The 110,486-nt window shown below is 43.6% G+C and overlaps 2 protein-coding genes across 2 annotated transcripts; one reads left to right on the top strand and one right to left on the bottom strand.

The window, feature by feature from the left end:
* Nucleotides 1–16,041: 16,041 nt before the first annotated feature.
* On the top strand, nucleotides 16,042–57,363 carry ell2 (elongation factor for RNA polymerase II 2). The gene is given in 13 exon segments (XM_029683601.2): nucleotides 16,042–16,387; nucleotides 23,145–23,192; nucleotides 23,999–24,120; nucleotides 24,329–24,480; nucleotides 29,980–30,239; nucleotides 34,946–35,070; nucleotides 35,180–35,252; nucleotides 35,472–36,090; nucleotides 36,093–36,209; nucleotides 38,599–38,662; nucleotides 38,841–39,012; nucleotides 44,736–44,780; nucleotides 51,127–57,363. Coding segments are annotated over 13 exon segments (2,046 nt in total). The 5' UTR covers nucleotides 16,042–16,255; the 3' UTR covers nucleotides 51,244–57,363.
* Nucleotides 57,364–70,751: 13,388 nt separating this feature from the next.
* Nucleotides 70,752–107,127, bottom strand: rhobtb3 (Rho related BTB domain containing 3). Its single transcript, XM_065003226.1, has 12 exons — nucleotides 106,487–107,127; nucleotides 105,799–106,027; nucleotides 94,668–94,860; nucleotides 85,703–85,860; nucleotides 85,167–85,275; nucleotides 83,366–83,770; nucleotides 79,772–79,881; nucleotides 78,958–79,067; nucleotides 78,158–78,327; nucleotides 76,921–77,087; nucleotides 73,093–73,189; nucleotides 70,752–72,280 (listed from the first exon to the last, which is right to left on the bottom strand). Coding segments are annotated over exons 1-12 (1,869 nt in total). The 5' UTR covers nucleotides 106,489–107,127; the 3' UTR covers nucleotides 70,752–72,161.
* Between the last annotated feature and the right edge of the window lie 3,359 nt (nucleotides 107,128–110,486).

Here is a 110,486-nt window from a genome sequence, read left to right as displayed (position 1 = left end):
TAAGTCAAACGACACCGCTGGTTCTGCTCACACTGCCCTACCCTGTGCTCTGACCTCTTTCTCCCCTCTCTCTCCAGATGACATCTCACGTCTTGTGACGGCCGGCCGCCCAACAACCTGCCCGCTTGACCCTATCCCCTCCTCTCTTCTCCAGACCATCTCCGGTGACCTTCTCCCTTACCTCACCTCGCTCATCAACTCATCCCTGACCGCTGGCTACGTCCCTCCCGTCTTCAAGAGAGCGAGAGTTGCACCCCTTCTGAAAAAACCTACACTCGATCCCTCCGATGTCAACAACTACAGACCAGTATCCCTTCTTTCTTTTCTCTCCAAAACTCTTGAACGTGCCGTCCTTGGCCAGCTCTCCCGCTATCTCTCTCAGAATGACCTTCTTGATCCAAATCAGTCAGGTTTCAAGACTAGTCATTCAACTGAGACTGCTCTTCTCTGTATCACGGAGGCGCTCCGCACTGCTAAAGCTAACTCTCTCTCCTCTGCTCTCATCCTTCTAGACCTATCGGCTGCCTTCGATACTGTGAACCATCAGATCCTCCTCTCCACCCTCTCCGAGTTGGGCATCTCCGGCGCGGCCCACGCTTGGATTGCGTCCTACCTGACAGGTCGCTCCTACCAGGTGGCGTGGCGAGAATCCGTCTCCTCACCACGTGCTCTCACCACTGGTGTCCCCCAGGGCTCTGTTCTAGGCCCTCTCCTATTCTCGCTATACACCAAGTCACTTGGCTCTGTCATAACCTCACATGGTCTCTCCTATCATTGCTATGCAGACGACACACAATTAATCTTCTCCTTTCCCCCTTCTGACGACCAGGTGGCGAATCGCATCTCTGCATGTCTGGCAGACATATCAGTGTGGATGACGGATCATCACCTCAAGCTGAACCTCGGCAAGACGGAGCTGCTCTTCCTCCCGGGGAAGGACTGCCCGTTCCATGATCTCGCCATCACGGTTGACAACTCCATTGTGTCCTCGTCCCAGAGCGCTAAGAACCTTGGCGTGATCCTGGACAACACCCTGTCGTTCTCAAATAACATCAAGGCGGTGGCCCGTTCCTGTAGGTTCATGCTCTACAACATCCGCAGAGTACGACCCTGCCTCACACAGGAAGCGGCGCAGGTCCTAATCCAGGCACTTGTCATCTCCCGTCTGGATTACTGCAACTCGCTGTTGGCTGGGCTCCCTGCCTGTGCCATTAAACCCCTACAACTCATCCAGAACGCCGCAGCCCGTCTGGTGTTCAACCTTCCCAAGTTCTCTCACGTCACCCCGCTCCTCCGCTCTCTCCACTGGCTTCCAGTTGAAGCTCGCATCCGCTACAAGACCATGGTGCTTGCCTACGGAGCTGTGAGGGGAACGGCACCTCACTACCTCCAGGCTCTGATCAGGCCCTACACCCAAACAAGGGCACTGCGTTCATCCACCTCTGGCCTGCTCGCCTCCCTACCACTGAGGAAGTACAGTTCCCGCTCAGCCCAGTCAAAACTGTTCGCTGCGCTGGCCCCCCAATGGTGGAACAAACTCCCTCACGACGCCAGGACAGCGGAGTCAATCACCACCTTCCGGAGACACCTGAAACCCCACCTCTTTAAGGAATACCTAGGATAGGATAAAGTAATCCTTCTCCCCCTCCCCCCTTAAAAGACCTAGATGCACTATTGTAAAGTGGCTGTTCCACTGGATGTCATAAGGTGAAAGCACCAATTTGTAAGTCGCTCTGGATAAGAGCGTCTGCTAAATGACTTAAATGTAAATGTAAATGTAATGCATAGTCTGCAAAAATAAAAAACAAAAGGGTCAATGCAGTCCGTATAGCCATTTTGTTAGCTATTTAGCAGTCATGGCTTGGGGATAGAAGCTGTTCAGGAGCCTGTTGGTACCAGACTCGATGCTCCAGTACCGCTTGCCATGCGTAAACAGAGAGAACAGTCTATGGCTTGCTTGGGTGGCTGGAGTCTAACAATTTTCCGGACCTTCCGGACCTTCCTTTCACACTGTCTGATATAGAGGTCCTGGATGTAGAAGCACCTGCATTGCCCTTCTGTCTCTCTTCCTGACTAGTTCTTCTGGAAAAATGTTACATAGTCATGAACATAAAATCATTTTTGTAAACTTGAACCCAAAATGCATCTCTCACTTATATTAACACAAATCTACCCTACAGGTAAGTTAGAACTGTAACAACTTGTCAGCTGTTTTTTAAATATTTTTTTTACTTAAAGCTCAGTCCTTTGTTCTTGTTTGCTGACTTATAAGTCCAGTCTTTGAGGTTTAACTAATGCTTGCCCAGACCTTGCTCTGAGTGTAGCGGGTACATCCATGATTACCTTGTGTGTTGGTGGTATAAGAATATTTTGAAGATAAATACACAATGCAGAGGATGAGAGGACGAGAGTACTAAAAACTAAATAGAGTACTCATGGTCAGTAGGGAAATGTCAATGTAAATAGGAGTTGGTTTTCAGTTCAACAGCTGTTTAGAATCTGTGAAATGTCAGTCCTGAACTCAAAGCTACATGTGCTACGTGTACTGTGTTCTGTACATTGAGTCTGGAGCAGGATACTTGTTATTTGGCCATTGGCCCAGTTGTACTGCAAGGAATTCTGATTGGTCAACCCCAGGCTAGGGTGGGGGGTTATAAGTGGCATCATGTTTCTTTGTTCTGGGGAGAAAAGTTGAGGACAGTTCTGGATCTGGCAAATCTGTGTGTTAGAGTGGTGAAGACACTTGAATCTTCTCCTGCGTAGCGTTGTTGTTCTCAGGTCCATCCATAGAGATGAGGTGATGTCGGTTCCTGCGGACAGACCCATGGGGAACTTCCATCATGTAGGATCGTGGTGCTGCATGTTCTCTCAGCACTGTTCCTGTGACTTTTGAGTCAGTCACTGCTCAGGTAGCTGACTCTGTGATGCTTGTTGAAGCATTGCTGATCTGCACTCCTTCTCTCCTTTTCCTTTGAGCTGACCACAGCTGTGTTTGGGAGTGATGGATTTAGCAGCGATGGGAGTGTTGGCACTGTGGTACGAAACTGTCATCTCATCATCAGTTGTGCCGGGTTAAAGCCATTCTGTAGTGGAGTTGACAGATAGGCCAGCAAAGCAAGGTAAGGGTCAGCTGCTTTCTTGAGGAGTTTCTTCACGGTCTGAACAGTGTGTTCCACATCTCCATTGCTTTGCGGGAACTTTGGACTGCTGGTGACATGGAAAAATCCATACTCTGCAGCGAAGTCAGAAAGGGGTCTTCCAGAGAACTGAGGCCCAGTGTCCGTAACCAGGACCTCGGGTACCCCATGGCAGGCGAAGATGGACTTCAGATGGAGTACGATGTCCAGAGACTTTGTTAGTGACAGGTTTGTGATTTCCACATACCTTGAGAAGTAGCTCACAACTAGCAGGTAGGTGGTGCTTTTCAGAGTGAACAAGTCTGCTCCCAATCTTTGCCAGGGTCTCACAGGAAGTAGTGATGGTATGAGTGGTTCTTTGTGGCTTGTGTGCTCTTTGATTCATGTCCTGCAGTTATGCACAATTAGTTCAGTTGCTGGCTGAGTCCAGGCCAACACACAGCCTGTTGAGCATATTCTCTGCACTTGACCACACCTTGATGACCCTCGTGCAGCTTAGTGAGGACATCATTTTGTAAGGCTGATGGAATGTTATTGTTCCTTTCAACAGGAGACCATTGTGCACTGTGAGAAAAGCACATTCTGCCCAGTACAGTGTCAGTGGTCCTTCACATTCAGACCATCCTTCCTGACACATTGTCATGACTTTTGAGCACACACTGTTGGCTTTGAGTTGTTCTCTCATATTATCCATGTAGGAAACACTCACTGGAAGCTGTTTTATGATGGCATCTACATAGATATTTGTGCACTCCATGAGCTCCTTTTCTGCAGCAGTAGCTTTGGCTTTGACTGGCCCGTGTGACAGCGTGTCTGCAGTTTCACAGATTCTTTCCAGGGACATGAGCAATCCTGTAGGAGTATCTTAAGTCTCATCCTGAAGCGTTGGATATGTGGGGGAAGGTTGTCGTAGGGTTAGTTCCCCAGAAGACTCAGGAGAGGTTTGTGATCAGTTTCCAACAAAGTGTTGATCAATGAGAAAGTCTTTGAGTCTTTCACATGCCCATGTCAGCCTCAGTGCTTCTTTTTCCACTTGAGCTCATCTCTGCTCGGTCGGTGTGAGAGACCGGGAAGTGTAGGCAATGGGTCTACATTCCTCACTATTCTTCTGCAGCAGCACTACTCCTAGTCTGTATAGGAAGATGCATCGGCTGACACCTTTATCTCTTTGTTTGGGACTTACAGGGCTAGCACGGGTGTGGATGTCAGCTCCTTCAGCTCTTTGAAGGCTCTGACTTGGTCGGCCCCCCAGTAAGAGTGTTTGAGGTTTGTCCTTTTCTGCTAACTGAGGGATGAACTTTCCCAGCTGGTTCACCATTCCTAGGAAACTCGCAGACTTTGGATGGCTCTGCCATCTTCTTGACAGCCTCTGTCTTTGTCGGTCGGGCTGTACTCCTTTGTTCAAGATAATGAGGCCCAGGAACTTCCCTTCCTGCATTGACAGGTCACATTTGTCCATGTTCAGAGTTAAGCCGGCTTTTTCCATCTTCTGCAATGAGGTATGAAGTCTTGCATCTTGCTCCTCCTGTGTTTGACCCCAAACTAACACATCATCCATGTGACAGACCACACCTTCTAGGCCTTCAGTGTCCTCTGTCACCATTCTGCTTTGGAAGTGTTCAGGCCCTGAAGCGATACCAAAAGGCAGACGGTTGAAGTAGTAATGCCCAAAAGGTGTGATGAAGGTTGTTAGCTTAACTGACTCCTCGGCTAGCGGGATCTGCCAGAAGCCCATGTTCATGTTGAGCTTGCTGAAGATCTTCAACACGGCTAGTGAACCAAGGGTCTGTTCGAAAATTGGGAAGTTTGTATTTTTCTCTACACTGTTACACCCCCATCGCTCTCCCCACCTCCTTCTCTGTGTTTGCGCTTTTATTTGCAGATTGGGGACAGGGGGAGCTGATTTGGTCGTTAAGGTGACAAGTTGCACCTGGGTTTGGGATCAACTAGCAGATAAAATATTTTATAAATATGTTTGTTACTCCTTAACTGCCAACGTGTGGACTCACTTGCTTGCCACAATCTAGGAGCCAGGTTGTGACAAATGGGGGCTCGTCCGGGATCTTGCCTTGGCTATTTTGATGTTATCCCTAGTAAACATGATGTATGGTAATTGGTGACACTTTGGTGGGTCTTGTGGTTTGTTTAGTTCTGGTATTGTCCCAGAAGCCTGTATGGTTATTTGGCCATTTGTATGTGCTATTGTATATTGGGAGTTACATGTTGACTTTTTGTAGTTAGTTGTGTCTTTATTCACACTTCAATTGGTTTAGAGAAATTGCCTTTTAAGGTATTGGTTTAATGACTTGTTTATTTATTACAAGTTTTGATTTGGTGCATCGGTGGAGCGTAGACCAAAGTCTCTTTTCCTGTAATGTCTAGACACTTTGTTTTGTTCTATGTTGGGTCATTAGATTATGGAGATGAGTTGTCTTTGCAATGTATGACAGTGAGAAGTTTTGAGGCGACATAACTCCTTGCCCAGAGCTATGGTCTTTCCCCCTGTTAGGTATAGCGGCGTGTTCCCACTGGGGGCACGTTTTGCGTTGTTTGTTATTTTTGTGTGGTGATAGCAGTTTTCTCAGGAGCACATCCGTAGTTTGAGGTTGGTTACCAGCGTTCATTCGTGCCAGCGGACTCTAGTGCATCTAGTGCAAGTTTAACAATAGGATTTGGGGAATCTCAAGTAATACATGTCAGAGGAATCTGTGGTTTCAGCTTGATGGTATATGGTTGTTATACTGTGCCAAGTCCACTGCACAGCTTTGGATGCTTTCTTTCAGTGTCTGTAAATCAATGCTGTCGAGTCGAGCAACTAGCTCAGTCTTTGTGATAGCTGGCCTTCCCAGTCAAGCTGTGTGTAGATCTCTGACATCATACACGTCCTCCAGTGTCTCCTTTTCTGCCTTCGAGAACCACACTTGGAACACCTGATCACGTCCAGCGGTGCTCTTTCTGCTCCTAGCAGCGTTTTTGGGGGGCTTTTGCAGAGCTGGCTTGCTGGTTCCTGCAAAAATGTGATTTAGCACATTGTCTGGGATAAGTCACATCGACACCTGTGTCTATTTTGAATGTAACATTTCTGTCCATCACTTAAATATCAATCATCCATGGGTCACCTCCTGCTGTTATTGTTCCTAGGAAAATGCTATCATCCTCTTCTGAAACCTCGTTTACAGCTCTTGATGATGACTGCTTTTTGTCATTAGCATTTCCATGGCTAGCTCTCTCATGCTGAAATTTCTGTTTGCACTGACACTGGCTGCCTTTCTGCATAACTCTATCCACTGAGCATGCATCTTTTGGTGTTACTGTGTCACCTCGCAGGCAACTTTGATGCTTTTTCACTTCAGTTTGCCTTGCCATCTCAATGGCTCTCTCTAGTGTGAGATCTTTATCTAACTGCATCCATTCTGACAGACACGTCTGCAAACCCAACGACTAGCCTGTCTCTAATTAGTTAATCATGCACAAGTCCATAGTTGCAATGCTAGGGCATATAAGGCTGTGGCAAAATAATCCAGTTTAATTTCCCCTCTGTCTCCAACCTCTTAGAGCTCCCCATCCCGGATCCGGGATCGTGACTACGGCTCAAGCTCATTACCATAAGGCACAATGCAAAAAAATATTCCTAGAAATATTTAACCTCCACACATTAACAAGTCCAATAGCTCAAATGAAAGATAAACATCTTGTTAATCTACCCAGCAAGTCAGATTTCTAAAATGTTTTACGGCGAAAACATAGCACATATTTATATTAGATCACCACCGAAACGAAAGGCAAGCGGCGGCCATTTTGTCCCAGAAAAAATAAAATTTAAAAGTAGGATTAAAAAATAAATAATTCACTAACCTTTTGAAAATCTTCATCAGATGACAGTAATATTACATGTTACACAGTACATTTAATTTTTTTTCAATAATATGCCATTTATATCCATAAATCTCTGTTTACAATGACGACATTTCAAAAAATGCTACTCAAATGTCCGGAGAAATGATGATAGCTCCGACAGATAACGTCAGATAACAAGCAATAAACATGACTAAATATACATGTTCTACATATATTTACAAAGATACACTTCTTCTTAATGCAACCGCTGTATTACATTTATTTTTAACGTCACAGACATCGTTCACTGGGCTATACAATGAGACGGCGCTCAGATATTAGCAGTATGTCTCCTCTACGTTTGGAGTACACAGAAACCCAAAATAACCACATAAATATTCCCTTACCTTTGATGTTCTTCCATCAGAAGACGTAGAAGGAGTCATACTTACCCAATAAATCGTTTGGTTTCACGTTGTGTGTCCCTGTATTAGCATATGCTAACAGCTTCAGCTGAAATGCATCAAAAATGACTTCTGGTCCAGCACTCTTGCGCATCAAAACTTCCAATTTACATATTATATGTCGACTAAACTGGTCAAACGATGTGCAAAATTGAGCTTTATGATGTTTTTAGCATGTAGAACAAAGAACAGCACGAACAGACAAACCGGCTTCAAATGCTGGATCATGGAAAAAGAACATACTCCTAATCGGCCGCGCGCAATAGAGTGCATGTTTTTCAGAGGGACACTAGCAATTTCGCCCGCCAAACGTGTAGGGCTCGTGGGATTCTCACAATGAACGTGCCATTTGAAAGCAGGCATCGCGCTGAACAGATAGACTGTTCCTGGATCGGTAGCTGCCTGGGAAGGGTGGGGGCGATGACGTCAAAGTTGACCCAACTTTTCTCTTCACAAGAGAGAGTTTGGGAGAAAGGCTGCCCTGAGAGTTCTGCTTTACATACAGACATAATTTAAACGATTTTAGAAACTTTAGAGTGTTTTCTCTTCAATAATAATTTTTATATGCATATATTAGCAATTTTGGGAAAAAATATTTTCAGTTTACTATGGGCACGCACTTTCTCCAACAGGGGCAGTATAGAGCCCTAGGCTTAAGTGGTTAAAGCGGGCTCTCTCATAGATCACATTCTTTTTCACAATAAAGAATGTATGAAATCTGTCTCTTACTTGTCCATACCGTTGTTGCTCGAGTTTGTTTAGGTTTGGACCTCAAAACGTCACCTGCTTCATCGCCCAAACAGTATATGAGGTTGTTCTCCTGATTCTCCTCTGTAGATGTGAAGATTACTCACCTGACAAAAGCGCTCGCAACTCCTAATCCATTTGGTCCATTCTTGCGGTTTAGAAAAATCAAACAGCTCTAGTGGCTGTAAACTGAATGTAGCACTTGGGCCTGTTTGCGTGAGTATCTGTGCCCCTCCCGCTGCACCTTGAACAGGAGCCTGGCCTCTTCCTCTACCCACTGCTGCCAGTGGCTGCTGCGCTTCTCCTGTGACGTCTTCCATGCTGATTAGCCTCTTCAATTTTCTTCCCAAAACTTTTTAACCCGATAAGGTAAACTCTGTTATTAAATACACTCGTTCTAGTCCCCTTCTGAAACCATATCGTGTAATCAGACTTGTCTATACGTGAGTAAAATAACAACTAAAGGTGTATCTTCATGAAGGCAAATGTATTGCTAACTTGACATTGCTTCACATTACAAGCCACATGAGAGAGAGATGCTTTCTTCATAAACCTCTAAACTCCCACTTCATTAGCATATGGCCAATCAGGATGCAATATGTAAATAACACCACAAAAAATTATATTAGATCATTTAGCTTGGTATGAAAAAACAAGAAAAAAGGACATTTTAGGAGAATTATAAAACAATATAAGATATTTAGGCTTGTTTAGATTTCACTTTTTGCAGTGTAGGGTTTGGACACCGAGGAACTTGACACTCTCGACCCGCTCCCCTACAGCCCTGTTGAGGTGGATAGGGGCGTGCACGCCCCCCGTTTCCTGTAGTTCCCGATCAGCTCCTTGGTCTTACTGACGTTGAGGGAGAGGTTGCTGTCCTGGCACCACACTGCCATGGAGAGGCTATACAGACACCTTGGTGTCCAAATTGATGATGTATGTCATGTAGCTGAGAGCCAAGTCTGGAGATGAATGGATTCGGTTCAGTTGTCCTGATGATCCCTTCCCAGCTAGCTAGTTTATATACAGGGCTGGCTAGCTGGCAACAACAGCATCATGGCGCTAGTTAACACGTGTTTATTTTGATGGGAGAGGGAGAAGTAACTTGTAGTATTGGTAACCATCTGGATGTCACCGTGACATGCCAATTAGCTAACATAACAAGCCGGTGTGAATGACAAGTGCAATGGTGTTGTATCGAGGTGCTTTCCCGACATCAGTTGCATCCCACTGGGCAGCAGTTGCTTCCCATGGTGCAGGCGGTAGCTAAAGTGGCCAATTTCTTCCATCTAACTTGTTTATATTTCAAGTAGGATAGCACCCTACATGAAAAATAACTTGTAATATTGGTAGTAAGCATCTGGATGTCACTGTGATACAGTCCATTGCTCAATGGGGAGAGTTTGCGCTGCAAGCCGGCAACACAATAATACAGGGAACAGTTCCCTCCTGCAGTACTTCTTCTTTGGTGAGGTTTAATGGCGGTTGGCATCCAATTTATGTTCCATTACCGCCACCAACTAGACTGGGATATAAATCCATTATACTTTGACCCACAAAATGGAAGAATTTAAAAGGAAATAAATAATAATCGTAATTAAAACCCATCACCCTATTCCACTATTTAACCCTATCTGTCCCTACCCCAGGCCAACGGACACCAACACCTGTAACTCTTCTGAAGTCAAATCTCATACCCTCAAATACTTCTTTCCGCTGCCACCACAACATCTATTTTCTGTGAATTACATTCCATCTCTGCTGTACAGTTGATAACCATAGCTATGAACGCTAAAAATCCAACCTTACTGAAGCATATATCACTCATTGATCTATCCCTGTGTGGTGGCACAGATCTACTACTCACGGATACACTCTCAGGATTCCAAACCCTTGATCCATCTTCCTCTACTTTTTTCACTGCCTCAGGATACAACACCCTCTCCACTACTCTAACCCTGGTAATTTCAACCTGCCTCTCTCGCACCGGACACTTCTGATCTCCAGTATCATGTCCACCCCTACAATTAACACATACCACTTCTTTCCCCAATACTACACATTCCTTTGTCTCATGCTCTTCTGCACAAATCAAATCAAAATCAAATCATATTTATTTGTCACATACACATGGTTAGCCAATGTTAATTTGAGTGTAGCGAAATGCTTGTGCTTCTAGTTCCGACAATGCAGTAATAACCAACGAGTAATCTAACCTAACAATTCCAAAACTACTACCTTATACACACAAGTGTAAAGGGATAAAGAATATGTACATAAAGATATATGAATGAGTGATGGTACAGAACGGCATAGGCAAGATGCAGTAGATGGTATCGAGTACAGTATATAAATATGAGATGAGTAATGTAGGGTATGTAAACAAAGTGGCAAAGTTTAAAGTGGCTAGTGATACATGTATTAAATAAAGATGCAGTAGATGATATAGAGTACAGTATATACATATACATATGAGATGAGTAATGTAGGGTATGTAAACATTATATTAAGTAGCATTGTTTAAAGTGGCTAGTGATATATTTTACATAATTTTCCATCAATTCCCATTATTAAAGTGGCTGGTGTTGAGTCAGTGTGTTGGCAGCAGCCACTCAATGTTAGTGGTGGCTGTTTAACAGTCTGATGGCCTTGAGATAGAAGCTGTTTTTCAGTCTCTCGGTCCCTGCTTTGATGCACCTGTACTGACCTCGCCTTCTGGATGATAGCGGGGTGAACAGGCAGTGACTCGGGTGGTTGTTGTCCTTGATGATCTTTATGGCCTTCCTGTGACATCGGGTGGTGTACGTGTCCTGGAGGGCAGGTAGTTTGCCCCCGGTGATGCGTTGTGCAGACCTCACTACCCTCTGGAGTGCCTTACGTTTGTGGGCGGAGCAGTTGCCGTACCAGGCGGTGATACAGCCCGACAGGATGCTCTCGATTGTGCATCTGTAGTTTGTGAGTGCTTTTGGTGACAAGCTGAATTTCTTCAGCCTCCTGAGGTTGAAGAGGGGCTGCTGTGCCTTCTTCATGATGCTGTCTGTGTGGGTGGACCAATTCAGTTTGTCCGGGATGTGTACGCAGAGGAACTTAAAACTTACTACCCTCTCCACTACTGTCCCATCGATGTGGATAGGGGGGTGCTCCCTCTGCTGTTTCCTGAAATCCACAATCATCTCCTTTGTTTTGTTGACGTTGAGTGTGAGGTTATTTTCCTGACACCACACTCCGAGGGCCCTCACCTCCTCCCTGTAGGCCGTCTTGTCGCTGTTGGTAATCAAGCCTACCACTGTAGTGTCATCCGCAAACTTGATGATTGAGTTGGAGGCGTGCATGGCCTGCAGTCGTGGGTGAACAGGGAGTACAGGAGAGGGCTCAGAACGCACCCTTGTGGCGCCCCAGTGTTGAGGATCAGCGGGGTGGAGATGTTGTTACCTACCCTCACCACCTGGGGTCGGCCGTCAGGAAGTCCAGTACCCAGTTGCACAGGGCGGGGTCGAGACCCAGGGTCTCGAGCTTGATGACGAGCTTGGAGGGTACTATGGTGTTAAATGCTGAGCTGTAGTCGATGAACAGCATTCTCACATAGGTATTCCTCTTGTCCAGATGGGTTAGGGCAGTGTGCAGTGTGGTTGAGATTGCGTCGTCTGTGGACCTATTTGGGCGGTAAGCAAATTGGAGTATGTCTAGGGTGTCAGGTAGGGTGGAGGTGATATGGTCCTTGACTAGTCTCTCAAAGCACTTCATGATGACGGAAGTGAGTGCTACGGGGCGGGACGGTAGTCGTTTAGCTCAGTTACCTTAGCTTTCTTGGGAACAGGGACAATGGTGGCCCGCATGTGGGAACAGCAGACTGGGATAAGGATTGATTGAATATGTCCGTAAACACACCAGCCAGCTGGTCTGCGCATGCTCTGAGGACCCGGCTGGGGATGCCGTCTGGACCTGCAGCCTTGCTAGGATTAACACGTTTAAATGTTTTACTGTCGGCTGCAGTGAAGGAGAGTCCGCAGGTTTTGGTTGCAAGCCGTGTCAGTGGCACTGTATTGTCCTCAAAGCGGGCAAAAAATGTATTTAGTCTGTCTGGGAGCAAGACATCCTGGTCCGTGACAGGGCTGGTTTTCTTTTTGTAATCCGTGATTGACTGTATTCCCTGCCACATACCTCTTGTGTCTGAGCCGTTGAATTGTGACTCTACTTGGTCTCTATACTGACGCTTAGCTTGTTTGATTGCCTTGCGGAGGGAATAGCTACACTGTTTGTATTCGGTCATGTTTCCGGTCACCTTGCCCTGGTTAAAAGCAGTGGTTCACGCTTTCAGTTTCACGTGAATTCTGCCATCAATCCACGGTTTCTGGTTTGGGAATGTTTTAATCGTTGCTATGGGAACGACATTGTCAATGCACTTTCTAATGAACTCGCTCACCGAATCAGCATATTCGTCAATGTTGTTGTTGGAAGCAATGCGGAACATATCCCAGTCCACGTGATTGAAGCAGTCTTGAAGCGTGGAATCAGATTGGTCGGACCAGCGTTGAACAGACCTGAGCGCGGGAGCTTCTTGTTTTAGTTTCTGTCTGTAGGCAGGGAGCAACATAATGGAGTCGTGGTCAGCTTTTCCGAAAGGAAGGCGGGGGAGGGCCTTATATGCGTCGCGGAAGTTAGAATAGCAATGATCCAAGGTTTTACCAGCCCTGGTTGCGCAATCGATATGCTGATACAATTTACCACACCTTCCCCTTCACTTAGCTTGCCCTAACTAACTTCCATTTCACCTCTAGCACTCGACCTGGCGTACTGCTCACTCTGTTTGTACTTGCCACCAGTCTTCGCCCCCCTATCTCCTTTTTTATCCCCATTTTCATTCAATTCAACCTCAACCGTCCTCATTTTCTTCAATGGCTTCTTCCTCTTCCATTCCTGACAGCTGAAACAGAAGAGTGTCTCGTGCAGCAGTTAGTGCCCACACTCATAACAGAAGTTCCTGTGGTTCTGTTCTTGTCTCTGTAGCCTTTTTACACTCGACTGTCCCCCAAAAAACAACGCTCCTCTGATCCTGCAGTAAGGAGAGGGAATTACCTAGATAGTGTCTCCAAAATCAAGCCAGTGTTACAGCTAAGCACATTTATTGTAGGCAAGTTATTTTCACAGAAAATGTACAAATTTACAATTACACCGATAATAATTGAATGATTCTGAACACTCTCCCAAGTCCCAACTTTGGCAGACAAGTTTCAAATTCTTGCTGAAGCCACAAGCACCAACTAGCTAGCTGGGAATGGCTCATCAGAACGACTGAGTGAAACAAATCCGTTCAGTCTCTACTCGACTCTTGCTGCGTGACATATGCCATCAACTTAGGCACCAGGCGTGTCCATTTAGCCTCTTCTACACTGCCAGGTCCGTTTTTGCTTTCAAGACAACTGGGAACTCAGAAAAATCTGAGGTCAAATCATGACATCAGTGATCTTCGGGGCAGAAATTCTGATCTCTAGAAAGATGCCTGAGTTTCCGTCTTGGAATTCCGAGTTTGATGAACATTCAAAAAATAAATCCCAGTTTGGATCTTTTTTTTCAGAGTTAACAGTTGTCTTGAATGCACTGAAGTCAGAAGTCGGAGATCCGAGTTCCCTGTTGTTTTGTACGCGGAAACAATACAATCATCAAGTTTGCGGATGACACGATGATGGTTGGCCTGATCACCGTTAACTGGGAACTTGGATCTGGGAAATGTCTGACTTACAACTTCAGCGCGTTCAAGACAACTGGGAACTCTGGAAAAAAAAACAAGCTCCGAATTGGAAAATAATTTTGAACTGTCATCCAACTCGGAATTCCAAGTCGGAAACTCTGGCATCTTTCTAGAGCTCCGACCTGAATGTCATTGACATCATGATTTTACCTTGTTTATTCCCAGAGTTCCCAGTTGTTTTGAAAGCACAATTTCTGTCTTGCATGGCCACCAGCAGGTTAGCGTATTTCGTCTGGAGGCAGCTCTGCAGAGTGGTCACTAGCCGGCACAGCCACAAAGTCATAAAATCTGATTTTTGATTTTAAACCTAAACCTGACCTTAACCACACCTTAACCACACTGCTAACCCTAATGCCTAACCTTAAACCTTAGGACCAAAAAACTATTTTGTTGTCATCATTTTTTACAATAAAGCCAAATTTGACTTTGCGGCTGGCCTATCTAAGGGGAAATGACACAGTTCTGCCTCCAGGGCAATACCTGCTGGCCACGCAGTCGTGGGTGAACAAGCAGTACAGGATGGGACTAAGCACACCCCATTGAGCTTCATAACAACATAGGCCTACTGGTAAATGCACAAGGGGGTACTTCGGGGGTACTCTGTTATAAGCAAAATATGTAACCAAAAAAGGTTGAGACTGCTCTTCCATGGTTACTGGTTTGGCCATTATGCCTCTAATATACTTACTTACTTACTGAATTTATTGTCCCCATGGGGACATTTTGTTGCAGTGTCATGAACACATTTAAAGTGGCGTTTAAATACAAAACCAAATTGACAATACAACTTTCATAACAGTTACGCACCAATAAAAATAATAATAGTAAGAAATAAGAAGTAAAACATTAAATAAAAAAGAAGAAAAGACTGGCCTGTTGGCCTTACGGAGTCAATGGGAACATTTGCCCGAGCTATTTAGGAGGGATATGACACCTGGCACAAATTATTGTCTCGTTCTATTTTTCCTGCTGAGGGGTGCCCTATACCTGCGCCCAGAGGGGAGTAATTCAAATTCCAGGTACAGGGGGTGACTTGGGTCTAAAATTATTTTGTGAGCCTTACAGAGGGCCCTGACCTTAAACATCTCATCCAGGCCTGTCTGTTTGACTCCAAGTATCCCATGTCAGGGTTCTGTTTGTTGACTTTTCTTCTGCCTTCAACACAATCCAGCCTTACATTCTGGCACAGAGACTCATTCGGGACTTCCTGAGCCAACGCTCACAGCGAGTCAAAATAGGTCCCCATGTGTCGGATATACGCAATACCAACACAGGCTCTCCCCAGGGATGTGTTTTGTCCCCACTTCTGTACGTCTTGTACACTAATAGTTGTACTAGTTCCCATACTGACAGACATCTCGTTAAGTTCGCTGATGACACTGCCTTGATCAGCCTGTTGCATGATGATGAGGAACATCATGGCCCTGACTTTGTAGAGTGGTGTGAGGAATCACACTTGGTCCTCAATACCAACAAGACCAAAGAGATGTGCATAGACTTCAGGAAGCGTACAACACCTACCTCTGCAATATCTATCAGAGGTCAGAATATAGAAATTGTAGAGGAATATAAATATATGAGTGTCCTTTTGGACAATAAGCTTCAGTGGAGTAAATGTACAGACCTGATCTACCTAAAGAACCAACAGAGACTGTACCATCTAAAAAAGTTGGCTTCTTTTAATATAGACTGTACTATACTGACTCTGTTTTACAAATCCTTTATTGAGAGTATTTTAACTTTTTGTATTGTTTGGCAATGCCACTGTCAGCCAGAGAAACATGCTGAGAAGGATTATTATACTTTACTATGGGGGTCTCATCTTTATGAAACCCTACAATGAATATATATTGTTTTCACTATAAATTATTGTAAGAGAATCTGGATCATGTCAGTGAAAATCAATGGAAAAAAATCTTTGAATTTAAAAGTAATACCTGTCAGTAGTAAATAAATGTCAAAGATAAAAACTTTGTAGGTGTCAGTCAGCAGCATACATTTCCACTAATTCCAAGTGGACATTATGATACCGTATTTTTCTCTGACGTAGTAGTGGACAGACCACAGCTGATTCGATCAATTCCTTTCACTTCTCAAAAGAATGAGTTCTACAACGACAAACTCTAGCATTCATACACTGAGGGAGTGAAGTCTGAGGAGGGCTGAAATTACATATGGTTATTAGAGAGGAAAGAAAAAGTAAGCCCAATCAAACAAACAAAAATAGAACAAGCCCTTGGGGGAGTCCCTCCCTTGAATTAGAGGTAGAGTATCTATATGCTTGGACATAAAACCCAGACGATGGTAGAGGGTTGGTAAAGATGGCGGCGCTCTCCGTGGATGGGAGGTATGGACTGAATTGTGGCCGACGGAATACAGACCACGTCACTGTATTGCACGTAAAATTGACAGAGACAGCTTTCAGAGCGATAGAAAAGTACCAAACCTCTAAGGTAAAGTTGAATACATGTCTTATAGCTTACCTTCTACAACTACCGATGCTATCAAAACTGGTGAACTAACTGCCACGCACAGTCGGGTTGAGTAAACGTTATTCAAATTACCTTGCTAGTTAACGTAACTTACTGTCAAACCAATAATGCATATGCCATGAAGTGAGTTAGCAATTTGTGGATTACAAATCAAAGTTTGAGAGAAATGGATTTGTGTAGTCAATGTACTGTAGCTAGCTACATCTGTCAATGTAGCTAACGTTAGCTGGCTAACCAAATGTAATTTCCCCAACAACAAAAAAAGTAACCTTTTCCCCAGCCAAGTCTACTTTTTTTCTACTCAAGTCCGTACTGAAATGTGACACTAATCGCACTGTTTGGTGAAATCGATGACTATTTTGATGGCAATTTCGCGTGACATCTTTACTTAATTTTACCTAATTTACCTAATGTTCTTAAGCCACGGATTGGCACTGCAGTCAGTATTTTGGCGTTTTGGAGATGTTAGGAAATAATATATATATATTTTTTTAGCTAGCTAAGGTAACTATCGTAACCCTTGATCATGACCCTGTTCCATTACACATTACAGTAGCTAAGTCATTGGACGAAGGCGTCTTCTGTACGGGGGAGTTTTGTTAAGAGCACCGATGCTTGGTCTGAACACTAACACGCATCACTTGTGGTAGCATGATAAGGACCTTAACTTTCATATCAACTAGAAACTAATTTCAAAAAACATAACGTTACATGAATACACGCCATTATAGGGTTAGTGCTCCCACACGGCCATATCCCCATGTTACAGCGCGTGTTTACGGAAGACCGCTAAAACAGCAAAATACTCCCATCTAAACGTGAAGTCGATCATCAATTGCGATATGATTCTAAAAACATAAAGCCCTTTAATTTCATATCACATCAAAATAATTTAACAAATTCAAAATACACACATACTGTACTTTTCAGTGACAACATCTTTTTGCCTGCCTTCCATTACAAACAGGAGTTCAGAGCATGCTAGATAGTAAATTAGCACTACCTCTGAAAACAATATATAATAAGGTCCTTGGACGTTAAAGGTGCAATATGCAGAAAACGTTGCTAAAATTATAATAGTTTGCCTAATGTCAGTTTGTGACAGAACAAGCTGCCATTGTGTGGAAAATAATTGTACTGTCTAAACTAGAGGTCGAGTGATTATGATTTTTCAACCCGATACAGATTATTGGAGGATCAAAAAAAGCCAATACCGAATAATCGGCTGATTTAAGTTTATTTTTTTTTTAAAATTTTATGTATATAATAATGACAATTACAACAATACTGAATGAACACTTATTTTAACTTAATATAATACACAAATAAAAACGTTTAACTTCCTTGCTCAGAACATGAGAACATATGAAAGTTGGTGGTTCCTTTTAACATGAGACTTCAATATTCCAAGGTAAGAGTTTTTAGATTGTAATTAATAAAGTATTTGTAGGACAATTTCCCTCTACCATTTGTATTTCATATACACTATTAGATGTTAGACTATTGGATGTTCTTATAGGAACTTTAGTATTGCCAGTGTAACAGTATAGCTTCTGTCCCTCTCCTTGCCCCTACCTGGGCTCGAACCAGGAACACATCGACAACAGCCACCCTCGAAGCAGCGTTACCCATGCAGAGCAAGGGGAACAACCTCTAAACGCTATTAGCGCGCACCCTGCTAACTAGTTAGCCATTTCACATCGGTTACACCAGCCTAATCTCGGGAGTTGATAGGCTTGAAGTCATAAACAGTGCTGTGCTTGCGAAGAGCTGCTGGAAAAACTCACAAAAGTGCTCTTTGAATGAATGCTTACGAGCCTGCTGCTGCCTACCATTGCTCAGTCAGATTGCTCTATCAAATCATAGACTTAATTATAACATAATAACAAACAGAAATACGAGCCTTTGGTCATTAATATGGTCAAAACTATCATTCCGAAAACAAAACGTTTATTATTTCAGTGAAATACGGAACCGTTCCGTATTTTATCTAATGGGTGGCATCCCTAAGTCTAAATATTCCTGTTACATTGTATAACCTTCAATGTTATGTCATAATTATGAAAAATTCTGGCAAATTAGTTTGCAATGAGCCATGCTGCCCAAACTGTTGCATATACCCTGACAATTTCACCTGGTTAATATTGCCTGCTAACCTGGATTTCCTTAAGGTAAATATGCAGGTTTAAAAAATATATACTTCTGTGTATTAATTTTAAGAAAGGCATTGGTGTTTATGGTTAGGTACAGTCCTGCTACGATTGTGCTTTTTTTTTCGCAAATGCGCTTTTGTTAAATCATCCCCCTGATTATTGATTATATGCAACACAGGACACGCTAGATAAACTAGTAATATCATCAACCATGTGTAGTTAACTAGTGATTATGATTTTTATAAGATAAGTTTAATGCTAGCTAGCAACTTACCTTGGCTTACTGCATTCGCGTAACAGGCTGGCTCTTCGTGAAGTGCAATGTAATCAGGGGGTTAGAGCATTGGACTAGTTAACCTTAAGGTTGCAAGATTGAATCCCCAAGCAGACAAGGTAAAAATCTGTCGTTTCTGCCCCTGAACAAGGCAGTTAACCCACCGTTCCTAGGCCATCATTGAAAATAAGAATGTGTTCTTAACTGACTTGCCTAGTTAAATAAAGGTATAAAAAAAAATTGGGTCCAAATCGGTGTCCAAAAACACCGATTTCCGATTGTTATGAAAACTTGAAATCGGCCCCAATTAATCGGCCATTCCGATTAATCGGTCGACCTCTAATCTAAACTGCTGTGAAATATATTTTCCATAACAGAAAGTATTGTATTTTCAGTTGTTTGAAGCTGGTGTACAAAACCAAAAGCAAAAGATGCAAAAACAACATTTAAGAACAGGAAGCATAGAAATAACGCACATAGAACAGATCTAACGCACCTGCTTTCATTGAGAATGACAGCTTTATAACTCACATTTCTTTGTGAATTTGGTCGGGTCACCCAAAAAGTTGCATATTGCAGCTTTAAGGAGTAATGGTAACGGGCTCCTTAAGAATACATCTTTGGTTGGGGTCTATCGGTGACAAACGTCCTATAATACTGTAATAAAGGAGATTGCAATCATAAGCTGAATTTATGACAATAGTCCAAATTTAGACAGCCAATCTAGCTAGTCCAGAAAGCAATTATTCTGACTAGCTAGCTTGCTAGTTAACATTAACTTGCTGGCTAGCTATACTAAAAGTTTTAGTAGATACATTAAATTGACAGTCCACTTAAATTATAAAATAAGTTGGCTAATGTTCCTTTTACCTTAAATAGTCAACAGTGGATGTTAGTTTACTTAGCTAGCCACTGTCACCAGCTGCTACCATTAGGTCAAACCTGTTTAAGATGACAAAATGTGTAGTTTACAAATTCACACCACCATTGTCTACCAATTTTTTATTTTATTTTATTTATTTATTTTATTATTATTATTTTTTATACATTTGTAGCTAGCTATGTTAGCACGTTTTATGAAATTCTCACCCAAAAATCACCTTTTTATACAAAAAAAAATCGAATTCACTCCGTTGTTACTACTTATCTGCATCAATACATTGGTTTCATTCCAAACTATTTTTGGAATAGCAATACACCTTATTGTAACAATGTTTTGACTACAGACCTATCCAGTTGCTCCACACTCTGAGTTTGTCAGTGTACGTTATGTTCATGATTCAACTATGTTCATGACTAAACTCTTGACTTAAATGTGAATGTTACATTGGCAAGCTCCCCAGGCAAGAAACTTTATTGCCAATCTTTATAATAAATATCTAGCATAGGCTACTTGACTGTTTTTATATAAAATTATAGGCCTACTTAACGTTTGATTGGGTTATATGCTGTTTTCTTCAAAATACTAGTCGCTAGGGTTTTCACTCCTTTTACTTCTAATCTTGTGCTTGTTCTCTTAAAGCTACAGTAAAAGTTCATGATAGCATGAATCCTTTTAAACTAGTGCTTTTCAATGACTTTCTAGATGGGAGAGGTTCCATTTGCACAATGATTAATATAACTACAGCTATTTTATTGTAAGAAAACATTACATATGTTTGCAAAACAGTTCGCACATTAGACCTACAAGATATTCACAGAAAAGGGCGAACAGCAATTTTTTTCTTTTTACATAGTTTTGCCCAAATTTAGAAAATCTGAAGCTAATATGTTTTTTCTTCTGTATTGGCCAATACATTTCCTCTGTCTAATTGACTGTCCTGGTGGGCAGTAGTGTTGGTATGTGATGTGGATTTGGTCTCATTCCATGGCTTTGCATTCCAGGCTTTTCTCGTAAAACTGACTATCCTGCCAATCCTTGACTTCGGCGATGTCATTTACAAAATAGACCGCAACACTCTACTCGGATTACATCCAATTTACTATCACAGTGCCATCCGTTTTGTCACCAAAGCCCCATATACTACCCACCACGGCGACCTGTGTGCTACCATTGGCTGGCCCTCGCTTCATATTAGTCTCCAAACCCACTGGCTCCAGGTCGTCTGTAAGTCTTTGCTAGGTAAAGCCCCGCCTTATCTCAGCTCACTGGTCACCATAGCAGCACCCACCATGGCACGCGCTCCAGCAGGTATATTTCACTGATCACCATCAAAGCCAACAACTCCTTTGGCTGCCTTCCAGTTCTCTGCTGCCAATGGCTGGAAAGAACTGCAAAAATCACTAAAGCTGGAGACTTATCTCCCTCACTAGCTTTAAGCATCGGCTGTCAGAGCAGCTTACAGATCATTGCACCTGTACATAGCCCATCTGTAAATAGCCCACCCAACTACCTCATCTTCGTATTGTTTTTTTTTCTTCTCCTTTGCACCCCAGTATCTCTACTTGTACATTCATCTTCTCATCTATCACTCCAGTGTTTAAATGCTAAATTGTAATTATTTCGCAACTATGGTCTATTTATTGCCTTACCTCCCTTCATTTGCACACACTGTATATAGATTTTTCTATTGTGTTATTGACTATGTTTGTTTATTCCATGTGTAACTCTGTTTGTGTCTCAATGTTTTTCTTTATATTGGCCAGGTCGCAATTGTAAAATGAGAACTTGTTCTCAACTGACCTACCTGATTAAATAAAGGTGAAATTTAATTAATTAATTAACATCGTGATGGTAAACTTGGTATGTGTATTGTGACACCGCGAGCAAGTTTACGTGCACTTATTATTTTTAGTGTACACGGTAAAGGGAAATTTGCCGAAGGGAAGTTCCTGAAGTTTCAAAACAGCCAGGGAAGAACCTATTCTGCCGTGCAAATGATTACTCATGTAGCTACCATTATACGTGACCTGTTGACGTAATCTGACTACATGTGATTCATTTTATTATGATCAGACATACAGTGCCTTTGGAAAGTATTCAGACCCGTTGACTTTTTCCACATTTTGTTACGTTACAGCCTTATTCTCAAATGGATGAAATAAACAGAAATCTTCAAACCGGTTTATGTAAATCTTTGCTAATGTATTACTTAAGTATCCTGTTTCCATTGGTCACCCTTGAGATGTTTCTACAACTTGATTGGAGTCCATCAATCTTAAATGGAAGAAGTTTGGAACCACCATTACTCTTCCCAAGACTTTCAGACCATGAGAAACAAGATTATTTGGTCTGATGAAACCAAGATTGAACTCTTTGGCCTGAATGCCAAGCGTCACTTCTGGAGGAAACCTGGCAACTTCTCTACGGTGAAGCATGGTGGTGGCAACATCATGCTTTGGGGATGCTTTTCAGCGACTGGGAGACTAGTCAGGATTGAGGGAAAGCTAAACGGCGCAAAGTACAGAGATCCTTGATAACCTGCTCAGGACCTCCCACTGGTGAAGGTTCACCTTCCAACAGGACAACGATCCTAAGCACACAGCCAAGACAAAACAGGAGTGGCTTTGGGACAAGTCTTGAGTGGCCCAGCCAGCGCCCGGACCTGAACCCGCCCGAACATCTCTGGAGAGACCTGAAAATAGCTGTGTAGCAATGCTCCCCATCCAACCTGACAGCTTGAGAGGATCTGCAGAGAAGAATGGGACGAACTCCCCAAATACAGGTGTGCCAAGCTTGTACTGAGTAAATGGTCTGAATACTTATGTAATTTCTGTTTTTTATTTTATATACTAGCAAAAATGTCTCATCCTGTTTTTTGTTTTGTCGTTATGGGGTATTGTGTGTAGGTTGATGAGGAGGGGGGCGGGAAATGTAATCAATTTTAGAATAAGGCTGTAACCTAACACAAAATGTGGAGAAAGTCAAGGTCTGAATACTCGCTAATTCTGAGGTAATGTTAATATGTGACCATTTTGTCTGAGATGCCTATTATTTACATCGCTTTCAATATAAGAGGGAGCTTCATATTCCTACTCTTACTGTACATTTTGCTTGTTGCAAATTCATGAAACTATAAACATGCTTTTACTAGCTTGCTTCTTTGCTAGTTGATTTGCCAGATGAAACACAATATATGCTTACCAATAGCATATGAGCTGTGACTGGTTGACAGAATGGCCTGCTTTTGTCACTTAATGAGAAACGGCTCTGTATTTTTCTCAACCACATTTGTGATAGTCCAGTTGTAGCTGAGTGGCATTCACATTATTGTTATGATGGAACAACTTACAATTAATGCTTATATTGAAAATGTGATTGTAGAGTCTAATCCTTTCCTTTCTTTTTCAGAATGTAACGTCCTCGTGGCCAACAATGCAATTCAAGGGACTCCAAGGGGTAAGTATGTTCACATGTCAGATCTTCATTTTGACTTGAGAACTACAGTATTAGTTATGGGTCAACCCTGTGGGGGGTAAACTGCATGTTTAATGCAGCCATTATTGAAGATTTAAGCAAACCTATCATTTGAGCGCTGGTGGTATACACATTAAATACAATTCCTACCCTAGCTGGTGTAAACCCAATGTTTTGTGTTTTCAGTGAAATATACGAGTTGTATTTAGAGGCTTGGGGCCTAACTCTTTCCACCCTTCTGAAAGCATCTGGTTAACCCCTGACTACCTGGGCTGTACACTATGAATAGTTGAACTCTCCAATGTCTCAATATCTGTAAATACTTCTCTGGCAGTCTGCAGCTGGGCCCAGAGCAGAGGGAACACACACACACACCTAGCAACTCAGACCTCTAAGATCTGCTTGTGTCATGCAAGCTCATGTTCTAATTAGTCTCAGATCCCACCGCTCAGATCAGTCTATATTGACAGATGCAACACACTGAACATCACTGTAAAGGGTTAATGTTAAGAGACCTTCAGAAATTAGACCCAGTTGAGTGTTTTTTACAGATGGTTCGCTATTTGGCATGACTGACTCTGTCACGTTCAAATATGAGCAAATCTCTTCTTCTGTGCACTATAGCAGTAGAGGAAAATTAAATCCCATTTCCCTTCAAAATGATCGAGTACCTCTGTGCAATACGTCACTCCTGGCAGTTTCATGCATATAGGGAAGAGAGAGACGCTCCTTGTTTTCTGTGGTTGATGAATATTTGTATTAATCTCCTTTGGATGTGAACCTCACAGCGTATTAAGATCCCAAGGACTGACTCTCCAGATGGATCTCAGAACTTTGACTTCTACCTGTCCAACGTGGGCAAGGACAACCCTCAGGGAAGCTTTGAGTGCATCCAACAATATGTGTCCAGGTAAGCACCCTCTGGAATGAAACCAAGCATGTGGCAATGCTCGCTACTGAAGACCTAGTGTAAATTGTTGTAAGCTGGTTAGTTAACTGAAATAATTGTCACTCTGGTGTCAGAATTTTATGTCATTGAGCCTTGTTAGTGAGTAATTGGTTGATTTGAGATGGTCCATGTTGAGAAACCCTGTGCTGTGGGACTGAAACCTCTCCAGTTCGGGGACCCCGCACCTGGTGTCCTTGGGGGTGGTTCAAGACAAAGTCACGTTGTGTGCCACCAACGACTCCTACCAGGTGACTCGGGAGCTTATGACGCTGGCTAAGGAGGATGGAACCAAAGTCCTCAAGCATGGAGGCCATTTCAAAGGCAAGTTCCATCCATTTAAGCCCACATTTCCTTTGTTTGCGCCTGACTAAACCCTTTGGGTCCAGCCCATTAAGGCTTGTTCACATTGGCAATTTGAAGTGACTCCACTCAATTTTTTGCATATCCGATTCAATTATTATTATTTTTTCCTTGCAGTCTAAACAGCCAAAAAGCACATGGAATCAGATATTTCAAGACCCATTTCAAACTACATTCGTAGGTGGTTTGAAATCAGATACAAATCTGATTCCTGGCCATGTGACTTGTCTGAATGCATATTAATCAGATGTAAGTGCTTTTTAGACCTTTGGAATATCTTGTTGCTTGCTAACTACTCTGACAGTTTGACAAGAACGTTTGGTAGGTAACTAGCTTGTTAATTGTTAACAAACAAGTTAGTAAATGTGCTAGAAAGCTATCTAGGTAGCTGATTAGCTTGTTGACTGCTGTGGTTAGCCAAAAAGGACTCATTTTGAAAGCTAGTGTTAGTGCACTGACATGCTAGCTGTTCCCATAGACTTCCTATCATTGAATGACTATCCATTTAAAAGCGCGTCTCTGCAGATATAATTACGTATTTTTTGCAGCGGTGGCAACAATTCAGCAGTGTTTGGTCACCACTCCTAAATGAATATAGGGGAAACACTCACTTATGAGTATTGACACTGTATGCCACCACAGCCATATCTGGGTTAGTCGCACTCTGCAAATAGTTCTTATTTAATGACAACACTGGCCTAAAGCCAAACCAATTGTCTTGCCTTTCTATTTCTAATACACTACGCCTTTCTATTTCTAATACACTACGACTGGATTAAGGTTGGCCACGTGTAAAAGGGAAAGTAAATCTCGGGCTAATCTGATTTGGCTCTCTCGTCCCGTTTTGCCGGTGGAGATACGCTGCACATTCTCTCAATCTCCTTCCCCTCGTAACAGCTCACTGTTGCTGTAACTGGCCATGCAAAATCAACCTCCACTGACCTGGGAGTGGACAGAGTTCTCCCACAGCAGAGGGCCATAAACTGAGTTTCACTGGCAAAGTTTTTCTTCAGGTGCCATGTAACAACAGATTTGATGTCACCCAAATGGCCCATTTGTCACCCGTTATGTTACTCTAAAAGGCAGTGTGCCCCATAGGCTTCTTTGTATGTGATTATAATTTTAGTGCCTTGTGTTTTGCGCAATTATGTGACATGCCTAGATTTGAAACGTTTATTGAAAGATTTTTCATCACTGTTCCCTTTTCATTATGCCAGATGGTCCAGCACCATCATCAGACAATTGTTTTAATTTGGGGTGTAATTCTCATTACGGGATAAGGCCTAAAATACAGGATAAAATCGTGCTATGTCACATGATTGCGCAAAACACCGCGTCTACCAGTTTGTCTGAATAGGCGTTAGTTTAGACAATCGTATAGCAATGTTCATAAAGGGTAAGATGTTCAGGGCTTGTCCAGTTTCTAATAGAAATATAGTTCCAGTTATCTACATGAATTGGTATTGTTTATTTAACATGGCATTGCATGTTTTCTCAACAGTAAGCAGATTTGCGTCTTTGCCTCTAGGACTTCTCTGGAACTATATTTAATGCTGCAATATGTAAGTTATTAGGTGACCTGAACAAATTTGTAGATGTGTTTTTTGAAATGTCATTCTCAATGAAAGCAAGTCTAAGAAGTGGTAGATATGTTCTATGTATGCTATTTATATGCTTCCCATTCTCAAGTTTTGTTTTCATCTTTCACTTTTGGTGTTGTACACCAGCTTCAAACAGCTGAAAGTACAATATTTTTGCTTATGGAAAATGTATTTCACAGCAGTTTAGATGGTACAATGATTCTCTACACTACCTTGTTTATTCACAAACTTAATATTAGGCAAACTATTAGAATTTTAGCAACCAGGGAATGGCTGGATAGTGCATCTTTAACTGCAAGAATCCATGAAATCTTTGCTCTCTGTACTCTCAAACTTGAAAAGTCAGTTAAACCAACCTTTCGGTTTAGTTTCTGCCCGTGGGGATTAATTTGCATATTGTGTCCCAGATGGAAACTGAGAGGGGAGCAGAGGAAAGGGGTGGAGTTTGGGCATGTAACAGCTGGCTCAGTAGAAGCACTCCTATTAACATGTGCAAAATTAGCCCTAGCCTTCATTTATTTAATTTGTTTAGGCTTTGTCCGTTATGTATGTTGGCCTGGGACCTTATGCAATGTTTGTCTTAAATGGGAGACTCATTTACTTGATGCTATTCAGAGTTTAGTACACCAAAGTGAAATCATAAACACACAGCACTGCTACACGGCAGGTCTGTTGGTTTGAATGACATGCATCAAATGTTATTGGTCACATTGTTGTGAATGGTTAGATACTACTGCACTGTTGGAGCTAGGAACAAAAGCTTTCGCTACACCCGCAATAACATCTGCTAAATATGTGTATGTGACCCATCAAATTGAATTTAATGCATGTCATGGCAGAAACTGTAATTCTGATAGCAAGCCAACAGAGCTGCTGTGTTTTTATTACAGTGCCTTGCGAAAGTATTCGGCCCCCTTGAACTTTGCGACCTTTTGCCACATTTCAGGCTTCAAACATAAAGATATAAAACTGTATTTTTTTGTGAAGAATCAACAAGTGGGACACAATCATGAAGTGGAACGACATTTATTGGATATTTCAAACTTTTTTAACAAATCAAAAACTGAAAAATTGGGCGTGCAAAATTATTCAGCCCCTTTACTTTCAGTGCAGCAAACTCTCTCCAGAAGTTCAGTGAGGATCTCTGAATGATCCAATGTTGACCTAAATGACTAATGATGATAAATACAATCCACCTGTGTGTAATCAAGTCTCCGTATAAATGCACCTGCACTGTGATAGTCTCAGAGGTCCGTTAAAAGTGCAGAGAGCATCATGAAGAACAAGGAACACACCAGGCAGGTCCGAGATACTGTTGTGAAGAACTTTAAAGCCGGATTTGGATACAAAAAGATTTCCCAAGCTTTAAACATCCCAAGGAGCACTGTGCAAGCGATAATATTGAAATGGAAGGAGTATCAGACCACTGCAAATCTACCAAGACCTGGCCGTCCCTCTAAACTTTCAGCTCATACAAGGAGAAGACTGATCAGAGATGCAGCCAAGAGGCCCATGATCACTCTGGATGAACTGCAGAGATCTACAGCTGAGGTGGGAGACTCTGTCCATAGGACAACAATCAGTCGTATATTGCACAAATCTGGCCTTTATGGAAGAGTGGCAAGAAGAAAGCCATTTCTTAAAGATATCCATAAAAAGTGTCGTTTAAAGTTTGCCACAAGCCACCTGGGAGACACACCAAACATGTGGAAGAAGGTGTTCTGGTCAGATGAAACCAAAATTGAACTTTTTGGCAACAATGCAAAACGTTATGTTTGGCGTAAAAGCAACACAGCTCATCACCCTGAACACACCATCCCCACTGTCAAACATGGTGGTGGCAGCATCATGGTTTGGGCCTGCTTTTCTTCAGCAGGGACAGGGAAGATGGTTAAAATTGATGGGAAGATGGATGGATCCAAATGCAGGACCATTCTGGAAGAAAACCTGATGGAGTCTGCAAAAGACCTGAGACTGGGACGGAGATTTGTCTTCCAACAAGACTATAATCCAAAACATAAAGCAAAATCTACAATGGAATGGTTCAAAAATAAACATATCCAGGTGTTAGAATGGCCAAGTCAAAGTCCAGACCTGAATCCAATCGAGAATCTGTGGAAAGAACTGAAAACTGCTGTTCACAAATGCTCTCCATCCAACCTCACTGAGCTCGAGCTGTTTTGCAAGGAGGAATGGGAAAAAATTTCAGTCTCTCGATGTGCAAAACTGATAGACATACCCCAAGCGACTTACAGCTGTAATCGCAGCAAAAGGTGGCGCTACAAAGTATTAACTTAAGGGGGCTGAATAATTTTGCACGCCCAATTTTTCAGTTTTTGATTTGTTAAAAAAGTTTGAAATATCCAATAAATGTCGTTCCACTTCATGATTGTGTCCCACTTGTTGTTGATTCTTCACAAAACAATACAGTTTTATATCTTTATGTTTGAAGCCTGAAATGTGGCAAAAGGTCGCAAAGTTCAAGGGGGCCGAATACTTTCGCAAGGCACTGTATCTCCCATGTAAAGTCACTAGGCTGGCCAGTGCTGAAAGCAAAGCTGATTAGCAACTGATGCAAGCAACTCACCTACTTCAGTCTCTCACCAGGCCTTGAGACAGCAAAAATTGATGTGTGGTTTGTGCACATAGACTGCGAGATCTCTATCAGCATTTGCCCGGAGGAGGCGGCAGACGAGGGTACACGTTTCTCTCTAACCTTTAATCTTGTAGAGTGCCTTTGAATTTCATAATCACTGGAGAGCATTATGGAGAAATGTCAAGGCATCCTGACTAATCAGACAACATGAGCTGGGGGCCAGATTCTCTGGATCCTCTTAATGACATTGACTTTTACATTGGGAACTCAGTTTCTCCAAATCAGGCTTCTATGATGTATCTTGTACTAGTAACGTACAATCAGTTCAAATTCAGTCCAGATCCGAACACACAGAGTAGCAACTTTGACTCTTTAGGGCAGGGTTCCCCAACTGGCAGCACCCGGGCTGAATTTGGCCCGCAGGTGGTTTTATTTCGCAGAACAAAAAATAACTGAGCATTTAAAAATATATAGGAATATGACAAACTATTTCAAATATTGCTTACATTTGCATAAGATCATGTATCTCACTATTATGCATGGGAATACTTGAACAGATTTCCAAAATTAAAATCACGAGATGATTCCCTGGTGTTTTTTTACTTCAGGAAAATATAAACACAACATGTAAAGTGTTGGTTTCATGAGCTAAGATTAAAGATCCCAGAAATGTTCCATACATACAAAGGTTATTTCCCTAAAATGTTCTTCACAAATTTGTTTATCCTTGTTAGTGAGCATTTCTCCTTCAAGATAATCCACTTGATGTAGGTGTAGCAGGTGTAGCATATCAAGAAGCTGATTAAACAGCATGATCATTACACAGGTGTACTTTGTGCTGGAAACATTAATGGCCACTCTAAAATTGTGTTTCTGTTTGGACTTTCAATTTGACCAACCATCCGCTTAAGAAAAAATCTGCCTGCTGATAATTGATTTATCCCTGCTCTAGTGTTCCAAGTGCCTGCTGGCTTTCGTACTCCTCTTTCAGTCAGTGTTCAATAACATTATTATGATGTCATATTAATAATAAAAACCTTTGTTAGTGACTAAGCTGCTAGTTAGTGAGGAGTGCCGTTTCTTCTGTAAACTCAATTAAGGTAAGCAATACAACATTTTAAGTATCAGAGAAACAAATGATCAAATAAATGGACTGTGGAGTTCTTAGGTTCCATAATGCCATGGTCTCAATGGATATTGGTTTTGGGCAGATTGTGTGCCATTTTTCTCAGCGTCACCTCCTTCGCCCCTCTCTAACCTCAGGTAAGAAAGTCCAGATCCGCAAGCCAGCGCCGTCAGGCTCTGAACCAGTCGCGGAGCGCAAACGCTCCACCCCCATCAACCCAGCCAAGACCATCCGCAAGTGCCTTGCCAACAACCTGGTTTCCCAGCGCCCATACCGCGACCGCCTTGTCCACTTGCTGGCGTTGCGCTCCTACAAGAAGCTGGAGCTACTGGCCAGGATGCAGCGGGACGGGGTCAGTCAGAAGGACCGCAGCTCTCTTGGGAGTACCCTGCAACAAGTAAGGCTTAGGCTAGCGCCTTGCAACGCGTGAGGCTAGAAGCCAATTTAGGCTTGGTCCGAAAATGTAGTTGGATGCTCCGTATAGAGGGTGTGATGTAATTGCAGCACCTCCAGAGGCATGCAGAGGCCAAAATTGAGCTCCGCACTGCTGTGCGCCTTCCAAATTTTGTAACAATGTGGAAGGGCTTGCTCCGCATTGACATGATTGGTTAACGGTAGGTGGGGGTACGAGGTCCGGTATAAACACAAACTCACTTCCTTCGCAACTGCTCTGCGAAGCGCAAGTATGAATGCCCTGCCTTCTGCAGAGGCCGTATCGCAGTAAATGCTGTACGCCACTGCAGACGCCAGATTGACCATGCAGATCCTTTGAGGCTAGTAGTACCTCTGCAATAAGTAAGACTAGCAGCCTGCAATATGTTTGGTTACAACTCTGCAACCATAATGGCTAGCATCCTGCAACAAGAGGGGGTAGAACCCTAAAACAAGTAAGAGGGGGGAGGTTAGTACTTTATTTTATTGGTTTCATATAAAAGTGTGGGGGGGAGGGGCTCCTAACTATTTATGTAAAGTATGAGTAACTGGCAGCACTGTGTATGAGAAGACAAATCATTACATTTACATTTAAGTCATTTAGCAGACGATCTTATCCAGAGCGACTTACAAATTGGTGCTTTCACCTTATGACATCCAGTGGAACAGCCACTTTACAATAGTGCATCTAGGTCTTTTAAGGGGGTGAGAAGGATTACTTTATCCTATCCTAGGTATTCCTTAAAGAGGTGGGGTTTCAGGTGTCTCCGGAAGGTGGTGATTGACTCCGCTGTCCTGGCGTCGTGAGGGAGTTTGTTCCACCATTGGGGGGCCAGAGCAGCGAACAGTTTTGACTGGGCTGAGCGGGAACTGTACTTCCTCAGTGGTAGGGAGGCGAGCAGGCCAGAGGTGGATGAACGCAGTGCCCTTGTTTGGGTGTAGGGCCTGATCAGAGCCTGGAGGTACTGAGGTGCCGTTCCCCTCACAGCTCCGTAGGCAAGCACCATGGTCTTGTAGCGGATGCGAGCTTCAACTGGAAGCCAGTGGAGAGAGCGGAGGAGCGGGGTGACGTGAGAGAACTTGGGAAGGTTGAACACCAGACGGGCTGCGGCGTTCTGGATGAGTTGTAGGGGTTTAATGGCACAGGCAGGGAGCCCAGCCAACAGCGAGTTGCAGTAATCCAGACGGGAGATGACAAGTGCCTGGATTAGGACCTGCGCCGCTTCCTGTGTGAGGCAGGGTCGTACTCTGCGGATGTTGTAGAGCATGAACCTACAGGAACGGGCCACCGCCTTGATGTTATTTGAGAACGACAGGGTGTTGTCCAGGATCACGCCAAGGTTCTTAGCGCTCTGGGACGAGGACACAATGGAGTTGTCACCCGTGATGGCGAGATCATGGAACGGGCAGTCCTTCCCCGGGAGGAAGAGCAGCTCCGTCTTGCCGAGGTTCAGCTTGAGGTGATGATCCGTCATCCACACTGATATGTCTGCCAGACATGCAGAGATGCGATTCGCCACCTGGTCGTCAGAAGGGGGAAAGGAGAAGATTAATTGTGTGTCGTCTGCATAGCAATGATAGGAGAGACCATGTGAGGTTATGACAGGGCCAAGTGACTTGGTGTATAGCGAGAATAGGAGAGGGCCAAGAACAGAGCCCTGGGGGACACCAGTGGTGAGAGCACGTGGTGAGGAGACGGATTCTCGCCACGCCACCTGGTAGGAGCGACCTGTCAGGTAGGATGCAATCCAAGTGGGCCGCGCCGGAGATGCCCAACTCGGAGAGGGTGGAGAGGAGGATCTGATGGTTCACAGTATCGAAGGCAGCCGATAGGTCTAGAAGGATGAGAGCAGAGGAGAGAGAGTTAGCTTTAGCAGTGCGGAGCGCCTCCGTGATACAGAGAAGAGCAGTCTCAGTTGAATGACTAGTCTTGAAACCTGACTGATTTGGATCAAGAAGGTCATTCTGAGAGAGATAGCGGGAGAGCTGGCCAAGGACGGCACGTTCAAGAGTTTTGGAGAGAAAAGAAAGAAGGGATACTGGTCTGTAGTTGTTGACATCGGAGGGATCGAGTGTAGGTTTTTTCAGAAGGGGTGCAACTCTCGCTCTCTTGAAGACGGGAGGGACGTAGCCAGCGGTCAGGGATGAGTTGATGAGCGAGGTGAGGTAAGGGAGAAGGTCACCGGAGATGGTCTGGAGAAGAGAGGAGGGGATAGGGTCAAGCGGGCAGGTTGTTGGGCGGCCGGCCGTCACAAGACGCGAGATGTCATCTGGAGAGAGAGGGGAGAAAGAGGTCAGAGCACAGGGTAGGGCAGTGTGAGCAGAACCAGCGGTGTCGTTTGACTTAGCAAACGAGGATCGGATGTCGTCGACCTTCTTTTCAAAATGGTTGACGAAGTCATCTGCAGAGAGGGAGGAGGGGGGCGAGGGGGAGGAGGATTCAAGAGGGAGGAGAAGGTGGCAAAGAGCTTCCTAGGGTTAGAGGCAGATGCTTGGAATTTAGAGTGGTAGAAAGTGGCTTTAGCAGCAGAGACAGAGGAGGAAAATGTAGAGAGGAGGGAGTGAAAGGATGCCAGGTCCCAGGGAGGCGAGTTTTCCTCCATTTCCGCTCGGCTGCCCGGAGCCCTGTTCTGTGAGCTCGCAATGAGTCGTCGAGCCACGGAGCGGGAGGGGAGGACCGAGCCGGCCTGGAGGATAGGGGACATAGAGAGTCAAAGGATGCAGAAAGGGAGGAGAGGAGGGTTGAGGAGGCAGAATCAGGAGATAGGTTGGAGAAGGTTTGAGCAGAGGGAAGAGATGATAGGATGGAAGAGGAGAGAGTAGCGGGGGAGAGAGAGCGAAGGTTGGGACGGCGCGATACCATCCGAGTAGGGGCAGTGTGGGAAGTGTTGGATGAGAGCGAGAGGGAAAAGGATACAAGGTAGTGGTCGGAGACTTGGAGGGGAGTTGCAATGAGGTTAGTGGAGGAACAGCATCTAGTAAAGATGAGGTCGAGCGTATTGCCTGCCTTGTGAGTAGGGGGAAGGTGAGAGGGTGAGGTCAAAAGAGGAGAGGAGTGGAAAGAAGGAGGCAGAGAGGAATGAGTCAAAGGTAGACGTGGGGAGGTTAAAGTCGCCCAGAACTGTGAGAGGTGAGCCGTCCTCAGGAAAGGAGCTTATCAAGGCATCAAGCTCATTGATGAACTCTCCGAGGAACCTGGAGGGCGATAAATGATAAGGATGTTAAGCTTGAAAGGGCTGGTAACTGTGACAGCATGGAATTCAAAGGAGGCGATAGACAGATGGGTAAGGGGAGAAAGAGAGAATGACCACTTGGGAGAGATGAGGATCCCGGTGCCACCACCCCGCTGACCAGAAGCTCTCGGGGTGTGCGAGAGCACGTGGGCGGACGAAGAGAGAGCAGTAGGAGTAGCGGTGTTGTCTGTGGTGATCCATGTTTCCGTTAGAGCCAAGAAGTCGAGGGACTGGAGGGAGGCATAGGCTGAGATGAACTCTGCCTTGTTGGCCGCAGATCGGCAGTTCCAGAGGCTACCGGAGACCTGGAACTCCACGTGGGTCGTGCGCGCTGGGACCACCAGATTAGGGTGGCCGCGGCCATGCGGTGTGGAGCGTTTGTATGGTCTGTGTAGAGAGGAGAGAACAGGGATAGACAGACACATAGTTGACAGGCTAGAGAAGAGGCTACGCTAATGCAGAGGAGATTAGAATGACAAGTGGACTACACGTCTCGAATGTTCAGAAAGTTAAGCTTACGTAGCAAGAATCTAATTGACTAAAATGATTAAAATGATACAGTACTGCTGAGGTAGGCTAGCTGCGTTGTTGACACTACCCTAATCAAGTCGTTCCGTTGAGTGTGAAGTTTCTACAATGCTGCTTTTCGGGGGCTAGCTGGCTAGCTAGCAGTGTTGGTTACGTTACGTTGCGTTAGGAGAACGACAATAGCTGGCTAGCTAACCTAGAAAATCGCTCTAGACTACACAATTATCTTTGAAACAAAGACGGCTATGTAGCTAGCTATGTAGCTAGCTACGATCAAACAAATCACACCGTTGGGACTGTAATGAAATGAAATGTTCCTGTTTACCCTTAGGACTCCTCACCCTTCTTAGGCATTAAACACCGAATGCAAATCAGTCTAGGAGACCAATTCCCTGTAGTACAATGACCTTCATTCACAATTACTGAACACGGCAAGAACCAAGCAGCCATACATGAAAGCCATTAGTCTTATTAGACGCACACACACACAAACACACATAGCAAGAACCAAGCACGCACAGATCACACAGCAAGAATCAAGCACACAGACACACTTATACTAGCTATTGCAGATGACGTACTGAACTACTCAGACTGGTTTACTTGGCAACAGCAACTGTGGTTAAGCTGACTACCCATGCTTGGTATACAGAAAACACAATACTCCTACTTGTTTGGGGATTTGCCTAATGTTGTGATTGAATACAGAGATGCTGGATTTGAAATGCAGTGATTTCATACCCAGGTTGAGATGCAAGTAGGGCATTTCATTAACGGAAGAAAAGTAACTCTTAAAAAAAATAGAAAGTAATACCAGGGGTTGTATTTGAGTTGCTTTTAATGCTCCCAAATGATTGGAGAGCACTTTTTTTCAAATGGAAATCTTGTTTATGGGTATATTTGTTCACAGGTGGCCAACCTGAACCCCAAAGATAACTCGTACACTCTGAAGGACTTTGTGTACCGTGAGGTGCAGAGGGACTGGCTGGGCTACTCTGAGGACGACCGCGTTCAGGTCAATGGGATTCTGGCACGGTAGGTCACAATACATTTCACCCTCCTGAACAGGCCCCTGCATTTCTTGCAAGCAGAACCTCGTGGTGACTATGTAGCAGTGGCTCACAGTTGGTCCTCCCTCTCTCAGGAAACTGGGCCTTCCCACTGAGCCGCTTTCCTCCAGCGGTCCTCCTAAAAATGGGTTCCCGGGTTCCGCACAGGTAACGCCTCAACTCTACACTCTGTTAGACACACACACACACCTTCAGTATTACTTGCACAAACAAGCGTGTAAGATGAGCCAAACCTGATGATCAGGTCTCTCCAGTAAAGAGACATTTTTATCTCAAACCTATGCAAATAATTGTTTACTAAGATCAAAAATTATCACTCATTCACAGTAGAGATATTTTGTGTTTTGAATTGTTTGTGTCTTTCAGAAGTGCCAGCCCGAGTTGCCGAGTCACTTCACTGACCCCTTGATGCCCAAGAAGCCCCGCATTTCCCATGTCACCAGCCAAGGGCCACCCACCACCCCCACCTCGTCCTCTAGAGTGCGCCGCAGCGCCACGAAGGGTGACAACAGCCACCACAGCGCCGCTCCCACCACCACTGCCACCACCAAACGCTCGTCTCTCCCAGCCAGGCCCACCACGGCTGGCCCGCCCCTCAACCACCTCCCCCACCCCTCCCAGCTGCCTGTTTCTCACCGCCGTCGTATGTCTCATCACCCTGGCCTGGGCTCCAACTCCAGCTCGCCCAGCACGCCTGAGGGCCGTGGCACCCAGGACCTGCCCCTTGACCAGAGCTCAACCTGCCTGGACCCCTCCTCACCGATAGCCAGCCCCCCAGGCAGGACCGCCGACCGCTATGGCTCCGGCATGCTGCCACCGGCCAGCTCCAGCCACCCAGCCCTCACCATCTCCTCTTCATCATCCTCTTCCTCTACCATTATCCCCCCTCCCTCGCCCAGCAGTAGCAAGAAGTCAAAGAAGCACAAAGGGAAGGACAGAGAGAAGGAGCGGTGTAGGGAGGGGCACAGCATCACATGCGATGGCATCAGCCCCCAGAGGTACAGGTTGAGGACGGCCAAAGGCCCAGGAAGAGACACCACGCCAACGGGGAGGAAAGACGAAGGCCAGTCATCCCCGCCAAAAGCCTATTCTGCTCAGACGAAGGTAGTCTACCTTAATGCCTTGGTTTGGCTTCATGCTTGAATGCCTTGTTAAGAAGGGAAAGGTGTGAGTGCTTGCTCATTATCATGTAAGGCCTGATTCCAATCCATGGTTTTGTAATGACCGCAATGCACAACCAGGCATTGAAAGTGCACTCATGGTGTGTGTGCTTGGAAAGGGCAAAGTGTATGCATGCTTTGAACATGATGGGCTGCTTGCGTATTGGAGTACGTTTCTCACTTGAGTTGTATGTATGTACAGTTGAAGTCGGAAATGTACATACTTAGGTTGGAGTCATTAACTCGGTTTTCAACCACTCCCCAAATTTCTTAACAAACTATAGTTTCGTAAGTCGGTTAGGACATTCTTGGACATCTACTTTGTGCATGACACAAGTCATTTTTACAACAATTGTTTACAGACCGATTATTTCACTTATAATTCACTGTATCACAATTCCAGTGGGTCAGAAGTTTACTGTGCCTTTTTAAAACAGCTTGGAAAATTCCAGAAAATGATGTCATGGCTTTAGAAGCTTCTGGTAAGCTAATTGACATAATTTGAGTCAATTATGTCAATTGTGGATGTATTTCAAGGCCTACCTTCAAACTCCGTGCCTCTTTGCTTGACATCTTGGGAAAATGAAAATAAATCAGCCAAGACCTCAGAATTTTGTTTTTAGACATCCACATGTCTGGTTGATCCTTGGGAGCAATTTCCAAACGTTCATCTGTACGAACAATAGTACGCAAGCATAAACACCATGGAACCACGCAGCCGTCATACCGCTTAGGAAGGAGACGCATTCTGTCTCCTAGAGATGAATGTACTTTGGTGCGAAAAGTGGAAATCAATTCCAGAACAACAGCAAAGGACCTTGTGAAGATGCTGGAGGAAAACGGGTACAAAAGTATTTATATCCACAGTAAAACGAGTCCTACATCGACAACCTGAAAGGCCACTCAGCAAGGAAGAAGCCACTGCTCCAAAACCGCCATTGAAAAAGCCAATCTACGGTCTGCAACTGCACATGGGGCCAAAGATCGTACTTAAAAAAAAAAAAATGTATGTCCTCTGCTCTGATGAAACAAAAATAGAACTGTTTAGCCTTAATGACAATCATTATGTTTGGAGGAAAAAGGGGGACGCTTGCAAGCCGAAGAACACCATCCCAAATTTGAAGCACGGGGGTGGCAGCAGCATCATGTTGTGGGGGTGCTTTGCTGCAGGAGGCACTGGTGCACTTCACTAAATAGATGGCATCACGAGGAAGGAAAATGTGGTGGATATATTGAAACAACATCTCCAGACATCAGTCAGGACTTCCAAAGTTGTGGCAAAATGGCTTAAGGACAACAAAGTCAAGGTATTGGAGTGGCCATCACAAAGCCCTGACCTCAATCCTATAGAAAATGTGTGGGCAAAACTGAAAACGTGTGTGTGTGTGTGTGTGTGTGAGCAAGGAGGCCTACAAACCTGACTCGGTTACACCAGCTCTGTCAGGAGGAATGGGCCAAAATTCACCCAACGTATTGTGGGAAGCTTGTGGAATGCTACCTGAAATGTTTGCTCCAAGTTAAACAATTTAAAACCAATGCTACCAAATACTAATTGAGTGCATGTAAACCTCTGACCCACTGGGAATGTGATGAAAGCAATAAAAGCTGAAATAAATCATTTCACATTCTTAAAATAAAGTGGTGATCCTAACTGACCTAAGACTGGGACTTTTTACTAGGATTAAATGTCAGGAATTGTGAAATTGAGTTTAAATGTATTTGGTTAAGGTGTATGTACACTTCCGACTCCAACTGGTATGTATGATTGATTTAGTATGTATGTGCCAATTCTTCTACATCCAACCTTACAAACCAATTTTCTTTCATCCTTTGGACTCTAGCTCAGCATTTTCTACTCTGTATGTGTCTGTGCCCTGTAATTGGTGCCAACAAACCTTTGATCATGGAAGTTAATTTCACTGATATACCTTGTCTTTATGATAAGTAAAGATTGGTCCGCCCTGAGCAGCACACTCAGAAATCTGTCCAAAGGTTCACTCTGACAACTCTTTCAAGACCAGTACTTTTGAATAGCTCGTTTTACATTTGCGTTAGTTTAGTCATTTAGCAGGAGCTCTTATCCAGAGCGACATACAGTTATTTTTAAGATGGGTGGGACAACCACATCAGTCATAGTAAATACATTTTTCCTCATAGTAGCTTTCAGCAAATTTAGAGCTAGTAAGAGGGAACCGTGTCAAGTGTGAGTATTAGTTTACAACAACAAATAATTGTGGGGAGGGGGTGCCAGTCTTTATTTTAAGGCTAGTAAAGAGAGCTGTTCTGATGTCAGTTGCTGTAATTGTCTGATGTGTGTCTTTGTTATTTCTCAGACAATAAAAAGAGGCCAGTCCACTCCACAGACTCCTCCACCACTGTGATGCCAGATTACATACGGTGAGTACTTTTATTTACTGACTTAATCCTCTTTGTTCTATGTTGAACATGAAGATTCCATAAGAATTCCACTGCTGCCAATCAACCTTTTTTGGGATGGTACCCCCTTTTAGCCCTCTGAAATACAATTGAATGGCACGTGTGTGTGTCACTGTCCTGTGCTGCTGTCCTGTTACAGTAAGTACATGGCAGTGGTGTCCATGGACCAGAGGCAGACTTACAAGGACAACTTCAATGCAGAGTATGAGGAGTACCGCATCCTGCATGCCCGTGTGGAGAAGATCACTCGCCACTTCACCCAGCTAGACGCTCAGTGCAGGAGGCTGCCGCCTGGCACCAAAGAGTACCAGGTCAGATTATAACAAACTACACCACAGTTACAACCAGGCCAAAACACAACAATCTATGCCACATAAGTTGAGGGGAATACTACAATGCAGGTTCAATGAGTTAGCCAGCTAATTTCATTAAACAGCCAGAAATTGCTATTGATTTTCTGGTTAATTTAAGAAAGCTGAACTTGGATACAGTGCCTGGATATCTGAGCATGTCCTTCTCCAAGCTGATACAGTTTCTTCAGAAAGTATTCACACCCCTTGATTTATTCCACATTTTGTTGTTAGAGCCTGAATGTAAAATGGATTACATTTGTTTTTTCTAACCCATTTACACACAATGCCCCATAATGACAAAGTGAAAACATGTTTTTAGAAATGTTGTAAATGTATTGTAAATGAAATACTTTGTCACGTAGTCTGTGGACACCTGCTTGTCGAACATCTCATTCCAAAATCATGGGCCTTAAATGGAGTCCCCCCCCCCCCCCTTCTGCTAAAACAGCCTCTACTCTTCTGGGAAGGCTTTCCACGAGATGTTGGAACATTGTGGCGGGGACTTGCTTCCATTCAGCCACGAACATTAGTGAGGTCAGGCACTGACCCTGGCTCACAGTCTGTGTTCCAATTCATCCCAAAGATATTCAATCGGGCTGAGGTCAGGGCTCTGTGCAGGCCAGTCAAGTTCTTCCACACCGATCTCGACAGACAATTTCTGTATGGATCTCGCTTTGTGCGCTGGGGCATTGTCATTCTGAAACAGGAAAGGGCCTTCCCCAAACTGTTGCCACAACATTGGAAGCACAGAATCGTCTAGAATGTCATTTTATGCTGTTAGGTTAAGATTTCCCTTCACTGGAACTAAGGGGCCTAGCCCAAACCACGAAAAACAGCTCCAGACAATTGTTCCTCCTCCACCAAACTTTACAGTTGGCACTATGCATTCGGGCTGGTAGCGTTCTCCTGGCATCCGCCAAACCAGATTCATCTGTCGGATGGGCAGATGTTGAAGCGTGATCCATCACTCCAGAGAATGTGTTTCCACTGCTCCAGAGTCCAATGGCGGTGAGATTTACACCACTCCAGCCAACACTTTGTATTGGGCATGGTGATGTTAGGCTTGTGTGGCTGCACGGCCAACTCATTTCATTATGCTTTGGTCATTTTCTTGTTGGAACGTAAATCTTTGCCCCATTCACTTGCATTCTGAAGCAGGATCTGGTCACATGCGCCGAATACAGGTGGAGACTACCGTGAAATGCTTATTTACGAGTCCATTTCCAACAATGCAGAGTTAAAAAGACAGCTTTTCCTCTTTTTTTAGTAAATATTTAACGCAATAACAATAACATACAACGTATCAGTACCGAGTCAATGTGCAGTGGTACGAGGTAATACAGTGTATATACATTATATAAGTGTAAAAGTGACGAAGCAATCAGGATATTTAACAGAGTAGCAACAGTGTGTGGGAGTGTCAGTGTAGTATGTGTGTGGGTAGAGACTAGTGAGTGTGCATAGAGCCAGTGCAAGAGAGTCAGTGCCTGTATTTGGCTCCATACATTGTTCCCGCCATCCATCCAGTCCCTGCCGCTGAAAAGCATCCCTATAGAATGATGCTGCCACCATCATGCTTCACGGTAGGGACGGTGTTTGACGTGATGAGCTGTGCCAGGTTTTCTCCAGACATGCTTTGTGTTCAACCAAAGAGAGACTTTTTACCGTCATCTTTTGCTTTTATGGTCGGAGTCTTTCACTGGCCTTTTTGCGTACTCCAGTTGTACCTTTTTCTCAGGAGTGGCTTCTGTCTGGCCACTTTTTCATAAAGCCCAGATTGGTGAAGTGCTGTAGATTGTCCTTCTGGCAGGTTCTCCCATCTCAGCCAAGGAACTCTGTAGTTCTGTCAGGGTGGTCATTGTGTTCTTGGTTATCTTCCTGATCAAGGTCTTTCTTGCCTGTTTGGTCAGATGGCCAGCTCTATGCGGAGTTGTGTAGTTCCATTTGATTTTTTTTCAATTTCCCAATGATGTAGACCACTGTACTTCAACATTCTAGAAATGGTTTTATTTATGCTTCATCACAATTCTACGTTGAAGTCCAAGGAGCTGTCCGTAGATCTCAATGGTATAGTTTTTGCTCTAACCTTTTTTTTTATTAGACGTGTTTCTTTCTAAATCATGTTTAAACAATTGAATTGGCCACAGGTGGACTCCAAGTTGTAGTGACATCTCAAGGATAATCAAAGGAAATTAAATGCACTGGAGCTCAATTTTGAGTATCATAGCAAAGGGGTGTGAATACTTATGTAAATTTAGATTTATGCATTTAATTTTCAGTTAATTGGCTAAACATTTTTTGCATGTTTTCACTTTGTCGTTATGGGGTATTGTGTGTGTGTGTGTAGATCTCTGAGAGAAATAATCAATTTTGAATTCAAGCTGTAAAACAACGTGAAATTGAAGGGGTATGAAGTCAAGGGGTATAAATTAGAGGTCTTCACGGATCCACATTTGCCTAAATACCCGAAATGGTCCGGATCCAGAATTATAAATGTCACCGGTCTGGATTGGATCTAATATGATTGTCTCAGGTATGTGTAATTTGAACTGACTTGTCCGGAAGGGCCCTTACAGATCCGAACGAGACTGCTGCAGTAGCGGGGGAGAGAGAAATTAGATATTTTATGTTGATGCTCTTGCTTTTTCATGAGTTGGGTGTGTAGCTTGTTGTTGGCCAATCATAAGTTATCAAAATCATCCTTAGCGCCTACTAACTTGATAAGACTCTCACAAATATGCAGTGGTGGAGAAAGTACCCAATTTTCATACTTGAGAAAAAGTATAGATTTGTTTTAATAGAAAGTTTCTCAAGTAAGTCAGCCAGTAAAATACTACTTGAGTAAAAATATACTTAAGTATCAAAAGTAAAAGTATAAATCACTTAAAATTCCTTATATTAAGCAAAGCAGACAGCACCATTTCCTTGTTTTTAAAATTTAAGGATAACCAGGGGCACACTTCAACACTCAGATTATTTACAAAATATGCATTTGTGCTTAGTGAGTCCGCCAAGCCAGAGGCTTGCTCTAGGACACCCACAAGCCTCACAAGACTCGTCTGAAGGTCCCCCAGTACCAGTTGAAAACATTAATGGAAGTATATGAGACTGTTTTTAGTGCCAAAAAAATGGAGAGGGAGAGACTGAACAAGTTCCACAGACGTGGAATAATGTGTCCCTGAACAAAAGGGGAAGGGGGGGGTCAAAAGTAACAGTCAGTATCTGGTGTGGCCACCAGCTGCATTAAGTACTGCAGTGCATCTCCTCCTGATGGACTGCACCGGATTTGCCAGTTCTTGCTGTGAGATGTTAACCCACTCTTCCACCAAGGCACCTGCAAGTTCCTGGACATTTCTGGGGGGAATGGCCCTCACCCTCCGATCCAACAGGTCCCAGACGTGCTCAATGGGATTGAGATCCGGGCTCTTCGATGGCCATGGCAGAACACTGACATTCCTGTCTTGCAGGAAATCAAGCACAGAACGAGCAGTATAGCTGGTAACATTGCCATGCTGGAGGGTTATGTCAGGATGAGCCTGCAGGAAGGGTACCACATGAGGGAGGAGGATGTTTTCCCTGTAACGCACAACATTGATTGCCTGCAATGACAAGCTCAGTTCGATGATGCTGTGACACAGCATGACGGACCCTCCACCTCCCAAATCGATCCTGCTCCAGAGTACAGGCCTCAGTGTAACGCTCATTCCTTCAACGATAAACGCATCCGACCATCATCCCTGGTGAGACAAAATCGTCAGTGAAGAGCACTTTTTTCCAGTCCTGTCTGGTCCAGCGATGGTGGGTTTGTGCCCATTGGTGACATTGTTGCCTGTGATGTCTAGTGAGGACCTGCCTTACAACAGGCCTACAAGCCCTCAGTCCACCCTATTGGGGACAGTCTGAGCACTGATGGAGGGATTGTGCGTTCCTGGTGTAACTCAATCAGTTGTTGTTGCCATCCTGTACATGTCCCGCAGGTGTGATGTACCGATCCTGTACAGGTGTTGTTACACGTGGTCTGCCAATGCGAGGACAATCCGCTGTCCGTCCTGTCTCCCTGTAGAGTTGTCTTGGGTGTCTCACAGTAAAGACATAGCAATTTATTGCCCTAGCCACGTCTGCAGTCCTCATGCCTCCTTGCAGCAGGCCTAATGAACGTTCACGCAGATGAGCAGGGACCCTGGGCATCTTTCTTTTGGTGTTTTTCAGAGTCTGTAGAAAGGCCCCTTTTTGTGTTCTAAGTTTTCATAACTGTGACCTTAATTGGTTATCGTCTGTAAGCTGTTAATGTCTTAACGACCGTTCCACAGTTGCATGTTCATTAATTGTTTATGGTTCTTTGAACAAGCATGGGAAACAGTGTTTAAACCCTTTACAATGAAGATCTGGGAAGTTATTTGGATTTTTACGAATTATCTTTGAAAGACTGGGTCCTGAAAAAGTGACTTTTTTGTGTTGAAATATATTTTATTTTTTTATCCGCTTTTTTATATCCTAAATATAGGACAAACACTTCAAAACCTTGTTATTTATTTTTTGACCTTTTTCTGTTTAGGAATGTTATTCAATGTTTTCTGGGCTCTAGTAGTAAAGGCCAAATTCAATATTTGACCATTTGTATTTTTTTTCCAAATGTCTTTACCTAAAGTCCTGAAATTCCAATTCGAATAGTATGACTGGATCATTTTTATTTATTTTAGTAAGTTAAGAACAAAATCATATTTTCTATGACTGCTTAGGAACAGTGGGTTAAATGCCTGTTCAGGGGTAGAATGACAGATTTGTACCTTGCCAGCTCGGGGGTTTGAACTTGCATCCTTCCCGTTACTAGTCCAACACTCTAACCACTAGGCTACCCTGTTTTACGATATAGCTATCGTAAAACAATTCCATATGTCAGCTTAGAACCCTCCCTCTCCCAATAGATTTAAGAATTCATTTTCTGACTTTTTATTTGAAACTATAGGCTGAGAATGCGCATGCACCTGCAGACTCAATTAGCCTAGCTAGCTTAACTAGCTTTTCCCAGTTTGATGCAATCAAGACATAATACATAATCATATTTGATGATAAATAGCCTAGCTATGGTAGCTATTAGTCTACTGTAGCGTGAGTCTGCTTGGTTGGTTGCTGTCTCTTCTACCCTGCTCCCCGTGTCACCCGCTCACAGTATAGCCCTTCCCCTGCCTGCTAGAGCTGCACCTGTCTCCTTCCTCTCGCTCTTTATCAGCTCCGATTTTAATAAAGTAGCTTAAACTTATTCAGCTTCCCACACTCTGATCGGAATGGGTCTGGATCCGACCAGGTCTCTGAAAAAAGAAAAATGTAATAATGCATATTGGGTCTGGGTGGGAAAGCCCCAGGTCCATTTCAAAATGGGTCTAACTTTTTGGACCCTTGAAGACCTCTAGTATGATTACTTTCTGAAGGCACTGTATGCATTTTTGGTCGTTGAGTCAATTATACCATGCCCATTTTCAAGCTGGTCTTTCAAAAAATATATATAATTAAGAATATTTAGGCAAATTTAGCTGGCTACCTCATTGATCCTGCTTTGTAGTATACCCCTCAGGTCATATAACAACTAGGTCTACACCAAAGAGTACCAGGTCAGATTTAGTCTGGTCTCAATGGAACACATGCTCATGTAAATGAAAGCGACGTTGTTTCAACTTTTGCAGGAGGTACATGAAGACATGATGAAAGAGTACAACAAAATGAGACTAGTAAGTAAAACAAATATTTAAATAGCAAACTTAGTCAGTGAGCTATTAGCTAGCTAATGTGTGTAAATCTGAATTTGCTATGCAAAATAGTGTTTCCTTGCGTAGTTGTCAAGACCCAATTTTGGGCCAAGCACTTGTTTTTGCGATGCAGCATAGCCATTTTCAGTCTTTGCATTACACGCTTAGTGCATTCGGAAGGAATTCAGACCACTTGACTTTCTCCACATTTTGTTACGTTATGGCCTTATTCTAAAATTGATTAAATAAAACATTTTTGCTCATCAGTCTATACACAATACGCCATAATGACACAGAAAACAGGTTTTTATAAAATTATACAAAAAAAGGTACTGCATTGCAGTGCTAGCTGTACCATTAGAGATTCTGGGTTCGAGTCCAGGCTCTGTCATAGCCGGCCGCAACCGGGAGACCCATGGGGCGGCGCACAATTGGCCCAGCGTCGTCCGGGTTAGGGGAGGGTTTGTCCATCAGGGATGTCCTGTGGCTTCGCCTCTCCCGAGACCGCACAGGTGTTCCAGCGATGAGAAGACATTAACTGCCAATTGGATTCCACGAAATTCGTGAGAAAGGGGTAAAAAAAAAAATGGTCTTATAAGTTCTCAGACCCTTCGCTATGAGACTCGAAATTGAGCTCCGGTGCATCCTGTTTCCATTGATCAACCTTGACATGTTTCTACAAGAAGGTCCTTGGTCAGGGAGGTGACCAAGAACCCGATGGTCACTCTGACAGCGCTTCAGAGTTTCTCTGTGGAGACGGGAGAATCTTCCAGAAGGACAACCATCTCTACAGAGCTTCACAAATCAGGCCTTTATTGTAGTGGCCAGACAGAAGCCATTCCTCAGTAAAAGGCACATGACAGCTCGCTTGGAGTTTGCCAAAATGCAACTAAAGACTCTCAGACCATGAGAAACAAGATTCTCTGGTCTGATTGAACGCTTGGCCTTCCCATCTGGAGGAAACCTGGCACCATCCCCATGTTGAAGCATGGTGGTGGCAGCAGCATGCTGTGGGGATGTTTTTCAGCGGCAGGGAATGGGAGACTAGTCCGGATCGAGAGAAAGATGAACGGAGCAAAGTACAGAGCTCCTTAATGAAAACCTGCTCCAGAGCGCTCAGAACCTGACTGAGGCGAAGGTTCACCCTTCCAACAGGACAGTGAACCTAAGCACACAGGCAAGACGACGCAGGAGTGGCTTCGGGACTAGTCTCTGAATGTCCTTGAGTGGCCCAGCCAGAACCCGGACTTGAACCTGATCGAACATCTATGGAGAGACCGGAAAGTAGCTGTGCGGCGACACTCCCCATCCAAACTAAAATAGCTTGAGAGGATCTGCAGAGAAGAATGGGAGGAAGTCCCCAAATACAGGTGTGCCAAGCTTATCGCGTCATACCGAAGAAGACTGAAGGCTGTAATCGCTGCCAAAGGTGCTTCAACAAAGTACTGAGGAAAGAGTCTGAATACTTATGTACATGTGATTTCCGTTTTTGCTTTGTTGTGTGTGTGGATTGATGGGGGAAACTTTAGAATAAGGCTGTAATGTAACAAAGTTGGAAAAAGTCAAGGGGTCTGGATACTTCCCGACTGTACTGTACATGTGGTATAAATTAGCAATGGCACTAATCGCTAGCTACTCTACCGTTCAAAAGTTTGAGGTCACATAGGAAATTCCTTGTTTTAAAGAAAAGCGCAAAAAAATTGTCCATTTAAAATAACATCAAATCGATCAGAAATACAGTGTAGACAATGTTGTAAATGACTATTGTAGCTTGAAACTAGAGTTTGACCGATTTTTCAACGCAGATACCGATTTATTGGAGGACCAACAAAAGCTGGTACCGATTTTATTTTTTTTTATTATTTTTTAAATGTAATGACAATTACAACAATACTGAATGAACACTTATTTTAACTTAATATAATACATAAATAAAAATCCATTTAGCCTCAAATAAATAATGAAACATGTTCAATTTGGTTTAAATAATTCCAAAACAAAGTGTTGGAGAAGAAAGTAAAAGTGCAATATGTGCCATGTAAGAAAGCTAACTTTTAAGTTCCTTGCTCAGAACATGAGAACATATGAAAGCTGGTGGTTCCTTTTTAAAATGAGTCGTCAATATTCCCAGGTAAGAAGTTGTAGTTATTATAGGACTATTTCTCTCATACCATTTTGTATTTCATATACCTTTTGACTATTGGATGTTCTTACAGGCACTTTAGTATTGCCAGTGTAACAGTATAGCTTCCGTCCCTCTCCTCGCTCCTACCTGGGCTCGAACCAGGAACACATCGACAACAGCCACCCTCGCTTGAAGTCATAAACAGCGCAATGCTTGAAGCATTCTGAGAAATGAAGGATATTCCACGTGTGAAATTTCCAAGAAACTGAAGATCTCGTATATTGCAGTGTACTACTCTCTTCAAAGAACAGAGCAAACTGGATCTAACCGGAATAGAAAGAGTGGGAGGCCCCGGTGCACAACTGAGCAAGAGGACAAGTACATTAGTGTCTAGTTTGAGAAACAGACACCTCACAAGTCCTCAACTGGCAGCTTCGTTAAAAAGTACCCGCAAAACACCAGTCTCAACAGTGAAGAGGCGACTCCAGGATGCTGGCCTTCAAGGCAGAGTTGCAAAGAAAAAGCCATATCTCAGAATGACCAATAAAAATAAAATATGAAGATGGGCAAAAGAACAGACACTGGACAGAGGAACGCTGCCTAGAAGGCAAGCATTCCGGAGTTGCTTCTTCACTGTTGACATTGAAACTGGTGTTTTTTGCGGGTACTATTTAATGAAGCTGCCAGTTGAGAACTTGTGAGGAGGCTGTTTCTCAAACTAGACACGCTAATGTACTTGTCCTCTTGCTCAGTTGTGCACCGGGGTCTCCCACTCTTTCCAATCTGGTTAGGGCCCGTTTGTGCTGTTCTGTGAAGGGAGTAGTACACAGCATTGTACGAGATCTTCAGTTTCTTGGCAATTTCTCACATGGAGTAGCCTTCATTTCTCAGAACAAGAATAGACTGACGTTTCTGGCCATTTTGAGCCTGTAATCGAACCCACAAATGCTGGCTCTCCAGATACTCAACTAGTCTAAAGAAGGCCAGTTTTATTGCTTCTTTAATCAGTACAACAATTTATAACTGTGCTAACATAATTGCAAAAGGGTTTTCTCATGCTCAATTAGCCTTTTTTTAAATTATAAACTTGGATTAGCTAACACAACGTGTCATTGGAACACAGGAGGGATGGTTACTGATAATGGGCCTCTGTATGCATATGTAGATATTCCATGAAAAATCTGCCGTTTCCAGCTACAATAGTCATTTACAACATTAACGATGTCTACACTGTATTTCTAATCAATTAGATTTTTTTTTTAATGGACAAAATGTGCTTTCAAAAACAAGGACATTCACAAGTGACCCCAAACTTTTGAACGGTAGTGTACATGCACCAGCAGGAGTGAAGTTGAAGTCTGGCTGTCAACTTGTCCTTCACGAGTCATAACCCGTTTTGGAAGGGAGACTTGAAACATGTTCCAGTCTCACTTTAAGAAGTGGACATTGTATTATAATTATATTATAATATAAATCATTTGGGATCCTGAATCCTTTCACAGCATTATTAGGCTTTGTTGAGACAATGACTTATCAATAACCCAAGTCCAACTCATTTAATTCCTACCGTTGTCATAATGCTTCAGCAAATGTACATTATCCTAGGGGTGTTGAAAGAGACCATGAAAGTAACCTAATTTGTCACTCTTACTGCCCTGAATGCCTCTGCTGATCCTACAGCTATTGTATGCAGTAACCATATGCCTATGAACAAGAGTAATACTGTTAGCACGGAGTTGGTGTGCCCTGTTAGGAAGTCCATTGTGTGCAGCTCACCCTGCACTAATAAAAATAACCTGAGTCATGTCTACCTATGCTAAGTTTCCCAATTTAAAGCAAGAAAAACAATTTAAGCTGCGTTATGCTACTTAGTTTGAGGCTATGATTACGCTATGAAATGCGTCACAATGCTGTAGACACCTTGGGGAATACATAGAAAGTGTACCTATGATGATACATTACAGGCCTCATCTTTTTAAGTGGGAGAACTTGCACAATTGGTGGCTGACTAAATACTTTTTGTGCGTGTATATCCCAAAAATATAAACAAACTTTTTTTTATATATTTAAAAATATATACTTTTATTCCCTGCAACCCCTCCTACCCCCCCAAAAATGGAGTAAACTAATAAACAGTAACACTTTGGCTTCTACCTTCAGATTATACATATTTTAGACACAATAGTTATATATTGGTTGTTTTTAGTCCTATTTCTGATGCGCATCCAGTTTGATTTCTATTTGTACCTGCCATTTCACAAAATTTCTGAACCTTTATACATTTTTCAAACCCTGTATGTTTTACAATGGTTATCTTGTTATAAGTCCCACCCTTCTACCTTTCTATTCTCATAGCTACTACAGATTGTAAATAAATATACATTTTTGCTAAATTAATGATCATATTACTGATCGATTGACTGACTTTTCAAATCACCCAGTATTGTTATATGAAGCGTTTAGTTTTTGGTAAGTGTTGCAATTCAGCCATTCCCAGACCTGTGACCAAAAACGAGCTACATATGGACAGTACCAAAATAAATGATCTAATGACTCTGCCTCCTTGCAGAAAAATCTGCAGAGCTGGGAAGATTATCATTCTATTGGTTGCAAGAATTTTGTATAATTTTAAATTTCGAAGTTTTGAATCCGACGTTTTGCGTGTCAATTCAATGTGCCATGGAATTGGTACATCAAAAAAAATCGCACAGTATTACATAGAGCCATGACTACATGGAACTCTACTACACATCAAGTAACTTGTGCCAGTAGTCAAATTTGATTTAAAATGAGAATACACCTTATGGAACAGCAGGGACTGTGAAGCAACACAAATAGACACATGCATACAAACGTACGATAACATACGCACTATACACAAATGTACACACAGATTTGGTGTTATAGATATGTGAGAGTAGAGGCCTGAGAGCATTTAAAAAATGTATAATTGCCTTTATTTTGCTGGACCCCAGGAAAAGTGCCTTGGCAGCAGCTAATGGGGATCCATAATAAATACAAATACAGCCAAAGGGTGGGCTGGCTGGCTGGCTAGCTAAAGTACTCATTATGCATTAGTTAGCTAATGTGGCCAGCGCTAATTACTAGCAAACTATTTAGGGATATTTTGGTAATGAGGCCCTTTTTATCTACTTCTCCAGAGTCTGATGAACTCGTGCATAACACGAGTCTGTCCAGTATGAAGGATGTTAGAGGTAGTTTCTGGAAGCCTATGGGTATCTACTAGAATGTTCTCGAAACTACCTAGAACTTCCTTCATACTGGACATTGAGACACAAAAATGGTATACACAGTTTATCAGACTCGAGGGAAGTAGATAAAGGGCCTCTGCCAAAATCCCTATATCCCTTTAATGACTTTAAAAATGGGCTAACCAAGGCTAAATCTTAATCATTCATTGGATTTATATAGCGCTTTTCTGTAACTTTACATGGTAGGGAGAAACTTCCCTCATCCACCACCAATGTGTAGCACCCACCGGGGTCAGAACGCTCACCACACATCCGCTCTCAGGTGGAGAGAAGTGAGAGATGCCAATTAGGATTGACGTTAGGTTGGGAACTTATCGTATGAGTGTTGACCCCATGGTCATTGATAAGTGCCATTTTTATGACCACAGATTCAGGACACCCGTTTAATGTTCCATCTGAAAGACTGCACCCTATGCAGGGCAATGTCCCCTTCACTTCCCTAGGCATTGGGATATCCTTAGACCAGAGACTGCCCCCTACTGGCCCTCCAACACCACTTCCAGCAGCAGCTGGTCTCCCAACCAGGACCGACCCTGCTTGGCTTAAGAAGCAAGCCAGCAGTGGGATGCAGGGTTGTATGCTGCTGGTGTGTTCTGTTGATGGTGTATTTATTTATTTTTCTATTTATTCCTCGTAATTATTTTAATTTGTTTCTCTCTGCATTATTGGGAAGGGCCCGTAAGTAACATTAGATGATTAATTGACTTTGCTTAGCTTGGTTAAAGCTGTCCAGGGAGGCAGACTAACAAAACAAGCATTCTGTACAGTTCAAGGCATTGTGTTTTATGAACCAAACACAGCGCCGGAACATTGAGCGGTCAAGTAACAGTAATTCAACCCCCCAAAAAAAATGTTATGAATGGCTTTCTAAACACTGCATATCAGGTAACATTATGGAGTCTAATTTCTTTGTGTATGTGTCACCCTGCAGCATAGCCCAAACTACCAGGTGGAGAAGCAGCGCTGCGAGTACCTGCACAACAAGCTGGCCCACATCAAGCGCCTCATCGCTGACTTTGACCAGCGCAGTTCCCAATCCTGGAGCTAGAGCAACAGTTTCAAGACCACACAGTTTTGAGGTGGTTTAAGGGGTGTGCGGAGCAAGGGGGTTTCAACTGGCTTTTATTTATTCAGACCCCCCTGTCTCTGCTGCCCCCCCCCTTCTCGTAATGGTTTCTCCTGAAGCTCCTCTTCAATTATACAACACTTGTCTAGAGGAAGGGAACTACATGCGCGTGGGGGTAGGGGGGATACTTAACACTTCTAGCCTTTGAAGGACTTTATCCAAAAATTAAACTTATTTTTGAAAGCAGAGAAAATATTATACTTGTATTTAAGTAAAAAAAAAAGTATTTATTTTTGATTGTTCAGGTGTGTGTGTGTGTGTGTGGTCCACACATGATTTGTTGTTTAAAAAGTTTATATTTTCCGAAAGCAATGCAAAAACATGGGCCTTATGTGTTTGACTTTCTGAAGCCATTTTGCACACGAGAGGAGATTCCGAGTGGCTCAGTGGTCTAAGACACTGCATCTCAGTGCTAGAGGTGTCACTACAGACACTGGTTCAAATCTAGGCTGTATCGCAACTGGCCTTGATTGAGTCCCATAGGGCGGAGCACAATTGGCCCAGCGTCGTCCGGGTTTGGCCGGTGTAAGCCGTGAATGTAAATAAGAATTTGTTATTAACTGACTTGCCTAGTTAAAAAAAAATGAAAATCCAACGTATCGTCCCAATTGTCAGCAGCTGCTCATCTTCCCTTCACCCTCTTCCTTCATGGTGAAGTAGATGGAGAGGAATCTACTTTAGACCATTGAGACGCAACACCAATATGGGTTATAAGGGCCATGGGGGGGTTACATTTAGGAGGATCATACTCTGATAGCAGGGGGGCGCTACCCTGCGTAACATCAGTGGTTCTGCTCTCTGTGCAAAAGGGTGCCTTAAGGTGTTAGTTTACATGGGGGAATTACAACCACCCGGCTACAGGTCTCACACACCAGCATGAGGTGTCTGTCTGGGGGGGGGGGGGTCAAAGAGGGAATACAAAGGTCAGGGAGGTGTGTGTGTGTGTGCGGCTATGTAAAATGGGGGGGGTAAGATTTGGGGGGGAACACGAGGGTGAGAAAATAGCTAGGTTTCCATCCAATTCATGACCGATTTTCATGCAAATATTATAAAATCGTCGGATAAAAGTGCGTGATGACGTAGTGCACATTTTTAAAAAGTTATTGGTTTCCATCGCATTTTCAACTACTGATGGTTTTGTAAGAGAAATGTTGCGTTTTATATAGCGACTGTGCCCACTGGCAGTGGCATGTGCGCTCCAGCCAACAGCTCCAGGTACAGTGCTAGTAGGCTACCTACATGAGAGCGTTTTTATTATTTTAATTTGTCAAATGGCAGCCAAGCATCTATCATTATGTTACTAGAATAGACCCTCAATATTTATTGGAAAAGAACATCAAGCTCATCACTGCACTTTCACCACCCTGTGAAGTAAATACCTTATTTAATCTGTAGCATAAACTGTATGCTTTCCCGAGGTGTAGTGGGAGGACCACATGATATGATTGTGTGACTCCCAAGTTTACATCAATGGTTATTATATCAATATTTGCGCGTAAAGGCAACCGCCATTTCTCGCATCATTAATTTTATTGAAACAAAAAGATCCCACCTTGTCTAGTGTATTTTGTTTTGTCGACATTTGGAAAGTTGACCGACAAATAAGTTGTTGGATAGAAAACATGTTTATGAAAAAGGGGGAAAAAGCTGCTGTAGTCTGTTTGACTAGCCAGAGCACTCAGGATCAACCTGGCTAAAGTTAGTGTTTTTAATTGGGGGGCTGTTCTAGAGTAGCCGATCTCTGGAAGGACTAGAGCATTGCCTCGCCAGTTTATTTAAAGGAAAACAGGCTGTTTGATAAATTAATGCATCTATACCAGAAGACAAATCTGTATTACAAAGACAAATGTATTCTTTTCTCCTTGATTCCAGTTTTGTCAGTGCAGCAGAACTATGGAAGAACTGCGAATAGCATTTCTGTTTTAGTTTTTGAATTCAACTCATGCTGATTTAGTTTGACAGACAGATGAATGCATGGATTAAGGATGAAAATTTCATGATATCATTAATAAACAAGGTCTTGAGCTCAAGGGAAATATTATGTTTACAAACCTGTGTTAGAATGTTTGTCCCCAAAAAGTGAAATACTGTTCTGGTATATATCTACATTACTGGTTCAGCCTTTTATTTATGAGGCACTGATACTGGAGACTGGATATAAAATGTGTTCCCTGGAAGATGACATTTCTGTTTTGGGGTAACATTCTAGTACTTATTTTAACTTTTTTCTCTCTGCTTTCCAATTGGGGTGGGGACAAATCCAAAATTGTAAGTAAGAAACTGAGGATTATGCACTCTTGCTGCAGAGACCCATCCAACAGAAGCCCCAATGATGTAAGGTCTGATAGTACTGTCATATGATTGGGGCTTCCGTTGGATGGGTCTCTGCAGCAGAGGTAGTGTCACTTTTTAAAAACAGGAAGGCCCTCTTCAGTCACAATTCAAACTCTGCAGGGACCATGAGCTCAACATGTTTTAGAGGGATTTGTAGACATGAAAAATACTTATTTGGAGATCTCTGAAGCATCTTGACACTCATGAGTCCCAGCAGACTACTACAGTACAGGGTCTACTCCCAGCAAAATGGTGACTTTGTTGGAGTTCAGCAGTCTTACTGAGAAGTTGTAAAGGGCAAACAAGTGTTTAAAAGACATCTCAATGTTTTGGTGTGAAAGATGACTCAGAACTGTATGGATTGTGAAGGAGTACTGAACCTGCCCACCTGAAAATGCATTAAATCTGTAAAATAAAAGTCAACTTGGCTTTACATTGAAGATTGTAGACTTTCTTTTCAGTTGTAAGCCATCTGCATATCCGTGTGATTATGGGCCTTGACCCCTGGTTAAGAGTTCTGTATGAATGCAACCCATGGTTATGAAGTTGTAATTGGAAGCTTTGGAATGTTTGATCATTTTGGCTACTGAGACTTCACATTTGTTCCATCATGATTAGTGTGAAAAATCATACTGTTTAATATACTTGTCATGGAATGAACAGTTACATTTCTGGTTAGAATTGTAGACTGTGGAACAGCAGCAAACTGGAGTCCCTTTGGCTTAATCTGTGCAAAGGTATGCAGATACTGCACTAGTGCACGCATGGAAAGGTATTTTTTCTGAATAGTTACAAGCGACTTTGGTTGTACAGGGATTTTTGGGGGGTTGGCCTTAAAATGTCCTTAATATTTTCACACATGCAATGCATGCATGTTTGAGGGATTTCAAATTCTAGGACTGAGAAAATAATTTTCTATATATTTCACTTAACTATTATAACTAAGTTGGTTCAGTGAACCACAGGATGAGTAACCTTGCCTGAAGATGTGCTGGCTCCTAGAGAAAATGCCTACAGGCTTTAGCGCTACGGCCTAGCAGACTTATGACACACAACTGACCCGGGTTCAAATCCAGCCAGTCACATTGGTGCAGCGACTTTGATAGTCAGTTGATTCTGAGGAGGTGGTCAAAGGAGGGTGAATTGTAGCAGAGGTAGTTTGGTGAACCACCCTCTTGAGTAACCAACCTTTCCTGAGATCTGAGGACTTGCGTTAGTTCCCGTAACACAGCCTTGTGCAGATGAGATGGGTTCAAACCCAGTCAGTCACGCTATCAAATACAGTGTACAAAACATTATGAACACCTGCTCTTTCCATGACCGACTGACCTGGTGAATCCAGGTGAAGGCTATGATCCCTTATTGATGTCACTTAAATCATTTTCAATCTGTGTAGATGAAGGGGAGGAAGGTTAAAGAAGGATTTTTAAGCCTTGAGACATGGATTGTGTGTGTGCCATTCAGAGGGTGAATGGGCAAGCCAAAATATTTAAGTGCCTTTGAATGGGGTATGGTGGTAGTAGGTGCCAGGTGCACCAGTTAGGGTCAAGAACTGCTACGCTGCTGGGTTTTTCACACACAACAGTTTCCGATGTGTTTCAACAATGGTCCATCACCCAAAGGACATCCAGCCAACTTGACACAACTGTGGGAAGCGTTGGCGTCAACATGGGCCATGATTCCAGTGAATTGCTTTCGACACCTTGACGAAATGAGGCTGTTCTGAGTGCAAAAGGGAGGGTGGATGCAACTCAATATTGGGAAAGTGTTCTTAATGTTTTGTACAGTCTTTAAAAAAATCATTATTCCTTATGGCAGCAGCGGTGGCCAACCCTGCTCTAACACACACCAGGAGTGTGCAATGCTCTCATCAAGGGAAAAGGGTGGCTACTTTTTTTTAACACTTTTTTTTTGGTTACATGATTCCCATACAGTATGTTATTTCATAATTTTGATATCTTCACTATTAATCTGCACTGTAGAAAATAGTAAAAATAAAGAAAAACCCTTGAATGAGTAGGTGGGTCCAAACTTTTGACTTGTACTGTACACGCCTAACATGTAAATAGGAAGTAAATCAATCTGTCGGGATAGTGAAGCCTTATGACTGCATCTGCCTACATTAGATGTGGTTGAATGATCTATGTTTTTTTTTTACACGGATAAAAAAAATGGATAACATAATTGCTATTTCGGTGTTCTACTTGGATCGAAAAAATGACAGGGTATCAAAAATAATTACCACGCTGCAGTTTTAAAATGTGGGATATCCTTTGTTTATAATAAACACACCTTTTTTTGACGCTACACCGAAGTTTACTGATCAATTGTTTGCCCGAGCGTTTCATATAACATTTCCAAGACATCCGTTTTTGTCTTTAACCAACGTCAGAATGGCACTGGAATTTGTGGAAACTAAATTTAGGGGAGACAAAGTTACAATATTTCTAAAAACCCATCGTACCCGTATTGCGTGACGGCTAAAGAGGTCTTGTCAAAGTATGAGTTTCTTATTGCACACTCCTGGTGTGTGTTAGAGCAGGGTTGGCCACCGCTGCTGCCATAAGGAATAAAAACCATTTTTAAAGACTGTACAAAACATTAAGAACACTTTCCCAATATTGAGTTGCATCCACCCTCCCTTTTGCATTCAAAGCTGGGCATTTAGAATGTATTGACATCACAGGACGGAGAGATATGAGCAGTTTACAGGACTACTTTTTGGAGATAACTGGGGCTCGGACGGTGAGTTTCTTATTCGAGTCTTGCCAGTATTTCAATACCTTATTCATTTGTTGTTGTGTGTACAATACTGCATGCAAATTTGTATCTAGACAGTTGCGCGCGAGTTCAAATATAGATGTCGCTCATGTAACAGTAGAACATTAGACCGTCCCCTCGCCCATAACCGGGCGCGAACCAGAGACCCTCTGCACACATCAACAACAGTCACCCACGAAGCATCGTTACCCATCACTCCACAAAAGCCACAGCTGTAGAGGACTGCTAATTCCTATGTAGGTGACATTACATTACTGCTAATTCCTATGTAGGTGACATTACACTACTATAGCTGAGACACATAGTAAAACAGGTTGGGCCCCATACAGGATATCTCTCACACACACACACTCACTGTAATCATCCAGAACACTGTCACAACAGGATACTCCTAGCCACAGGTGCTAGCCGGCAGTTCGGCCACAACTCCCCTGAAGATAGGGACGCATACGCTCTTACACACTGACCCCAGAAGACAGGGACGACGCACATACAGTACACACATAGCTGCCGAGGACACCCAGATAAGACACCCACAGATTGGCAGAAAGCCTAGACTTAGAGACAAACTAACACACACACATAATCTCCCTCCCAGCCGAACATTGTGTGACTGAAGATAGCGCACACACCAGATCTCCTTTTCAGCTGAGGGGGGTGTGACGACCAAGAACAGGCATGGCAGGATTCTACGATGACGGACAGACAACAGAGCCAATGCCGGATGACTACACCCCAGCCTGATCCAATCCGAAGATCCGATTTCCTAGATATCAACCTACTTTCTGTTCTGTATATGAAGCTTGTACCCATTGTTAGCTAGTGTCTTTTTTGCTAGTCTCTGATGAGCTAACAGAGGGGCCCGTATATACGCTGTACCAGATATCTCCACTTTGAAATAAACCTGTCGCTTGTCGTACAATCTACCACCTTGTCTGCATCGATCCTTGACCGACTCACCCTTTATCATATCCCATTATCAACACAGCCCTTGCAGAGCAAGGGGAACCACTACTTTAAGGTCTCAGAGCAAGTGATTGAAACACAGCGTGCACCACCGCTGACTAGCTAGCCGTTTCACATTGGTTACACTCAATTTAAGCTTTTTGAGAAGTGCTCTTTGGAGTTCATGACGAGCGTAATAACTCAACGTCTCCATTTTTTGCAATGTCATTTGTATTGTCGTTCCAACAATAAGCAGACGAATATTGTACATGTTTATTTTATTGTTTGTGTTTTGATCAGCCATCTCAATGACAACGCAATCCATGAACGTTGATTGGCTTGAAGCTCAAACTATTCATATTCATTTCGCTAGCTGTCATCACTGAATTCTGAATCTGTAATGAAGGTAGCATTTTGCTCATGCACAGCTTCACATTCACCTGACCTCAAGTGAATTGTCCTGCTTGCATGGATACATTACACAGTCATTTGAAATATTGATTTCAGTCTGTTACATATCCCATCAACAATGAATAGGGCAGCGATCATCAAACACAGATGTACAGTATTATGCCGAACATGATAGATTTGTTCTAGTCCTCCTATGTCTCATTTTTGGTTAATGCTGCCAATTGATGGACATCATGAGTATTCCGCATCTCATGAAATACTTTACATGACCTAAGAAATACTGGTTCTGCTTTTGCGATTCTTAATGATATTTTGCTGTGTGTGTTTGTTGGTCCCACAGGTTTTTATCGGTGAGGAATGTGTGGGAGGGTGCAGTGATGTAGCAGAGCTGGATGAGAGTGGGAAACTGGAGGGGATGCTGCAGTCCATTGGCGCTCTGTAGTGATGCACACACACTACCCCAGGTATGTGCACAGACACACACAAAAGGGAGTGAGGAGAGGGAAGCGCAAAGGATTAATTTGTAGAGTTGGAAGGTGGGGAGAGAGTATGAGGGAGTCATTTGTCTCTTTGGGAGGCCCCCAGACTGGGTGGAGCCGAGGTGGTGCTTCAGGAGGCTGGAGACCAGAGTTCAGGACCGGGACCAGAGAACTACATCACCTGCTGGCCAAACAGGTCCTCTACAACCACCTTGAGACAACACATAGCCTAAGGCCCTAATGTAGATTTTAATAATATTTCTGTCCTTGTAGTTTACCCTTTTTGTCTCAGGATTGCCAACAGATGCAAAACTTCTGTATATTTTCTTTGTCATAAGCTTCCACCAAGGTACAGCATATGGATATTCTTCCTCAATAACTGAATAAAAAATGCATGGGTTGAATTATTGGTAGCATAGGTCCAGCCCTCCCCCTTCAGAGCAAATGTGAGATTAGTGAGTCTGGCAACGCAAGATTAGATTGTTTGCAATGCATGTGTCATACGCAGTATACAAGGCAGAAGGAAATGAAGAGTGAAACAAGCTCTTTTACCTGCATCAAAGTATCCCTCAGCCTCTGTGCTTCTATGATTTTCATCTATTAGATTAAATCAAATGCATCACAACATGCATTTTCAGGATGCGCAGCCCACATAGGCTTATAAGACACTGTATTTAATGTAGCAAAATAAATATTTGTATATGCATAGAGATCCCTATGTACAGAATGTCTAATATTCACCAGTTGAGCTGTCAGTCACAACTGCTGCCATGGGCGGATTGGTCGTCTGGCAATTCTGGGCTGGTCGAAATTCACAAGAAAAAAAAAACACACGCACGCACGCACGCACGCACGCACGCACGCACGCACACACACACACACACACACACACACACACACACACACACACACACACACACACACACACACACACACACACACACACACACACACACACACACACACACACACACACACACACACACACACACACACACACACACACACACACACACACACACACACACACACACACACACACACACACACACACACACACACACACACACACACACACACACACACACACACACACACACACACACACACACACACACACACACACACACACACACACACACACACACACACACACACACACACACACACACACACACACACACACACACACACACACACACACACACACACACACACACACACACACACACACACACACACACACACACACACACACACACACACACACACACACACACACACACACACACACACACACACACACACACACACACACACACACACACACACACACACACACACACACACACACACACACACACACACACACACACACACACACACACACACACACACACACACACACACACACACACACACACACACACACACACACACACACACACACACACACACACACACACACACACACACACACACACACACACACACACACACACACACACACACACACACACACACACACACACACACACACACACACACACACACACACACACACACACACACACACACACACACACACACACACACACACACACACACACACACACACACACACACACACACACACACACACACACACACACACACACACACACACACACACACACACACACACACACACACACACACACACACACACACACACACACACACACACACACACACACACACACACACACACACACACACACACACACACACACACACACACACACACACACACACACACACACACACACACACACACACACACACACACACACACACACACACACACACACACACACACACACACACACACACACACACACAAAACACACGCACGCACGCACGCACGCACACACACACACACGCACGCACGCACGCACGCACACACACACACACACACACACACACACACACACACACACACACACACCGCACACACGCACGCACGCACGCACGCACACACACACACACACACACACACACACACACACACACACACACACACACACACACACACACACACACACACACACACACACACACACACACACACACACACACACACACACACACACACACACACACACACACACACACACACACACACACACACACACACACACACACACACACAGTTGAAGTCGTAAGTTTACATACACCTTAGCCAAATACATTTGAACTCAGTTTTTCACAATTCCTGACATTTAATCCTTGTACAAATTCCTTGTCTTAGGTCAGTTAGGATCACGCTTTTATTTCTTTCACCACATTCCCAGTGGGTCAGAAGTTAACATACACTCAATTAATATTTGGTAGCATTGCCTATAAATTGTTTAACTTGGGTCAAACGTTTCAGGTAGCCTTCCACAAGCTTCCCACAATAAGTTGGGTGAATTTTGGCCCATTCCTCCTGACAGAACTGATATAACTGAGTCAGGTTTATAGGCCTTCTTACTCGCACATGCTTTTTCAGTTCTGCCCACAAATTTTCTTTAAGATTGAGGTCAGGGCTTTGTGATGGCCACTCCAATACCTTGACTTTGCTGTCCTTAAGCCATTTTTCCACAACTTTGGAAGTATGCTTGGGTTCATTGTCCCATTTGGAAGACCCATTTGCGAACAAGCTTTAACTTCCTGACTGATATCTTGAGATGTTGCTTCAATCGTCTAAGATTCCCAAAGATTGGAAAGCTGCCGCGGTCATCCCCCTCTTCAAAGGGGGAGACACTCTAGACCCATACTTCTGCAGACCTATATATATCCTACCCTGCCTTTCTAAGGTCTTCGAAAGCCAAGTTAACAAACAGATTACCGACCATTTTAAATCCCACCGTACCTTCTCCCCTATGCAATCTGGTTTCAGAGCTGGTCATGGGTGCACCTCAGCCACGCTGAAGGTCCTAAATGATATCATAACCGCCATCGATAAGAGACATTACTGTGCAGCCGTATTCATTGACCTGGCCAAGGCTTTCGACTCTGTCAATCACCACATTCTTATCGGCAGACTCAATAGCCTTGGTTTCTCAAATGACTGCCTCGCCTGGTTCACCAACTACTTCTCAGACAGTTCAGTGTGTCAAATCGGAGGGTCTGTTGTCCAGACCTCTGGCAGTCTCTATGGGGGTGCTGCAGGGTTTAATTCTCAGGTCGACTCTCTTCTCTGTATTCATCAATGATGTCACTCTTGCTGCTGGTGTTTCTCTGATCCACCTCTACGCAGACGACACCATTCTGTATACCTCTGGCCCTTCTTTGGACACTGTGTTAACTAACCTCCAGACGAGCTTCAATGCCATATAACTCTCCTTCCGTGGCCTCCAACGGCTCTTAAATGCAAGTAAAACTAAATGCATGCTCTTCAACCGATCGCTGCCCGCACCTGCCCGCCCATCCAGCATCACTACTCTGGATGGTTCTGACTTAGAATGTGTGGACAACTACAAATACCTAGGTTTTTGGTTAGACTGTAAACTCTCCTTCAAGACTCACATTAAGCATCTACAATCCAAAATTAAATCTAGAATCGGCTTCCTATTTTCCAACAAAGCATTCTTCACTCATGCTGCCAAACACACCCTCGTAAAAGTCACCATCCTACCGATCCTTGACTTCGGCGATGTCATTTACAAAATAGCCTCCAACATTCTACTCAACAAATTGGATGCAGTCTATCACAGTGCCATCCGTTTTGTCACCAAAGCCCCATATACTACCCACCACTGCGACATGTATGCTCTCGTTTGCTGGCCCTCGCTTCATACTCGTCGCCAAACCCACTGGCTCCCGGTCATTTACAAGACTGCTAGGTAAAGCCCCGCCTTATCTCAGCTCACTGGTCACCATAGCAGCACCCACCCGTAGCACGCACTCCAGCAGGTATATCTCACTGGTCACCCCCAAAGCCAATTCTTCCTTTTGCCACCTTTCCTTCCAGTTCTCTGTTGCCAATGACTGGAACGAACTGCAAAAATCACTGAAGCTCGAGACTCATATCTCCCTCACTAGCTTTAAGCACCAGCTGTCACAGCAGCTCACAGATCACTGCACCTATACATAGCCCATCTGTAAATAGCCCATCCAACTACCTCATCCCCATACTGTATTTATTTATTTATCTTGCTCTTTTGCACCCCAGTATCTCTACTTGCACATTTATCTTCTGCACATCTATCACTCCAGTGTTTAATTGCTACATTGTAATTACTTTGCCACCATGGCTTATTTATTGCTTTAACTCCCTTATCTTACCTCATTTGCACACACTTTTTCTACTGTATTATTGACTGTATGTTTGTTTATTCCATGTGTAACTCTGTGTTGTTGTATGTGTCGAACTGTTTTGCTTCATCTCGGCCGGGTCGCAGTTGTCAACTAGCCTACCTGGTTAAATAAAGGTGAAATAAATAAAAAATATCCACAAAAATGTCCTACCTCATGATACCATCTCTTTTGTGAAGTGCACCAGTCCATCTTTGTCCCCATATGCAATTGCAAACCGTAGTCTGGCTTTATTATGGCCGTTTTGGAGTAGTGGCTTCATTCAGCAGCATACCACCCTGCATACCACTGCTGGCTTGCTTCTGAAGCTAAGCAGGGTTGGTCCTGGTCAGTTCCTGGATGGGAGACCAGATGCTGCTGGAAGTGGTGTTGGAGGGCCAGTAGGAAGCACTCTTTCCTCTGGTCTAAAAAATATCCCAATCCCCCAGGGCAGTGCCCTGTGTAGGGTGCCGTCTCTTGGATGGGACGTTAAACGGGTGTCCTGACTCTCTGAGGTCATTAAAGATCCCATGGCACTTATCGTAAGAGTAGGGGTGTTAACCCCGGTGTCCTGGCTAAATTCCCAATCTGGCCCTCAAACCATCATGGTCACCTAATAATCCCCAGTTTACAATTGGCTCATTAATCCCCCTCCTCTCCCCTGTAACTATTCCCCAGGTCGTTGCTGCAAATGAGAACGTGTTCTCAGTCAACTTACCTGGTAAAATAACGGAGAAATAAAAAATAAATAAAAAATCCTTGCTCAGCGGCCTTTCATGTTATGTCGATATAGGACTTGTTTTACTGTGGATATAGAAACTTTTGCATCTGTTTCCTCCAGCATCTTCACACGGTCCTTTGCTTTTGTTCTGGGATTGATTTGCACTATTCACACCAAGTACGTTCATCTCTAGGAGACAGAATGCTTCTCCTTCCTGAGCGATATGACAGCAGCGTGGTCCTATGGTGCTTGTACTTGCGTACTATTGTTTGTACAGATGAACGTGGTACCTTCAGGCGTTTGGAAATTGTTCCCAAGGATGAACCAGACATGTGGATGTCTACAAAAAAAATTCTGAAGTCTTGGCTGATTTCTTTTGATTTTCCCATGATGTCAAGCAAAGAGGCACTGAGTTTGAAGGTAGGCCTTGAAATACATCCACAGGTACACCTCCAACTGACTCAAATGATGTCAATTAGCCTACTAGAATCTTCTAAAGACATGACATAATTTTCTGGAATTTTCCAAGCTGTTTAAAGGCACAATCAACTTAGTGTATGTAAACTTCTGACCCACTGGAATTGTGATACAGAGAATTATAAGTGAAATAATCTGTCTGTAAACAACTGTTGGAAAAAATACTTGTCATGCACAAAGTAGATGTCCTAACTGACTTGCCAAAACTATAGTTGTTAACAAGAAATGTGGGGAGTGGGGAGTGGAGTTGTAATGACTCCAACCAAAGTGTATGTAAACTTCCGACTTCAACTGTGTGTGTGTGTATGTATGTATGTATGCATGAATGTATGTGTGTGATATATATATATATATATACACTGCTCAAAAAAATAAAGGGAACACTTAAACAACACAATGTGCAACACTGATTGACAATACATTTCACATGCTGTTGTGCAAATGGAATAGACAACAGGTGGAAATTATAGGCAATTAGCAAGACACCCCCAATAAAGGAGTGGTTCTGCAGGTGGGGACCACAGACCACTTCTCAGTTTCTATGCTTCCTGGCTGATGTTTTGGTCACTTTTGAATGCTGGCGGTGCTTTCACTCTAGTGGTAGCATGAGACGGAGTCTACAACCCACACAAGTGGCTCAGATAGTGCAGCTCATCCAGGATGGTACATCAATGCGAGCTGTGGCAAGAAGGTTTGCTGTGTCTGTCAGCGTAGTGTCCAGAGCATGGAGGCGCTACCAGGAGACAGGCCAGTACATCAGGAGATGTGGAGGAGGCCGTAGGAGGGCAACAAGCCAGCAGCAGGACCGCTACCTCCGCCTTTGTGCAAGGAGGAGCAGGAGGAGCACTGCCAGAGCCCTGCAAAATGACCTCCAGCAGGCCACAAATGTGCATGTGTCGTTTTTCATTTGCCAGAGAACACCAAGATTGGCAAATTCACCACTGGCGCCCTGTGCTCTTCACAGATGAAAGCAGGTTCACACTGAGCACATGTGACAGACGTGACAGTCTGGAGACGCCATGGAGAACGTTCTGCTGCCTGCAACATCCTCCAGCATGACCGGTTTGGCGGTGGGTCAGTCATGGTGTGGGGTGGCATTTCTTTGGGGGGCCGCACAGCCCTCCATGTGCTCGCCAGAGGTAGCCTGACTGCCATTAGGTACCGAGATGAGATCCTCAGACCCCTTGTGAGACCATATAATGCAAGACAATGCTCATGTGACCTCATGTGGCTGGAGTGTGTCAGCAGTTCCTGCAAGAGGAAGGAATTGATGCTATGGACTGGCCCGCCCGTTCCCCAGACCTGAATCCAATTGAGCACATCTGGGACATCATGTCTCGCTCCATCCACCAACGCCACGTTGCACCACAGACTGTCCAGGAGTTGGCGGATGCTTTAGTCCAGGTCTGGGAGGAGATCCCTTAGGAGACCATCCGCCACCTCATCAGGAGCATGCCCAGGTGTTGTAGGGAGGTCATACAGGCACGTGGAGGCCACACACACTACTGAGCCTCATTTTGACTTGTTTTAAGGACATTACATCAAAGTTGGATCAGCCTGTAGTGTGGTTTTTCAATTGAATTTTGTGTGACTCCAAATCCAGACCTCCATGGGTTGATAAATTTGATTTTTTATTTTTGTGTGATTTTGTTGTCAGCACATTCAACTATGTAAAGAAAAAAGTATTTAATAAGAATATTTCATTCATTCAGATCTAGGATGTGTTATTTTAGTGTTCCCTTTATTTTTTTGAGAAGATAATATATATATATACAGTACCAGTCACGTTTGGACACACCTCATTCAAGGGGTTTTCTTTATTTTTACTATTTTCTACATAATAGTGAAGACATCAAACTATGAAATAACATATGGAATCATGTAGTATCCAAAAAATTGTTAAACAAATCAAAATATATTTTATTTGAGATTCTTCAAAGTAGCCACCCTTCGCCTTGATGACAGCTTTGCACACTCTTGGCATTCTCTCAGCCAGCTTCATAAGGAATACTTTTCCAACAGTCTTGAAGGAGTTCCCACACGTGCTGAAAACTTGTTAGCTGCTTTTCCTTCGCTCTGCAGTCCAACTCATCCTAAACCATCTCAATTTGGTTGAGGTCGGGTGATTGTGGAGGCCAGGTCATCTGATGCAGCACTCCATCACTCTCCTTCTTGGTCAAATAGCCCTTACACAGCCTGGAGGTGTGTTGGTCATTGTCCTGTTGAAAAACAAATGATAGTCCCACTAAGCGCAAACCAGATGGGATGGCATATTGCTGTAGAATGCTGTGGTAGCCATGCTGGTTAAGTGTGCCTTAAATTCAAAATAAATCACTGACACCAGCAAAGCACCATTACACTACCTCCATGCTTCACTGTGGGAACCACACATGCGGAGATCATCTGTTTACCTACTCTGTGTCTCAAAGACACATCGGTTGGAACCACAAATCTCAAATTTGGACTCACCAGACCAAAGGACAGATTTCCACTGGTCTAATGTCCTTTGCTCATGTTTCTTGGCCCAAGCAAGTCTCTTATTTTATTTATTTAACCTTGATTTAACTAGGCAAGTCAGTTAAGAACAAATTCCTATTTACATTGACGGCCTAGCTAGGAACAGTGAGTTAACTGCCTTGTTCAGGGGCAGAACAACAGATTTTTACCTTGTCAGCTCGGGGATTCGATCTCTAAACCTAGTTACTGGCACAACGCTCTAACCACTAGGCTACCTGCCACCCAAATTATTATTGGTGTCCTTCAGTAGTGGATTCATTGCAGCAATTTGACCACGAAGGCCTGATTCAGTCTCCTCAACATCAACTGTTCAGAGATGTCTTACTGAAATTCTGCAAAGCATTTATTTGAGCTGGTAACTCTAATGAACTCTGGGTCTTCCTTTCCTGTGGCAGTCCTCATGAGAGCCAATTTCATCATAGTGCTTGATAGTTTTTGCGATAGCACTTGAAGAAAATTTCAGTTCTAGACAATTTCCCGATTGACTGACCTTCATGTCTTAAAGTAATAATGGACTGTTTTTTTCTCTTTGCTTATTTGAGCTGTTCTTGCCATAATATGGACTTGGTATTTTATCAAGTAGGGCTATTTTCTGTATACCACCCATACCTTGTCAAAACACAACTGATTGGCTCAAACCCATTAAAAAAGAAAAATTCCACAAATGTATCTTTTAACAAGGCACACCTGTTAATTGAAATTCCACGTGACTACCTCATAAAGATGGTTGAGAGAATGCCAAGAGTGTGCAAAGCGGTTATCAAGGCAAAGGGTGGCTACTTTGAAGAATCTCAAATATATTTAACACTTTTGGTTACTACATGATTCCATGTGTTATTTCATAGTTTTGATGTCTTCACTATTATTCTACAATGTAGGAAATAGTCAAAATAAAGAAAAACCCTTGAATGAGTAGGTGTCCAAACTTTTGACTGGCACTGTAATAGTAATTAACCCTTAGGATAGGGAGAGACATCTATAACTGCCCGGCATTTATATTTGCAATATAAGTAGTTAGGCTGTCTTAAGGTATGTAATCTATAAGGCATATATACAGTAGTTTCTGCTTTATCTAATGTGTTTATTCATTCACAACTAGGATGTTTCTGGGCCCAGCACAAGCATTGTGGTCCCCTGGTCTTCTGGTACCATTGCTGTGGGAAAGTACAGTGCCTTGCGAAAGTATTCGGCCCCCTTGAACTTTGCGACCTTTTGCCACATTTCAGGCTTCAAACATAAAGATATAAAACTGTATTTTTTTGTGAAGAATCAACAACAAGTGGGACACAATCATGAAGTGGAACGACATTTATTGGATATTTCAAACTTTTTTAACAAATCAAAAACTGAAAAATTGGGCGTGCAAAATTATTCAGCCCCTTTACTTTCAGTGCAGCAAACTCTCCAGAAGTTCAGTGAGGATCTCTGAATGATCCAATATTGACCTAAATGACTAATGTTGATAAATACAATCCACCTGTGTGTAATCAAGTCTCCGTATAAATGCACCTGCACTGTGATAGTCTCAGAGGTCCGTTAAAAGCGCAGAGAGCATCATGAAGAACAAGGAACACACCAGGCAGGTCCGAGATACTGTTGTGAAGAAGTTTAAAGCCGGATTTGGATGCAAAAAGATTTCCCAAGCTTTAAACATCCCAAGGAGCACTGTGCAAGCGATAATATTGAAATGGAAGGAGTATCAGACCACTGCAAATCTACCAAGACCTGGCCGTCCCTCTAAACTTTCAGCTCATACAAGGAGAAGACTGATCAGAGATGCAGCCAAGAGGCCCATGATCACTCTGGATGAACTGCAGAGATCTACAGCTGAGGTGGGAGACTCTGTCCATAGGACAACAATCAGTCGTAAGAAGAAAGACATTTCTTAAAGATATCCATAAAAAGTGTCGTTTAAAGTTTGCCACAAGCCACCTGGGAGACACACCAAACATGTGGAAGAAGGTGCTCTGGTCAGATGAAACCAAAATTGAACTTTTTGGCAACAATGCAAAACGTTATGTTTGGCGTAAAAGCAACACAGCTCATCACACTGAACACACCATCCCCACTGTCAAACATGGTGGTGGCAGCATCATGGTTTGGGCCTGCTTTTCTTCAGCGGGGACAGGGAAGATGGTTAAAATTGATGGGAAGATGGATGGAGCCAAATACAGGACCATTCTGGAAGAAAACCTGATGGAGTCTGCAAAAGACCTGAGACTGGGACGGAGATTTCTCTTCCAACAAGACAATGATCCAAAACATAAAGCAAAATCTACAATGGAATGGTTCAAAAATAAACATATCCAGGTGTTAGAATGGCCAAGTCAAAGTCCAGACCTGAATCCAATCGAGAATCTGTGGAAAGAACTGAAAACTGCTGTTCACAAATGCTCTCCATCCAACCTCACTGAGCTCGAGCTGTTTTGCAAGGAGGAATGGGAAAATGTTCAGTCTCTCGATGTGCTAAACTGATAGAGACATACCCCAAGCGACTTACAGCTGTAATCGCAGCAAAAGGTGGCGCTACAAAGTATTAACTTAAAGGGGCTGAATAATTTTGCACGCCCAATTTTTCAGTTTTTGATTTGTTAAAAAAGTTTGAAATATCCAATAACTGTCGTTCCACTTCATGATTGTGTCCCACTTGTTGTTGATTCTTCACAAAAAAATACAGTTTTATATCTTTATGTTTGAAGCCTGAAATGTGGCAAAAGGTCGCAAAGTTCAAGGGGGCCGAATACTTTCGCAAGGCACTGTATGCTAAGCTTAGCTGAGACAGCTCAGGGGTGAGTGCAGTGGAGGTAGGAAGAAAAGAGACACAGATGTACTGCCAGTTCCCTAATATGTTGGCTCTATATGGAACAGCAATAAACACAGGGAGGTAACAGAGGCACAGTTATGGTGGTGAGTTGTATCTCCAGTGGTGCTTTTACACGTTGTATGTGTCTTAAACATGAGCTCGATAAAAAACGAGGAAGACTTTCACTGGTACAGTAAATGTTGAGAAACGCTGTATTATAGTGTACTGCAGCCATACTCAACGAACGGGGTCAATATAGACTGAGGGTCCCGGCTTAAAAAATGAATACTTTTAACTTGCTGCTGTTGAGAATTGTAATAGTACAATGCACAAGCATTCATTTCTAAATGAATTTGGTAGTGCGTGGGTATATTTCCTCTTATATCATTTACTGACAGAACCTAGAGCTAATTTTAACGTGTCAGCTAAGTAGTGGAACTGGACATTTCTAAGTATTGTAGTTATCATTGCCAGATTACATGCCCAGGGGCCTCAACCCCCAGGAGGCCCACATTGAATTTGTTGAGTCACTCAGGTATCCCAACACACCCAAGACATTGGCAAAATGTTTAGAATTGCAGGACATTTGCTTTAAAACTCAAAGATTTTCTCTCTGCCCCATGGCAAAATGTGTAGAATTGCAAGGAATGAGCTTCAAAATGGCAACATTTCTAAAAAAAAAAGGGGTGGGAACAGTTTTGTGTCGCGAGGTGTTTTTTTTTCACTGAGCCAATAAATGACCATATATATCCGGACATTCTCAAATAGTAGTTGAGTACCCCTGATGTACGGCCTATGTAATGTAGCAATTGCTGCCTGTGTGTGGACTACCTGGCCTGTTGACTCCTTTCTGTCCCCAGTCCACCTGGCTGAGCTGCTGCTCCAGTTTCAACTGTTCTGCCTGAAGCTATGGAACCCTGACCTGCTCACCGGACGTGCTACCTGTCCCAGGCCTGCTGTTTTCAACTCTCTAGAGACACCAGAGATACTCTGAATGATCGGCTATGAAAAGCCAACTGACATTTACTCCTGAGGTGCTGACCTGTTGCACCCTCAACAACCACTGTGCAATTATTATTATTTGACCCTGCTGGTCACCTATGAACATTTGAACATCTTGGCCATGTTCTGTTATAATCTCCACCCGGCACAGCCAGAAGAGGACTGGCCACCCCTCATAGCCTGGTTACTCTCTAGGTTTCTTCCTAGGTTCTGGCCTTTCTTGGGAGTTTTTCCTAGCCACCGTGCTTCTACACCTGCATTGTTTGGGGTTTTAGGCTGGGTTTCTGTACAGCACTTTGAGATATCAGCTGATGTAAGAAGGGCTGTATAGATACATTTGATTTGTGTGTGTGTGTGTGTGTGTGTGTGTGTGTGTGTGTGTGTGTGTGTGTGTGTGTGTGTGTGTGTGTGTGTGTGTGTGTGTGTGTGTGTAGCATAGGGGAGTTAGAAATAGTTTCAAGTCATATTGTGTGTATGAGTTTATACAGTTTAAATTCAACAGAAGCAACTAAGCTTCAGACTAACCTTTAACACATGACATACTGTATGTGCATTATTAATGCATACTAACACACTCGTGACTGCTCAGTAAGGGATGTCTTCAGATGTACAATAACGATTCAGTAGGCGGTGTGCCAACGTGTATTACTAAAACATGTTTTTATTCCAAGTGACTCAGGTCACAATTATTACTGTACACAACCATCCCCCATGGCCGGATGGTCACCAAATAAAACACCTACACCCTCTAGTCTCCACATGCAGTTAGCTCCACTCCAGACGTTACAAAACACCCCCTGGTACAGGCAGTACACAGTACAAAAATAGTTGCAGCGCCATCCAATTATAATCTCATGGCAAAAAATACACATTTGAGGTGTGGTCAAACCAGAGGTGTTGTTTGGCTAGGGTTTCAATGAACGTGTGTGCGTGTTAAGTCTCCAGGTGCCCCAATGCTGTTAAACATGGGCGCTCTCTTTTTTTCAGGATTTAGCATTGCAGAAGAACCCAGTAAGACAACCATGTAGGACCACTATGTACTCACTGTTATGGTGGCATCGACCCAAATCAACTATAGCCCTAGACATTTCTTGAGGAACCATTATGGATATGAAGGAAGTGGACATTAACAAGTGTGTAGGGTGTAGTGCCATGGGGTTGATTTGGGACTGAAGGATTGTGTCCATAGATTAAATAGACATCCTCTATAGATGCACAATCAATGGTCACGTTCATTAGACAGAACACTCCCAAACGTTTTAGATGCGTTTCAGCCTGTTCCTTTGAACGTTTCCCGTGCACATATGTTCAGTTGAGCACCGTCTTCGCTTAAATAAAAATATATGTATCTCCTGTGTGGAGATGGCAAAGATGATCACTGTCCATTCTACATGGATACACAGGTAATTTGCCTTGAAAAGGGTTATGGTTCGCCATGGACACAGCCATTTTTCTACCAATAATCTCCGGGCCATAGATGCATCCTCTATAGACAGGTTGTTTTTGCAGCTGCACATTACCTGAAGAAGGCTTTACATCTCAGGAACCACAAGTATGCCATAGCAATCTTCTGAAATATGCAGCCACCGTGACTGCAAAGATAAACCTGGAATGTAGCCATTTTCTTTTTTCCACCCTAGTCTGTCATTTTGAAATTCTCCCTGATTAAATAGATCAGTCATTTTGTCCCAAAGACAGTCACGTGTTGATCTTAAAGGACCAGGGTGCGTCAGTCTTGCATTTCACCTCCCGTTGACGTCGCCCTTTGACCTTTTCTGCTCCACGCTCAACCCTCTGGGTCTTCTTTTGCCAAGCTGCCTAGCTTTCTGTTCCCCTTATTCACTGTCCAATTGAGGTCTTCTCTCATTCTCTCTCAAGTCCTCAGGCAGATAGCTTGGAATTAAAGTCTGGTTTGTTTATAGCGTCTTCTCTCATTCTCTCTCAAGTCCTCCCTGCCAACCTTTTCCCCCTCTTCTTTGTCCTCTGTCTCTTGCCCCACACCTTCTCCTCTCGGTCTCTCACTATTTCTCCAGGGTGTGGCGGCGGGTGGGTGTCACATGACGAGACAGCGGGACTTCTTGAGTTTGCGTCGGCGCTGCTGATACTCGCTCAGCTCCTGCAGGTAGCCTCGGGATGGCCAGCGCAGTCTCTCCACCTGTTCCCGCTCCTCCTCTGTCAACCGAGATGACAAAACACAAGGTTGCCGTGATGATATCACCATGGCGACATGTCAACCTTTCGCTCTTGCACACAAACAGTGCCAGGATACATTTTTCTGTCATTGCCTAAACAAACATTTTCAATGAAGCCATCAAGCCGCCTAAGTGTTCTGCCTGATACCCCTGTGCTTACACCTGAGAACTGCACCAGTGTGAATGTGTAGTAGGCCTACTCTCTAGTCTTTATCTCTTCACTTGTGCCCTTCCAGACCCATCTATTTGACCTGATATATTGTGTGCGATAATCCTGTTGTAGATGCTACTAAACGTGGATTGTGTGCTTATTAACCAGTGTGTGTCTTCAAAATCTGTCATAACCAGGGACCTCGTGGCTTGACAGGCATTAGGAAAGGTGAACGCCAATTTAGCGTCGTAGGTGTACAAGCCCTATTTACAAAATTAGAAGGTGTAAATGTTTTTTTACACGCTTTAGCAATCCACTATTCCACCACATCGGCAGTCATAATTATTCATTTAACTTGTAATATGTCCCCTTTCAGAATGTGTCCTCTACTTAATAATCTGTGCTATTAAAACTGACAGTATGTCTACTGAATGGGTTTACAGTTCACTTTATCATATGATAAATTATATACAAAAAGCCATTAGCTTTCACAACAGCTTGCATCAGCCATAGCTTATGGTGACTGTCATGCAGGTCCAATTGCTCAGTTGGTCGACGCATAGGGCTTGCAACACCAGTTGTACTTAGTAAGTAGCTTTGACTTATTAATATTCCCTGTGATCTGCCCTATGGTTTCTCACCTGAGAGCTCCAGGAAGTCAGGCTTGTGGCTGAAGATTAGGTAGTTATTGGCTATGAAGTGGAGTAGCCATACATACAGCTGCTCTGCATTGTGGCACTGTGAGAGAGAGGGGAACAGTGACCACGTTTACATACTCATAGTATTCTTGATAGTAAGTAGCTCATATCCCGCTTCAGGTTTTATTTGGGATAAGCTTTTAACATGCACCTTTTGATATCCCACTCACGAGTATGCCTGAATCCATGAACCGAATATTCCAAATGTTTAAATGGCTTAGTATGGACACTGACTGTAGGCTTATAACCTCTCATATGTACCGTAATATTAACTCCTGCAGAAGTATGCATTTCTTTCATTAAAATGATCGAACACATGTTAATTTTGTCTCTAACATGAGTGGATAAATGATTTATTTCAGCATCTCATGAGAAAATGCAAATGTACTGTAACTTTTGTTACATTTGACACTTATGCAAGCAGACAGTATTTCAACCGCATAAAATATGCACACCAGACCAACTGAAATCTTATCAGAAACGTGTTAAATTGTTTTCTCTGCTTTTCATTCTCTTAAAACCAGTCAAACTGATGACATTTTGCACAGGAATCTTTTCACTGTTTGAGTTATTGCGTTTTTCTCCCCAGTCCCTAAACGAAATACAACTTTAACGTTGTTACATTGATATAATTAATTAGTAATCTAGTTAAGACAATATTCTGTGGAGCACTACTTTATGGCAACATGTTATAACAGCAGAGAAGATGCATGTATCTAACTATAGTTGACAAATAAATGGCCTACCAAATGTTGGGAATTAGAAACAGAAACTTGTCTAAATTAGGGATGAAAGTAGCCAGTAGGCTATATGGTCCAATACGGACTATCAGCCAAATTCATTATTATGGTGGATCAAACTACTCAGGTTACTTTAAGTTATTTGTTTCACAATCAGATGAAAACATCAACACACAACATCCATGATATGCAAAACGGACTCCGCAGACTGAGAAAAACAACAGTAAACGGGCTAAAATGTTTACATGCCATAGTATCAAGTCTAAAATCGGCATAACCCAGGCTTCTTATCCAGGTTTCTCATAACCGAGATTAACAAAATGTAGGGATATGATGTTTATATGCATCAACTCAAAAACAGAATACTGGAGTATCCCGAATAACAATGGGTCATTGGTGTGCATGTAAATGTGGGACGTGTCAGCTGTTTGAGGAAATATGTACTGTCACTAAAAAGAGGGATATGGAGGTGGTAAGTCAGCTATGTTGTAGCTTTTAAAATAGAAACTGCAAGACAGAATACAACAATGACTTCCACATGGAAAATGTCATTTTCCAACCCTGTGAAATGTGTGTGCATGCATATGCTCTCGTTGCCTCAAGCTTTTTTAACCAATGACCTGAAAGCTGGATAGGTGACAGCACAATGGTAGAAACGCTTCACAGCTTAGGATACAAGTGGCTTTCACCAACCACATCCTCTCATGTTTGTGGTAAGGATTGTAAAAAATATAAAAAATAAAAAATAAAAATTACTAGCATTATTTAATAATTTCTCTCTTTATTGGCACAGAGTTATAAACCTTGTTGAAACCTCAAGGGGTGCATCTCAATAGTCTGAAGTGTTTTCTCCTGGTCTCATCTCTCTGGAAAGCACTGTGGAGGATGCTGCTGGAGAAGTTTGTCAGTGCAGATAAGGAACAAATACAAGCAGAGGAATATTATTTAGAACCATGGTCAGATGATAGACCCATGGTCTTCGTCAGGTTGTGAAGGAAAGGAGACCATTGAGGATTGTGGGAGCTAGCCACATACACAGAAGAGAGAACACATACACACTCTCTTGCTGAATAGCAAATCCTTCCTCAAGGAAAGGGAAGTTCAATTCTGGACCTGGAGGGCCAAAACACGTCTGGTTTTCATGCCCTTCTTCAAACCAGGGACTGATTCAGACCTGGGACACCAGGTGTGTGCAATTAACTACCAGTTAAAAACATGAACCAGAAGTGATTTGGCCCACCAGGACCGGACTTGAACAGCCCTGCTCTAGGCACTCCTGTATATCTGAATATGATTTTATGGTTGTGAGAATCTTCACCATATTGCTTCCACCGATCCAATGTTTTAAATATATAAGAGTGTGGAGAGGTTAAGGAGTAGGGGTCGATTTGGAATGGAGCCGGAAGTTCACACACTTAGGTTGGAGGTCATTAAAACTAGTTTTACAACCACTCCACAAAGTTCTTGTTAACAAACTATAGTTTTGGAAAGTCGGTTAGGACATCTACTTTGTGCATGGCAAGTCTTTTTTTCCAACAATTGTTTACAGACAGATTATTTCACTGTATCACAATTCCAGTGGGTCAGAAGTTTACACACACTAAGCTGACTGTGCCTTTAAACAGCTTGGAATCCAGAAAAGTATGTCATGGCTTTAGAAGCTCCTGGTAGGCTAATTGACATAATTTGAGTCAATTGGAGGTGTACCTGTGGATGTATTTCAAGGCCTACCTTCAAACTCACTGCCTCTTTGCTTGTCATCATGGGAAAATCAAAGGAAATCAGCCAAGACCTCAGAAAAAATAATTGTAGACATCCACAAGTCTGGTTCATCCTTGGGAGCAATTTCCAAATGCCTGAAGGTACCACGTTCATCTGTACAAACAATAGTACACAAGTATAAACACCATGGGACCACGCAGCCGGCATACCGCTCAGGAAGGAGGCGCGTTCTGGAGCCGCGTTCAGGAAGGAGATTCGTACTTTGGTGCGAATAGTGCAAATCAATCCCAGAACAACAGCAAAGGATCTTGTGGAGATGCTGGAGAAAACAGGTACAAAAGTATCTATATCCACAGTAAAATAAGTCCTATATCGACATAACCTGAAAGGCCGCTCAGCAAGGAAGAAGCCACTGCTCCAAAACCGCCATAAAAAAGCCAGACTACTGTTTGCAACTGTACATGGGGACAAAGATCATACTTTTTGGAGAAATGTCCTCTGGTCTGATGAAACAGAAATATAACTGTTTGGCCATAATGACCATCATTATGTTTAGAGGAAAAAGGGGGATGCTTGCAAGATGAAGAACACCATCCCAACCGTGAAGCACAGCGGTGGCAGCATCATGTTGTGGTCGTGCTTTGCTGCAGGAGGGACTGGTGCACTTCACAAAATAGATGTCATCATGAGGTTGGAAAATTATGTGGATATATGGAAGCAACATCTCAAGACATCAGTCAGGAAGATAAAGCTTGGTCGCAAATGGGTCTTCCAAATGGACAATGACCCCAAGCATACTTTCAAAGTTGTGGCAAAATGGCTTAAGGACAACAAAGTCAAGGTATTGGCGCGGCCATCACAAAGCCCTGACCTCAATCCTATAAAACACTTGTGGGCAGAACCTATATAGCGTGTGTGAGCAAGGAGGCCTACAAACCTGACTCAGTTACACCAGCTCTGTCAGAAGGAATGGGCCAAAATTCACCCAACTTATTGTGGGAAGCTTGTGGAAGGCTACCTGAAAAATTTGACCCAAGTTAAACTATTTGAAGGCAATGGTACCAAATACTAATTGAGTGTATGTAAACTTCTGACCCTCTGGGAATGTGATGAAAGAAATAAAAGCTGAAATAAATCACTCTACTATTATTCTGACATTTCACTTTCTTAAAATAAAGTGGTGATCCTAACTGACCTAAAATGGGATTTTTCCTAGGATTAAATGTCAGGAATTGTGAAACTGAGTTTAAATGTATTTGGCTAAACTTCCGACTTCAACTGTATATCTCTCACACACACACGCACGAACCTTAGCTCTGCGGAGAAGGCGGATCACACTGATGCCGGTTGATGCCAGCTCTCGGCTAGGCATGCTCTGGAGGTAGGCGCATACACACACCTCACACAGGTGCTGCAGACGCTTCACCTGGTACATCTCTGCACAGACCAGCACGGCCATGGCCTGCAACACACTGGCTGGACACACACACACACACAGTCAAACATACTGGAACCTCGTTTAGAAAATGTTCATACTCATGCACAAATTTGATTGTAAATTGTGGTTGAAATGCACACTTGGGATTTATAACACACACACGCTGCTGTACTGTCATATCACATTAACCAACTGGGAAACATATCAACCCCAAGATAACATCACAAACACACAAAATCCCTCCCCCTTCAAACAAATTGGCCTACATTTACTATCCATCATATCGTAGTGTCACGGTGTCCACTCCAATTGCTCTTGATCTTCCCCCAGCCTGTCAATCATTTTGGGGGAGCTGTCAGTCAAATCCCTCTGGGGCTTATGAGATACTGTTAGTTCCATCTGAGAGTGTAAATCCACCACCATTCATTTTCCCAGCCTGTACTGAGCAGCACTGAGGACCTGGGGCATGTTCACTGACAGGTTGCAGATAGAAATACATCTTTATCTTATGTTTAGGATTCTGTTCTCCTGGGTTTGTAAGCTTTTGCTCCTGCCCTGCTGAATCACACCTGCTTCTAGAGAATCAACTGCTCATAATAATGACCTTAATTTTCTGAATCCAAGTGTTGGTTAGAGCAGGGTTTCCCAAACTTGGTCCTGCGTCCCCTCCTGGGTGCACGTTTAATTGTTTTGCCCTAATACTACACAGCTGATTCAAATAACCAACTCATCAAGCTTGAAACACTGAGTGAGAGCAAGGCTGCAGCAAAAGCCTGCATACTCCATAGCTGTCCAGGAGGAGGGTAAGCCACCCCTGGGCTGTGTGCGAAAACGTTTCTAGCCCTCAAATTCTTGCTTCATCCGTCCTTGTTTCCTCAATTACTCACACTCCCCTCATAGCACATTGGTGGAGAGGATCCACAGTCCCTCCCCCGGACCTCCTCTTCCAATGAAATTGGAAGTGAGGCGAGAAATTGAGGAAACAAGGGCGGAGGAAGAAAGAATTTGACAGCTACCGGTAGTAGCGTTTTCATACACAGCAGTCTAAAGTGGGTGGGCCCCGGCCTATAATGAGCCTGTTTTTGTTCCTGCACTGCAGTGGACCCACCAGGACAGCAGGTGTCAGTGTAAAGGTACTCCAGGAAGGAGAGGAAGGTGTCAGAGGAGACTCCGTGGATGGGCACCACCCGACTCCGTGCCTCCGCATACTTCCCGCTGAACATAGCCGCCATGACATCACAGCGGGCCACCAGGACCGCCCGGTGAGCCGGTAACACACTCCCTGAAACACAGTCTGTTTTTAAATTTAATCCTTATTTTGACAAATTTACTGAGAATTAGAATCCATTATCCTTTATACAGTCTCCTTCACAGCAAGACCTCGGGGAGAAGTTGCTGGAGGAGAGAGGTTGAATGGCGGTTTTCGGTAACATGTTGCTAATCGTTTCCCTGACATACTCCAGTTGTAAGAGGGAAGGTTTTCACGATACCGCTGAGGATAACAGCTACAGCCATTGTTGGTTTCTTGTACTTTTCTGACAAGCTTCCACATTACAGCTTCACATCAGCCAATCATATCTACTGAATGATCTTCTCATACACAGTCTAGGTGCAAGGTGAATTTAATCTAAAACTGTCATAGTTATGAATTGATGCCTTTCAGGAATGGGTCATTTTAATTAACCCAGACCTTATGACCGCTATAGAGCATGACATAATGGTTGTCTTGAAGTATTTTCCATCTAATGACAGGCATTGTTACACTCGTGAAAGTGAGTGAGTTTTCTCTATTCGGTGCAATAATGAAATGGACTGACTCCCTGAGAGCCCCAATGAAGGAATCAGCTAATCATGTTTAATAAAAAAAGGTGACCTGGCACTACATGTAATTGTCTGGGGTGTGTGAACTTGCCTTGCACCATAAAAATTACATCAGAGTAGAGAGGAGAATTGAAGAGGTTGACCAGAGACTGAGGACCAAGCTGGGCGGCCCGGGCGTTGGGCGTGTCCCTGGGACCCTACAAACACACACAGACGCACACACAAACATGCACAGGAACATGTGTGCACAAACACAAACCGACACACACACACACACACACACAGCATGGGTTAAGTCTGAGAATTCCGCCACTGTTGGTGTTTACAAGCATAAGTGCCATTTCATTCAGAGCTTCCACATCCAGCTCCCCAGTGGCATAAAAATAGCCTGTCTAACAGCCTGCCTCAGCAGCAGGTAACTCCACTGTCCCTGGCCTCACTGCCAAGACCGCCTCAATGGAGCTGGCTAATGCTGAAACAGACTGGCAGGCAGGCTCGCTTCCAGAGCAGTCTGCATATCAAACTCATGGCTTCATTATGCTGCATTTTGTTATAACATCGCATGGATCATTGATTTTCAGCTGCTTAGTCAATTCCACTGATGGTTTGAAACCAAACTTATGAAATGCTCCTTGATAAGAACTAGTGCAAAAGTGACACTTCGTTTTTGATGGAATTGAAAAAGAATGAACTCAACCCTCATCACCAGATCTAATTATTACCCTGCATGTCACGTCTCCTGATGTTAAGTCCCACATCACATTCCCTTGGCTCAATCTGAGAGTTTAACCTATCCCAAATGAATCATTTAGTGCACTGCTTTTGACCAGAGCCACATATTGTGTTATATCGGGGTTAGGGTGCGTGCGTGCATTTGTATCTGTTCAAGCTTCTAGGTCACCTTGTCTCTGCCCAGGAAGGAGCGGATGCGGTCCATGAGTTGAGCCACGGCCAGAGAGTTGTTAAGCTTCTCCCCCATGGCCTCCTGGAGGTGCTCCCACTCCCACGCCCCTGGATCACACCAGAACCACAGGCACACAAACACTCATATATACCACAGAAACAGACAGACATATATAAAAATAAATATATAAATATATTCTTTAAAAAACAAGGACATTTTCTAAGTGACCCCAAACTTGTGTGTGTATAAATTTGGGGTCACTTAGAAAATGTCCTTGTTTTTTAAAGAAAAGCACATTTTTTGTCCATTAAAATAACATCAAATTGATCAGAAATATAGTATACAGAAATATAGTAGACATTGTAAATGTTGTAAATGACTATTGTAGCTGGAAACGGCAGATTTTCGTGGAATACCTACATAAGCGTAGAGGCCCATTATCAGCAACAATCCCTCCTGTGTTCCAATGGAAAGTTGTGTTAGCTAATCCAAGTTGACCATTTTAAAAGGCTAATTGATCATTAGAAAACTATTTTGCAATTATGTTAGCATATGTTAGCTGAAAATTGTTGTTTTGATTAAAGAAGAAATAAAACTGGCCTTCTTTAGACTAGTTGATTATCTGGAGCATCATCATTTGTGGGTTTGATTATAGGCTCAAAATGGCCAGAAACAAAGAACTCTCTTCCGAAACTCGTCAGTCTATTCTTGTTCTGAGAAATTAAGGCTATTCCATGCAAGAAATTGCCAAGAAACTGAAGATCTCGTACACCACTGTACTACTCCCTTCACAGAACAGCACAAACTGGCTCTAACCAGAATAGAAAGAGGAGTGGGAGGCCCCGGTGCACAACTGAGCAAGAGGACAAGTACATTAGTGTCTAGTTTGAGAAAAAGACGCCTCACAAGTTCTCAACTGACAGCTTCATTAAATGGTACCCGCAAAACACCAGTTTCAACTTCAACAGTGAAGAGGCGACTCCGGGATGCTGGCCTTCTAAGCAGAGTTCCTCTGTCCAGTGTGTGTTCTTTTACCCATCTTAATCTTTTATTTTTATTGGCCAGTCTGAGATATGTCTTTGTCTTTGCAACTCTGCCTAGAAGGCCAGCATCCCGGAGTCGCCTCTTCACTGTTGACGTTGAGACTGATGTTTTGCGGGTAGTTATTCAATTCCATTCTGTTTCTCAAATATCCCCACTTTCTCTCACACACAGGCGTGCATGTGAGCGCACACACAAGCAATTCACAGAGATGCCATTTAGACAAATACATTTAGCTGCAGACACACATACACACACACACACACCGTATGCTCAGACAGTCACTCTTCCTCACATGTATGTAAAGGCATGAATCAGCCAGGTCCCAGCTTGCCAACTTGAGCACTACAGTAATCGCTTTCCATAATGAATGAGAAAAGCCACAGCCAACACACACACACAAATACACACAACTTCTCCCTCAACGTCAGCACGACAAAGAAGCTGATCGTGGACTACAGGAAACGGAGGGCTGAGCACACCCTCATTCACATCGACAGGGATTAAGTTGAGACGGTCGAGAGCTTCAAGTTCCTCGGTGTCCACATCACTAAGGACCTGTCATGATCCAAACACACCAACACAGTCGTGAAGAGGGCACGACAACACATCTTCCCCCTAAGGAGGCTGAAAAGATTTGGCATGAGCCCTCAGTTCTACAGCTGCAACATTGAGAGCATCTTGACTGGCTGTATCACCACTTGATGTGGCAACTTCTCAGCATCGGACCGCAAGGTACTACAGAGGGTAGTATGTACGGCCCAGTATATCACTGGGGCCGAGCTCCCTGTCACCCAGGACCTCTATACCAGGCAGTGTCAGAGGAAGGGCTTAACATTTTTCAAAGATTCCAGCCACCCAAGTCAAAGCATGTTCTCTCTGCCACCACACAGCAAGCGGTACCGAAGCGCAAAGTCTGGGATCAAAAGGCTCCTGAACAGCTTCAACCCCAAGCCATCAAACTGCTGAGCAATTAATTAAAATGGCTACTCAGACTTTAAATTTTCCACTCCTATCTACAGGATCAAAAGTATGTGGACAGCTGCTCGTCGAACATCTCATTACAAAATCATGGGCATTAGTATGGAGTTGATCCTCCCTTTGCTGCTATAACAGCCTCCTCTCTTCTGGGAAGGCTTTCCACTAGATATTGCTGCGAGGACTTGCTTCCATTTAGCCACAAGGACATTAGTGAGGTTGGGTGATTAGACCTGGCTCACAGTCTGCGTTCCAGGTGTTTGATGGGGTGTTCGATGGGGTCAAGGTCAAGACCTTGCTTTGTGCACGAGGGCATTGACATGCTGAAACAGGAAAGGGCCTTCCCCAAACTGTTGCCACAAAGTTGGAAGCACAGAATCGTCTAGAATATCATTATGCTGTAGCGTTAAGATTTTCCTTCACTAAAACTAAGGGCCTAGCCTGAACCATCAAAAACAGCCCCATACCATCATTCCTCCTCTACCAAACTTTACAGTTGACATCCAGGCAGGTAGAGTTATCCTGGCATCCTGCCAAACCCAGATCAGTACGATGATACGATGGTGAAGCGTGATGCATCACTTCAGAGAACGGGTGTTCAATGATCCAGAGTCCAATGGCGGCTAAATTTACACCACTCCAGCAGATGCCTGGCATTGCACATGGTGATCTTAGGCTTGTGTGCGGCTGCTCGGCCATGGAAACCCATCGAACAGGTCTTGTGCTGACGTTGCTGCCAGAGGAAGTTTGGAACTCGGTAGTGAGTGATGCAACTGAGGACAGACACGCTACGTGCTCCAGCACTCCCATCCTGTGAGCTTGTGCGGCCTATCACTTTGTGGCTGAGCCGTTGTTGCTCCTAGACTTTTCCACTTCACAATAACAGCACTTACAGTTGACTGGGGCAGCTCTAACAGGGCATAAATTTGACAAACTGACCAGTCGGAAAGGTGGCATCCTATGACGGTACTATGTTGAAAGTCACTGAGCTCTTCGGTAAGGCCATTCTACTAACCATGTTTGTCTATGGAGATTGCATGGCTGTGTGCTCAAGTTTATACACCTGTCAGCAACAGGTGTGGCTGAAATAGCCAAATCCACTAATTTGAAGAGGTGTCCACGTACTTTTGTATATATAGTGTACATGTACATTGATTAAAGTACTATCACCTAATCTAACCTAAATGTACATACTACCTCAATCATTCACCCAACTACCTTGTACCCCAGTACACTGACTCGGTACCAGTGCTCCTTGTATACAGCCTGTATATAGCCTCGTTATTGTTATTTTATTGTGTATTTTGTTATTTTCTTTTATCTATTTGATCATTTTATTTCTTACTGCATTGTTGGGAAAGTATACACTTGTTGTATTCGGCACGTGACAAATACAATTAGATTAGAAACACACAGAATGGAGACTGCAGATAGTCGTAGCAGTAGTTTTCATACAGTGATGGTAAATGATCCATTATAAAAGAAGACAACATTATCTCACTTAGCTACAGCCTCGCTCTCTATCTCTGCTCCACGCGCTTATAGCGAACAGCACTTGAACCAGTAGTTTACCTCGGTAGAGGAACATGAGCGTCTCCCACAGGCACAGGCACAGCAGCGGGTCCTTTACCACCAGGCGTGATAGCCGTCCAGCCAGATGCCCATCAGGCCGCAACCCGTCCTCTTTGCCCAGACCCCCATCCCAGGTGGAGAGCAGTGATGGGGGTCCCCCGTCTCCCCGGCCGTCCCCCCGGCAAGCGCAACGCGAGATGGGCCTCTCCCTGGCCTTGGGCCCCAGCAACAGCTGTCTGAAGTAGGGGCTGACAGCACAGAGGACGGCGGCATGCCCCCAGCCCAGCTCCTTCCCAGAGTCCCCAGCGTAGAAAGCTACATCGGCAAACTGGACGCCGCGCTCCAACAGCCACTGTAGGTCCTGAGAGAAGCTGGACTCCTCCACTCGGATGGGGGGAAGACGTGCTGGATGGATGGAGAGAGGGAGAGTAAGAGAGAGATTAGAGAGTTGGGCGAGGGGATGAGGGAAAAGCAGAGTATTAGGTGGAAGGTAAACAGAGACAGTGTTAAGGTAAATCAATGTCCTTATAATCCTATTTATGCTTAATCCACGCTGCACCCCTGTGCACCTCATCACTTTTTTATTGCCACTCAGTTTTGGCCTGGTTTACAGGAAAGCTTCTCCAGGAATCAATGCACTTCATATTTAATGGATGTTGCACGACAGAGCGAGAGAGAGTTAAGTAGAGTTGGACGGGCCCCAGGCAATCCAACCCATCCACCCACCTACTTTGGCAGTGCTGCCCTTCGCTGTCAATCACCAAGTCAAAGTTCATCAGACATAGTGGCTAAATGGCAAGGCTGCTATATTTAGTATGTTTACTGTAGCTTAGCCGTGTGCTCTGTACATGAACACAGATAGGTGTAGTATGTGTACTACACATTCACAGGAATAAACAAACAAAGAATGAACACTATAGGGTGAGGGGCTGACTAACAGATCATTCTAAACTTTGATAAAGCAGTGAAAATTTCTGTTCTATATTGAGAAAAGGAAGCAAATGTACACTCAGTTTGCTACAACCAAAATGTGATCATCTACTGAAGTTTAAGATACAGCGGCAAAGTTTCAACCAACATGATATGATCTTGGTCAGGTCACCTGTATAATGATGTATTTTCACTAACCTTCAGTCGAAGATCCCATTTGGGCAGGAAACTCCCCAATTATTTATTCAGCTCCTCTGGCATGTTTGGATATGCGCAATTACTCTCTTTTCATAATTCCTAATTAATCTCATGAGCTAAAATAGTCCTGATATTCTCATCTCAGATCTCACAGACCTTGAATCTATGCAAAATAAATCCCCCAAAAGTAAGGTATCTATTAGATTGGTCCAGCTGTAGAAATGTTGTAATTTGACTATTCTGTGTCTACTATACATTTGGTTAAAACACCCAACTGTGTAAGTGATTGGTTACAATGTAGTCACATACAGTCGGGTGAATATCAGAAGAAAAAATAGATGTATAATTCAAAACATCTAGTAGCATGTTTATAACAACAGTAGCATGTGCAGGGAGAACAAGAACGGGTTGAGAATTAAACCCAGAGGAACACCACAAGTAAAGTTGATATAATAGAACGGGTTGAGAATTATACCCTGAGGAACACCACAAGTAAAGTTGATATAATAGAAAGGGTTGAGAATTAAACCCAGAGGAACACCACAAGTAAAGTTGATATAATAGAAAGGGTTGAGAATTATACCCTGAGGAACACCACAAGTAAAGTTTATATAATATACGCATAGAACTGATTTAAAGGTGCCCTATTCTAGTATTACAGTCTCTCTCTCACCTGGTTGTTCCAGATGAGGGGGGCGGGGCTCATTCAGCTTGTTGCCACGCCTCTTTTCTGGACGGTCGTTGGCCTTCTGCTTCAAACATTGAATCATGAAGTACTCCAGCTGAATACAAATACAAACACACCCTAGTTAGCATAAACATACACACCAAAATAAAATGGTGACACAATTAATTTTATAATCACACTGCATCCAGTCCCATTCTTATCTCCACTATGGCCAATAACATAATACTCTGCCATCTACATCAGGGATGAGCAAATTCAGTCCTCGGGGGCCGGAGTGGTGTGACACTGTTTCCCGACCCCTAGCAAACACAGCTAATTGCATTCTATACTGAAGATCATATGGTTAGTTGATTAATGGAGTTAGCTGGGGCGAAGGTTTGACACCAATCAGGCCCGTGAGGCCTGGCATTGCATCCCTGCTCTACATCATCAATGATGAATGATAACATTGATCACACACCAGTCATAAATCACACCATCAAACAATGATCATTTCATAACTGGCAGATGCCGACACTCACCACGCTGCCAAAGTAGCGGCTCACAAAGACATGGTTGAGGGAGGGTAGCTCCAGATAAGTGGCCCCCAGGTCCCTAGAGAGCTGCAGGCCCTCGCTGTGTGGGACACAGCTGCTCCAGTCTGATGCACATAGGGGGCATGTGCAGGGGGGCCCCTCATCTAGACAGTGAGATAGGACAGGAGAGGTGAGTGAGACAGGATGAAATGTACCTCCTCTAAATGTCCACCACATGAGGCTGCTGAGGGGAGAACAGCTCATAATAATGGCCGGAACAAAGTGAATGGAATGACATCAAACACATGGAAACTATGTGTTTGATGTATTTGATAGCATTTCACAAATTCCGCTCCAGCCATTACCACAAGCCCGTCCTCCCCAATTAAGGTGCCACCAACCTCCTGTGATGTACACACACTCAGTGCTCAAAAACACGGTACCACCCACAAAACTTCCAGCAGAAAATCTCACGATTATATTTTATCCATCATAGATATAAGCACATACTGACATTCAGATGGATTTACAATGCATGCATAGGCATACCCTGCATATGCAGAATTCAGCCTACATGCAGATAGACAAAGTCAGAGAGCGAGAATATAAAGAAAAAAAATACACATCAGCATCCTAAATGTGTACCTGTAAGCACAGCAGTGTTCTAGAATATTGGACCGTTCATACTTTTCAAATTCTCAGTGGGGTGTAGCAATTTCTCCAACAGTCACCCCATTCAAATTAATAGAGGACACGTACGCAGAGCCGCGTTGGTTGGGATTTTTGGGGAGGTGTGCGTTTTGGGCTTTTGAGTCCCTTGCGGATGGTGGACTCAGAGCCACGCAGCTATGTCACAATGGGAAGCCGGATTATCGCATCTCTGCGCCTGTGGACTCTGGATTACATTTAAGAGGGAAATGTAGGGAGAAGTAAAAAGACGTGATGAAGGAGCCAGAGAGCGAGACATAGTGGGGCGGTCTGCTCAGTGCCAAATGCAAGGAATAAATCACTCTGCTAATAAAACTGCAGGCATAGAGTGAAAGGTAGACACTCTCTGTTGTGCGTTTGTGTGTGTGTGTGTGTGTGTGTGTGTGTGTGTGTGTGTGTGTGTGTGTGTGTGTGTGTGTGTGTGTGTGTGTGTGTGTGTGTGTGTGTGTGTGTGTGTGTGTGTGTGTGTTGCAATGATTTTGCCCTAAGTCACCTAACCAAGGCAACAGGAAACAACTGCACGCAGCTGTCATCCGCCACATTCATTTGGGGATAGCTTTAGCACAGACAATAAAGCAGCGACGAAACAATACAAAAACAGGGTGTCAGATCCACCACCATCCCACAAGACCCCTCTCTCAACACCAAAGAGTTATCAAATACTATTATCATCTTGCAATGAAGCTCTGGCAAGATCTTAAAGCATCTCACCAAGCTAAAAATAACCCATCATGAATGTGGTGTATTCGTTTACACCACTGAAATAAAAAAGATGGGGACACAGAAGCATAGACATTAAAGTGGGCATGATGGTTAATACTTTGCTAGTTTAACACCACTGACCTGGGTAATACCAGGTGTCACTGTACCACTCAATGTGTGTGTGGGTGTCAGGGTTTGGACTACTTCTTTCTTGCACCAGATTATGCTTGGTTTGTTTGTTGTTTAAACCACGAAGACACATTACTTAGATGCAAAAGCCTGGGGCCTGTTTGAGATTTAATCATAAAATGAGAATCATCCTCTTAACTGAAAAGACAAATCCACTCCTTCAGCCATTTCCTCTGCTCCTACCGTATGTAATGTAGCCATATTTTCAAAAGACACAAAATGCTATAGATTATATTTTTTGGATGATATGAGTTTAGTTTCAGTTTATTGCATCGTAACAGAGTTATGTCAGATGGCATTAACATGGTTGGAAGCAATAACCTATTATGACTGGTGTGAGAGGCCTCATATCCAGTCAATGTCGTGTTTCTAAAAGTGCTGTGAGGGAACCATTGACTGCAATGGATTGTAAGACTGCTGAACAAAACTTCCCCACAATGGCAACCTGGCATGTGGTAAGTACATGGCAGTGGAGGATCCTCAGATGAGGAAGGGGAGGACCATCCTCCTCAGTGAATTTAATAAAAATAAACATTTTAAAACATTTAAAAACTTTTTAGATAAAACTATACTAAATATAATCACGTCACTAAATAATAGATTAAAACACACTATTTTCCAAATAAGGTCTGCAGTAGCCTCAATAGCCCTCTACAGGGTAGCGCCATGGTGTAGCCGGAGGACAGATAGCTTCTGTCCTCCTCTGAGTACATTGACTTCAATACAAAACCTAGGAGGCTCACGGTTCTCACACCCTGCCATGGACTTACACTGTAATTATGATAACTTCCGGAGGACGTCCTCCAACCTATCAGAGCTCTTGCAGCATGAACTGACATGTTGTCCACTCAATCAAAGGTTCAGGGAATTAATCTAGTACTGAAAGCATAAACTACAGCCAACTAGCACTGCAGTGCATTAAATGTGGTGAGTAGTTGACTCAAGGGGAGAGAAAGAAAATAGTTGTGCAGTTTTTAACATGAATTTATTCCTAAATGAAGGAGAAGCAAGAGAGAGAGTGTGTCATTTTTTTTCAGTTTCACTCCCAAAAGATAGAATTTGTAGATAATTGACCCTCTTTCTGGGACTCACCCACAAACAGGACCAAACCTGGCCTGCTGAGGAGTGACGGACTCCATCCTAGCTGGAGGGGTGCTCTCATCTTATCTACCAACATAGACAGGGCTCTAACTCCTCTAATGCAGCTAGCTAGTTTAGCCTACAAAAACACCCTGCTCAAACAGAGGGATGCTATGTTAGCTAGCTGGCTATGACTATCCAACACAACACTGGAACTGTTCCAAGTCAAGGTAAGCTTTTGGTTTAACTAATTTATTGCCACCAGGGCCTACCGGTGTAACTGCTTGCTGACTGTACACTGTAACGTTACTGCATGATTGTAGTGAGTTCACGAACATGTTAGTTCTATTAGCCTAGCTGACTATGACGTTACTTTAGCTAATATGGTGACAACGACAACTTGCAGACTTGTTTACGTGTTGCTGTGCGTTTTGTTGCCAACCTTACTTTGCTACCTGACAACTTTACGGTTTTTACTTTTTAATTACCGTTTATATTTTGGGTGTTTCCCTCAATTCAACTTTTTTTCATTCAACTTTTTCACTCCGGACACTTTATCTGCTTTATCAGTCGCTGTACTCATAATATACAGGAGAACGATCGCCTTACGGCGAAGATAGCTGTGTTGCAAGCCCAGCTTCAGACGCAATCGTTAGGCAAGGGTCATTTCAGTGTAGGAAAGGATGAAACAGCGTCTGTGCCACCAGTAAGTACAGATAATAATGTTAGTATAACTCCCATCGCACGGTCCCCGCGGCCGGACAACTTTCTCATGGTTTCTTGAGAGAAATGCTGTAGGAATGCTCAACCGGTGTCGCTCATTCGGCCGACAGAAACTTTCAACCGGTTTTCCCTATTAAGCAGCGAGTCGGAGTCCGAGGCCGAGCCTTCTCTTATCTCTACTCCTCCCGTTACGGGGTCTGAGACGCCGAAGCTTCCCACCATTAGCTCTGACAAATTGAAAACCCAAGTCATTGGCGACTCCATTACCCGCAGTATTAGACTTAAAGCGAATCATCCAGCGATCATACACTGTTTACCCGGTTGGCAGGGCTACCGACGTTAAGGCTAATCTGAAGATGGTGCTGGCTAAAGCTATAACTGCAGAGTATAGAGATATTGTTATCCACGTCAGCACCAACGATGTTAGGATGAAACAGTCAGAGGTCACCAAGTGCAATATAGCTTCAGCGTGTAAATCAGCTAGAAAGATGTGTCGGCATCGAGTAATTGTCTCTGGACCCCTCCCAGTTAGGGGGAGTGATGAGCTCTACAGCAGAGTCTCACAACTCAATCGCTGGTTGAAAACTGTTGTCTGCCCCTCCCAAAAGATAGAATTTGTAGATAATTGGCCCTCTTTCTGGGACTCACCCACAAACAGGACCAAGCCTGGCCTGCTGAGGAGTGATGGACTCAATCCTAGCTGGAGGGGTGCTCTCATCTTATCTACCAACATAGACAGGGCTCTAAATCCTCTAGCTCCACAATGAAATAGGGTGCAGGCCAGGCAGCAGGCTGTTAGCCAGCCTGCCAGCTTAGTGGAGTCTGCCACTAGCACAGTCAGTGTAGTCCCCATTGAGACCGTGTCTGTGCCTCGACCTGGGTTGGGCAAAACTAAACATGGCGGTGTTTGCCTTAGCAATCTCACTAGGATAAAGACCTCCTCCATTCCTGTCATTATTTAAAGAGATCGTGATACCTCACATCTCAAAATAGGGCTACTTAATGTTAGATCCCTTACTTCAAAGGCAATTATAGACAATGAACTAATCACTGATCATAATCTTGATGTGATTGGCCTGACTGAAACATGGCTTAAGCCTGATTAATTTACTGTGTTAAATGAGGCCTCACCTCCTGGTTACACTAGTGACCATATCCCCCGTGCATCCCGCAAAGGCGGAGGTGTTGCTAACATTTACGATAGCAAATTTCAATTTACAAAAAAAAAATCCAGTTTTTCGTCTTTTGAGCTTCTAGTCATGAAATCTATGCGGCCTACTCAATCACTTTTTTATAGCTACTGTTTACAGGCCTCCTGGACCATATACAGCTTTCCTCATTGAGTTCCCTGAATTCCTATCAGACCTTGTAGTCATAGCAGATAATATTCACATTTTTGGTGACTTTAATATTCACATGGAAAAATCCACAGACCCACTCCAAAAGGCTTTCGGAGCCATCATCGACTCAGTGGGTATTGTCCAACATATCTCTGGACCTACTCACTGTCACAGTCATACTCTGGACCTAGATTTGTCCCATGGAATAAATGTTGTGGATCTTAATGTTTTTCCTCATAATCCTGGACTATCGGACCTATCGGACATTTTATTACGTTTGCAATTGCAACAAATAATCTGCTCAGACCCCAACCAAGGAGCCTCAAAAGTCATGCTATAAATTCAGACAACACAAAGATTCCTTGATGCCCTTCCAGACTCCCTCTGCCTACCCAAGGACGTCAGAGGACAAAAAATCAGTTAACCACCTAACTGAGGAATTCAATTTAATCTTGCGCAATACCCTAGATGCAGTTGCACCCCTAAAAATTAAAAGCATTTCTCATAAGAAACTAGCTCCCTGGTATACAGAAAATACCCAAGCTCTGAAGCAAGCTTCCAGAAAATTGGAAAGGAAATGGTGCCACACCAATCTGGGAGTCTTCCGACTAGCTTGGAAAGACAGTACCGTGCAGTATCGAAGAGCCCTTACTGCTGCTCGATCATCCTATTTTTTCAACTTAATTGAGGAAAATAAGAACAATCCAAAATGTATTTCTGATACTGTCGCAAAGCTAACTAAAAAGCAGCATTCCCAAGTGAGGATGGCTTTCAGTTCAGCAGTAATAAATTCATGAACTTCTTTGAGGAAAAGTTCATGATTATTAGAAAGCAAATTACGGACTCCTCTTTAAATCTGCGTATTCCTTCAAAGCTCAGTTGTCCTGAGTCTACACAACTCTGCCAGGACCTAGGATCAAGAGAGACACTCAAGTGTTTTAGTACTATATCTCTTGACACAATGATGAAAATAATCATGGCCTCTAAATCTTCAAGCTGCATACTGGACCCTATTCCAACTAAACTACTGAAAGAGCTGCGTCCTGCGCTTGGCCCTCCTATGTTGAACATAATAAACGGCTCTCTATCCACCGGATGTGTACCAAACTCACTAAAAGTGGCAGTAATAAAGCCTCTCTTGAAAAAGCCTAAACTTGACCCAGAAAATATAAAAAACTATCGGCCTATATCGAATCTTCCATTCCTCTCAACATTTTTATAAAAGGCTGTTGCGCAGCAACTCACTGCCTTCCTGAAGACAAACAATGTATACAAAATGCTTCAGTCTGGTTTTAGACCCCATCATAGCACTGAGACTTGTGAAGGTGGTAAATTACCTTTTAATGGCATTAGACTGAGGCGCTGCATCTGTCCTCGTGCTCCTAGACCTTAGTGCTGCTTTTGATACCATCTATTACCACATTCTTTTGGAGAGATTGGAAACCCAAATTGGTCTACACGAAAAAGTTCTGGTTTAGATCTTATATGTCGGAATGATATCAGTTTGTCTCTGTGAATGGTTTGTCCTCTGACAAATCAACTGTAAATTTCGGTGTTCCTCAAGGTTCCGTTTTAGTACCACTATTGTTTTCAATATATATTTTACCTCTTGGGGATGTCATTCGAAAACATAATGTTAACTTTCACTGCTATGCAGATGACACACAGCTGTACATTTCAATGAAACATGGTGAAGCCCCAAAATTGTCCTTGCTAGAAGCCTGTGTTTCAGACATAAGGAAGTGGATGGCTGCAAACTTCCTACTTCTAAACTCGGACAAAACAGAGATGCTTGTTCTAGGTCCCAAGAAACAAAGAGATCTTCTGTTGAATCTGACAATTAATCTTAATGGTTGTACAGTCGTCTTAAATAAAACTGTGAAGGACCTCAGCGTTACTCTGATCTCTCTTTTGACAAACATATCAAGACTGTTTCAAGGACAGCTTTTTTCCATCTATGTAACATTGCAAAAATCAGAAACTTTCTGTCCAAAAATTATGCAGAAAAATGTATCCATGCTTTTGTTACTTCTAGGTTAGACTACTGCAATGCTCTACTTTCCGGCTACTCGGATAAAGCACTAAATAAACTTCAGTTAGTGCTAAATACGGCTGCAAGAATCCTGACTAGAGCCCAAAAAATTGATCATATTACTCCAGTGCTAGCCTCCCTACACTAGCTTCCTGTCAAGGCAAGGGCTGATTTCAAGGTTTTACTGCTAACCTACAAATCATTACATGGGCTTGCTCCTACCTATCTCTCTGATTTGGTCTTGCTGTACATACCTACACATACGCTACGGTCACAAGATGCAGGCCTCCTAATTGTCCCTAGAATTTCTAAGCAAACAGCTGGAGGCAGGGCTTTCTCCTATAGAGTTCCATTTTTATGGAATGGTCTGCCTACCCATGTGAGAGACGCAAACTCGGTCTCAACCTTTAAGTCTTTACTGGAGACTCATCTCTTCAGTGGGTCATATGATTGCGTTTAGTCTGGTCCAGGAGTGTGAAGGTGAACGGAAAGGCTCTGGAGCAACGAACCACCCTTGCCGTCTCTGCCTGGCCGGTTCCCGGGATTCTGGGATTCTCTGCCTCTAACCCTATTACAGGGGCTGAGTCACTGACTTACTGGTGCTCTTTCATGCTGTCCCTAGGAGGGGTACGTCACTTGAGTGGGTTGAGTCACTGATGTGATCTTCCTGTCTGGGTTGGCGCCCCCCCTTGGGTTGTGCCGTGGCGGAGATCTTTGTAGGCTATACTCGGCCTTGTCTCAGGATGGTGGTTGGTGGTTGAAGATATCCCTCTAGTGGTGTGGGGGCTGTGCTTTGGCAAAGTGGATGGGGTTATATCCTTCCTGTTTGGCCCTATCCGGGGGTATCATCGGATGGGGCCACAGTGTCTCCTGACCCCTCCTGTCTCAGCCTCCAGTATTTATGCTGCAGTAGTTTGTGTCAGGGGTCTAGGGTCAATTTGTTTTATCTGGAGTACTTCTCCTGTCTTATCTGGTGTCCTGTGTGAATTTAAGTATGCTCTCTCTAATTCTCAATTTATTTCTCTCTCTCGGAGGACCTGAGCCCTAGGACCATGCCTCAGGACTACCTGGCATGATGACTCCTTGCTGTCCCCAGTCCACCTGGCCGTGCTGCTGCTCCAGTTTCAACTGTTCTGCCTGCAGCTATGGAATCCTGACCTGTTCACCAGACGTGCTACCTGTCCCAGACCTATTATTCGACCATGCTGGTCATTTATGAACATTTGAACATCTTGGCCATGTTCTGTTATAATCTCCACCCGGCACAGCCGGAAGAGGACTGGCCACCCCTCATAGCCTGGTTCCGCTCTAGGTTTCTTCCTAGGTTTTGGCCTTTCTAGGGAGTTTTTCCTAGCCAACGTGCTTCAACACCTGCATTGCTGTTTGGGTTTTTTGGCTGGGTTTCTGTACAGCACTTTGAGATATCAGCTGATGTACGAAGGGCTATATAAATACATTTTATTTGATCTAGGCTGTGTGTAGCAGATTTTGCTTGGAAAGGTTTTTTCGCCTGGTCCCATAAAGCTGATGTGTTGTGCATTGAAGTCCACAGGCGATGGAAAGAGGTGAAAGGAGGAGAGTGCATAATGTAGACGCAAGAATGGATACAATGTGGATTCTATGAAACTGAACTGTGTGTGCGTGTGATCAGGGGTGTATTCATTCCGCCAATTCTGTTGAAAAACGTTTCTTCAACAGAAGCAAATGGCACAAAACGGGGATAAACATACCTGAATTTCTCCAATAGAAACTCTTGTTTGCAACTGTAGGGCTAATGATTACACCCTAGATTAGCTAGATGAAGGCAAGAGTGTGCAAGGCGGTATTGAATGTCACTGTCTGTCCATGTTTCACTGTTTGTCACCTCAAATGTGTCTCTCAACCTGTGTGCAACTACGTTGAAAACTTTCATTCATAGGCTAGGTTGTAGCAACCTCATGATGGGTATAGGGAATATTTGATGTAGTGTAGTAGCCTAAACCTATCGCTGTTACATTTAACTGGGTGAATGGAATATGAATGACAGTCATCCAATATGCTGTAATAGACATAAGGCCATGATCATAAAAATAAAAAAAATCCTCCCTCATCTGAAACGGCACTGACCGTCACTGGTACACGGCAATACAAAATATAGCACAAGAACACAACAGGACAAAATGGTGTTGTGGTCGAAGATAGACCAATGTTATCTCACCGTTTAGGCGGGCGCCCACAGCAACCAGAATAACAGGCATGCCCCAGTGGTGTAGGAGGGGGCGAAGTCTAGGGGCGTATCCGTTGCGCACTTGCTGGAAGGCCAGCTTGTCGTTGACCGAGTACTTGATAACCAGGATGTCAGCCTGTTCTAGAACACTCCGCACGCCGGCCCAGTCACTGTCCAACAGATCCTGTCCACACACACACCAACTCATTAGTAATGCATGAACATTATAGGGGCCATTTCCCGGACCCAGATTAAGCCTCATCCTGGACTAAAAAGAAATGCAAATTGAGACTTGCAATCAGTCTCCATCAGACCTGGGTTCAAATATTTAGGAAATAATTTCAGTTTCCTTAGTTGTGCTTGATTCAGCTTGCCTGTCTTAAAGGAACCAATAGAGTGGCCTCAAAAAGTTCTTCCCCACCCATCTGATACTCCCGGCAGGCTAAAGCCAACGCCCACATATTTAAGAGATTTCAAATAGAATTTGAACCCAGGTCTGGCCTAAACCAAACAGGCCCCAAAGGTTTTATACCGGAAAAAGATTGGAAATAGTAACAGTAGCTGTGGTATGCTTAATTACATGCTATCTCATCTAAGCCCTCAGAGAAGAAGTGGTTAGATTTGTTCCGCTGCCTCTGCTAAAAACGGTTTTGGAATTCAAAATGCGGTTACATCTCAAGAGCACGTGTCACAATCAAGCCAGCCGGGTAAACAAACATCAACAGTGGCTGGCAGAGTGACTCACTAACTCCTTTATGATGACAATGGTCTTGTGATAAAACAAAGGCCTTTCTTCCCTGCCTGCTTATTGGACTGGCTTGGCTTGGCCCCTGATAACCTCCGTCTGTCTCCACTAATCAAATCTATCCTGAAAGGGAAAAGATTAGCCACCGTTGTGGAGAAGACAAAGCTCTGCCTATTTCCAGCCATTTTACACATTTTGTCATGGGATGCAGAGAAAATGTTGCAGTTTTAAAACATTTTCTTGCAATTCTATACATTTTACCATGTCTAATGTGTACTCGTGATATTTGAGTGACTTGAACATTACTACAAAATATATGGGCTAAAAAACCTAGCTACAAAACGTAGCTGACAATGCCTAGTTGATCTGGACATTTTTGACAAGTTATAAATAGCTCTCTAAGGTGCTTCATTCTATAGCTAGAGGACTCCTGATATCTCTAGGATACATCTCCAGGTGTGATAAGTATATTTTTTGTCTTTATCTGTTGTTGTTTAGTACTGTCTTTTTGTTTGCAAGGGCCAACTACTTTAAGTGCTGCCTGACTTCACAGTAGCCTACTTGGTGTGTGAACTGCTGACCGCTCATAACATCAACCAGGAATAAGGTGCAGGGCAATTTGTGACTTGTTTTGGTAATCAGTTGCTGTATTGGAGGGGGAGTGGTTTCTCCTCTCCTAGGCAATCATCAATTAATACTGGGAGCTTTGCTCTTCACCTCTGCTAGATAATTAGCAATTAGTGTTAGTACTTCAGTCTCCCCTGGTTGCTCAGCAGCAGCTGTAAGTGGCGGTCTCATTGGAAATACTAAGACCGTCTGAAAAACAAAGACTGCTCTGTGAAGTTATTCAAGTAAGGAAAGAGAGGAAGGCTCCACACCACTCTCTCACTTATCTTGCCTACTACCTAGTTACACTACATGACAAAAAGTATGTGGACACCTGCTCGTCAAATATCTCATTCCAAAATCATGGGCCTTAATATGGATTTGGTCCCCCCTTTGCTGCTATAACAGCCTCCACTCTTCTGGGAAGGCTTTCCACTAGATATTGGAACATTCCTGTGGGGACTTGCCCTCATTCAGCACAAGAGCATTAGTAAGGTTGGGCACTGATGTTGGGCGATTAGGCCTGGCTTGCAGTCGCTGTTCCAATTCATCCCAAAGGTGTTTCATCGGGTTCAGGTCAGGGCTCTGTGCAGGCCAGTCAAGTTCTTGCCAGGTGCACGGTGTTTCCTCCGACACATTGGTGTGGCTGGCTTCCGGGTTGGATGCGCACTGTGTTAAGCAGCAGTGCGGCTTGGTTGGGTTGTGTATCGGAGGACGCATGACTTTCAACCATCGTCTCTCCCGAGCCCGTATGGGAGTTGTAGCGATGAGACAAGATAGTAGCTACTATTGGATACCACGAAATTGGGGAAAGAAAAAAAGGGGGTAAAAGGGCAGCAACCTTAAAGAAGAAAGGGTATAAACCATCTGACCCAGATGGCTTTTTGGGGTCAAGTTTAAGGATCTCCTTTAGCACCTCGGACTCAATGACTCAGGGAGAAACTTTGTAGCGGGGCAGGGGAAAACGAGGGAGAAGCATCAGGGATAGTCGCATTAGAAGGGGTGGGAGATGAGGAAATGTTGGACAGGCAAGGAGGCATGGCTGAGTCAAATAGGAATCCTGACTTAATGAAGTGGTGATTAAAGAGCTCAGCCATATGCTTTTTGTCAGTAACAACCACATCATCAACATTAAGGGACATGGGCAGCTGTGAGGAGGAGGGTTTATTATCCAGGTCATTAACTGTTTTCCAAAACTTCTTGGGGTTAGACTCACAGAGAGAACTGCTCCTTCAAGAAACTAACTTTGGCCTTCCGTATAGCCTGAGTGCACTTATTTCTAATTTGCCTGAACGATAGTCAGTCAGCCTGAGTATGCATGCACCGAACCTTTCACCAAATGCAATTCTTGAAGTGGAGAACTCTGCAAAATCACGGTTGAACTAGTTTTTAATTCTCATTTTCTTTATGGTGGCGTGTGTGTTAACAATACCACGGAAAATATCAAATGCTATTGTCAGTAACAACCTCTCTACTGCCAATGTTTGTCTATGGAGATTGCATTGCTGTGTGCTCAACTTTATACCCATCAGCATTGTTTGTGGCTGAAATAGTTGAATCCACTAATTTGAAGGGTGTCCAAATACTTTTGTATATATAGTGTATTTTCTGATGATTTCCTTTGGTTCTTTTGTAGCTTTGTCAACTGTATGTGTTTTCTCTATACCCGGTTTGCTCCTCTCCCTGCAGGCTATACAGACACTCCCCAGCCCTTGGCTGCAACCCTTCAATACTGAAAAAATATATAAATGCAACATGCAACAATTTTACTGAGTTACAGTTCATATGAGGAAATCAGTCAATTGAAATCAATTCATTAGGACCTAAACTAAGAATACGGGGCTCAGGATCACATCACAGTATTTCTGTGCATTCAAATTGCCATCGATAAAATGCAATTGTGTTCGTTGTCCTTAGATTAGGCCTGCCCATACCATAACCCCACCGCCACCATGGGACACTGTTCACAGCGTTGACATCAGCACACCGCTCACCCCCACACAACGCCATACACGTGGTCTGCGGTTGTGAGCAGAGTTGGATGTACTGACAAATTCTCTAAAACAACATTGGAGGCGGCTTATGGTAGAGAAAATGACATTAATTTCTCTGGCAACAGCTCTGGTGGACATTCCTCCAGTCAGCATGCCAATTGCACACTCCCTCAAAACATCTGTGGCATTGTGTTGTGTGACAAAACTGCACATTTTGTGCACCTATGTAATGATCATTCTGTTTAATCAGCTTCTTGATATGCCACACCTGTCAGGTGGATAGATTATCTTGGCAAAGGAGAAATGCTCACTAACAAGGATGTAAACAAATGTATGCACAACCTATGAGAGAAATAAGCTTTTTGTGCATATGGGACATTTCTGGGGTCTTTTATTTCACCTCATGAAACATGGGACCAACACTTTACATGTTGCGTTTATATTTTTGTTCAGTGTCATTTAGTGTATCCTATGCGCACAACCTATGTGAAATTCCAGGTCTCTGGACGTATTTGGAACTGCCGATCTGAAGTCAAGAACACAGAGTTCATCTCAGCCTATGCTACCCAGTCCCTTGACTTTTTTGCCCTGACAGATCACCCCAGAGAACACTGCTACTCCAGCTGCTCTCTCTTCATCTGACTATGTTTTCTCTCATAGACCAATAGCATCTGGTCATCGCAGTGGTGGCACAGAGCTACTAATTTGTCCTAAGTGGAGATTTTGTCTTTTCTTCCTCTTTTACCTGTCAATCTACTCATTTGAATTCCATACTGTCACTTGTCTACTCAAGCATAACATTGTTATCATCTATCGCCCACCAGGTGCCCTTGGAGAGTCCCTCAATGAGCTTGACACCTTGATAAGCTAATTTCCTGACGATGGCTCACCACTCTTCGTACTTGGAGACTTCAACCTCCTGACATTTCCAGATCTCTCTATTCCCCTCCTTACCTCTTTTGACCTCACCCTTTCCCAGTCCCCTCCAATTCACAAGGCAGGCAATACACTTGACCTCATCTTTACTAGAGTCTGTTCTCCTACTAATGTCACTGCAACCCCCTTCCAGGTCTCTGATCACTACTTTCTTTCCATTTCTGTCTCCCTTTCTCCAACCCTAGCCACTCAGCCTCTACCCAGATGGTCATGCGCCGTCGTAATCTTCGCTCTCTATCTCCCACTACTCTCTACTCTTCTATCCTATCATCTCTCCCTTCTGCTAAATCCTTCTCCCTCCTTTCTCCGGATTCTGTCTCTTCAAACCTACTCTCCTCCCTTTCTGCATCCTATGAGTGACTCGCACTGCCCCCTTTCCTCAAGGCCGGCTCGGCCTTCCCCTCCTGCTCCATGGCGGAGTGACTCATTGCGAACTACCAGAATAAGGCTGCGGGCATCTGAGCGAAAATGGAGGTAAACTAAACTTCCGGAGGACCTATCATCTTTTCACTTCCTCCTTTCTACCTTATTTCCTCTGTATATGCTGCTAAAGCCACTTTCTATCATTCTAAATGTCAAGGTTCTTCCTCTAACCCTAGGAAACTATTTTCCACCTTCTCAACCCTTCTTAATCCTCCACCCCCCTTCCTCCCTCTCTGCGGACGACTTTATCAACCACTTTGAAAAAAAGGTTGACGACATCTGCTCCTCATTCACTCAGCCTATTGAGTCCACTGGTCCCACTGACACAGAACTACCGTACGCCTTGACTTCTTTCTGCCCTCTCTCTCCAGACAAAATCCTATGACTAGTGAGGTCTGGCCGCCCAACAACCTGCCAGATTGACCCCATCCCCTCCTCCCTTCTCCAAACCATCTCTGGAGATCTTCTCACTTCCCTCATCAACTCATCCCTGACCACTGGCTGCATCCCCTCTCATTTCAAAATGGACCATGTCTCTCTCCTCTTCAAGGAACCAACACTCGACTCATCTGACGTCAGAAACTATAGACCTGTATCCCTTATTTTTTTACTTTATTTTATTGAATAACCGAAACATACAATATACTTGCAGTGAAGCCGCTCAACAACTACACCACACCAGTCATCCAACAACTACATCAAACCAGTCATCCAACAACTACACCACACCAGTCATCCAACAACTACATCATACCAGTCAACCAACAACAACATCATACCAGTCATCCAACAACTACACCACACCAGTCATCCAACAACTACATCATACCAGTCAACCAACAACTACATCATACCAGTCATCCAACAACTACACCACACCAGTCATCCAACAACTACATCATACCAGTCAACCAACAACTACATCATACCAGTCATCCAACAACTACATCAAACCAGTCATCCAACAACTACACCATACCAGTCATCCAACAACTACACCATACCAGTCATCCAACAACTACACCATACCAGTCATCCAACAACTACACCATACCAGTCATCCAACAACTACACCATACCAGTCATCCAACAACTACACCATACCAGTCATCCAACAACTACAACACACCAGTCATCCAACAACTACAGCACACCAGTCATCCAACAACTACACCATACCAGTCATCCAACAACTACATCATACCAGTCATTCAACAACTACATCATACCAGTCATCCAACAACTACATCATACCAGTCATCCAACAACTACACCACACCAGTCATCCAACAGACTCCCATTTAGAGTGACACACAGAAGCATCCAGGGTCAATGCCCTGCTCAACGGCACATTGACAGTTCTCCCACCAGGCCACAAAACTTGAACCCAAACCCTCCAAGATCCCCCCACAGTTCCCCAATAGCTGTCCCTCAACCTTCCGAGACCCCTCCCACAGTCCTCCCCAAGAAGAAAAAAAAAAAAAAAAAAAATGAATTCCATTCCCCACCCCAAGAACCCCTCAATGCACCAACAACCAAGAAAATTAACCAAAGAGAGATAAGAAAATGGCAGAAGAAAAACAGCAATCAACAATATGCAAAAACATACAAATAAACAAAGGACATCAAGGACAACTAAAATCATAACAGCGATGCCAACTGTATATGTTTGAATGCATGTCTGGCACTATTACATGTGTGTGTGTTCGTGTATGTGTGTATTTGAATGAGAGTGTGTGTATATGCATGTGTACAAACACCTGCACGGCATCAGCCTCAGGCACACCGGCATTAGCTGTAAAAACACTGCCCCTCAATGTCATTCAAGCTTACTTTTTACTATGTTTTATTTTGACTTTATTTTTTACTTTTATCTTTGACCATCATTCACAGCAACTCCACTCCCACTTGTCTCCAATTCCACCCACATCCCAACCCTCAGCCCATCCCACCTATCTCTGCTGGCCACCCTCTTTGGATTTCTACGGAACATACAGTGCCTTGCGAAAGTATTCAGCCCCCTTGAACTTTGTGACCTTTTGCCACATTTCAGGCTTCAAACATAAAGATATAAAACTGTATTTTTTTGTGAAGAATCAACAACAAGTGGGACACAATCATGAAGTGGAACGACATTTATTGGATATTTCAAACTTTTTTAACAAATCAAAAACTGAAAAATTGGGCGTGCAAAATTATTCAGCCCCTTTACTTTCAGTGCAGCAAACTCTCTCCAGAAGTTCAGTGAGGATCTCTGAATGATCCAATGTTGACCTAAATGACTAATGATGATAAATACAATCCACCTGTGTGTAATCATGTCTCCGTATAAATGCACCTGCACTGTGATAGTCTCAGAGGTCCGTTAAAAGCGCAGAGAGCATCATGAAGAACAAGGAAGGCCAGGCAGGTCCGAGATACTGTTGTGAAGAACTTTAAAGCCGGATTTGGATACAAAAAGATTTCCCAAGCTTTAAACATCCCAAGGAGCACTGTGCAAGCGATAATATTGAAATGGAAGGAGTATCAGACCACTGCAAATCTACCAAGACCTGGCCGTCCCTCTAAACTTTCAGCTCATACAAGGAGAAGACTGATCAGAGATGCAGCCAAGAGGCCCATGATCACTCTGGATGAACTGCAGAAATCTACAGCTGAGGTGGGAGACTCTGTCCATAGGACAACAATCAGTCGTATATTGCACAAATCTGGCCTTTATGGATGAGTGGCAAGAAGAAAGCCATTTCTTAAAGATATCCATAAAAAGTGTCGTTTAAAGTTTTCCACAAGCCACCTGGGAGACACACCAAACATGTGGAAGAAGGTGCTCTGGTCAGATGAAACCAAAATTGAACTTTTTGGCAACAATGCAAAACGTTATGTTTGGCGTAAAAGCAACAGAGCTCATCACCCTGAACACACCATCCCCACTGTCAAACATGGTGGTGGCAGCATCATGGTTTGGGCCTGCTTTTCTTCAGCAGGGACAGGGAAGATGGTTAAAAGTGATGGGAAGATGGATGGAGCCAAATACAGGACCATTCTGGAAGAAAACCTGATGGAGTCTGCAAAAGACCTGAGACTGGGACGGAGATTTGTCTTCCAACAAGACAATAATCCAAAACATAAAGCAAAATCTACAATGGAATGGTTCAAAAATAAACATATCCAGGTGTTAGAATGGCCAAGTCAAAAGGTGGCGCTACAAAGTATTAACTTAAGGGGGCGGAATAATTTTGCACGCCCAATTTTTCAGTTTTTGATTTGTTAAAAAAGTTTGAAATATCCAATAAATGTCGCTCCACATCATGATTGTGTCCCACTTGTTGTTGATTCTTCACAAAAAAATACAGTTTTATATCTTTATGTTTGAAGCCTGAAATGTGGCAAAAGGTCGCAAAGTTCAAGGGGGCCGAATACTTTCGCAAGGCACTGTATCTTCCAACTGTGCTGTGATGTTTAACGTACAATTTCTATTTATTCTGTATTCTCAAAACAAAATCTGCAGAGCTTCCATGATTTTATGCCCCAAATATTCAACATTTTGTTGGTGGCAAGAATTCTATATAATAATTTTAGCTGAAAAGCACGAAGTCTTGAATCTTTTGTCATTTTATATATCAACTCATACACCCTGTACCATAGAATCGGTACATCAAAAATCTCTTCCCAACTACTTTGCGATTTGTATTGCACAGTTATCAACATCCTGGTCATCAAATGAAACTGATATACTTTCCTATTTATGCCATTTTTATTCCTTTGCCAGTTTTGATCCTTTATATTGGGCAGACAAACCAGTTCCCTACCTCCTCCTGCCTCCTCCATTTTGGGGGTAATACTGTAATCAACTGGTTGTACTCTTGGATTGAGCAGACCTTCCCATACAATTCTGATAACTCCATGAAGGACATAACTCTACCATTCCAATATACAATATAATTTAAGAACAAAATACCTTTTCAAACATCTTTCTCATAAATACAGGTATTTTATCAACCAGCACATTTGAGTTCAGCTATAATAATTGTTGTAATATTTGTTCTATCTTTTCAGGGGGATGAAATTGAAATTGTTGCCAGCTCTGCAATGCTTGTTTGAAAAAGAGAAAATGAGACATGGTAATCTGCAAAGGCCATTTTTAAACAATGGATTCACTTTTTTTAGTAATCTACTTGAGAACCATTTAGGGTTGAATAGGTGAAGCTTATAGAGAGAGGTGTAGTGCTTTTCTATATATTTATTTTTATTTTTATTACCTTTATTTAACTAGGCAAGTCAGTTAAGAACAAATTCTTATTTTCAATGACGGCCTAGGAACAGTGGGTTAACTGCCTGTTCAGGGGCAGAACGACAGATTTGTACCTTGTCAGCTGGGGGGTTTGAACTTGCAACCTTCTGGTTACTAGTCCAACGCTCTAACCACTAGGTAGCCTAATCATCTCAACCCACCCAATTCCTATTCATTATATAGATAGGCATGCTTTATCCTGTATCCCTTCTTTTTTTCTTTCCAAAACACTTGAGCGTGCTGTCTCTGATCAACACTCTCATTATCTCTCTCAGAACGATCTTCTTGAACCTAACCAGTCAGGCTTCAAGACGGGTCACTCAACCGAGACTGGTCGATTCTGTGTCACGGAGGCTCTCCACACTGCCAAAGCTGACTCTCTCTCTACTTTTCTCATCCTCCTAGATCTATCCACTGCCTTCGAGAACCATGAACCATCAGATCCTCCTCTCCACCCTCTCAGGGCTGGGCGTCTCAGGCTCTGCACACTCTTTGATTGCATCCTACCTGGCAGGCCACTCCTACCAGGTGATGTGGAGAGGATCTATGTCTGCACCACGTATTCTCATTACTGGTGTCCCCCAGGGCTCAGTTCTATGCCCTCTTCTCTTCTTTTTATACACCAAGTCACTCTGCTTTGTCATATCTTCACATGGTCTCTCCTATCATTGCTATGCGGATGACACTCAACTACTCTCTCCCCCCCCCCCCCCGACACCCGGGTGGCAACATGCATCTCTGCATGCCTGGCAGGTATCTCAGCTTGGGTGTCAGCCCACCACCTCAAGCTCAACCTTCACAAAACCAAGCATCTCTTCCTCCCAGGGAAGGCCTGCCCGCTCAAAGACCTCTCATCACGGTTGACAACTCCCCAGTGTCGCCCTCCCAGAGTGCAAAGAACCTTGGCGTTACCCTGGACAACACCCTGTAATCCTCTGCAAACATCAAAGCAGTGACTCGCTCCTGCAGGTTCATGCTCTACAACATCTGTAGAGTACGACACTACCTCACACAGGAAGCGGTGCAGGTCCTAATCCAGGTACTTGTCATCTCCAGTCTGGACTTCTGCCAACTCACTGTTGGCTGGGCTCCCGCTTGTGCATCAAACCCCTGCAATTTATCCAGAACACAGCAGCCTGCCTGCTTTTCAACCTTCCCAAGTTCTCCCATGTCACCCCGCTCCTCCGCACACTCCACTGGCTACCTGTCGAAGCTCACATCCAATACAAGACTATGGTGTTTGCCTACGGAGCAGCCAGAGGAACTGCTCCTACACCCTCAAACTCAATATCCCAACCCAAGCAACACGTTCTGCGACCTCTGGTCTCTTGGCCCTCCCACCCCTACGGGAGGGCAGCTCCCACTCAGCCCAGTCCAAGCTCTTCTCTATCCTGGCACCCCAATGGTGGAACCAGCTTCCCCCTGAAGCTAGGACAGCAGATTCCCATCTTCCAAAAGCACCTGAAACCCTAACTCTTTAAAGAGTTTCTTAAATAATTAATCCCCCTTCTCACCTCAACCACCCCCACTTAATTTTTTTTCCCTAAACCAACACTTGCACTTCACTCTACCCCCACATCCTAGCTGGGATTTGTGGTTGTCCCACCTAGCTATTTTAAGATGAATGCACTAAATGTAAATCGCTCTGGATAAGAGCGTCTGCTAAATGACTAAAATGCTAAATGCAAATGACAAGAGAAAAACTGATGATACACTATCCAATTTCGAAATTGCACCTTGTGCATTCTACTATTACAACTTTCAAGAGTAAGTTAACTGAGTTCATTTACAACAAAAAAATAAAACACTCCCATAGGGGACGACGCTGAAGGGGACAACATTTATTAGGATGTCATTGTCTTCCTACTTGTCTGTTTTAACTCTCAATCATTTCTTATCACCTTACAGAACTGTGCAAGTAATTTGGTCTCTCATTTGTAACACTCTCTAACCCCATTTCTTATACTCCCCCTTTTCCAGCCCCCCTTCCCTTTACTCTATCACAGCCCCCCACACAATCACCCACCCTAACAGCTCCAGGGCCAAACCTACATAACAACCCTCTGACTCACCACACACACACACACACACACACACACACACACACACACACACACACACACACACCCAGCTAGGGCAGTCCTGCACCACCACAGTGACGTCTCCAAACACGCGGGATGTGTACTCCATGAAGGCCGAGTTGGACAGACTGCTCTCCTCAGGTCCTCCAGCCACAGCTCCATGGCCCAAGTAGCTCCACAGCAGGCCCCCCTGGAGCTGGCCCTGACCCATGGCCTCTTCCCCGGGCCTCGCTCCCCCGGGGCACTCGCTCCCCAGCGCAACAATATGAATGGACCTGTAAGCAAAGCACACCAGCGGGGGACACAGTGAAAGTCAGAACCTGGTACACCATGGGCGTTAATGTGATGGTCTCTGAAATACATTGTTGAATGCAGCAAAGGAGGGGATGTAATTTAGGGGGAAAGTGTGGTGAACATGTCTCTAATGCTGTACCTGTGAGGGATGCAGCAAGGAGGGAATTAAGAAGTGCATTTTTCCCTTATTATACATGTCAATCACGGAGACAATGCATCACGTTGTGTCATTGAGCGAATGACACTTGACAGGCGATACTCAGTCTGAATTTTTTAGATAAGAAAATAATTGGAGGAGAATTGCATTATTATTATTATTATTATTATTATTATAAATATTATTATCATTAGGCAATTGCCTAATCCTATAACCTATTTTTGGCGAAACATGTGTGGTGCAAGCACATACATGCAAGGGGGGGGTACAGAGAGCAACTTACATGGTCAGCACGGTTTTCCGCTGGTCAATGCCTCTTAAACACGTTCTCCCCCGGTGCGTTTTCACATGAGTCCGCAGTGAAAGGCTTTTCCGCAATGAGTCTCTGGTACAAGGACGCTAATCCCTCATATCCGTGGCTCGCTCACCGCGATCACGTTTGGATTGTTGTATTTCCTTCTCGTTGTTCATTCATAAAGCACAACCTCCTACAGTTTACGGTAATGTCCTGTCCGCATAGAGACACTGCGTCCAGGCTTGCAAGAATGTAAACACCGCTTGGATATAGCCGGCGACATGGACTACCAATGCGCTAAAAAAAAGAAACCATTTGTAAATCAGTAAGAAAAAAATGAAAATAAAAAAACTAGGCGGAGAAAGCAGAACCTGAGGCTCGTGTCACGGCTCGATCCAATGAAAATGGACGTCACCTTATAAAACAAAGTCCCCTGGGCAGAGGAAGAAAAGTGGGGAGATAATATACAGAGAGAGAGAGGGGGAGGGAGAAGGGGGAAAGACTGGAAAAGAGCAACAGACCTTCTGGAGAGTGGACTCGCCTGACTCAGCAACAAAGACTAGACACACACTTACAGTACATACACGCCAACAGCAGCACACGTCCACAAATGACGCGCAGCCCAAATTGCATTGTAATGTCCACTCTTTACGTGGCCCTCTCCACACACCCACTGCGTGGAGAGGGCTCTCAGTCGCTCTGGATAAGAGCGTCTGCTAAATGACTTAAATGTAAATGTATAAAAAAAACTCGCCCGTTCGTTGACCTAATCTTATTTATTCTTATTATTCCAGCAGATAATAATGAATGCAAGTGATTGGGTTTGACAACATGGTCTTTGATTTGCATTATTCGGTGGCTGTGAACACAAATAAATCCAACAACAGAAGCTAAATTAGGAGGGATTATCGTCAAAACATGTCACTGCGACAAAGTGACAAACACCGGACCGCTCTAGTCTCACTATAATAATATAGTGATTGCATGATAATTGTCTATTCCAACATTGCGCCTCTCAGCAATCTATGATCATGTATAATGAATGAGGCTCATTTACTCTCCCAATCAATGTATGTAATTGACTTGCAATTCTTGAAGTCGTGACATGATCGCCAATAGGGCCTATACACCAATACACTGTGCCTTATGCAATGATAATGGCATGATAATTGCATGGTAATTGGAAGATAACGGTGTGATAATGTCGTGATAATGAAGCAGTGTTGAAGCTGGCATATATGCTAATTAAGCTTGAGCCGATGGAATAATTGGTGCTAATTGATTGATGCAGTGTGATACTGTAGTATTTGTATTTATTACAGATCCCCATTGGCAGCAGCTACTCTTCCTGGGGTCCAGCAAAATGAAAGCAGTTTATACCATTTTTAAAAACATTACAATACATTCACAGGTTTCACAACACAATGTGTGCCCTCAGGCCCCTACTCCACCACTACCACATATCTACAATACAAAGTCCATGTGTACGTGTGTATAGTGTGCATGTTAAAGTGTGTGTGTATGCATGTGGCTGTGCCTATGTTTGTGTTGCTTCACAGTCCCCACTGTTCCATAAGGTGTATTTTTATCTGTTTTTTAAATCTAATTTTTGTGCTTGCATCAGTTACTTGATGTGGAATAGAGTTCCATGTACTCATGGCTCTATGAAGTACTGTGCCCATCCCATAGTGTGTTCTGGACTTGGGGACTGTGAAGAGACCTCTTGTGGCATGTCTTATAGGGTATGCATGGGTGTACGAGCTGTGTACCAGTAGTTCAAACAGACAGCTCGGTGCACTTAACATGTCAATTCCTCTCACTTTTAATGAGTTATCAAATCAAATCAAATTTATTTGTCACATACACATGGTTAGCAGATGTTAATGCGAGTGTAGCGAAATGCTTGTGCTTCTAGTTCCGACAATGCAGTGATAACCAACAAGTAATCTAACTAACAATTCCAAAACTACTGTCTTATACACAGTGTAAGGGGATAAGGAATATGTACATAAGGATATATGAATGAGTGATGGTACAGAGCAGCATACAGTAGATGGTATCGAGTACAGTATATACATATGAGATGAGTATGTAGACAAAGTAAACAAAGTGGCATAGTTAAAGTGGCTAGTGATACATGTATTACATAAGGATGCAGTCGATGATCTAGAGTACAGTATATACGTATGTATATGAGATGAATAATGTAGGGTAAGTAACATTATATAAGGTAGCATTGTTTAAAGTGGCTAGTGATATATTTACATCATTTCCCATCAATTCCCATTATTAAGTGGCTGGAGTTGGGTCAGTGTCAATGACAGTGTGTTGGCAGCAGCCACTCAATGTTAGTGGTGGCTGTTTAACAGTCTGATGGCCTTGAGATAGAAGCTGTTTTTCAGTCTCTCGGTCCCAGCTTTGATGCACCTGTACTGACCTCGCCTTCTGGATGATAGCGGGGTGAACAGGCAGTGGTTCGGGTGGTTGATGTCCTTGATGATCTTTATGGCCTTCCTGTAACATCGGGTGGTGTAGGTGTCCTGGTGGGCAGGTAGTTTGTCCCCGGTGATGCGTTGTACAGACCTCACTACCCTCTGGAGAGCCTTACGGTTGAGGGCGGAGCAGTTGCCGTACCAGGCGGTGATACAGCCCGCCAGGATGCTCTCGATTGTGCATCTGTAGAAGTTTGTGAGTGCTTTTGGTGACAAGCCGAATTTCTTCAGCCTCCTGAGGTTGAAGAGGCGCTGCTGCGCCTTCTTCACGACGCTGTCAGTGTGAGTGGACCAATTCAGTTTGTCTGTGATGTGTATGCCGAGGAACTTAAAACTTGCTACCCTCTCCACTACTGTTCCATCGATGTGGATAGGGGGGTGTTCCCTCTGCTGTTTCCTGAAGTCCACAATCATCTCCTTAGTTTTGTTGACGTTGAGTGTGAGGTTATTTTCCTGACACCACACTCCGAGGGCCCTCACCTCCTCCCTGTAGGCCGTCTCGTCGTTGTTGGTAATCAAGCCTACCACTGTTGTGTCGTCCGCAAACTTGATGATTGAGTTGGAGGCGTGCGTGGCCACGCAGTCGTGGGTGAACAGGGAGTACAGGAGAGGGCTCAGAACGCAACCTTGTGGGGCCCCCGTGTTGAGGATCAGCGGGGAGGAGATGTTGTTGCCTACCCTCACCACCTGGGGGCGGCCCGTCAGGAAGTCCAGTACCCAGTTGCACAGGGCGGGGTCGAGACCCAGGGTCTCGAGCTTGATGACGAGCTTGGAGGGTACTATGGTGTTGAATGCCGAGCTGTAGTCGATGAACAGCATTCTCACATAGGTATTCCTCTTGTCCAGGTGGGTTAGGGCAGTGTGCAGTGTGGTTGAGATTGCATCGTCTGTGGACCTATTTGGGCGGTAAGCAAATTGGAGTGGGTCTAGGGTGTCAGATAGGGTGGAGGTGATATGGTCCTTGACTAGTCTCTCAAAGCACTTCATGATGACGGAAGTGAGTGCTACGGGGCGGTAGTCGTTTAGCTCAGTTACCTTAGCTTTCTTGGGAACAGGAACAATGGTGGCCCTCTTGAAGCATGTGGGAACAGCAGACTGGTATAGGGATTGATTGAATATGTCCGTAAACACACCGGCCATAGTGTGCAGTAGGTAGGGACTCTGTAGGCTCTACCTACTGCAGTAGGCTCTACCTACTGCACATAACTCACTAAAAGTGAGAGGAATTGATATGTTAAGTACACCGAGCTGTCTGTCACTTTTAATTAGTTATGTGCAGTAGGTAGAGTCCCCTTTGGACAAACCCTCAAGGGGACAGACATGAAGACAAATCAAATCAATTTTGTGCTGTGAAATGCTTACAAGCCATTAACCAACAATGCAGTTCAAGAAATAGAGTTAAGAAAATATTTACTAAATAAACTAAAGTAAAAAATGTAATAAAAAGTAACACAATAGAATAACAGTAACGAGGCTATATTCAGGGGTACCAAGTC

Source organism: Oncorhynchus nerka, linkage group LG2 (genome assembly GCF_034236695.1).
Source record: "Oncorhynchus nerka isolate Pitt River linkage group LG2, Oner_Uvic_2.0, whole genome shotgun sequence".
In the NCBI taxonomy this organism is placed as follows: domain Eukaryota; kingdom Metazoa; phylum Chordata; class Actinopteri; order Salmoniformes; family Salmonidae; genus Oncorhynchus; species Oncorhynchus nerka.
This window is presented reverse-complemented; position numbering and strand designations above follow the sequence as displayed.

Bases quoted from the DNA above. Each gene is read 5' to 3' on its own strand.
- rhobtb3 (XM_065003226.1), bottom strand. The intron at 94,861-105,798 runs GTGTGTGTGTGT...GTGTGTGGACAG, and splicing joins TGCAGGACTGCCCTAGCTGG to GATCTGTTGGACAGTGACTG. The intron at 79,068-79,771 runs GTGACCTAGAAG...GTGTGTTTGTAG, and splicing joins CCTTCCTGGGCAGAGACAAG to GGTCCCAGGGACACGCCCAA.